The sequence below is a fragment of the Schistocerca cancellata genome, chromosome 12 (assembly GCF_023864275.1).
Source record: "Schistocerca cancellata isolate TAMUIC-IGC-003103 chromosome 12, iqSchCanc2.1, whole genome shotgun sequence".
NCBI classification, from domain to species: domain Eukaryota; kingdom Metazoa; phylum Arthropoda; class Insecta; order Orthoptera; family Acrididae; genus Schistocerca; species Schistocerca cancellata.
The window spans coordinates 31,910,200-32,054,378 of NC_064637.1; the positions used below are offsets into that span (position 1 = coordinate 31,910,200).

At 40.8% G+C, this 144,179-nt stretch overlaps 2 protein-coding genes across 5 annotated transcripts; one reads left to right on the top strand and one right to left on the bottom strand.

The window, feature by feature from the left end:
- Positions 1-20,052: 20,052 nt before the first annotated feature.
- On the bottom strand, positions 20,053-72,541 carry LOC126109896 (ras-related protein Rab-11A). 3 transcript variants are annotated; one of them, XM_049914985.1, is made up of 5 exons: positions 72,263-72,540; positions 71,540-71,661; positions 66,167-66,240; positions 49,240-49,514; positions 20,053-21,434 (listed from the first exon to the last, which is right to left on the bottom strand). In XM_049914985.1, exons 1-5 carry the CDS (start codon positions 72,300-72,302, stop codon positions 21,289-21,291), a joined length of 657 nt encoding a protein of 218 aa, XP_049770942.1. In that variant the 5' UTR covers positions 72,303-72,540; the 3' UTR covers positions 20,053-21,288. The 3 variants fall into 3 exon arrangements, with proteins under 3 accessions (XP_049770942.1, XP_049770944.1, XP_049770943.1); XM_049914986.1 differs by lacking the exon at positions 20,053-21,434 and adding an exon at positions 45,217-45,356 and having other exon boundaries at positions 72,263-72,536; XM_049914987.1 differs by lacking the exon at positions 71,540-71,661 and having other exon boundaries at positions 72,263-72,541.
- A 17,347-nt stretch (positions 72,542-89,888) lies between these two features.
- On the top strand, positions 89,889-139,838 carry LOC126109760 (haloacid dehalogenase-like hydrolase domain-containing protein 2). Of its 2 annotated transcripts, XM_049914812.1 has the most exons (5): positions 89,889-90,016; positions 104,568-104,672; positions 106,867-107,169; positions 123,006-123,216; positions 139,244-139,838. In XM_049914812.1, the coding sequence occupies exons 2-5, from the start codon at positions 104,662-104,664 to the stop codon at positions 139,415-139,417; spliced, it is 699 nt and encodes a 232-aa protein (XP_049770769.1). In that variant the 5' UTR covers positions 89,889-90,016; positions 104,568-104,661; the 3' UTR covers positions 139,418-139,838. The 2 variants fall into 2 exon arrangements, with proteins under 2 accessions (XP_049770769.1, XP_049770768.1); XM_049914811.1 differs by lacking the exon at positions 104,568-104,672 and having other exon boundaries at positions 89,892-90,016.
- Positions 139,839-144,179: the final 4,341 nt, after the last annotated feature.

A 144,179-nucleotide genomic window follows, 5' to 3' on the forward strand; every position in this document is an offset into this window, starting at 1 on the left:
TGGTAGAAGCCGACATCGGGGAAGATCAGTTTGGATGCAGGAGAAATGTAGGAGCATGTGAGGCAGTACTGACCCTACGGCGTCTCAGAAGATAGGTTAAGGGAAAGCAAATCTACATTTATAGCATTTGTAGACTTAGAGAAAGTTTTCGACAGTGTTGACTGGAATACTCTCTGTGAAATTCTAAAGGTGGCAAGGGTAAAAACAGGGAGAGAAAGGCTATTTGTAATTTGTACAGAAACCAATTGGCAGTTATAAGAGTCAAGGGGCATGAAGGGAAAGCAGTGATTGAGAAGGATGTGAGACTAGGTTGTAGATTATCTCCAATGTTACTCTGTAGATGGGCAGGGAAGGGGAAAGAAGATTGCGGCATCCGGCTTATTACGACAATGTGCAGGAGGTCGAGCAGAGCTGCTGTTAAATGACAGAACAGGAAATCAGGTAAAATAAGCAAATATATTTCAGTGTACAGCATACAAGGACTGCAACCTAGGCCACTCTATGAGGTCGAACAACTAATTGAAATGGGCAACGGAACGGGAGGCAGTTCATATTAATTAATGTTGGTGGCCAGCCAGAGGCTCTGCCTCCCAAAAAGATGTATGTTCTGCTCGAGACCTGGATCACAAGAGAGCAAGGCAACTGTGTTCTGTACTGCAGAACGCTTCAGCATCTACACACATGGCCTTTATCCCATGCATGCTATTGGCTAAAATCAATGGCGTGAATTCAATAGCAGTTTCAGCAGAGGGCTCAAGGCTTCTCTTGTCAGCAGCTTTAACTGGACAGAACTGCCTTGGTTCTGAAAGATAGGCAACTTGTGTGACGTAGGCATCATTGTCCAGATAATCAGATCTTAAAATAAAAGAAGTTAAAATCATACCAGAAAGCTTCACAAAAGAGGAATGTACTACACCATAATTACTCTACCACGCAAATGTTGGGGTTACACTCGTCCGAACTGCACAATAACCCTGCGGGAGTGGGGTGAGTGGACTGCTGTGGCCTTTTGTGGGATTGTGTACCACTGCAGGCTACAGCAGGGACAAAGCCTCTTTGTCGTTTCTAGGTCCCCAGTTCCATACAATACAATACATCCCAACATTTGTCCTGTAGACATTCTGCTTAGCTATTTTGCATTTCCTGTCAATCTCATTTTTTAGATGTTTGCATTCCCTTTCACCCTCTTCATTTACTGCATTTTTATATTTTCTCCTTTCATCAATTAAATTCAGTATCTCTTGTGTCACCCAAGGATTCCTACTAGCCTTTGTCCTCTCACCTACTTGATCCCCTGCTGCCTTCATTATTTCATCTCTCAAAGCTACTCCATTCATCTTTTACTGTATTCCTTTCCCCTGTTCTTGTCAGTTATTCCCTAATGCTACCTCTGAAACTCTCTACCCCTGGTTCTTTCAGTTTATTCAGGTCCTATCTCCTTAAATTCCAACCTTTTTGGAATTTCTTCAGTTTTAATGTACCATTCATAACCAATGAATTGTGGTCAGAGTCCACATCAGCCCGTGGAAATGTCTTACAATTTAAAATTTAATTCCTAAATCTCTAACCATTATATAATCAATCTCAAACCTTCCAGTTCCAGCGCACATCAGCATTGCTGGGAACGAAAGGGCAGATCTCGCAGCCAAGGAGGCGTGTGTCGATCCACAAGTATTTCAGTGTGCCATCCCCCTGCAGGCACTCACCTCGCAGTTGAGCTCACGAGTCATGCGTCGGTGGGAGGATGAGTTGCTGGAAATGACTGACAATAAGCTCCATTTAGTCAAGCCCACAACGTGTGTGTGGTGTACTTCCTTCCAGCCACATCAATGGGACGAGGTTCTCCTCATTTGTCTTCTTTGTCTTATGATGCATGGGTTCTTGCTCCGGCAAGAAGACCTTTCGTGTCATACTTGTGGCATCCAGATCACTGTGCAACACGTTTTATTGGATTGCATTTTATTTTCTGACCAGCAGGCCGCGACTGACTTGCCGTCTCTTTTAGGAAATACTCAAATGAATGTGGTTAAAGTTTTGTCCAAGGTTTTTACCAAGATTTCAGGGAGAAGGTCTTCATTTGTTCACAGGGTGACCGGCTCGCCCATATTTTACATAAGTGACCAGCCAGTGACAATTTCCTGTGGCGTCCCTGATGCTCCTTTCTCGTTTTCCGTACATTTTATTTTCTTATACAGCATTTTTCATCTTTTCCCACTTTCTTTGCATGTATGCTTCATTATACTAATTTTGTCCATATTCGTTTCTTTCAATGTGAGCCAGGGCGCTGATGACCTTGTCGTTGAGTGCCCGTAAGCCCCAACGTGCCCCGCGCACGCCCACACACACACACACACACACACACACACACACACACACACACACACGCAGGTTTCTCCAGGTCTTTTCCACATATACAACCTTTTTTATGATTCTTAAACGATGATTAAATTATGTGCTGTGCTAAATTCTGCCAAGTGGCTTCCCCTTTTATTCCTTTCCCCCAGTCCACATTCACCTATTTTTTTCTTCTCTTCCTTTTTCTATTATCAAATTCCAGTCCCCCATCACAATTAAATTTTCATCTCCTTTAACTATCTGAATAATTTCTTTTATCTCATCATACATTTCTTCAATCTTGTCGTCATCTGCAGAGGTAGTTGGCATATAAACTGTGGTTGGTGTGGGTTTGTGTCTTATCTTGGCTACAATAATGTGTTCACTATGCTGTTCCTATTAGTTTATCTGCGTTCTGATTTTTTCATTAATTATTAAACCTACACCTGCATTACCCCTATTTGATTTTGTATTATAACTCTGTATTTACCGAACCAGAAGTCCTGTTCCTCCTTCCAACAAACTTCACTGATTCCCACTATATCTAACTTTAACCTATCCACTTCCCTTTTTTAAATGTTCTAAACCACCTTCCCAATTAAGGGCTCTGAACGCCAGTTTTGTTTCTCCTGATAATGACGTCCTCCTGAGTAGTCCCTGCCCAGAGATCCAAGTGGGAGACTACTTTACCTTCAGAATATTTTACCCAAATAATGCCAACATCATTTAACCATACTGCATGCACTCGGGAAAAATTATGGCTGTAGTTTCCCCTTGCTTTCAGCCATTTGCAGTTCCAGCATAGCGAGGCAGTTTTGGTTGCTGTTACAAAGCTAGATCAGTCAATCGTCCAGACTGTTGCCCCTCCAACTACTGAAAAGTCTGCTGCCCTTCTTCAGGGACCACACATTTGTCTGGCGTCTCAACAGATACCCTTCCATTGTCATTGCACTTACAGTATGGCTATCTGTATTGCTGCAGCACACACGTCTACCCACAAATGGCAAGTTCCGTGGTTCATGGAGGGTAGACCAGCTGAAGATGCAGCTTTAAACTTTTTCTTCAGAGGAGAAGTGGTGTGGCTCCACAGATTGTCGTTTTGTTTCTGGTTCGAAGTGATGAACCCACTTTTCATCGCCTGTGACGATATTCGACAAAAAAAATTGTTACGATCTGCGTCCACACAGATGGCCCTTTGTTACTCCTCATGGTCTTCTGTTAGGCATTGAGGAACCCAACGGGTGCACACCTTTGAGTATCCGAACTGGTGAATGAGTGTCGCACTACCAACAGATGTCCAGTCAAACAGCAATATGTTTGATTATGATATGTCGATCACCTCAAGTGATTGTGTCCGCGCATTCCAATGTTGCAAGAATGACAGCTGTGTGTGGCTGGTTGCCACATGGAAGATGAGCCAGGCTCGCACGATCTTCTTCCGATGATGACACCTAATGACTCAACATTCTTTAGTTCACCCCTAATCTCTGGAGGCATTCTGTAAGTGCCTACAAATAACTGCAGTGCTTTGGTTTTCTGCTGAAAGAAACTTAATGGTAGTTCTCTGCTTGGAATGCACCGCCATTACAGACTCCATTTTAAGGGCTAAATATAGTGCTGTGACCTATCAGAACTTCATAAAACTATTGGGGGTGAAATGAGAATATCCCACTAAGTCCCACAACAATTCTGCATTTTTTCAACCAACACAGGCCTACAAAAACAATGTGTTGCATTACTTATTGAATGCTTGTTCTATCTTAAAACTTAAGAAGTTTCCTTGTATAGGTAGTCCAGTGATAAAGGTTGTGTGGAGATGGATTAGTATCAACATTCATAGAAGGCTGAAGTTCAAAATTGTTTGTAGTTTTTTTACCCTTCAGCTGAACATTTATGATTGTCAATCAAGTTTAGAACAAAGACATAGACAAATCCCAAATCCAATTAAACAGTTTTATTCAATGGAAAACAAAATGGTTTTGTTTCTGCTGTGCTTAGCTCTCTCTTTTCAGTTTTGAAAATACACTGTTTCCATATCAACTTCCAAAACAGGAACCAGTAAATCAACTAAATAAGTTGCCGTATACATAGCCATGTACAACTTCATTTGAGACTGCAGTAGCCATGGCTCGTCAATGTGCAGTCTAACCAGATAGTGTAAGGACTATTCCCTAAGAGAGAAACTAACAGTACATTGACAGACCTGATGAGCAAAGGAAGCACACTTTTCAACACTTTGAGATTATGTACAGTGAAGAGCCAAAGAAACTGGTACACCTGCCTAACATCATGTAGGGTCTTCCAAGCATGCAGAAGTGCTGCAACACAACACTGCATGCACACGTCTAATGTCTGAAGTAGTGCTGGAGGGAATTTACACAATGAATCCTGTAGGGCTGTCCATAAATTCGTAACAGTATGAGGGCATGGAGATCTCTTCTGAACAGCATGTTGCAAGGCATCCCAGATATGCTCAATAATGTTCATGTCTGGGAAGTCTGGTGGCCATCAGAAGTGTTTAAACTCAGAAGTGTGTTCCAGGAGCCACTATGGACATGTGAGGTGTTGCACTGTCTTGCTGGAATTGCCCAAGTTCATTGGAATGTGCCATGGACATGAATGGATGTAGGTGATCAGGCGGGATGCTTTTGTACATGTCACCTGTCAGAGTCATATCTAGACATACCAGGGGTCCAATATCACTCCAATTGCACATACCCCACACAATTACAGAGCCACCAGCAGCTTGAAAGTCCCCTTCTGACATGCAGGTCCATGGATTCACGAGGTTGTCTCCATACCCATACACACCCATCCGCTCGATACAATTTGAACCGAGATTTGTCCATCTGGGCAACATGTTTCCAGTCATCAACTGTCCAACATCAGTGTTGACAGGCGGAGGTGAAGCATAAAAGCTTTGTCATGCAGGCATCAAGGGTACACGAGTTAGCCATTGGCTCCAAAAGCCCATACTGATGTTTCGTTGAATGCTTCGCGTGCCGACACTTGTCAACGGCATAGTCTTAGACTCCGTTGAAGTGAGGAAGTCCTTCAATCCTGCTTTGAAGCTGCCTTCGATGAATTTACAGCCTTCTGATTTTTGTGACTTCTCGTGTAATCGAAATTTAGTGAATTTCTTTTACTACTCGTGTGAATAACTTCACACTTTTTGCACCATACAGGTACTTTATATAAATCATTTTGCAATTCTTTTTGGTCATCTGATGACTTTTATGAGATGGCAAACAATCTAAGATGGCTACTCACATTGTTTCCAGTGTTGTTAATATAGATCAGGAACAATAGAAGGCCTATAACACTTCCTTGGGGAATGCCAGGTATTACTTCTGTTTTACTCGGTGACTTTCCGTCCATTGCTACAAACTCTGACCTATAACACGAAATCATGAATCCCGTTGCACAACTGAGGCAACATTCCACAGGCACACAGTTAGGTTAGACGGTGAGGAACGGTGTCGAAAGCCTTCTGGAAATCTAAAAATACGAAATCAATTTGACATACCCTTTCGATAGCACTCATTACTTCACGAGTATAAAGAGCTAGTTGTGTTTCACAAGAACGATATTTTCTGAATCCGTGCTAACTGTGTGTCAATAAATCGTTTTCTTCATGGTAATTTATAATGTTCGAACACAGTAGATGTTACAAACACTACTGCATATCGACATTACTGATATGGGCCTGTAATTCAGTGGATTACTCCTATTTCCCTTTTTGGGTACTTGTGTGCCTTGAGCACTTTTCCAGCCTTTAGGTATAAATCTTTCTATGAGCAAGCGGTTGTATATAATTCCTAATCATGGAGCTATTTCAGCATACTCAAAGGAACCTGAATGGTATACAATCTTGACTGGAGGCCTTGCCTTTATTAAGGGGTTTAAGCTGCTTTGCTACACCGGCAGTTTTTCTTGATTGGAATTCAGGACTATTTACTTCATCTTCTTTGGTGAAGGAGTTTCAGAAAACTGTGTTTTGTAACTCTGCTTTAGTGGCACTGTCATCAGTGACTTCAGCATTGTTAATGAGCAGTGAAGGTACTGGTTGCGTCTTGCCACTGGTGTGCTTTATGTATGACCAGAATCTCTCCGAGTTTTCTGCCAGATTCAGAGACAAGATTTTCATTGTGGAAATTATTAAGAGCATCTTGCATTGAAGCACACACTATATTTCGAACTTCTGCAAAACTTTGCCAACCTTGGGGATTCTTTTAAATTTGGCATGCTTTTTTCATTGCTTCTGCAACATCGATCTGACCCGTTTTTTGTACCATGGGGGATCAGTACCATCACTTATTAATTTATGTGGTATATATATCTCTCAATTGCCATCGATACTATCTCTTTGAAATTGTTTCCACAGCTTTTTTATGCTTACATGATCGGATCAGAAGTGGAGACAGTCTCTTAAAAAGGCGTTAAGAGCACTTTTATCAGCTGTTTTAAACAGATGTACTTTGCGTTTGTTTTTGATGGTTGTGTGTGTTACAGTATTCAGCCTAGCAGCAACTGCCTTGTGTTGACTAATCGCTGTATCCATCATGATACTCCCTATTTGTCCAGAATTGTTTGTTGCTAAGAGATCAAGTATGCTTTTGCAACCATTTACGTTTCGAGTGGGCTCATGAACTAATTGTTCAAAATAATTTCCTGAGAAAGCATTCAGTACAATTTCAGATGATGTTTTATGCCTGCTGCCGGCTTTAAACGAATAATTTTTCCAGCATATCAAGGGTAGATTGAAATCACCACCGACTATAATTGTATGAGTGGCGTACCTATTTGAAATGAGACTCAAGATTTCTTTGATCTGTTCAGCAACTATATCTTCTGAGTCGCGGTGTCAGTAAAATGAGCCCATTAATAGTTTAGTCCGATTGTCAAACATAACCTCTACCCACACTATTTTACAGGAACTATCTATTTCAATTTCACTACATGGTAAACTACTTCTGACATTGTATCTCTGCATCAGATTCTTGAGAATTTTAATAAATTTCTCACAACTCTTAGACAAATTTCCATCCTGAAGTACTATACTTCCTGTCCCTACAAGAACGTTCCATCTTTGCAGCCAAGTGTTAGTTATTTTATTCTCAATTCACGTATTCACTGTGTTTAAATCGTAAGCTGTTAGTTACTCAGTTAGAACAACATAAACACTCTGAGCACAATGGGAAGCAATCAATACAAGTAAGGCAGGCAAGTGGAGCAGAAAATGGTAGGTGAACACAATGAAATGATCACATGCCATTATTGGCTGGTGAACACAGTGAGTCACGAAGTCATACATGCTACAAGACCATGCAGATTGTTGTTGCAGCATCTTAAATTTATTTTTAGTGCTTTTCATAACAATAACAACTTCAGTGTTTCAGGTTCCAGAGGCCCATTACTGGAAGCCAGTTGTTACAGGCTGAAAAATTTAATGAACCTTATATTTTGATCCTAATGCACCGCTAGGTGAACTCAATCAATTACACACAAAGTACTGCCTCCTTTCTTAAATTCTTTTCACAAAACATTATTACACTTACCTTACCTGTATGCTTTTTGAAGTTTTTTTCCTATGAAAATTCTTCCACAGAACAAATAACTTCATTGTACAAAGTCATACCTAGAGTGCAGAACTCTGATGTTGCAGCTGCTAACAGGCTCAACCCAGTTGGAGTCACAATGAAATTCAGTAAACTTCCAGGGACTGTGGTTTGTCATCACGTCAAGTTTCAAGGTGGATGAAACTGGTGAAGGGCCGGGAAAAATGAACAATGAATCCAGCTCTATCTGGCCCTTGACCAGTGAGAGTTATGAGAACGTGTCATATTCATGCTAACACTGTTCGACAAATGAGTGTGCTGACAACAGCAGAGACTCAATATTCCAAAAACCACTGTGCCAATCATTAGCAACAAATTGGGGACCAGCTCAGTTTATACCTTCTGCATAGTTAAACTGTTAACCACAACAGCAACACGGTAATCAACTGAATTTTTAAAATGTGTGCAAAATGAACCTAATTTTGAACAATGTTATTACTAATGACAAAATGTCAGTGTGAGTATATGATCCTCACACAATGTGACAGTTCTGAAAGGCACACTTCCGAGTACTCATGAAAGTGCAAATTAGCGAGTATACTGTGCCATGTTGGCAATGAAGCCGCCTATTTTATATCTTCCTCCTCCTGTAAGGATGAAGCTCGTGGTCAGCGCTGCCCGATGTCATGTGATACTGCGTGTGCTAGAGGGCGCAATGTGAGGTGGAGCGAGGTGTGGCAGCCGGAATGGAGATGGACAATAGCGAATTTGGCCAGACTGTGGCTTGTGCTCATACTGCTGGTCTCTGGATTCATGTGTCCAATCTGTCTATATATCCTGGTGGTTTGTCAAAACAGCTCCAACAACCGTGTGCAACAGATGTACTCTGAGGCATGCATTAGCCCTGGCTGAATATCGTTTATCTTGTGGAGCACTTCATTGCTCTTCAGATTTGAGTAGTGTATGCATGTCAAAGCAGGAAAGTAAGACATCTCTGAAGTTGTGTAACTTCCAATAGACACAACCGGTGCAGACATGTTGTGATTGTGAGAGGCACTTGGCCTCTCGCCACCATGCAAAGTGCAAGGGAAGATTTGTTTTGTCTTTTAAATCTTAGGGTGCTGTTTTAGTGTATGCCTTTTTCTGCATGGTCTAATTTATAAAGTATTCAAGGTGACAATGTATTTGACAGAATCATTTTGATGCACACGTCTTTCTAATGCACTGATGTTAATCATTAGTTTTCCACTTTGAGTAATTATTAGTTTTCCACTTCGAGAACTGTTACTTTTCTAAAGTTTCATTAAATCGATTTCTCATGCTTATGAAATTAATCCTGTTAGACGAGGGCGTAATTCTGGGGCCTGTTGGCTAGTTTCTTGTTAATGTCAGTTAATGAATAATTTTCTGCTGCAAGTGTGTCTTCTTCAATTATTTGTGCATTACTGAGAAAACTTATGATAGATACATTGACGAACTGTTTGGATCTGCTATATTATTGATTAGTTTATGTTTTATAACGGCTCAGGTATTCACTCTAATGTACACTATATGATCAGAAGTATCCGGACATGCCCAAAACATGTTTTTCATATTAGATGTATTGTGCTGCCACCTACTGCCAGGTACGCGATATCAGAAACCTCAGTAGTCACATTATACATTGTGAGAGAGCAGAATGGGGTGCTCCACGGAACTCACAGACTTTGAACGACATAAGGTGATTGGGTGTCACTCATGTCATACGTCTGTAAGCGAGATTTCCACACTCCTAAACACCCGTAGGTCCACCGTTTCTGATGTGATAGTGAATTGGAAATGAGAAGGGACACATACAGCACAAAAGCGTACAGACGACCTCATCTGTTGACTGACACAGACTGCCGACCGTTGAAGAGGGTCGTAATGTGTAATAGGCAGACATCTATCCAGACCATCACACAGGAATTCCAAACTGCGTAAGGATCCAGCAAGTACTATGACAGTTAGGCGGGAGGCAAGAAAACTTGGATTTCACGGTCGAGCTGCTGCTCATAATCCACACATCATGCCGATATATGCCAATCATCATCTCGCTTGGTGTAAGGAGCATAAACGTTGGACAATTTAACAGTGGGAAAACGTTGTGTGGACTGACAAATCACAATACACAATGTGGCGATCCGATGGCATAGTGTGGGTATGGCGAATGCGTGGTGAACGCCATCTGCCAGCATGGGTAGTGCCAACAGTAAAATTTGGAGGCGGCAGTGTTATGGTGTGGCCGTGTTTTTCATGGAGGGGGCTTGCACCCCTTGTTGTTTTGCGTGGCACTATCACAGCACTGGCCTTCATTGATGTTTTAATCACCTTCTTGCTTCCCACTGTTGAAGAGCAATTCGAGGATGGCTATTGAATCTTTCAACACAATCGAGCCCCTGTTCATAATGCCCTGTGGCAGAGTGGTTACATGACAATAACATCCCTGTAATGGACTGGCCTGCACAGAGTCCTGACCTGAATCCTATAGAACATCTTTCGGATGTTTTGGAATGCTGACTTCATGCCAGGCCTCACCAACCAACATCGATACCTCTCCTTAGTGCAGCACTCCGTGAAGAATGGGCTGCCATTCCCCAAGAAACCTTTTAGCACCTGACTGAACGTATGTCTGCGAAAGTGGAAGCTGTCATCAAGGCTAAGGGTAGGGCAACAGCATACTGAATTCCAGCATTATCGATGGAGGACACCACGAACTTTTAAGTCATTTTCAGCCACTTGTCCAGATACTTTCGATCACACAGTGTATCGGTCTGTTCAGAGTCTGATCTGTATTTAGAATGTGTGCTATTTTAATGTTGTTTTGTTAAGATTGTCTGAACTTTGTATATCTGAATAAATGTGTTTCAAAACTGTATCCCAACTCATGGTCAATCGGTCGCTCTGCACCTTTACATCCACCTTCCCATTACAATATAGAGAAACCCATGTTAATTGTCTGTTTCTACAGGATATGATTCACAAAAAGGTTGTATTCTGAGGGAAAATTCCTGACTAGTGCTCAAAGGGAAATCAACAAGTGTCAGCACTCAAACCATACAACAGAACATTATCGATATGGGCTTTTGTAGCCGAAGGCCCACTCGTGTTCCCTTGATGACTGCACGACACAAAGCTTTACACCTCACCTGGACCCATTGACACTGACATTGGACTGTTGATGACTGGAAACATGTTGCCTGGTCAGAAGAGTCTCGTTTCAAATTGTATTGGGCAGATGGACATGTACAGGTATGGAGACAACCTCATGAGTCCATGGACCCTGCATTTCAGCAGGGGACTGTTCAAGCTGGCGGAGGCTTGTAATGGTGTGAGGCGTGTGCAGTTGGAGTGATATGGGACCCCCGATACATCTAGATACGACTCTGACAGGTGACACGTAGGTAAGCATTGTAAGCATTATGTCTGATCACATGCATCCATTCAGTCCATTGCGTGTTCCGATGGACTTGGGCAATCCCAGCAGAAAACCCTACATGTCCAGAATTGCTACATTGTGGCTCCAGCATGCAGAAGTGCTGCAACAAAATGTGGTATACACTCGACTAGCGCCTGAAATAGCGCTGGAGGGAACTGATACCATGAATCCTGCACAGCTGTCCACAAATCCATAAGAGTACGAGGAGGTGTGGATCTCTTCTGAACAGCACATGGTAAGGCATCCCTGATATGCTCAATAATGTTCATTTCTGGGGAGTTTGGTGGCCAGCAGAAGTGTTTAAATTAGAAGAATGTTCCTGGAGCCACAATGTAGCAATTCTGGACATGTAGGGTTTTCTGCTGGGATTGCCCAAGTCCATCGGAACACGCAATGGACTGAATGGATGCATGTGATCAGACATAATGCTTACAATGCTTACCTACGTGTCACCTGTCAGAGTCGTATCTAGATGTATCGGGGGTCCCATATCACTCCAACTGCACACGCCTCACACCATTACAAGCCTCCGCCAGCTTGAACAGTCCCCTGCTGAAATGCAGGGTCCATGGACTCATGAGGTTGTCTCCATACCTGTACATGTCCATCTGCCCAATACAATTTGAAACGAGACTCTTCTGACCAGGCAACATGTTTCCAGTCATCAACAGTCCAATGTCAGTGTCAATGGGTCCAGGTGAGGTGTAAAGCTTTGTGTCGTGCAGTCATCAAGGGAACACGAGTGGGCCTTCGGCTACAAAAGCCCATATCGATAATGTTCTGTTGTATGGTTTGAGTGCTGACACTTGTTGATGGCCCAGCATTCAAATCTGCAGCAATTTGCGGAAGGGTTGCGCTTCTGTCACATTGAATGATTCTCTGCAGTTGTCGCCGGTCCGATTCTTGCAGGATCTTTTTTCTGGCTGCAGCGATCTCGGAGATTTGATGTTTTACCGGATTCCCGATATTCATGATACACTTGTGAAATGGTCATACAGGAAAATACCCACTTCATCACTACCTCAGAGACACTGTGTCCCATCGCTCATGCACAAACTATAACACCAGGTTCAAACTCACCTGATCTTGATAACCTGCCAGCAGTAACCGATCTAATAACTACGCCAGACAGTTGTTGTCTTATGTAGGCATTGCTGACTACAGCGCCGTATTTTGCCTGTTTACACATCTCTGTATTTAAATATGCATGTCTATATCTGTTTCTTTGTCACTTCAGTGTATAAGAATCGTGGCAAGTCTGGATCACAAACACAAAATAGTTTGTTTGTCACAATGAACACTGGGCTACTGCCAAAAATGCTGTGTCACTCATGTACAATTTGTTTACTACATGCTAAACTCCTGAAGCATACCTGACACTCAAGTGAAGACTACTTGAGCTTCCTAATAACAATAAGGATTCAACTCGTTCAGTTCACAAGAGAGTACAGCTTTACAGCTACTGGAAACTTGAGTTACATTAGGTTTGTATACACAAACCTCTGCACTGAGATGATGATACACATAACAGCATTGTATTTAAAAGGGCAACACTGTGAGCACAAAAGAAATACTGGTTGCCAGAGCTATTACTAACACGGAAATGACCCACTGTAGTGTAGTGCCCCCAGAATTTTACGAAAGTCTGGAGACACTTGTGTTCCAGCCATTTCGAATCAGCGTTATTTTAAAGCAGGGCGTAAGAATGAGCATGGGATACTGCACCCATTTATTGTTTGTGCAGGCGAAACTGGAAGGGAGGTAATTCGTCGGCGCTGGCAAGTGTTCAGCGCGACCTGCCAAGAATAAGGAAATACGGCCCAGAAGCTCCATGTAATGTAGCATTGTATAGTTAAAAAACAAATGAAGAAACTCGAATTAGTGACTGTATATTAGACGTTGAACTGCAGTTAAGACCACGTGGACTGGACGTGGATAGTCAGCCACGATAAAAGCTTATGTATTAATTGTGTTCAAAAATGTGTAATTAACTGATTCTGGGTCCTGGTAATGTGTGGGCTTATGTCATAAAGTTTAGTTTTTTTCTTTTTTTTGTACAAAGTGGAAATAAATATGTTCCGGTGCACTGAATGATATTCCAAGAGTACCGTATTTTTTAAATAAGAAGAGAGAGGGCGAGAGAGTGAAAATTTCCCCTTCTTAGCAGTGAAATTTTCGGAGAAGCGTCCGGTGCTAGCAGAAGACATTGGCGCTGCAAGAAAGCAGAACCCGCATTCTTCAACAACTAAGTCCACGAAAACGCTTAAGCTGTATAGAGAGAGCTTAACATTACACAATGCCACCGCACCACGTCGATTGTGAACGACAGGGAATCTTTAACAGAACAGGCAACAGGGAAGGAAACATACACTGGTGTGTAAGCCTTATGAATGAAATTAGCTTTGACATGATGTGTCACTGCCAAGTAACATAGTTTAGTGAAACATGGACCATACGTAGAAAGAACTGTTACAGTATAGGAAAGAAGGAACTGAAAGAAAAAGGCAATGAGACAAACAGAAATGACACTTTTATTCAAAGACAATAATTACATTGGAGTCTGTGACTCACGATAGTTTCCTGGAAATTAATAACGGCAGAATATGGTTCTTAATAGTGTGTGATCACTAATTATGGCAATGTAGGCTCTGCAATGTGCTCCCATGCTGGCCACATGGTTGGTAAGAAATTCCTGTGGAAGGGCATTCCATTTCTCCACCAGCAGGGTTGACAATTGCTGGGTGGTCATTGGTGTATGTGGACATGCTGGAATACAGCTAACACAACCCACATTTATTCAATGGGATTCAAGTCAGGAGAACAGGCAGGCCAGTCCATTCAACAAATATCCCTTCACTGTAATATGTCCCCCTAGTGCTTCTCACTCATACTTCATGGAACTTATGTGAGGAGAACAGGCAGGCCAGTCCAATAGCCAAATATCTTCCTGTTCCACGAGCTGCTGCACTTGCACTGTTTGACGTGGTTGTGCACTGTCATCCATAAAAATTAAGTTGGTGTCCAATTCATCCTTAACAAGATGCAAATGGGGAAGGAGTAATAACTCAATAAAATTGACTGGTGAGTGTACCATTTTCAAAGATTTACGATAGTGTTGAGCATAAGCAATGGACTGACAAGGAGTGGCACTGGACACACTTTTGGAGGACAGCAATTTCAGTCAACACAGGCATTCTGGACATACACTCATATGGTGAAAGGTAAGAACACCTAATGCACTGAGGAACATTGTCAAACATGACTGTTTTTGTTGTCCAGATTCTATGGCGTGGGGATGCATATTGTCACATGGGTGTACTGACTTCCAAATCTACAAACATTGCACACTCATCGGACAATACAGGCCAACAACCTTCGTTTGGACTCACACTTTTGGTCACTGGTCACCACAAGCACTGCATCCCAGTGGTCATCCACAGCCAGGAGAGTTGGAGATTCTGCACACTGCAGACTTGGGACAAGATGGTGGCCTGCCATCACAACATACTTCGCACACAGGGGAAATGTGCCCCCCCCCCCCCCCCCCCCCAAACACACACACACAGAGAACTTGTCTGCCCCTTCCCTCCAGGCATCCAGATGCTCCCTTCTCCACATCATCGGAGCCTCCTTCCTCGTTTTTACCACCACGTCTTACACCGAGCACTGTCTTGCCTACATCACTGGATGGTCAAGCAGTGGCTGTACCAACTGGCTCCCAAATCTCCTCCTCACCCCAATCCTCCGAACACCCCCATGTAACACATTCTGGTGTCAATGCCAGCTGAAGCTAGTGCCTCACCTGCAGGTGCCCCCTGCGACAGCTATCACCGCCAACGTCATTTCCAACCCTACCTTCCAGCACCAAACGACAGGGGACTTCTCTCTTCTCCAGGGGAGCCCACTGATGGTGCCCAGAAGAGGTGGTAATCATTTTTCTAGGTGTCATGCGCCGTCCCATGCAATGGGGGAAGTACACCAGAGGCACACGGTCTAAGAGTCGCCCCGCCAAGGGGTTTGTACTGGTAACTTTTTGTTACCATGTTTACCACAGACGCATCATGCTGGCCATGAGAACAAGACTTGTGGCGCCAACTCATTACAACTCGACACACTGACACCTGGTGGCATAGGTCCGGCCACTGTGCAGTGGCAGTATCGCAACGAAATTGGCGTGCGCAGACCACAGACAGCACCAACTCACGAGTCTGACTAGCAACTTACCTATTATAATCCCAGAGAGAGGGCTCTCTTCCTCATTCTGTTATGGTTCCATTTTATGCTCACTTTACTTCGCTCTCAGGAAGCTTGCTAGTTGTTTGTATGCCGCCTAGCTATGTACAGGGACTTTGAATGGTACTTAGATTGCTGTTCTCATTAAAATGGTTTGGTTACTCTACACATACTTATTTGTGTAAACTTCAGTTCCTCCAAAGAATGTAACAATCTCTTTAAAAATTTGAGATTGAACTATACACAGGAACTTAAACACCTAATGCCGTAAAAAATAAACAGAAAGCATATAATGAATACTTACAGAAGAAATATGAAGAAGCTGAAGAACAATACCATAGGAAAAGTAATGAAGCAAATGCAATAGTAAGATCAGTACATAGTACATCTTGAGAAGCATTTATAAGCAGAGTAGAATACTATATCCATGGCAGACAAGAAATACCATAAAAATTAATGAAACACTTTTACAAAGAAAGAGATACCATAAAGCTAAACATCTGACTAGATTACCCATCATAAATAATCAAGATACTACCCAGCAATTCAAAGAAGTAGATAATACAGAACAATTGCAAGGAACAGATTATATAGAACTGATGAAATTGATAAAAGATTTTAAAAAATGGAAAACCGAAAATCACCTGGACTAGACAGGATAAATACCCAATTAATTAAAAACACAGGAATTCTCATAGAATTAAGAATGCTACATTTCTTTAACACGGGCTGGGTAAAATATGAGACACCAGAGGAAAATAAGAAAGATGAAAGTAATAATACATCTAATTACGGAGATATAAGTATTCTGAATATTGCTTACAAAATCTACAGCAAAATATTACATGAAAGGCTATGAAATATCTTGAACTTAAAATAATGGTGGAACAAGTGGGTTTCTGAAAGGGAAGATCACACATAGATGATGTTTTCACACTAAAACAGGCAATCCACAAGCGACGAGAATTTACTGGTAACTCCTCTAGCATTTGTGGATGATAAAAAAGCATTTAAGGAAATAAGGTATGGGCTGTAGTGGGTAAAAGAGAAATCCCTAAACATCTGATCCAAGTCACAAAAAGACTATGTATAAACACTATAATTAGAATTGGCATGAGTACAGACGTACAAACAAATCAAAGCATTAAACAAGGGTGTAGCTTGTCACCTACATTATTCAATGTCCACATACATGAAATGAAGAGAAAATGACACGAGAATAACATCAGGCATAAATATTGGGAGAAATTAACATATTAACACAATGTTAACTGCAGATAATCAATTTATCATACAAGAAAGTGAAAATGGATAAAAAATCTACTCACCAAGCGGCGGCAGAAAATACACATAAAAGAAGGTTATAATAAGACATGCTTTTGGAGCCAGTGGCTGGTCCTTTACGCAAAAGGGTTGACAGAGAAGGAAAAGTTGTAATGGAGAAGGATTGGAGAGGTCTGGAAAAAGGGGTAGATTTCAGGAAAATCACCCAGAACCGCAGGGTCAGGTGCAGCTTACCAGAGGCGGTGAGAAGAAAAGAGTGAATGTTGGGGACTGCATCGGACAAGGTTTGAAAACCTGACAACTTAAAGGTGGAAGATAGGGTAATATGCAAGACAGAGATTACTGCTTAAACATTGTGAACTGGTTAATATGAGTGAAAAGCTATGTGCATTGTACATAACAGAGATGGGAGGGAGGGTGGCGAAAAATAAACAGGCAAGAAAATGAAAGATGTAGAAAACTGAGTGAAGAAAGGAGTAGTTATGTGAAGAAATGCTGGGATGGAAGAAATTAACGTAAAGAAAGGCCAGATGGGTGGTGAGAACCAAGGTCGCATTGTAATGAGAGTTCCCACTTGCGGAGTTCTGAGGAATTTGAGTGGGGGGAAGACTCCAGATGGTGCGTGTGGTGAAATAGGCACAGAGGTCATGACTGTCATCTTGTAGAGCATGCTCTGCAACAGGATACTGTGTGCTACCAGTATACACCCTCTGCCTTTGCCCATTCATCCTAACTGATAATGTGGTGGTAGCTATGCTGGTGTAAAAGGCCGAGCAGTGTTTACATAACAGCTGGTGTATGACATATTGTTTCACAGGTAAGTATATGTTTTGCCAGTTACAGGGCTGGTATATGTGGTGGTTGGAGGGTGCATAGGGCAAGTTTAGCAGCGTGGATTGTCATGTGGGTAGTAGTCATAGGGTAGGGAGATGGGTGCATTAGAACCATAGGGTCTGATAAGAATATTGCAGAGATTTCTTACCTGTCTATTTTTCACTGCCACCTCCCACCTCTGTTATGCACAAAGATTTTCACTTATATTAACTTGTGCACAACGTTTGAGCAGTAATCTCTGTTTTGCATATAACCCTGTCTTCCACATTTAAGCTCTCAGTTTTTCAAATCTCATCCGGTGCAGTTCCCAACAATCAGTCTTTCCTTCTCATCGCCTCTGGTAAGTCTCCCCTGACCTGCGATCTGGGTGACTTTTCCGAAATCTACCCCCTTTCCTAGACCTCTCCAGCCAGCCCTTTTCCTTCACCCCTCTCCCTTCCCCTTCAACCCTTCCATCTAAAGAAGGAGCCACTGGCTCCGAAAACTGCCTAATTAGAACCTCATTTTATGTGTGTTCTACCGCTACTTGGCATTACATAAAAGTGCACACTACAATCCGACTATATCTATAATTAAAACTCAAATCAAACCATTGCCTTTTTAAATATTACCCAGTATGAACAAAAATAGTCCTCAATAATAAAACAGACTGAAAATGTAGCCCAATGAAGTATTTAAGATGTAACACATCATATGATCATGATATGAATATACAGGAAAAACTAATACTTACAAGCATATACGTGGCACAATAAGGAAAACACTTAAGGGTAAAACCAGGAAGGAAAGACAGCTGAAATTTAATAAAGTCATCGCAGTAAACATTTCATAACATGGAGTGGAAAGTTGGGACACTGAGAAAGGATGATTTATGGCAAACAGAAATGGAATTTCTAATACCTGTGAAAGGCTGCACTAGTTAAGACAAAATAAGAAATGGAGTAGTAAGGGAAGAATTAGGGATACAACCAATAATGCAAAAGGCAATCATCTACAAAGAAAACTGAAGAGAACACGTAATTCATATGTTGTCACAAAGACTTCATAAATTAGCAATGGATTATAAACCGTGGGGCAAAAGAAGTGTGCGAATACTGAGGATGAGATAGTGAGACTGTAACAGGCCCTATGCCTAACCTCGGAGTGGCTGAATAAGAAGAAGAAACTCTTGTTGAATACTCTTTTTTAACGAAACTGGACTAGGATAAGGAACTGTATCAGTGAATCTCTGGAGTCTAGTGACCAGAAGCAGGAGACTGTTATGTGAAATGAAGTGAAGGGAAGTACAGTGTGTACTTCAAGGGCACCGAGGCCACTACAGTAACTGGAGGACCACACACAACTCTGCGCTTACTCAGTTCCTCATTCCCATTTTCAAAGTAATGAAGCAAACTGAAAATTAATAAGATCAGTAAATTTAAAATAATTATGTGAATTTTAATTTTATTTTGTATTTAATATTCCTTTTTTTTCAAATATTCAAAGTAAGAAATGAACTGTCAAGAGGACAAAGTTTATACGTTAGCTTAAATCACACCAAGCAAAATAAGACCGAAAATGCAGAATGGTGCAAGATGGAACATAACAAAGAACACAGGTGGTACAGAACAACCACCTAAAAGTCTAGAGAAAACTTCCTGAGCAGTAAAGATCTTTTAGATACCATATGCAGTGCATCTAGACTCTAGTTATTGTGAGCTAGACTTCACAACCTACGTCATGCTGTCTGCCCAAAACAAGCCCTAGCACCTGGCAACAATATGGAATAGAAAATTGGGAAATCCTTTACATTAAGGAGCATAGTGGGAAAAACAAAACCATTTGTGGCAAGATGGAATCAATGCCTACATTTTCAGGCATATTTGTTCCCTTATTTTTTCCCCATGTATTTCATCATGTACCAGCATACACAGTCAAGGCAGTAACAAATACTCTTACCTTCAAGAGTGGTCACATATTTGATATTTACTTTCAGTATGTAGTAACAAACTGACCCATGATCTTTGGCAAAAAATGCTTTCTAGTTTAAAAAGATTAGGCAAAGTTTAAAACATTTGTTTTTAACTTGAAGTACTTAATCTGTTCCACAATTATAGTTGGTATATGCAGTTCAAATTGTATCTTGTGCAATGTGATTTAAACATGCAGAAACTATTTGTCACTGCCTGCAATTGCTATTACAAAGTCAATCATGCAAAAATAAGAACAGCATTAGTTGCCATACCCAGCTGAAAACAGTAAGATATTTTTATGTTTCAGGTACATATTATCTGATGATTATCCCACCCACAATGAGGGTCTGTGTAAGGAAACATACTTGACAGAGAAATAATTACCATTCAAACCACCAGATATGAAACACTACTGAATAAGTAAATTTATTATGGCCATACTTTCAAATTTACAACGTAAGGACACCTTCATAATATATCAGCAGTAACACTTCAGGAAAAAGTATATATATATTTTTTCATATATAATGTATAGTAATAATAATAATTATAATAATAAAGAACGAGCACAGCACAGGTGTTTGAAAAAGCAGCTCACGTCGAGTAAAGCAACCAGTGCCACAGGGGTGATCGGTCACCCACGGGCGAGACAGACAAGTCAAGACAGCGGTGCAAGGTGCATTTGCAGCAGAAAGTACATGGCACCAGGCAAAACAAAATTCTCATCTAGGGGGAATGGCTCCTTCACTGGGTCACATCACGGTCTGGCACTTACAGGGTGCCACCCAAAGCTTAAAAAATAGCAAATTAATGTCTCTCTCTTTCCCCCTTCAAAATGTCATTTCTCAATATACAGTTCACCAATCCCCCCCAAGTCTATTAGCAACCACAATAACTTTTTAAAAAATGGAATTCACATCATCTCAATTTACAATCATCAAACAACTTACGTGCCTTAGTATTATTTAGACTATTACCTCTTACAACCATTTATTTAATGTTGAAAGCTCTCAACTTTTGAAGTCCGACCTGTTCTCAGTTTCCTTGACCCACGTTTAAAGTACAGTGTTCAGCAATTCATTCTGCCGAAGTATTTTTTGCGGCTCTACTATTATTTTAATATCACACGAGAACAGAGGAAAAAAAGAGTGAATGACATGTAAAACTAAAAATGTCAGTTTGTCTGTTACTCTTTCCAATCTAAACTATAACAAGTACGAGTAAATAATACAACTAACATAACTTTGTTCACATTACTCACATTTTTTAAAAGTAAAAGAAAGGGAAAATCAGTAGTTCCTGCAGAAATAGAAATTCAACAATACAGTAAATCTAAAATGAAAACCAGAAAGACCTCTAAATTACTCGGGTGCATCGATAAATAAGTTACGAGACCACCTAGCCGGACATCGGGCACACGAGCGGCTAAAGTGGGATTACGCTACGCAATTAGGAATGTCACCCTGACGAAGACTGGTGTTTTCTGCCCCAGCACTGTAGATCCCAAGCCCCCTCTTCCCCCCCAAAAGTCTTCCACGTCTTCCCGCTCTCGTGTTGCGACAGAGAGAGAGGCACACTCGAGGTGGGAACCTGACTCCGACTGCACCTCGGGAGCCGGGCGAGGCGGGAGATACACCTACGGAGTGCAACAGGCACGCTTCGCACCCGCCGCACTACTCTCGTCCGTAGGCTCCACGTGGATCGGCTTCATGTTGCCCGAGGGAGTGTTGTCCTCATCGGGGCTGTCTGGGATCTGTTTCTGGGAAACAATGCGGTAGATTTCTGCAACAAAGTAACACTAAGGTAAGTAGAAATTAACATTTATGTGCAATAACTTAAACACATCAAGTTGCTACCTCGTTTTCATTCACGTTTTTAAGCAAATTCTGGAGACATAGAATATTGCATGAAATATCCAATGCAAATGAGGATTTTCACTCGTATGCAAACTTATTTTTACACTTCTAATGAAGCACTGACATGCTGAGACCATACAAATAAAAATGTTACGTTATTTGGATTGAAGCTGATAGTATACTTTCTTGAAACAGTACTATGTATTTGTTCCAGATGCTAATTTTTATTAATTATCCGTTTCTAAAAGTCCATAGCAGACTGTCCAGAAGAGGTAATTTTTGTTATTGTTAGAACTTTCACTGTTACATTTGTGTCAATGTTAGCTCTCATACATTTGCAGGATTCTTTAAAATTGAATTAACTATGAATATATTCAACAAAATGACCACTATACATATCTCAGAACTCAACAGCAATGACTGTCAGTAGAGCACTACATGTCAATTTACTCGGACAGTTTCATTCATGTCAGTTTACGAAGAACCCTTATTTCATAACCTATTACCTTTTTTTCCAGATACGTTTCTCATTGTGACAGCCGATCAGCAAACAATTTCACTCCACTCACCCCCCCCCCCTCTCTCTCTCTCTCTCTCTCTCTCTCTCTCTCTCTCTCCCTCTCCCTCCCTCCCTCCCTCTCAAGTATAGTGTAAGAACTGGATACGAACAAAACAAAAAACTTTATAATAAATTCAATTATCTGAAAATCCAAAATTTATTGAACTACGTAAGTTAAAATTGCATACAATATTAATACTTTTTTTGGACACCTCTTCCTACCTTCCATAACACTGGTGAACTAACCAAAGGACATTTATGCTACTAGTCACGTCGATTGAAAGAAGTCTATCACAGCAACAAAAAATGTTAAAATAATTTGATATTGAAGATACATTAAAGATTGAGACAGCAAGGGGAATCACCAAGGAACAGTGGGAATTACAAGTCAAACCAGTAGTGATCACAGATACTAAAAAGAAGATATGGGTGTCAGAGTAATGTAAAGATTACTACACGTTTTGTAGCCAGGTTGATAAAGACAGGGGGTTGTCAGCTGGAATGCATAATGAAGGCATGGAAAAATAACGTTCATAACCATGCATTAGTGAAAGAATAACACAGTTTATATACGTATTAAAACGGGGGTGGGGGTGAGGGGTGTAGTAGGTGTTCACGCACTTCAACAAGGAAATGGCAGCAGTTTATGAAGAACTACAAACACAATACATAAAAACTAAATGATTATTGTTTTTGGAAAAAAACGGTAAACCCCAACTCTTGAAAGAATCAAACTTTTATATATAATACTGCTTCATATGTCTGATCACTTTACACGAGTTAATGTGGTGAACATTTGTCGCTAAGCATGTATGTAAGAAGAGGTATCGAAAGGTTGGAAATCGCGGGTGCCCTCAATATGAAACAATGGATGAATATCAACTGGATAATTTGCGACCCATTTTAGCGTAAGATGCATCTCAATGTTTATGACATAGTATTGTCTTGAGACACACGTCTTACAATGATACAAGTTTGCAGGTACATTCAGTGATGCAGCATGTGTTGTGAATAGAATCAGTAGTAGTGAGGAAGTAATAAATTAGACTCATGCCTGATGCTGAAGTTTTACTGCACAAACAACAAAATGTAGTAAGTGATAACTTTTTTTCCTTTGATCATTTGCGGGGCTATCAGTGAGAAAACGTTTCAGAAGGAATGGAATCTTTATTGGCAGTCCTTGAGTGCTCTCACTCTCAGATACTGGATGGATGAGGGCTATGCATTTGTACGCCATCAGTTATGCTGCCTAATGACAAACAAGCAGATTCTAACTGTAATACTTGTCTTATAGTATTAAACTTCTAACACAAAATTACATCTCTGAATGGGTAGATTTTGACAGCATTTTAAATTTCATAAATAATTACATTAAATATTGAAAAATTGATTTCTTTGTTGCCCCTGCTGCAACACGTACCAGGTTCCAGGACAGTGTTTTAGTAATATAGATGGTGAAGAAATATGTAACATCAACAGATACTATCACACAGACTGGCGCTTACAACTCACTTTAGAACTGCCAATAACTTCTCTGTATACACAAACACTAATTCAATTCACATGGGCAGAAAGAGAAACCAAATTCGTAACACAATATACTGTAGAAAATAAGTAAACTGCAGCATTAGTCAAAGACACCAGATGCAACTATCAGAGCAAATCATTTTCTTTCACAAAATCAAAATTAATATGCCAACAACAATGGGATCTTCTCTTTAAACCAAAACCTAATTCCACAAACAAAACCTTCAAAGTAAACCATGAAAGAGATAAAGCGTTAGATCTTGGTATAACAACTGCAATAGTTATCTGAGAAGTAGTAGGGAACAGCATGTATACAGCATCTCCTCCACATAAAGCATCTGGAAAGCAGATAAAATTATGTATAAAGAACAGGCTAGGAATACTGAATGATGATGCCAAAAACATCACAGATAAGAAAGAAGCTTATCTGAAATATTTAAAAAGTTGTAAGATTGAGGATAAACAGAATCTCAAAGTGCAACAGTATAGAATAATGAAAATAGCGAGCTGAGGAAACATATCAGATAAACTGTGAATGATCTCATGTACATCAAGATAAAGCTAATTAAATAACTGAATTTCACAATAGAAACAAGGAAGGCAAGGTATTCCTTTAATAGTGCAGTATCAATAAAAGCATGTGAAAAATACTATTAAGAAATTTGGAGAGCAACTACAGAAAGGGACATTATGACCACGGAGCATGCTCCTTGTGCGGATTTGAAAGCTAAATGCTAAGTCTTGTAAGTTTGGGAAGAGTTGTCAGTAGAGATTATTAATACAGAACAGAGTAATGATGCAACCTCTCCGTTAAGAAGACAGAAGGCAGGGCTCCATAACTGGAATGAAGACCTTGCTATGCAAACATTTAAAAAAGGAAACAAATGTGTGCGATGATTACTGACATACCAGCTTACTTAACTTGCGGGTACAAATCTACATCAAAATATCAGCAACAGATTAAATGTTGTCTCGGACGATATGTTATTAAATAACCAAGATACTACCCCGATTTTACATTTAGTACAATCTGAAAACCAAGAAATTCAACACACTTTAATCTCGATATGCTAAAGTTTTTGACAGGACATTTAATCACTGAGAAACAACGGAAAAGAAAGGAGTTCTAACTTAGCTACTAAATGCTGTTAAAACATTGAAGTGTCAGTAAATAACCAAAAAGCAACCTACTAAACATAGAACAACGTGGAAGACAATGACATCAATCACTTACATTATTTAACTTTTGTACAGACAATAACGTAACAACAAAAACTATTTGGTTTCAGAGCCTTCAATAGGTTATTGGCAGAGAGCTTTATCTTTGGTAGGTGTTTGTTATATTTCAAAATATAACAAACATCTACCAAAGATAATGCTCTCTGACAATAACCAATTGAAAGGGTGAGAATGATATAGTCCAAAGCCACATTTTTCTCAAAATAGGTTATTGTGTTAGTTCAACTTCTATTCAACAGAGGAAGCTACTCGAAAATATTTTAACTTTCACTCACTGGATGGCAGAGCAATTCACACTTGTTCTTATACAGTGAGGAAGTAGTCTTTTTCATGTGTGACAACTCACAGTAAAATGGCACTTGCAAAGAATAGGTTATTTCCAAGCATAACCAAAAAAGAAAATTCCGAAACAGATATGACCAGTTCTGAAGAAGATTATTCGTCCAGTGTAAGCAGTTATTGTGCCCCTGATGAATATTCATCCGAAAATGACATGGTAAGTACAAATGACTTACTTTTTTAAACATTTAAAACATTGAGGCTTAGGACTGTAGCAGTAAAATAATATTGCGTAATTATAACTATCATATATTCACTAATTAAAATTTGTATGTGTGAATCATGAGCACATTATACTTCTCTCAATTACTGCATTATCGGTAATTTTAATATTGTAAGGCTATTTGTATAATACATTCAGGCCCAAACTCTTTGCCTTTACAAATGTCTGCTTGTCTCTGTGTATATGAGGATGGATATGTGTGTGTGTGTGCGAGTGTATACCTGTCCTTTTTTCCCCCTAAGGTAAGTCTTTCCGCTCCCGGGATTGGAATGACTCCTTACCCTCTCCCTTAAAACCCAAATCCTTTTGTCTTTCCCTCTCCTTCCCTCTTTCCTGACGAGGCAACCATTGGTTGCGAAAGCTAGATTTTGTGTGTTTGTTTGTGTCTCTATCGACCTGCCAGCACTTTTGTTTGGTAAGTCTCATCATCTTTCTTTTTAAATATACATTCAGGTATGTTATACGTGTTAAAGTGGCTTTGGTCTCTCTCATTCTGAACACTTTGTTTGGCTTAGGATGCTGACGAATGTAAAAGGTCTCCCGAATTATCACCTACTAAAAGAACCTGAAGGCAGAAAAAAAGAAGAAATATGTGCAGTTGGAAAAGGGAAAAATGTAAATGACCTAGAAATTCTGGCAGAGTGCATATCTGATAAAACAGGACAAACTATTGGTGCTAAAATTTGAGGTTCTGGATGTACATGTAAAAACAAGTGTTGCAGCAAAATTCATGAATTTGTAGAGCAGATAATCCATTCTTTTTGGGATATGGGCAATTTCAATTGCCAAATTAATTACCTTCTGAGCTACATTAAGATGAAACCAGTGCAAAGTGGATCACTATGATTAACGAAAATCTGAAATAAATTTTTTATATCATGTACCTTTTAGAAATAAAATACTATTTTGATTAATATATACTAGTCCTTTAGGTACCCAGATAAAAGGAAAAGCACAGTTTCGCGGCGAATGGTAACTTTTTGTACCAGGATAAGGTTAATGGCCGTTATATTATGGTACACAGAGAAGCATTTTTAAGTGTGCATGGGCTTCAGAACAATGAAGGATGTCTTAAGAACTTACAAAAACACTTGTGTGATGGCCAATCCACTTCTCCAAAAGAGAGAAGAGATAGTTAAAGATTAATTTACTCTTGCTACCCAGAAAAACCATAATTGTTCTATTCTGCTTATTTATCCAGTGTTTTTCCTTTGAGTATCATATTCAAACATAAATTAACTAAATTTCTCTGTCCTGGGCATTTATCTTTAAAATTACTTTTATTCTTTTCCTTTGTTTCCAGGAAAAATGGGGAATAAATCAAGGAACATTTCACCAGAAGCAGTTCAGACAGTTCACAACTTCACAAATAATATACCTAAGTATGCCACTAATTACAGCTGCTCACAGACCTCTCTCTGCCATGACATGTCTATTTCTTCATTGTATCAGTAACATTATTGAAATATTGTGAAGAACAAATTCACCACAAGTAAAAGTTTCAAAATTGAGATTTTTTAACCTTAATTTTAATATTGGTTTTGAATTGCCTTGTTCAGACATGTCATGTAGGTGCTGAATTTCAAATTGAAATAAAAAATGCACTTGACCAATTTTGAAGATATGATTAGAAGATTAAAAATTGAAAGGGACCTATATCATGCCAAAGCATCTGCTGGGCAACTTAGCTAAGGAAAATCCTGAGGAATATCTTACAATAGCCTCTGATTTAAAACAAATGTTTCAACACCAAGGCTGACATGTGGGCCTGCATTCTATAAGAGGAAGTTGTAGACATAATTTTGGTATTCATTATTGTGGGTCTGAAGAGGAACATGTTTGTGTGAAGTAAAGATGAAGCAAAGCATGGATCTGATGAGACAGGAAGCTGTTCGATATAATTTCTAGAAATAGAAAAATCTCAAGCATACATTCTTCACATTATTAGTGATAACTGCTTTTGTTTCTACAAAAGAAAACAATTTTATTGTTATTGTGATTCTTCAGTTTCTCCAAGCATGTTTGTTGATTGAATAGTCCACAAGTATACTGCTGATTAATAGTGTCCAAAGGGCACAATATTTCAGCAATTAGACATGTTGCCATCATCAGATGTGCTGATAAACTGAGTTCCTGGAGGTATGCAGCTGACTTGCATCCATCCACTACCACCCCCCTCTCCCCCCCCCCCCCCCTCAAGCCATCACCTGCAAAGTCAGTGTCATGTGGATGGCAGCAAAATTCCATTTTTTATTTCTCACTGGCAAACTATCAATCACTGCAGGCCTCATGCAAGACTCATCAATCTGACTAACATGCAGCTGAAAGCCAATGTTATTTCAGTTCTGCAATGGAGACTTAAGTTTGCTCCCAACCCTAAGGTCACACTGGTCATGGATACCATCAGCACAGTTGTCATGCAACTACCAGCTGAAGCAGCTGATGAAGTATGTTGTGAAACCTGTGATTCTCTAACGAGAACCAAGCCCTATGAAAGTCAAACATTACCAGCAGAGAGAGGGCAGTCATCCGGGACCTGAGAGTCCCCTGTGTTAACGATCTTATCTTCTGATAAAGACAACACTACTCTTGTTCTCTCCCACAAAGAATACACAGAAGATGCAGAGCCTGCTAGATGACAACTACAGGAAAATTAACTACGAATCCACTAAGAAGCTGGGGATTAAGACCAGGGTACTCAAAGCACTGATTTACCATAGGGGGTCATCATCAAAATGTTACCACAAGCACCTGTACTGCCAAAATTTTATAGATGCCCTAAGATCCACAAAGACAGGTATGTTCCATCCCACTATGATCATTAGGGCTCCTACATATTTGCTGGCAAAATATCTGACAAATGCTAAGCCCTTATATTGTCAATATGTCCACATCACATCTGCAATTCTATGGATTTTGTGAAACACCTAAACAACCTCATGCTTAAAGGCTTAGATATCCTGGTGAGTTTTGATGTCTCTTCATTGTTCACCACCAGGGTGTCCATACAAGAGTCACAACAACTCAATGGTCAAAAATTTGACAGGAAGACCACTGACCTTACCAAGCATGTCCTGAGCTCCATGTATGTTCTGTTTAATACAGAAAACTGAACAGAGGGAGCCATAATGGGCATCCCACACTCACCTGTAGTTGCAAATTTGCATATGGGGCACTTCGAGGAAGAAGCCCTGATGTCATCCAAATGTAAACCTACCTACTTTTTCCATTACGTAGATGAAATGTTCATCACCTGACCCTATGGAAAGCTTCTTGACTTCCCTCCACATCTGAACTCCATTCATTCCAATATCAAATTCACTACAGAGACCAAAGCAGAAGGAAGACTGCCATCATGGTCAAGAAACGAAACGATTGCATCCTGGGCCCTGGTGAGTATCAGAAGAAAACACAAAAGGACCTGTAATCACGCGAAGTCAGCTGCCACAACCATATGCAGAGGAATGGAATATTCAAAACACTAGTGCACACAAAACACACCATCTCACATGCAATGTCTGCCCTGAAACTGGAACATCTTAGAACCGTGTTCTGAAAAAACAATTACACAGAATGGGAAATTAGGTGTGCACCTTCCCTCACCATTATGGTTCATCCTGTGGAGACAGAAGAAGTCAGGGAGGAAGAGGCAGCCACTGCATTTATACTGTATGGCTGTGCACTGTTGGGGGAAAAATGTGACATACTGGAAAGCACTAAGTAAAAGATGTCTTCTACCTGCCAAATAAAACATGGGCATCATTGGGGATTGTCAAACAATGTACTGATGTACATCAGATACCATGCCAGTGTGGCAAGACAAACAGCATGCACAATTTAAGATCTGTCCCAAGAACACCAGCACACACTATTGACATATGCCAAAAAGTTGTCGCAGAGCATTGTTTGTATGATAAGTGTGCAAAAGATACAAATGCAGTAGGATTATAGCACAGGCTCACAAATACTGGGACATTGTTGTAAGAGGGGTCAAAGAAATTCACATTAAGGACAATCTCAGTTGCTTAAAAAGACCTCTCCATCTTCTGTATAACCAAGGCATTTTGCTGAAGTGAGGAGTTTCCCAGAGCACTAGACTATCAGGGTGTCTTTAAAGAAATATTTTGAAATTATTGAGAATGTCAAATCCAATTGGACTGTGACAGGCGACATTAGGCAAATGAGAGAGAATACGTTTCACGCTGTGTTGATAAGATGTGCAGACTATTCGATTTCCGCTTTATAGTATCACTTCATAACCTGAATGATCGCTTTCACCTGCAAGAGTGCAGAATTGTAAATAACATCGTTGGCTTGTTAGTGTTCCGTGATTTTTAACACACTTGTATATTCCGTGACTTTACTAATGATTTTTTTCCTTCAGATAGTAGGCTTGACTACAGACGGATGTTTTTTCAAAGGTGGTGTACTATTGTTAAAAAAGAACAGCAGCCATTGCTGCTAGATATAAGAAAATATTAATTTTTTGTCAGTATACGGTCTTGTAAGAAGCTGAATGTATACTGCAAGTGTTGAGAACTAAGAAAAATGTTATGGAATAATTGTCATCTTAAAAGGTAAAATTTTTCCCGTATCTGAGGTGAATATTACGCTCATCTTTCCTCTCCTAGTAATTATGATACAAAGTGAAGCAAGCAGAAGACTTTGGATTTTGAGTGCTAGGTAGTAGTGCACGATCCCTGTTTAAAAACACTCTTCTGGAATGAACAGATTCTCTTTTGTGAAAAGCGAAAATTTGTGGCACTTGCCCTACCGGCACAGGCTATCATAGTTTTTCAGGATCTTTCATCCGACTTGCTCTTCAATAACAGCATCAAGACTTTTCCAAAGCTACATTACTACACAGGCTGTTTCTTATGCTGGCTTGCTGGCTGCTAAGAACCTTAATCTTTAGTGCACTCGACTGCACAACAGAGATGCCACGCATTACTGAAAAATCAATAAATTACTCTGTTACAGCCATCAAGACAGTAACTAATAAAATCCACAGCACTGAATATTTTTGATGGAAAGGTCAATTTCTTTATATTCAAAAGTAACACCAAAGGAAAGATTTATGTAAATCATTTAATACTAGGAAGGAAAGAGGACCTGGTAAGAATAGGGAACAGAAGTTACAATTTTGCAGCAAAAAGTTTCGAGGCTGTGTCTTAATTCTTTTTGCTCTTATCAGGAATACTTAAATTTTCTAGCAGCTAAGAGCTATCTGCAAAACCCTCAAAGCAGCTAAGAGCTATCTGCAAAACCCTCAAAGCAGCTAAGAGCTATCTGCAAAACCCTCAAAGCAGCTAAGAGCTATCTGCAAAACCCTCAAAGCAGAAGAAGATACTCAGGTGAACTCTTGTCCAAGAATATTTCACATTATAAAATTTGCACCATTAATGTCCTGTAATGAGGAGAGATCATTTTGCTCTTATAAAAACTATTTCTGATCGGCAGCATTTTACAAGTGCCGATAATTTGGAGAAGTACTTCATTGTTCTCTGCAATTCAGACTGGAGGGTAAGGTAGGGATAGATTAGGGTAGGTGCCTTAGTAATTTAAGTGAAGATGGACATTTCAGTAAACACACAACAGAAAATAATTCTTTTATTAGCACAGTTTAGACAAATATTTTTACAACATATCTTCTTTGTTAACGTGTTTCTAGTACATTTAAATGCATATTAAGATAAAGTAGGTTACGAAGTTGATTTCAGTAAAAATGGTTTTGTGTTATATATTAAGTAATATTTTTTGTGATATTACATGTTTGCTCATTTTCTTTACATAAATACAAACACATTCTGTGTGCTGATATTGTATGAAAACTTGTGCCCTAGGCATCAGTGAATGAAATGCAAAATATTTTAACTGCCTTCTATATTTCCAAAGTTGGCAATTATGGCATAAGCAGCCAACGCTAAACAGATCTACTATACGATTTTTCCATATCAAGTTTTCAACAATATTCATACTAGAAACTCAAAACTTTATGCTGCTAACAAAGCCACAGCCTATGACTTGTAATCTTCTGGGCATCTACCCAGAACAATTAATGAAAACTGTGGCTAAATCTGCCTGTCGTCCCCTTGTCCCAGCCGCCCCCCCCCCCCCCCCCCCCAAACTACCAAATTCTAACCAATGTGCCACCACACTTCTTGACCAGCAAAGTAATTGAGAAACCCCCTCACAATAATGCACAACTCTACATTAATTTATTAATTTCAATCAATTAGATTTCTCTAACATAATTAACAAGTGCCCCTGAAGTTCTCTACACACAAGGTAAGGGAAATGCCAAGGTGGATTCTGAAATTGTTTCTTGCACTAAACTAGCAGCAGTTATGGAAATGTGTGAAAATGAATGTTGCCGAGTGTTGTTCATTTTTTGATCAATACTTACCAACATAAAAGGCATTACTCTAAGTTGTGCACACTGAATCAATACTACCACTTCTTTTAAACAATTTTATGTCGTCAAATCACAAGCCTCTTAAGTGAGTATGTAACACTGTGGTTCTAGTAACAAACGCCAGTTTATTAAACACAATTCTTTGCTATCATTACAACAAAGGCTATAAATGGGGCTGATGGCTCATTTATGAACTACAATATACATACTTGTTGCATGAACTGTGTTCCCGAAGATATAATCCAGAACAAGGAATGAAATTATGCAAAGTAAAGGAGCTTTTGAGACTATTGGTGCTGTCTGGACAATACTTTATGGTAGAGATATCAATGTATAACTTCTCTGGTTAACATGTGCCTTCCCCTGGAATTTGTTAATTACTACAATAATCTGAAGTATTCTGCCACTAATAATCCTGATGTGTAAGAAAGTTTAATGTGGGCAAAAACAAAATTGAGCATATGAAAGTGGATTACTGACATTGTTTCTCTTTCTTTTTGCAATTAATCTTTCCACTACTACAGATGTGCTCTTTGCATTCCGGGCTGAGGCAGCTTTTGTTATGGCTGTATCACTTGTAAAACCCTAGTGCGTGTACTAAGAGATGGTATTCAGGCTCATATGAAATACTTATCTGATTTTTGCAAACTATAGTGGGAAAATATTTGATTTTTGCACATCTTATAGTCTGGTATCTTCACCTGAAACAACTGAGTTTCTTTTCATTATTCATCACACATACTGCGCAGCATCAAATAAAAACATTGTACGAAATTTTAATGAGTTTGCAAAGGTAAAAACACACTGTGTAGACTTTGCATACGGTTGATTTTAGTTCATACATTGCAGTAAATGAAATTTAGATAATGTATTGAAATTTTATTAAAATTGAGAGCAGGAGGATACCTCTGTTCTCACGTTACTGGGTTTTTATGTCCCAAGGATGGTAGCACATGATGCACCCATTCATTCATGTCTTTTGGCACTGTGAATCCTGTAGCCACAGCAATTGTCTACCTCGACTAATTCAAGGTATCAAAATGAGGTTTTTGCCAACTATAGCACGTAATGAGGCACATTAAGTTGTATCATGAATACTCTATAAACTTTTTTATTCACTGAAACATGGAAATAGCTCATCCGCAGAAGTGAGAGGTTGTCTGTTCACGATGCATTCAGATGACGTTAGCATAGTAGAAAAACCCAAGTGGGCCACATACACACGCACCCAGAACACCTGAGGGCCACTGTAACAGGAAAGGCACACATACCAGCAAATGGGTTAAGAAGCAAACTATTGTGAACCAAGGGTAACTTTTCTCCAGAACATGATTTAGTACGTAATTCTATTTGACCTAACAATAATGCTGGTACGTGTATTATTTGCAGTTAATTTCAGAAAATTTGGTCTCCAAATTTTGACAGTAAACACACTGCAATGTACAATGCCTCTCAATGGCTGCCACTAAAGTTGGATGAGCATCTCCATAACACACACAGACAACTAACATCCCCAGATAACACACAGACAACTAACTCTCCCAGATAAATTAGCAATATTCTAGAATCTGTTGACTGAAGCTTATGTATGCTTTTCCTTCAACTAGTTTTAGGTACCCCTGAACACATACTGCAAGAAATTTATAGTTACTTTTTCAAATTGTTATGAATTGTGTAACCTAACAGTAATGGATGCTTGTTTAAGTTCAGTATGTTAAATTTATTTACACTGAGGGCCAACTACCAGTGCCCTCACTGAAGGTCAATCCTCAATGTTACTGCACTTCCCAGAGTTTCTTTCACAATGGAACATTTCAGTATGTCAAGAATGTTGTGTAACTCTACAAGGAAGTCATTAACCATAACATAAGCCAAGCCATTAATATCTAAGTTCAAAATTTATTCATTTGGTTTGTTTTTGTTTTAGGGTGCAGAAACAACTAGGGTCACAAGCACTGATGTCTAAACTGTAGAACACGAAGATAAAGAGAGGAGTTAAAAACCACTACACACCAATCCCAGTCAACAGAAGGAAAGACAGCTAAAAACAGGGACGTGGAGAAATGTCTAAACAATATTCCATAAACAGAGGTCCTGAACTAAAAAGTGAATGGCTATTGTCATATTGCTACGATGAATAAAAAGTAAAATGTGGTCGACAGCCCACATGTCGTTCACTGAAACTGCCGAAATTCAGACAGCAAACAAATAGGAACATAAGTGGTTTAAAAAAAGGGTATTCCGTCAGGAAATGGTGGACAATTAAGAGTTGGACACAATGAGCACAGTCCAATTAGCATAAAGTGGTGGGGGACCACCACTTAAATAGCGATGGCTAAAAAGACAGTGCCCAATATGCAACCACCACTGAAGACACCACTCAAGGAGACAAGTCTGTGGAGAACTGCAATAAATAGCAAAATCGTCAATAAGAAGGAAGCCAGATATGCCTGCCAGGAGACAGGCCATTATAGGTTTAATGGCAATAGGAAAGAGGATGACGCTCAGGACAGAGCCCTGAGGCACACCGTTCTCCAAGATAATAGTGCCCAACAAGGCAGAACCCACACATACTTTGAAAACTGTCCTAAAAATTCCTGAAGAAAACCACACATGTAGTGAGTACGGAGGATACCAGTCCTCCAGCAAGTGTCTTGGGCTTTCTGCAAATCGAAAAACATGGCCAGTCAGGGATTTCTGCAGAAAACCATTCGTGACATGGGTGGACAAAGGGGGAAGACGGTCAACCGCAGAATGGCGCACTCAAAATCCACACTGTGCAGTCATCATTAAATTGTGAATTCGAGCCACCACACCAGCTGGGCAAGAATCACACATTCCATCACCTTGCAAACTCAGCTGGTGAGAGAAATGGGGCATTGGCTAAAAAGAAGGTGTTTATCCTTACTGGGCTTAGGTACAGGTATGACAGTGGCTACACACCAGCATTTGCAAAACATGCCCTCTGCATATATGTGGTTGTACGTATTAAGCAGAAAGTGGCTGCCCAGAAGAGATAGGTGTTGCAACATCTGAATTTAACAGTGTCTGGACCTGGGGCAGAGGATCGTGATGAACTGAGAGCATGATCTAACTCCCTCATAGCCACACTAACACTCAATTCTGAGAAGGAAAGGGTGTCGCTCGAGCTGCCTCCACCCATTTCCAATGGATGAAGGCAGGGTGATAATGGGAGGAGCTCGAAATTGCCGCAAAATGGGAGTCCAAGGTGCTGGAGACAGCAATGGGGTCCACAATGACATCATCTGCTACTATAATGCTGGAAATTGGGGAATAGATCTTGGTCCCAGAGAGCCGCCAGAGGTTGGCCCACACAATGGAAGAGGAAGTGGAACTGCTAAAAGAACTAGCAAATTAAATCCAGCTAGCTATTTTGCTTTCCCGAAGAACGCGACGACACCGTGCACCCATTTGTTTATAATGAATGCGGTTTGCCGTCATATGATGACAGTTAAAAACGAGGAGAGCACATCTCCATGTGTGTTGTGGTACACCTCAATCCACCAACCGATCAGGACATAGTGCGGTAAAGAGGAAGTGCAAGGAATGGAACATTCTGCTGGGGGTAAGGATAATGTTCAAGATATTCCACCTGGTCATCATAACTGGGGAAATATTGTTCATTGAAGTTTGCCAGGGAGTAGTAAAGCTTCCAATCGGCCTTAGCAAGCTGCCATCTGGGTGTGTACGGAGGTGGCGTAGGTGTCAGCAAGCAGAGAGCACACAGCAAATGACCACTAGAGTTGTGTCAGAACGGACCATTCGAGACTGATGGCTTGCACAGCTGAAGGAAACGGCAATGCAACCTTGACATTGGGCAATTTCACAACATCAGAGCTGAATTTGAGATCGCATGTCTGCATGGCCATTTTCTTCATAGAGTGAGACATAGCAAGAACACAGTACTGTAAGTGCCAGACAGTAGAACACAGGATTTGCGACTGGTTAATAACTTGCAAGTGAGCAGGTAAGATACTTTCCTTTAATCTCTTTGACAGCCCACCATTAACATATGTGGGCCAATCTCGAGATGAGGCAGCTCGGTCGCCATTGCTATTTATATAGTGGGGGAGGAGGAGGCAGAGCTTTGCCCTCATGTGCATCCCTACCACAGGTTACTCTCTTGTTTGCAAGACACGAACGAGGTTGAAAATGACACAGGTAGAAGGGCATCTGGTTCGGAATGTACTGTGACTGATAATTCATAGCCTGATTTGATCTTTGACTGAAGTACCACTACCAAACGTGATAAAAAGTGCTTGTGGGCACTCAGGAAGCATCCACCCTTTTCATCAGCCAATGGACAGCAATGACACCCTGATCAGAGAGGTACATTTGGATTTCGGCCTCAGTCAGACCATCAAGCAGCCTAGTGTAAATAACACCACAGGAAGAATTCTATGGGCATCGAGACGAACAGGACAGCCATGGAGAAGTGAATTGGCATGCAGTAGTTGCACTTGAGAATCAGAAGTAGTCTCCAAAAACGAAGTGCCATAGTGTAAACGAAAGCAGGATTTTAAAGGGGCGGCAACTGCATCAACACCATTCTGAATTAGGAACGGATTTACCATTGCAAAGGACCGACTGTCTCTAGTACGTGAAACCACATGGAACCGTGGTTCAGCTGTGAGGGTCTCTGGATCAGGAGCTTCATTCCATTTATATCTGGTTTGGTAGACATAGACTGCAATAATGATGATTGGTCATTGTGAGAAAACCCCCACGATTGCCAGCTTCTCCAATGCTACGCACCTTCCAACTGGAGGCCCCATTCACAAGGAGGTGCACCCACCTTACATGATTGTTCACACTTCAGATCACACCTCCTGAACACCTAACAGAGGGACCAAATTATCAATTTGGGAAGGTAGCAGCTCAGGCAATCAGTAGAAAGCTGTGCAGTCAGTAAGCACATGAACCCTCTGGCCAGAGAGACCCTCCCACTGTCAGCTCAAATGCACTAAAAAGCACAGCAACAGTGTTTCCGCAGCATTTTAGGTGTACCTCAAATGCCACAGCATTTGTCCCATGTCCCAAATTGCTGCTGAGTAACATACATCAGTTTCAGGCAGCAGCCAAATCATCCTGCATACAAACTATGAGCAGTCCTACCATGTGAAGTTCATAAATAATTTCAGAGTAAAGGTTGGTTTCGTTTTGCTTTAGGGTGCAAAAACACCTGGGGTCATACGTGCCCAAGTCAAAACTATAGAACACAAAGACCGAGACAGCAACACAGAGCTCATCGCAGGGAATATAGGTATTCGCAAGCTGAGGTACAAGAACTGCAGCTTTGTAGGCAGACCGACATGACCAGGAACCCACAGAAACATCACACTGGCACCACCAAGAGTGAAGTCTACAGTTTTCCTGGACCCGCTGCACTAATGTACGGGCAGTGTACAGCGCACACAGACTTTGAAGGGCACAGAGTGAGCAGAGAACAATTGAAAAGCCTGTGTCACTGGATGTACTCCATTGCTTGATAAGAGGCGAAAAGTTCGGCTGTAAATACTGAGGAGTGTGCCAGAAGCTAATATCTAAAGACACGGGTGCCAATTACTAAGGCACACCTGACCCCATGGGCAGTCCGAGAGTCATCAGTGTATACAAAGGTACTATCGCGAAGTTCCACGCGAAGGTCATGAAACTGAAGGGGATAGACCGTGGCCAGAGTAGTGTCCTTAGCAAGCGAATGAAGGCCAAGATTAACATGGGCCACTTCACAAAGCCAAGGAGGTGAAGGGTTCACACCCAGCGAGAAAGGTGCAGGTAGTAGTGTGAAAAGCCACCGTAGCAAGTGCTGGAAGCAGACTCCAGGAGGTAACAGAGAAGAAGGACGAGCCCCATAACGATGATCAAAGGAATCATCAAAGGAGGAGGCACAAGATGGGTGGCCACGCTACACAGATGAACAACATGCATACCTGCTGAGGAGAAAGTCACGGCAGTAAGAAAGTGGTAGTTCAGCAACTTCAGCATACAGACTCAACCGTGTAAAAGGCACCCATGGCCAAATGGATGCCACAATGGCGGACAGTGTTGAGATGGCTTAAGAGGGATGGGCTTGCAGACGCATAAACAAAGCACCCATAGTCTAGTTTCGAACAGACAAGGGACAGGTACAAATGGAGGAGGGAGGTTCGATCAGCACCCCAAGAAGTACCATTGAGGACACGTAGGACATCGAGGAACCGCGTACAGCAGGCTGCCAGGTAAGATACATGGGAGGACCAAGTGTGTTTCCTATCAAGCATGAGCCCCAGGAATTTCTTAATGTCAACGAATGAAAGGGCAACAGGCCCAAGATGTAGAGATGGTGGAAGAAACCATTTGTACCACCAAAAAATTCATACAGACAGTTTTGTCAGTGGAAAAGCGAAAGCCATTGACGCACCAGGAGTAAAGACAATCAAGACACCACTGAAGACACTGCTCAGTGAGACAGGTCTGTGGAGAACTGCAATAGATGACAAACTCATGGACAAAAAGTGAGCCAGAGACACTAATGCGGTAATGGCGATAGCAAAGAGGGTGACACTCAGGACGGAACCCTGAGGCACACAGTTTCCCAGGATAAAGGTGTCCGACAAGGCAGAACCCACATGCACCTTACAAACTTGATCTAAAAAAATGCCTGAAGGAAACAGGGCAGGCAGCCATCGAAGCCCCACGTGTAGAGTACGGCGGATACCAATTCTCCAACAGGTGTCTTAGGCCTTCTCCAAATCGAAAAACACTGCCACAGTCTGATTTCCACGGAAAACCATTCATAACACAGGTGGACAAAGTAACGAGATGATCAACTGCAGAATGCCGTGCTCAAAATCCACACTGTGCATTTGTCAGTAAATTGATGGACTCTAGCCACCATACCAGTCGGGCACGAATCATATGTTCCACCACATTGCAAACACAGCTGGTACAAGAGGTGGGGGCGGTAGCTAGAAGGAAGGTTTGTCCTTGCTGGACTTAGGTACGGGTACACCAGTGGCTTCACGCCAGCATCCAGGAAATAGGCCCAAATGCGGTTGTAAATGTTAAGCAGAAAGTTCTTGCCCGCAAGATAAAGGTGCTGCGACATCTGAATGTTGTTGGCGTCCAGCCCTGGGGCCGAGGATCAGGATGAACTGAGAGCACAATCAAGCTCCTCCGTAGTAAAAGTGGCATTGTAGAACTCACCAATCAGAGAAGAAAACATTATTGCCCGAGCCTCCTCCACTTGTTTCCCAAGGAGGGAGGCAGGGTGATAGTGCCAAGAGCTCGAAACTTCCGTAAAATGGTGGCCTAAGGTGTTGGAGACAGCAATAGGGTCCACAATAACATCGTCTGCTACTGTGAGGCCAGAAATGGGGGAATGGATCTCGGTCAGAGGGAGCCGTCTGAGTTTGGCTCACACGACAGAGGAAGGGGTGGAACTAGTAAAAGAACTAGTGAATGAAATCCAGATAGCTCGTTTGCTATCCCAAAGAACACGCATCTCTTTACAATGAATGCAGTTTGCCATTGTAGGACGATTGTTAAAAACACAAAGAGCACGTCTCCGTGTGCAAATTGCATCACAGCATGCCGCAATCCACCAAGGGACTGGGACACGATGCGGTAAAGAGGAAGTGTGAGGAATTGAACATTCTGCAGCAGTAAGGATAACACTGGTGAGATAGTCCACAGGGTCATCCTAGCTGGGGAAATCATGTTCTTCGAAGGTCGCCTGGGAGGAGTAAAGCAGCCAGTCAGCCTTAGTAAGCTGCCATTTGAGCGTGCACACGGATGGGGTAGGAGTCGGCAAACAGAGCACACGTAAAATGGTCACTCGAGTAGGTGTCAAAAGGAACAGACCACTCAAGATGATGGGCAAGGTGGGAAGTGCAGAAGAATAGGTCCAAATGGGAATAGGTGTGCGAGAAGTCAGAAAGGAAAGTGAGTGCGCCGTTGTTAAGGTAGAAGAGAGTCGGTAAGGAGGTCGGCCAAGAGGGCACCTCTGACAGGCCCTGGGAGAACCCCACAAGGGATTATGCGCGTTAGTCACCAAGTAGCAAAAATGGAGGAGGTAGATGCCTGATAAGTTGAAGGAAGACTGCCCCGGTGACATCGAATGACGGAGGTACATAAATGTTACTGAGGGAAAAGGCAAACTGCAACATCTTTAAGACGGATAGTCAGGGAGATGGGTTAGGTCGTTTGGGGAAGGAGACCAGACAGCGAGGTCATCGGTCTCATCGGATTAGGGAAGGATGGGGAAGGAAGTCGGCCGTGCCCTTTCAAAGGAATCATCCCAGAATTTGCCTGGAGCAATTTAGGGAAATCACAGAAAACCTAAATCAGGATGGCCGGACGCGGGAGTGAACCGTCGTCTTCCCGAATGCAAGTCCAGTGTCTAACCACCGTACCACTTCACTCGGAGATGGGTTGACTACGAATGTCATCCCATACAATCAGCACGAGACCCCCCATGAGGTGGAATGCTGACGTCAGGGGAGGCTCAAAATGAATCGGTAAGTAATGTGAAGGTTCAAGCCAGTTGTGAAGGTGCAATTTCATTTCCTGAAGGCAGAGTACAAGGGGATGCCACAATGCTAAAAGCAGCTGTTAATCCTCTTCGTGGGATCGAAGGCCGCAAACGTTCCACTGGAGGACAGTCACGAGCAGGAAGAGCTGCAGGTGTGTCAACTCAGCAGCTGCCGAGTGACAGCCACTAGAATCTCTACTACAGGGCACAGAAGCAGGACCACCCTGCTCCGTGGGGTCCACAGAAGCAATGGCTCGCTTGTGCAGTTGGTCTGTGGAGTCAAACACTGAAAAACGTTAGTAGTGCACACCGGTAAGACAGAGGCCGGCCGATCTAAGATACCACGTGGCGACACCGTCTAACAGGGTCTTCAAGTCGGCAAAGGAGAAGACCGTTTGCCTTCGGTGGACTTCTTCGAGCCTTTCCAGTTAGAGGAAGACTCGGGTGTGGGACGGAGGAAGTCTTCATGGGAGTACTACTCCTGTCCTTTCCTGCCTACTGTGTGTAGCTGGTGGTGCAGTGGGAAGGGTGTTCAAATCATTAGCCTCATCACATTTACATTTCGTAGATGTCTACTGGGAAGACGACTGACCCATAGCGCGAAAACCCCCACGATTGCCAGCGTCTCCGATGGCGCGCTCCTTCCAACTGGGGGCTCCCTTCATGAGCAGGTGCACCCGCCTGAGGTGATTGTTCACACCTCTCGTCACACCTCCCGGACATCTGACAAGAGGGACCGATTGGCAATTTGGGAAGGTTGCAGCTCAGGCAATCACCCCTCCCTGGGCCTCGCCTATACCAGGGGGTTCGTGCGAACCCTACCTGTCGACCCGGGGCTGGGAATTACGCGTTACCCGGTCACCTGTTAAGCATCAAACGTGTGGGCCCGCCTTCAGAAGTGTACAGGGAGGAAGAAGAAAAAGAGGAACCTCAAACGGCATAGCAGAGGAAGGAGAGGAGAAAGGAAACAAAGAAAGGAAAAGGGAGCAAAAATCAGTGGTGAGCCTGTTCTTACATCAGCGAGACAAGGTGGATATTCCCAGTAACACCCTAGACATGTTCCCAAGGGAGAGGAAAAAGAACAGCAAGAGGATAGACAGGCAGCAAGGAAGGGAAGAAACATTGCAAAGACTGGGGCCCTTGGTAGCCAAGCACGAACCTGCCAAAGAGTGACGAGCCCCCTGGGTGTCAGAGTAAAGGGGACGACTCACCAAATGACATAAGCATTGCGTTATCAACAGGCACACACAAAGAGAAAGCAACCTTGGGAGCTTTCATAAAACACACATACACACATACACACATACACACACACACACACACACACACACACACACACACACACACACACACACACACACCTGGAAAGTTCCAGTTGTGCTCCATTCCAGCTGTGCTGCATTCCAAGTCAAGAAAGGCTTTATTCCACAAGCTAGTTAAGTGTTGTGCGTGTGGAGACGGGCACATGCACACATGTGCCTGTCAATGACAACACTTCTATTCGGTGAATGGTGGTCTTTATTCCTTAGTTCTTTACATTCTACCAATTTTCACTATATTCCTGTTAAGTTCAGTTTTACAGTTAACATGAAAGAAGCAAACTTACTGAAAATGGGGAGACTGCCATAACATGAGATCACACTACATGTGGCAGATTGGTGACCTACTGATTTAACATGAAAATAAAAGTTAGTTTTGGCATATATATTCTTATAACTGAATCAGTTGTTCTGTATTGCTACAAATACTGAAATTACTGTTTTGTTGAACAGAACATCTTTGACTTATTCTCATTACTTAATGGAAATTAAAAAGTTCTCAAGAAAAGAGTTTGATAGCATTCAGGATTGCATTTTTCATGGTATTACAATTCTCTTATCTATAAACTCTCTCATAAAAAGGAGTAACACTGCCTCTTGATAAATGGACTAGTACATCTATTATAATCTCCCTCAGATCTACACGATGTAATGGTTTTCAGGTCTCTTTAAGCCAACTCACTACTGAAAGTTATTTTTAGGGTGGCTGAGTATCAGCAGCTTCCTACCATATCCCTAATTATACACTGCTCCAACATCTGACAGGACAAAATGAATTACCAATATTATGTAGAACTTCATTCATTACAAATAGGACAATAATGATCGAGTTCACTTGATAGCAGTTCTGTTCTGGGCTAGTGTGAGGTTGCATTCATTGTATCATTTCATTTCAGAATTAAATACATAAAGACAGATTGTACTATGACGATTTTTGAGGAAGTTTATTGGAAATACTGGAAACACAAGTATGACATTTCATGTATCAGTGCAAAGGAAACGATATTTCACACTGCAACAACAGTTCCAAAGCATAGGATGAAAATTTCTGTCAGGATGTCCAAATTTATTAGATTTCTGTCCTACTGAATAATCCACTGTTACACTATACAGCTAGAATGATACGCAGTATTCCTGGTATTGACTTCACACATATCTTGCCATTACAGTAATCAGATGTAAACCTCACCAAAAACTGTTTGTTGCCTCAGCTGTATTTGAATAAAAGTGTACTGATCATACTATACACAAAATATAAAGCATTTTTGCTTTATGTCATACTCCAAATGGAAATCATTTGTGGAAACACAATATTTAAAAAAATTTCAAGTGATACGACTTATGTGACCAAAATGAAACTCCTTTAATTGAAACCCACTAACACCTTCTCTATCTTGCTACTGAATAAGGTATTCAAAAATATGAAAATTTATCCTCAATTTCAATCATGTGAAAGTACACAATACAACTATAGTCTGATATCTCCAACCACTGTGGCCAGAATGGCTGCAGCAGCTGGAGGTAGCAGCCATGTGCATAAGGGGGGAGGTGGGTGGGTGTTACACATTAGGTATGCACATGCACACACTATTCTTTAGAAGGCTTTGGCCAAAAGTTTAATGTGTAACAGTTTCTTTGTTGTGTCCGTCTACAACTCAACATGTCTTTATAGTCATTAGCAACCTATCCTTTTCATGATGATGATATTCCAACCTCTCCTCTACATTGTTTAATGGCAATAAAATTATTATGCAAGGAGGAACTATTCAGATGCGAGAAGGACTGACTTGTTTATAAGAATTTAATTTATCTGCAATTGCATACATGAATTTACAGACACTGAATAATCACATTTGCTAGACCAAGATTTTAATAGCAAACAATTCATAGCTGACTTGTGAAGAGCAATATTACAATTCAGTCGAGCAAGGGAATTTGTAATGATTAGCTCAACTATTATGTTCTTTCAATCTGTTAATGTTTACAGGAAACTTCTTGTATCCCAGCACATCGTAATATACACAACACAATATTATAATATTGATCCTTAAACTAGAAACACATATGTGCTAATTTTTTAAAATAATCAAGTGACTAGCTTATATTCCCTCACATGAAAACAGGCTCCTGTCATCTTAAAACTAAAGTATGTGTAATATAAGAATAGTTACAAGAAGAAAGTATTTAAGGGAAGATTAGGAGAGTGGAAATGGCTTCACTGACAAAGGAAACTCAAGACTTGTCATCTGACTTCCATACAAAAGCTTGTGGGCAAGGGCAAAGGGGAGGAGGGAACGGGGGAGAGTGGGGGGGGGGGGGGGGAGGGGGAGAGAGAGAGAGAGAGAGAGAGAGAGAGAGAGAGAGAGAGAGAGAGAGAGAGATATGAACAAGGAGCTCAGGCAGTTTAAAAGTCCAGGTTTGAGTAACAACAATACAGACTAGAGATAGCTACTCACCACAAAGGAGGCACTGAGTTGAGACAGGCGCAATAAAGAAAAAAATTACGCTCTCTGATTAAGTTCTCCTCCGGAAGCAGAAAACATGCACATTCACACCAACAAAACTAACACATATATGGCCACTGTCCTTGGGTACTAGGTCCCAGTTCCACAGATGGTGGCCATGTATGTGCAAGCTGTGCTTATGTAAACTATACATGTTCCTTTCTCAGAAGGACTTTGTCCAAAATTTGCAATATTTTTCAGTCTTTTCATTGTGCCTACCTGCAACACAATGCCATCTGTGCAACGAGTTCAGAGGTTTTCAGATGACAGAGGATTAAGTGACAACAGGATGAAGTTAGGAAAGATGTGAAATTAATTGCAAAACAAAGGTAAAGACAATGTAAATAGGGTCAAACAAACGCCAACAGAATTCCTAAATATTGCTAATGAAAGACATGTGAATAATGTTCACAACCCAGTCTTCACACCAGGGCACGGCCTCCCAGAGTGACAAAACTGTTCACAGCAGTGCAATCAGCAAGCTCAAATGTAGGTGTCAATTATGAGACTTTTTCAATGAACAAGCATTAAATAGTTTCAAAATTTCATGGAACTTCCATCGAATGAGCAAGTGGCACTGAACTCCAACTCTCATGTACATCAGAAATACATTAAAAATATAAAGCCCTTCAAATTACTATGAACTAGTAACTTTCCATTTAATTTGAAACAAATGAATTCTTGTTTTCTTACAGACAAATTAATACACATGTTCATAACTGACCAGCTTAGTTAGTAAAGAAATTGGCAAATAAACATCTCAAACCATTAACACCAAACAGACCCCATCAGGAGAGCAAAACAATTATGTGCTTGGCTATGCAGATATTTCAATAGACAAAGAAATCACAAATTCAACATCTCATAGTAGTATATTTAATTTTTATAATACTGTATACTTTCACAACATGATGCCACAGTGCATAACATGATACAAAAACAATAGCTATAAACCACAAGTCAATGCAGGCACATGCACATAAATCATGCAAAATTAACTACAACTGACTGGCCAACACTTAACTAGCATTACAAAACCTGTCTACTGACTTTTCACTGGCAGCATTGCTTGCGCACACTGTCAGGGTTGACTGTCGGCTTCACATCAATCGGTTCCACATTTTGGGGCCGAATTGTGTCTCCTTCAGGAGGATCTCTGATTTGCTTCTGGGACACGATCCGATAGATCTCTGCCGGGAAAGAATGAATCCAAAAACAAAATAAAAATGAACTGGCACACAAAGAAGGGTCTAGGACTGATTATATTCGAACACAAGGATGGGCTTAAACTGAGACTTTTTTCATTTTAAATTAGGAATTTTAACACAAACATAAAAGTAGATTAAATTACTATCTTATAGAAAAAAATCTTTATTAACTGAATGAGAATATGTAAAGAATATTGTAAGAACACATACTAAACACTGTGCCCTCAAAGTAACTCAGTTCTCTACAACTGCTTCCACTAGTCCAAATGAAACAACAATGGTAGTACCAAAAGTAAAGTGTCGTGTGTTTTTATACGTGCCTATTGACAGAACCAATATTTCACCAAACATCTCAATTCACCAAGTTCTTTCCACCCCTCCCACTACATCTTTTCCAAATTGGCAACAAGTGTGAGGTCAACAACTGGCTGTGATAAGTCATGCATTTCTATCAAATCTAATGGCTACACATCACGTCAGGGTTCAATCACCTCTTACCATGACCTGAAATGGGGTCAGACACTCCAAATAATCTCCCAACTTTTCCAAAATGGTTTACTGCCTTACACTCAAACCAAGAAATATACTGGGCCAGTATTATGTCATTTCTACTTCAAACACTACCATAAAGGGCATACACGCATCAGAGAGCCATACACAAAACCTACTGCACCCATCCAGAACAGCCTGTTGCAGCACCATTTGAGTACATGTCAAACCGACAATCATCCCCACATCCACAACAACAACTGTGTCATACACCGACAACACTATCATCACAGTCTTTTATGTCGGCACGACCACTGACCGACTATTGCCCACCCCACAACCTGTGCCATCTGGATCGTTCCTCCAACTACAGCTTCCCTGGTCCAACAATGACCCCAGCCATTATCTTATTCAGTATGCTACCTTTTTACATCTTTATTTCCATCCCTTTGCTCCCCAACTCAACCACTTTCTTAATCTTCTAATAGTCTCCACCTCCTCATTTTAGTTCGAAACCGATTACAAATCTTTGTTCAAACTGTTCTGGTAATTTATTTTTACTCTGTCCTGATCTTCCAAAATCATTACACCCAACACACCACTACTGCCACCTGCAGTAAACCAGTTCCTCCAGGGCACCTTACTACTAATCCTTTGACCCCCTTTTTGCTCTCACCTCCCTCTCAGTCTCCTCCTCTCCACCACATTTTTCTTTTACCCCTTTGGTTAACCTCAGCTTCTCTACCCCTCCTTACCTTCTAGTTTCTGTCAATGCCACAGTGTAAGGAATGTCTCCAATGAAAACCTATTTATTAACCTTAGTTACTGAATTTCATGTTTTTATATGTCTATTAAGCCTAAGCAATATGCTATGTGGTCATCTTTAGTGATTTCACTGCTACAAAAACAGTGGCTAAAGATCAACCCACAAGAAATATTAGTGTTTATTATCTTGCCAATGATGAAATCTCTAGACTAAGTGAAATCTCACAATGGGAAAGCACGGGGAATGACTTCTGACAACTTTATGTTGGGTAATGAATTCAGACCAGTTTCTTTCAAAGGAACCATCCTGAGATATGGCTTCAGTGATTTTGGACAAGTGCAAACCCTAAATCTGTTTTGTGACCTGATGGAGATTTGGATCATCCATCATCTATAATCGAAGTCCGGTCTCTCACCACTGCACCACTTCACCCAGGATTTCATGAACATGATTATCTACCACTAGCCATATAGGGTCAAATGCACACACACTATTGACTGGAAATCAATTTTACACTTAGTTCAATAAGTTAACTGTTCAGAATCTACTCTGCAATATGTGGGAGTTGCCTGTTCATAGATTTACTTACAATTGTGTGTTAATGATGTATTATTTACTTCTTTTCAACTTTTATTTGCACAAACTTGTCTTATGATACCACTCTTCTGAACTGACAACTGTAGTGTTATACAATCGGCCCAAAGCCTTATCGAAGCAATTCCTCACTATGACAACAGGGATATGATCCTGAAGAGATACTTATCTGATCCTTCCACTCAGCAGGATACATGCCTACTATAGGGTAGAGGCAAGACAGAATGCAACCTCTCACTGACAAACTGATAGGGACGCTACAAGAGATCAATTGTGCCATTCTGAAGATCCCACCTCAACATTTACACTACACGATTTAGAGATATAGAAAAACTAAACCTTAGCAACCACAATGGGGCTTAAGGTCCCCTAAGCACCAACCTACTCTGTACTGTGTAAAAGGAAGCAGAACTTGTGCTCTTTAATAGTTGGCCAAAATATTATTGCACCTGGGAGTGACGATGCTTCAAATGGCTTATTGTAAGCCACCAAGTAATCAGTGTTGATACCATATGCACAACTGACCTGAAAGCAATGACAGTGCAATGTGTTTTCTTTATTCAGCACTGTCCTTTTAACTGCATTGTCACTATGTGTTTCCAATAATGCTCAAGTGCAATAATATTGTGGTTGAGTAATAACCTGCAGTCAGTAGTGTGTGTATTTATGAAAGCCACAGGCAGGGCTACATTTTGTCTGTGCACCTTTTTCCAGCAAACATTTTCATACAATAGGCATACAGGCATCAACATTCCTTTCATCATCTGTGCCACTAACAATTTAATGTACTGGTGTTCTGTGACAACACCTGCACAGATCAAAAGTGTAAAGAGTGAAAAGGATATGGACTATACTTTCCACAGTCTGTCAAATCACATTCACATCTCCAATATATGAAGCAGACAGCACCTATAAGCTAGCTCAGTGCAAATTTGGAACTTTTGTGTACAGAACTGCCAAACTGGTATGCTCCAAAGTGCTGTTTGACTACTATAATAATGTGCAAACACTTATGTAATGTGCAATAATTCTTGCGAAAGTCAAATGTCACCACACACACAATACAACCATCTTGAGGAGGATATGGCAACTGATATTTAACTTATTACTCTGCGGAACTTTCGAAGAATTTGCACGTTATATTCCACTTCTGCATTTCTCTAACCCAACGTCAGTTATACTAGCTAAATTATTTTCACAAGCAATAATAGAAACTAGTTTTACACAATGCAAAATTTTACACACACAACATCTATAAATGCAATTTACTTTCTGGACAAAGGTTATCTTTCAACTGCCCCACAATGTATGCTGATACAACACTACACTGACAATATTTTAACATACTTAAAATTCAAATATAAATACAGAACCCCCATGAATTTACCATTATTACAAAATGCATTGCTACATTCTGAGCACAAGTTTCAGTTAAAGACTTGCACCAGACTGCATACAGTGGCATGAAGAAAATTCCAGTTTCCACTAAATAACCCAAAACAACACTATTCTACTACCATTAACAAAGAATTTAACAAATATGCACCAACTCAACACAGCACTGCAACAACTTAAAGGCTACCATGCATGAATGTTTTTTCTTCACAAAACCTCTAAGATATTTTTTCAAAACATGCACAAAAGAAATATGCAAAACTATTTTCAACATGAAGGTAACATACTAGTTAAAAAGTCTTCACATATCTTTGATGCTAGAAAACTATGCAACAGGCAAACAGCTACTCATTACCCTCAGAAAATGGATAAGTATGGTGATCAGCAGATTTTTCAACCACATTTACATTTTACCAAACCCACAACCACTTACAGATCACAAAAGCCTGTAAACTATTTAGAAACATCTTATGGCTTAACGACACAGTTTACAAATAAAGAAGTCCTAAGTTGACAGCTTAATGCAAGTAAATTATCTAAAATTAAAAATTGAAAGGTAGAATTAAGAGTCTTGTATTGAAGCCCAATAACACAAATAATACTATATATTAAAAAACAAACCTGTCAGAATGTTCTGGAAGGCAGTTTCAACATTAGTCGAATCAAGTGCTGACGTTTCAATAAAGGAGAGGCCATTGCGTTCGGCGAACATCTTCGCCTCATCTGTCGGCACTGCCCGCAAATGCCTTAAATCCGACTTGTTGCCAACAAGCATAATAACTATATTCTGGTCAGCGTGGTCACGAAGTTCTCTCAGCCACCGCTCCACATTCTCGTATGTTAAGTGCTTTGCTATGTCGTACACCAATAGTGCTCCTACTGCACCACGGTAATATCTGCAAAAGAAAATCGAGGCAAAATTAGACACCACATCTAGGTAAGTTACAAAGGAAGGTAATATTTCTAATTTAATTTAAAATAATATATGTGAAAAAATATTTTAAATATTTGTGCCAAAGCTACAAACTGGCAGTAACATAACACTAGCCAATTTGGCATTCTGTAATACTGTGCATTTTAGGGATAAGGCAATTCCACATTCACCGGCCAAGTACGTTACCAATGAGTTCCATGCTGTTTTTCTTTTTTTTTCCTAGTTTAGCTACTGATTGTCTCATATCTTTGGCGGCAGCAAATACTGGAACTAACCAAGCTGCCAATGGCTGAGGAAATACGAAATCGAGAGCTCTTACATGCAACGAACAGTGTGTATAAAATATGGTATGCCACTTATATTCCTAACAAACTTTTTGTGCATAATGTAATGCTTACAACACTTTTGTTAAAAATGTAGTCTGTAGATACCTACAAACGAATTGTTGCAAGTAATAATATCTTCAAAGTTATATTCTATGGTCTTAAAATCTCATGATAGTTGTTTTGGGCATCAACTTTGATGTTTGTCAGATCCAGGTCTCCATTGCAGTCAGCTATACCTTTCAACTAGTTTTCAGCAGTTTATTTTTAGTTGTGTGTTGTCAACCAATCTCTTTCCAGTTCATTATTCTCTTTATAATGATTTTTCCCTCACCGACTTTCAAGACACCTTCACCCCTTATTCAATCGATCGCAATCACTCAAATTGATTAAATGCTTCCTGCACCATCACCTTTAAAGAGCTACAACTGTCACTTCTGTCTTTAGCACTGGCCACATTATCCACCATACAGACCTTAGCTTTTAAAAGCATTTCATGAATCTTCCGATCAAGATTTATACTTTTTGAGTGTGTATTGCTTCTTTTATAGAATATCATATAGCCTTGTACAAGCCACATTTTGTCTTAATCCAACTTTCTTCTTTAGTTATTCTACTTCTGAGATAGTATCTGAGATTCACCACTCAAGTCTCGTCCATCCATCTGTTCTGTACATAATTACCTTAATGTTCTCTCCATTTATATGCATATTATAGACATCAGCTACTACTACATTTGATTAAGCACCAGACTATTCTTAATTCACTTTTGACAGCCACTGCTATGACATCAGCTAATAGTACCACACCAACTTTCCTTTTGAGAGTTTTGCCACAATCAGTGTTTCTTACTTCCTTGCATTTCTCTTCACTATCTCCAAATATATAAATTATGTGCCATGCCACGGTTCTGCCTGTGTATTTGACCTAATCTCTGGAACTACTATAGGATGATATGGCTTTCAGTAATAAATATATTCACCGTCCCCTAGATCCAGAGGATGGTGAAGAGGTTAACAGAAGAAACAATTGGGATAAAACGAAATCAGGGGTTTGATATCATGAATGTAGACCAATAGAACACAAACGCAGCAAGACTGTGAGAGAGAGAGAGAGAGAGAGAGAGAGAGAGAGAGAGAGAGAGAGATATCTGAAGAAACATGGAGGTGTATAAGGAATTAAGGTCTAATGCTCATAAGATATTGAGAAAAAGAAATGGCTGAAAGCAAAATTTCAAGAGATGGGAGTGCTAAAGGAACAGAATAAAACAAAATTCTACTGTGCAATACAAAAGATGAGAAAAATGTTCTCCAAACACAAAATATATGTAGAAATAGACATGTTGAGAATCTGGGACAACCAGAATACAGAGGCAAGATGAAAGGGAAGAAGCAAAAGCAAAAAGACCAACAATGTAGGTGGTTGTGTCAGTGATATATAAATTGAAAAATAGCCGTGCACCTGATGAAATGATGCCAGTGTCAGAACTTACGTCCTACATATATAAGAAAGGCACAAACTTATCTTGTGAAAATTATAGAGGCATAACTTTACTGGATACAGTCTACAACAAATTTTCCTGGGTGCTGAATGAAAGGATAAAGAAGCATGCTAAAAATATCCTCTAAGAATGCCAATGTAGTTTCCAGCCAAACAGAGGCATTTTGATCAATTGAGAAATTTTATTAGCAAGACAGATCCAAACTTTCTGTTCATTGAACAAAATGATCCAGCACATTAACTTTACAGATGGAGTGAAACAAGAGTTCTGGTCTCTCTGGAGTTCTGTCTAACATACAACAGCACAGCATGACAAAAAATAGACAAGAGAAGAACTTTAATGATGAAATCTAGTCATGTGTACAAATGTGGATGATATTGCAAGTGTAGCAAGATATGTAAGCAATTTTAAATAAATGCATGAAATAATGCAAGGAGGAAGAGCAAAAATTGGACTTCTTGTAAAAAAACCCAAACACATAGTAATGTCAAATTCTAAGGATTGAAGAACACTATGACCTGAAGGTCTCTCAAATGTTTCAGCACTTAGTGTGCAGCTTGCATGAAATGGGAATGTGCTGTGTATGTAATATTACATCAAGCCAGTTACAATGATTTTCCCCAGTTTCTAACATATATTTATGGCTCCCAGTATCATCTGTGAGGTCTCAAAGCTTTGCAGACACAATACTAGTGTATGACTAACAAGTCAAAGTTTTTGAAACCTTTGTTACTCTCCCTCACTTTATAGGCATTAGGTGACCGACAAATTCTGTTTCACACATTTTGCATGCTTTTATGTTGATTTTTTGTTCAAAATATACAGTGAAGAGGAGAAATGTTTAGGGGGGGGGGGGGGGGCAGGAATTATCTACAGAGCCTCTGATGAGTGCGCAGATAATGAAAATTAGGTATTTGATGAGCGTTCTCATTACAAATAATTTGAACTGTAGTTGTTCCAAGACATTTTTGAAGATGAGTTGCAGCATATGTTTATTGTATTATTTTCACATAGTGTGATGTTATGAGGGACAGTACTTGAGGTACATCATCAGGAAATGAATGCGAGCATTAAGAGTACAGTGAATGTAACATTGGACTGTGTATCTCCCATGTTTAATTTTTACCACACTGCACTTCACTATGAATGCAAAATTTTCCTCTGATCTTGTGCTTTGTGTGTTTCTTAAGATGTGCATTGGCTGTAAAAGGAATATAAAGAGATCACGTTTTTGCTTACATATTTGAATACTAGCAATCTTTTTCATTTTTTCTGTGATAACTGTTAAATTGAAGTTTCATCTGCATCTACAAGATTTAATACCAGACATACTGGAACACACGTATTTAAAGTTGAAAGTATAATAAATCTAAAATGTTTCGAAATTCCAACTATGCATTTGTACATATGAATTATTAATTTAAAACAAAGAAGAAAATAAATTTTAGCCAGCCCACAGGTAATGGCAGCTATCTACAAGACCAGTAGCATAAGTGTTGAAGTTGTGAGCTGCTTCTATTACTTATATGTCCACTTAACCAGTGGTGATAATACAACACACTATTAGAGAAAGTACACAAAAAAGAGCCTATTTGTGAAAACTTACAGGTATTCAAGAATTCTCTAATTACAAAACAACTACATTAAGAATATGCTGTTCCTCGTGTGACCAGTGGTTACATATGGGTCAGAATGTGAACAATGACTCAAGCAGATTTGAACAATCTGAGGGCATTTCGAAGGGAAATCCTGCAAAAAAATTTATCGGTCTGTGAGACAGAGGGTTCTACAGTAAGGCACAATGAAATACAAGAGCTTATAAAAGGGAAAGAGAGTGAAATTTATTAAATCTGAGAACATGTAAGTTAGGACATATGGTGAGGATTACAGATGACAGGATGCCCAAGCAAATAATGAAAGATTGTATTCCACCAGAAGAACAGGCCAACCATACGCCAGATGGTTGGACAATATTTTGGCTGACTATCATGATGGTGAAAGATGGATAACCATGGGTTGAAGAGAAAAAGCAGAACAGAGATGTATGGAGGAAGATTGTTGAGGTGGTCAAGGCCCACCAAGAGGAATACTGATTCATGAGAAACATTTGTGTATATAAATTTATAAACACTTTGCACATATTGGCTGGACTATGATGGGTTAAAGCTCCTAACCAATGTGACAAAGCCATTATAGCCAAGGCCATCTGACTGCAGCAACAGCCAAATGGGAGCTACCACTGCTGGAAGGCCAGTGCAGGCTACAGCCAACTTCCTAAAACAATCTGTGATATTAAGGTGATAAGAAGAGATTTTTTGGCCTCGAGTTAATGTTTAAAGGTTGTGAAATTTAGGGAAATGTTACACAGAAAATGTGGCTCACACCAAACTGGCACCAGAGTTGGGCAGCTGTCAGCTCAGCTTGCAACTTCCATTATTGCCACGAGATATCACTCCAATTGCCAATTAAATATGCAACCAGTAACATTCATGCCTCCTGAGAACTAACATAGGGTTAAACTGTTTGAGTTACATGAAAGTGGCAATATTCAGTTACCCAATGTTTTCTAAATTTTTATCATAACTATGCAGTGACCCACAAGCAAAACTTCAGATAAGTCATCCACCCATAGATTCTCAGTGTTACCTGTGCGGAAACAGGACAGGCTACTAGTATGAATTACATTTCATTGTTACCAATCAGCGACCCAGTTATACCTTACCTGGTTTAGGTCTCATTCCATTAGTACTATCTACATTTCTTCATACAAAGAGAATGGGTTATCCTTCAATCCCTGTAGTTGGTACCACTGCCTAAAAATAACCAAAACTACTCTGTATTATAAAAATCCTTCTACAAATCCTATAATCAATGAACATTTCACTGTTTCCCCTATATCTGCCTTCTGTTACTAAACAACAGGGCTATAACTGCTTCTCTAGCACCTCACTCTTGCTTTCAAAATAAAGCAACTTCAATTTTCTCTTCAACCCTCTGTCTGAAGCAACATTACAAGTACTTTCTATACATTAGAGTGTGCAGTATGTTTTAAACAGAGCCACTCCTATTTTCCTCAAATGTAGTAATTACGAGTACTGATCAACAAAGACTAAGTGATTTTTTTTTACAAATCTTTATTATTCCGTTTCAATATTTACATGATCTTTTTCAAAGCACTTCCTCCCACTTCTATGAACTTTATAGCATCTCTGTCAAACGCATGGTACAGGGCTTTCTTCGTCACATCCTTGAGAATTTCCTTTCTTTTCTTGAGCATTGCTTCAGAGTTCTCAAACTGAAAGCCCCAAAGCTTTGCCTGTAGCAATGGGAATAAAAAAGAATGCAGGGTGCAAGATCAGGGCTATAAGGCAGTGTGGCACAAAGGCAAAATTGAATGGACCAGAAATAGCACGATCTGATTTGCAATGTGAAGCCGTGCACGGTCAAGAAGTCTCCACCTACTCTAAGAATGTTTTAGTTGTTTCCTTGCAATGTGCTTCCTCAGTCTAGCCAATATTGGTGTGTAGTGTGCTGCCTTAACAATAGTGCAAGGGAGACTGCATGCCGGTAAATCATTCCCCGACAGTCAAAAATGTGATCACTTCCTCTGCAGACGGAACAACTTCCACACTATGATGGCTCATTTTCCTTCAAGATTATAATGATGCAGCCACGACTCATCACTGTTGAGGGTCAATTATAGAAATGCAACCTCTCCATCAGCAAACAGACACAGCTTGACTATTCACACAGCCTTTAGTTCAGAGTCCACAGACATGGCATCCAATGGCCCCAAACATGGGTCATACAGAGATGACCCTACATAAACAAAGGCACTGCAATATGAAATTAAACATTTCAGTGAGTTCACATAATTTTATCTGCCAATCTTCATGCCTAATCACAACAGCTGTGTTAACACTGACTTCAGTCACTGAAGAAGTCTACTGAGGCCCACATTGCTTAACACAGACAAATCAGCCTTCTTTGAAGTCACAGAACCTCCTGAACACTGAAGCATGAAGTAGTGCATCTTCACTGTATGCTTATTGCAACGTTTAAGTTACAGTGGCTGTAAAGTTTAAACAACCTATTTTATTGTGCCGCCACCACCACCACGTATGCGAAATAACCACCACGTATGCGAAATACAAAGAGGCCTACAAAGTAGAGCATTACTACTAACCAACTGACACAAGAGTGCTGCAGGCTATGGACATACACAGAAACCAGCTATTTTCAAATATCCATACTACAAATATGAAACTATCACAAAAGTTACAGAGGGGAAAAAAAGTCAATCTCAGTCTTTGTTGATCAGCCCTCTAACACACCATTAAAATCTGATGGAACTTCAAGAGTCTTATGTATTTCATTCTCAACTATTATGTCTACTCTACATTAATGGCAACATGAGTTTGGCAGGTATTTCGCTAGTAGCTGGACATTTGTTCCTTCATAGTTCAATGCCTTTTGAAATTCCATGAATAGGATTATTCTTTGTTCTGCAGAGAAGAGAAAAGGCTTTTTACTCTTACAGAGACAAAAAACTGATGAGTTTGAAGTTTTGTGCACCGAACTTTCTGGAGTACTATGAAGTACGCACAAAAATTCTTAAATTTATCTGTACTATTCTAGATGAGATATCCTTTGCATTGATTAAATCCATGTGTTTTAGGTTTATACTGTGTAAAAATGCAAGCGCATGATATTTTCATGCAATGAACTGCATATCCGAACACAGAACCCTGTAAATAAAAACTGACCTCACAACATACATGGTCAAGTTAAAGCTTCATACACTACCCAAATCGTAAATAATTGCTGGCATCATCAGTGTGAGACTGGCAGCTATGGTGAATGAAATTACTAAGAGTTATTTTAATGAATGAATGGCTTGACTTGAAGTTCTCGGAATTTGTTTACCATATGAAGTGTCAATCTGACTACTACCAGTACGAAATGAGCAGTGCAAAATACATTCAGTGGTTTGTATCTTAATATGTGCATTGTTGTACTTTATAATGTTCCATCTACATAGTGGGCACTTCGCTTTCCTGAAAAAAGAAAAAAAAAAAAAAAAAAGTTTTGGGTAACAGTAATCTCTGCAATGAAGGCATGATCAGTCAAGAGCTGCAACAACATTTTAAGGCATATAAATGTAAGCCAGTGTACAAGTATTTTAAAATAATTATAAAGGAGGCTTGGGTTCCAATCTATAATTACCTTTCTGCCACTACAATACAGACTTGCCCAAAACAGATTTGTAATGTAATTAAAGAGAAAGTAAAAGCAAGGAAAAATTTAAGACACTCATGCAAAGCTGTACACAAGAAATAGTAGTGTAAGAGTGGGCAAAAGTATGTGTACAAGTTACAGATACTGATATTTCATTAATGGAGTATCATAACTGCTTTATTACAAGCTGTACTTATATAATAACTGAAAATGTTACCAGGACAAATCCATCAAAGTAAGTAAGTAGAAGCAGTTATACGGATACAACAACCAAGACTACTCACAACTAAAGAAACCATAATTTGAAGCTCAAGATTTACTACAGAAATTGCTTCTGCATTGAGTACTCAAAAGATTAATAGATAAACAATTTGTTTCTTCTAACAACTAATAAGCACACCTTCCAATCAATGGGGTCACAAGTTATGTTCTTTTGTGTCTTCTTTCGCCCTTAGACTAATCCTTAAGTCAGTTATACAGATATGCAATTCATGGAGAAATTTATTTTTTAATTATGCTTTTCACTTTATTAGGAACCCTTCAGACCAAATATTTCCTCTGCTTTTTTCCCTGATGGCAAGTGCAGTCAAATTGACTACACAGCATCACATGGACTCCACATGTTGGCTACACAAACTTTACAAGCATATTTGGGCTATGTAGAGAAGGGGTGATCTGTGCACACTTGTGCAAACTGACAGCAGCAATTATGTGTGACTACCTTTAGCCTTTTACAATGCTGCACACAAGTTTCAGCGCACCTTAAAATAACCAGACTGCTTTCAGAAGTGGGCCTGATTCTGGTCACAGTATATTGGTCACTTGCGCACAGAGGGTGGCACATGCACACACTTTTTTCTTAAATTTAAGGGCAGTAGTGATAAGCAATGATTTATTGGGATTTTTGAGAAGTTACTTCTTGCAGTAATGTACATGAAGATGACTTTTCCATCCAACCAGTTATCCAAAGTAAACACAGTTTTGTAGATTCCTCAATCAGGTCTGTAGCAGCCAGTTTCCCAAAACCCCCACAGTCCACACCAATCATAGAAATATCACTTAATTTATTGGTTATAATATCAAAATCTAATGGCCCTGTCTAAATCCTATGAAAATACTATATTTAAAAAAAATCGCTTAGTACAACATTGCTTATTGTGACTTTGCACATAAAATAACCTATCTTTATTATATTTTTGGAGAAATATATTGGTTATAGCATACAATGTTCATTTTTGTTTGTTACAAATCTGGGGACAACTAACAATAATTTAACACTTATCATCAAACTCTCGTTTTCTCTACAATGCTTGTTTCAAATCAGTGTGTAGGTTAAGCAGTCAATGCTGGCATCACTTAAAACATCTTTAAAAAAAGAGAGAAAAGCTTTTAATATTTAAGAAAAGTCACACACAAGACAGCGATTAGAAAATGGGGAGACTAACATCAGCATCGCAAAGGAATTTGGCATCTTGACACTCATTTTCCAGAATCTGAGGACAGTGAGAAAACAGTCTTTAAGAAAATTCTTTAAAAACCAAGCAGGCAATATCATCTGAGCACAAAGATATTGAAGTAGCTTTATTTACACAGCTCAAGCAGCAAAGATCAAACAATGTTTCTATCCGTGGATCTATTAAAGCGAAAACAAATGAATTTGCAAATCTGTTTGAAAATCCGAACTTCAGCTGTTATATTATCACTGGGAAAATTTCTAGCGCAACTGCCAGTGTATCTGACTGTGACAAGTCTAGTGGCCATCTAAGAAGTGGCCTGTTTTGTGTGTAGGCTACAAGCCAGATGATATATTCAATGCAGATGAAGCTGGCTTGTTTTACTACATGACCCCAGATAATAAGACACCGAAATTTGAAAGTTAACCGCGTTCAGGTGGGAAGTTTAAGACAAGGATCACAGCCGTAGTGCAGCAAATACAATGAGATCATGTACAGAAAAGCTTTTGCTGATTGGAAAATATAGATTACCTAGATGTTTTTAAAACTGTTACTCCCTACCCCTAGTTTATGAAAACAATGCAAGATCTTGGATGACTTTTGAAAGTGGTTGTGTAACTGACTCTCAGCAGAAATCCAAGACAAAATTATTCTCCTCATTGATAACTGCCCTACTCATTTAGTAATCAATCTACATTGAATAAAGTTAAGTGTTTTTACCTCCAAACGTCACATCAGTTCTACAACCTATGGATCAGCGAGTTATAGAATCTCTTAAAACTGAGTACAGAAACTTCAGGGGATGAACATGTTACAAAAACTCTTAAGAAGGTACAGAAACTTTTCTCAATATTCTTGATGCAATTTTAATGATATCTGAAGCACGGGAAACATTCACTCAAAAGACAGTTGCCAATTGTTTTTAAACATGCAGTATTCTGACAACTCTTGTAAACTTGAGAAATAGACGACTTCATCCAGGCAGACAATCTTACACTGTACCCGTCAGTGAGTAAGTGAGTGAAGAAATTTTAGCTGACACCCAAAGCCAGCACAATCATTATCCTACCCATTTTGCTGGCATATTACTGCTGTACATACTGCATAAACATAAGAGAACTTCCCTCAGTCCCTCTCCACAACCAATGTATAGTACATAATACACGTGAACTGTATTTGCCATTTTCTGTAGTTTTAGCTCTGTGGCAGCCAAAATTTTTAATCAAAAACACAAAAACCCAGTTTTTGCAACTATCGTCTCCAAAGACCATAAATCATTGGTCCCTTCGACATCATTGTAACCAGTCTGGGCTGTATGAAAGCTGAAGGATTCCAGCTTCCTTCTATTTTCAAGTAAAAACTATTTTAACACCCATGAAACTCAATAGTAGTAGTTTACTCGGCAGATCTTGCATCAGCTCCCTAGCACGCACTATTATGAGTCAGACAGCTAACCTGGAGGTGTTTCATATGTTGACAACTCCAGTGAAATTTCCTTTTAAGATACTTAGAACACTACCTGTGTTGGCCAATCAGGACTGCTGCAGCATCTGACATCACAACACACAACCCACTGCAAGCAAAGTCACACTAGAGATGCATTTGGCTGAAACTTTCATGAAATGTGTATCTTAATTGCTTTGCATGTGGAATAAAGAATTACTGCTTTAATTTCTGAATATAGGGAAAAGTCTTTCCCATAACCAGAGAAAACTGCCAATATTACAACAACTAGCTGCCCTTTAAACATATGATGTGCTACCAAATATAACCATATATTGTGTGATAACTATGGCAGACAAATTAGACACCGCTACTGCCTGCTAAACATCGGTTGAGCCAGCCATCAAATACACTTGTTGGGAAACTTCAATCTGCATGAAAGGCTTAAGGAAGGGACTTTATAATGGAACAGATGACAGCTATCAAAACATTAGCTAAAGTTGGCACTGATATTAGCAGATGATTTTATGGAGATCAGAGAGAGATAAATGTTCGGAAATTTAGTTTCTTCAAGGACACTGAACAAATGAATTAGGTCTGGGAAATAATGTTACAATTCTGGAGAAAGGGGATAAGAAAGGGGATAAGAAATTTAAGATTCAGGGAGAATAGGAAAGCTCTATCTAGCACAAATAGTTCAATATAGGGAGGTGTTTTGTATACCTGCATTAGTTCTCCAGAAATAATCTTTGAGAAGTAATTCAGAGGCAGAATGAGAATGGCTACTCAAAGGAAATTGTCAATCTGGTATCAGAAGGCTGAAAATTTTTGTGAGTACTTAGTTACAATATACTCCTGATATTGTCACTGAACATCAGCTAGACAATGTTATCTATCAAGAACAAAACCCTGTGCACTGCAATGCAACTGAGCTGGCCATTTTACAATTCTGTTGACTGTTACATGCCACACCGCATAGCCACATACTTCACGCACACCATCAAATACTTGTAAATTGGCTGACGTGGTATGCATCTTGTTTAATATTTCTTCGTCTTTAAGCTTTTCAGAAACAGGGAGATTACACTTTAGATTATTCTTTTTGAACTGCTGCTTTTTCTCAACAAAATTTTGCCTGCATGTCATTAAATACTCAACAGGAGAACCTGAAAACTTATGTCACAAAGTTTAAGTTTTCTTGTACTTAATGTCCATATATCCTGCAAGTTTTTTTAAAAGATATCATCTTGCTTTCAGCAGTTACAATTTTATTTTTACCAGAAATAACAATACATTTTAACTTTAACCTTCAGCTTGGTAATTTGATGCAAACTTAAGTCATATGCCAAATCTGACAATGAAAAGTATGGCCAGATAGGCATGTGTTGCACATTGATACCCACGATTACAAAACCCAGTTGATAACCAAGCAGTGCTACTGTTTTCATGAAATGCTGTACACCAACTCACAATTAAATTAATTCACGAACACAAATATCTTCAGTCAACACCAAGTAATTTCGTTATGTTGTTGTTAGGAAATACATATCCACAACTTTCTTAAATAAATGTGAATGGTGCATGAAACAAGAAACTACACAAATTTTGATGTTTCAAGCATATTAAGTGTCCAGAAAGAACACATTCACCATAAAATTCTCAACCACTGCACACAAATTTTGAAGAATGGAAATGTTAGCAACCTGAAGCCATACACACGGAACACTAAGGATCCCAGTATGCATTCCTCTATCTTTGTGTTAGAACTACTCTTTGAACACATAGAATGCACAAAGTATTTCAGATATGGAAAAAACATCACATGCAAATATAACAAAGGCAGTCTTCTAAAACTGTTACTGATCACAGTATATATATATAGAGGGAAACATTCCACGTGGGAAAAATATATCTAAAAAGAAAGATGATGAGACTTACCAAACAAAAGCGCTGGCAGGTCGATAGACACACAAACAAACACAAACATACACACAAAATTCTAGCTTTCGCAACCAACGGTTGCCTCGTCAGGAAAGAGGGAAGAAGAGGGAAGAAGAGGGAAGAAGAGGAAAGAAGAGGAAAGAAGAGGGAAGAAGAGGGAAGAAGAGGGAAGAAGAGGGAAGAAGAGGGAAGAAGAGGGAAGAAGAGGGAAGAAGAGGGAAGAAGAGGGAAGAAGAGGGAAGAAGAGGGAAGAAGAGGGAAGAAGAGGGAAGAAGAGGGAAGAAGAGGGAAGAAGAGGGAAGAAGAGGGAAGAAGAGGGAAGAAGAGGGAAGAAGAGGGAAGAAGAGGGAAGAAGAGGGAAGAAGAGGGAAGAAGAGGGAAGAAGAGGGAAGAAGAGGGAAGAAGAGGGAAGAAGAGGGAAGAAGAGGGAAGAAGAGGGAAGAAGAGGGAAGAAGAGGGAAGAAGAGGGAAGAAGAGGGAAGAAGAGGGAAGAAGAGGGAAGAAGAGGGAAGAAGAGGGAAGAAGAGGGAAGAAGAGGGAAGAAGAGGGAAGAAGAGGGAAGAAGAGGGAAGAAGAGGGAAGAAGAGGGAAGAAGAGGGAAGAAGAGGGAAGAAGAGGGAAGAAGAGGGAAGAAGAGGGAAGAAGAGGGAAGAAGAGGGAAGAAGAGGGAAGAAGAGGGAAGAAGAGGGAAGAAGAGGGAAGAAGAGGGAAGAAGAGGGAAGAAGAGGGAAGAAGAGGGAAGAAGAGGGAAGAAGAGGGAAGAAGAGGGAAGAAGAGGGAAGAAGAGGGAAGAAGAGGGAAGAAGAGGGAAGAAGAGGGAAGAAGAGGGAAGAAGAGGGAAGAAGAGGGAAGAAGAGGGAAGAAGAGGGAAGAAGAGGGAAGAAGAGGGAAGAAGAGGGAAGAAGAGGGAAGAAGAGGGAAGAAGAGGGAAGAAGAGGGAAGAAGAGGGAAGAAGAGGGAAGAAGAGGGAAGAAGAGGGAAGAAGAGGGAAGAAGAGGGAAGAAGAGGGAAGAAGAGGGAAGAAGAGGGAAGAAGAGGGAAGAAGAGGGAAGAAGAGGGAAGAAGAGGGAAGAAGAGGGAAGAAGAGGGAAGAAGAGGGAAGAAGAGGGAAGAAGAGGGAAGAAGAGGGAAGAAGAGGGAAGAAGAGGGAAGAAGAGGGAAGAAGAGGGAAGAAGAGGGAAGAAGAGGGAAGAAGAGGGAAGAAGAGGGAAGAAGAGGGAAGAAGAGGGAAGAAGAGGGAAGAAGAGGGAAGAAGAGGGAAGAAGAGGGAAGAAGAGGGAAGAAGAGGGAAGAAGAGGGAAGAAGAGGGAAGAAGAGGGAAGAAGAGGGAAGAAGAGGGAAGAAGAGGGAAGAAGAGGGAAGAAGAGGGAAGAAGAGGGAAGAAGAGGGAAGAAGAGGGAAGAAGAGGGAAGAAGAGGGAAGAAGAGGGAAGAAGAGGGAAGAAGAGGGAAGAAGAGGGAAGAAGAGGGAAGAAGAGGGAAGAAGAGGGAAGAAGAGGGAAGAAGAGGGAAGAAGAGGGAAGAAGAGGGAAGAAGAGGGAAGAAGAGGGAAGAAGAGGGAAGAAGAGGGAAGAAGAGGGAAGAAGAGGGAAGAAGAGGGAAGAAGAGGGAAGAAGAGGGAAGAAGAGGGAAGAAGAGGGAAGAAGAGGGAAGAAGAGGGAAGAAGAGGGAAGAAGAGGGAAGAAGAGGGAAGAAGAGGGAAGAAGAGGGAAGAAGAGGGAAGAAGAGGGAAGAAGAGGGAAGAAGAGGGAAGAAGAGGGAAGAAGAGGGAAGAAGAGGGAAGAAGAGGGAAGAAGAGGGAAGAAGAGGGAAGAAGAGGGAAGAAGAGGGAAGAAGAGGGAAGAAGAGGGAAGAAGAGGGAAGAAGAGGGAAGAAGAGGGAAGAAGAGGGAAGAAGAGGGAAAGACAAAAGGATATGGGTTTTCCCCCTAAGGTAAGTCTTTCCGCTCCCGGGATTGGAATGACTCCTTACCCTCTCCCTTAAAACCCATATCCTTTTGTCTTTCCTTCTCCTTCCCTCTTTCCTGACGAGGCAACCGTTGGTTGCGAAAGCTAGAATTTTGTGTGTATGTTTGTGTGTCTATCGACCTGCCAGCGCTTTTGTTTGGTAAGTCTCATCATCTTTCTTTTTAAATATATTTTTCCCACGTGGAAAATATATATATATATATATATATATATATAGAGAGAGAGAGAGAGAGAGAGAGAGAGAGAGAGAGAGAAGGAAACATTCCACGAAGGAAAAATATATCTGAAAACAAAGATGATGTGACTTACCAAATGAAAGTGCTGGCAGGTCGACACACAAACGAACACAAACACACACACAAAATTCAAGCTTTCGCAACAAACTGTTGCCTCATCAGGAAAGAGGGAAGGAGAGGGAAAGATTAAAGGATGTGGGTTTTAAGGGAGAGGGTAAGGAGTCATTCCAGTCCCGGGAGCGGAAAGACTTACGTAAGGGGGGAAAAAAAAGGACGGGTACACACTCGCGCACACACACACACACATATCCATCCACACATATACAGACACAAGCAGACATATTTAAAGACAAAGAGTTTGTCTTTGTCTTTAAATATGTCTGCTTGTGTCTGTATATGTGTGGATGGGTATGTGTGTGTGTGCGCGCGCGAGTGTATACCCGTCCTTTTTTCCCCATAAGGTAAGTCTTTCCGCTCCCGGGACTGGAATGACTCCTTACCCTCTCCCTTAAAACCCACATCCTTTCGTCTTTCCCTCTCCTTCCCTCTTTCCTGATGAGGCAACAGTTTGTTGCGAAAGCTTGAATTTTGTGTGTATGTTTGTGTTCGTTTGTGTGTCTGTCAACCTGCCAGCACTTTCATTTGGTAAGTCACATCATCTTTGCTTTCAGAGATATATATATATAGGTGATGAGACTTACCAAACAAAAGCGCTGGCAGGTCGATAGGCACACAAACAAACACAAACATACACACAAAATTCTAGCTTTCGCAACCAATGGTTGCCTCGTCAGGAAAGAGGGAAGGAGAGGGAAAGACAAAAGGATTTGGGTTTTAAGGGAGAGGGTAAGGAGTCATTCCAATCCCGGGAGCGGAAAGACTTACCTTAGGGGAAAAAAAGGACGGGTATACACTCGCACACACACACACACACACACACACACACACACACACACACACACACACACACACACACACACACATATATATATACAGACCAAGCAGACATATTAAAGACAAAGAGTTTGGGCAGAGATGTCAGTCGAGGCTGAAGTGCAGAGGCAAAGATGATGTTGAATGACAGGTGAGGTATGAGTGGCGGCAACTTGAAATTAGCGGAGATTGAAGCCTGGTGGATTACGGGAAGAGAGGATATATTGAAGAGCATGTTCCCATCTCCGGAGTTCGGATAGGTTGGTGTTAGTAGGAAGTATCCAGATAACCCGGACGGTGTAACACTGCGCCAAGATGTGCTGGTCGTGCACCAAGGCATGTTTAGCCACAGGGTGTTCCTCATTACCAACAAACACTGTCTGCCTGTGTCCATTCATGCGAATGGACAGTTTGTTGCTGGTCATTCCCACATAGAATGCATCACAGTGTAGGCAGGTCAGTTGGTAGATCACGTGGGTGCTTTCACACGTGGCTCTGCCTTTGATTGTGTACACCTTCCGGGTTACAGGACTGGAGTAGGTGGTGGTGGGAGGGTGCATGGGACAGGTTTTACACTGGGGGCGGTTACAAGGGTTTCCTTCTATTATAACCGGTGTATAATGCTGCTGCGAGTAACGAAGTTCCAATGTCAGAAAATTGGTATAAATGCAGGAAGAGCAACAAGGACTGACACCAAGTTCAGAATTGCTATTGAGCTCAACAAATATACTTTGTTGGATATAAATGGGAAGAGTGACTCAATGTTCAATTCCTTTATTGGCAGATAATCACTGGAAACACTTAGGAGCACCTGTTTGTAAAAAACTGAAATTGAAAGAAGTCTTATCAAACAGCCTTGTTTGACATATTCTTGATTATTGACAATTAGTCCAGAAACTTTACCAGGTAAGGGAATTAGAGAAGATATAATACAAAAAAATTATGTTTTATCACATATTTCTCTCTCTCAGTCAGTCGCAAAATTCCAGTAAGAGGTTTGCCATTAAAACTGCAAGAACAAACATTTCCAAAATATTTCGACAACATATCACTTCTTCCCACACACTTCTCATGAAAGTGTCCATAATGTAAAAATCAGAGACTCAAGCTCATTTTACAATTTACCAACAGTTTTTATTCCCAGTCACACGCCTTAGAACAGGAAATGGGAGAAATAATAGCAGTTCATGTAAAACACTCCACCACATATAAAACCAGCATGCAGACCATGAACATAGATGTAAAACAATTCTACAGTTCTCAGTGCAATAGTTTTCTCAAATTTACTCCAAGCCAACTTTCTGTCAACTTCTAATAAGTTTGTTCCACTTCATTTTCCTTACACACATTTGGCTACAGCAACAAACATATAAGAAATATTTTTTTTAACCTGAATAACTTAACAACTGCCATGAAGCCTGTTCTAAGACTGCCATTATTTGTTAAGTACCCGAACAGTACTTTGTATCTAGAAGTATTCCTAGAAGTTACTTGATATAAAAAGACCCAGAAGAACTAATCAATTTAATAACAGCAGCCTGTACAATGAAAACTAATGAATAGGTAGCAGCATACTTACGCCGAAGTGATAGCTCTGTATCTTTCTTGGCCAGCAGTGTCCCATATCTGTGCTTTGATTGTTTTTCCGTCAACCTACAAAGCAAGTACAATGTAAGAAAAATCTAAAAATAAAGTATTTACAAAATAAGGTATTTACAAAAATATTTTTAAGTGTTTATAATTCAAATGAGTAGCAGAATAAGCAAAAGAAATTTCACCTGGAATTTGTCAAACCATATAACTGTACATTTAATTCCCATGACTACGAATATTTAAGAAACATTTGACATTAAAATAATGTGGCGCATTAGCACTGTTTGCCAAAGTCTGAAATTTATCTCTGGGAGTATGTTTCAGATAAAAACTAGAAATTTTCAGAAGACAGTTCCTCATATGAGATGGGAGGTAGCTTAGCTCCAAATGAAAAAAGAATGAAATGATTATGAATAACCTAATGTACAATCTGAATTATCTATATTTGAGGAAATGAGCTGATGGTTTCAGATAATACAATATCAATATAATTACACACAGTTCTTTTACTACAGAATAATATGCATATAGCTAATGATATTCCTCCTGAATTCTATAGTCAGAAAAATCAAATGAAACTTTGACAGAAATGAATTGCAAGAAGTATAACCATTCTTATGTCAGTTTTAAAGAACTGTAAAGTGAAATTGAGTTTAAGGCTCACTGTTTAGTTTATAATTTGCTTCTTAGGTGATGCCAAGAGTGTCATATGCATGATGCTGCATACAATGACAAGGCTCTATATGAACCAAACTAACAATGAGATCAGACCATAGATGAAGCAGTTTGTCCTTTGAGGAGGAGCTACACTCCAGGTATGAGAACACAATAGCCCTAACAAGGGATACAACTATTTTAACTAAAGCTAGAAATTTGGTACAGATGATTCCACTACAGCTCCACATCTACTCGAACCTGGTTTGAAGCTACATGCGAAGAAAGTTAACTGGAGCAGCAATTTCATGGAATTCTAAACAGCAGCAAGCAGTAGCATTAACAACAGAAGCCGAAAAGTGGTGTAAGGAGCTCCATACCTTCAATGATTACATGGTGAAATGTGTTTTAAACACAGTGAAAAGCTAAAAAATGTTTTCTGTGATAATAGAGGTGACACTGCACTGTGCCTCAGTGGAGAGCATCACACTATTCCAGGATCAGACAAACAGTGACATCTAGCTGATTGCAGGGCCACTACCCCATCAATAGCCAATCAGAACGCGCTTTGTTGCACCTTCTGCACCACACCCCACAGTAAAATCTCTACTTTGGCAGGTAGCACTACTACAGTCACTTGCAGATGATACTTGCAGTTTGTAACCTGAACAATTGTGATCCATTTCATTGTATGTTTTGTTTCTCAGTGAGCAAGTTCATTTTTGCTACAAAATGTCTGAAGCTTCTAGTGGAAGCATACATAAACGTGTGGGTGCTAACCTGAAAGTTTCTGCTCATGTTTTGCGCAATACTGTGTGTGGGTGTATTTTGAAAAGGAGAAAGATAATGTTATGACTGGCCAAATGGAGAAAGTTTAAAGAACTGCAGAGGCTTTGAAGATACTTAAAAACATTGCCATCACTTAAAAACATTGCCATCAAAGTTTTCATGAAAAGGTATTGTGCAGAGCCTACAAACACCTAATGAGGACAGAACTGTAACAAACTTGGACACATTCATACAAGGTACTGTTTGTCACCACATATATGGATATTACAAGTGGAAATAACATCCAACCACAAAAACGTTACTCTTCATTAGCCAGAATTGTTTGTTGGCAGCATGACAAATTTGTTAACACTTGCCAGAACCCTCGTTTCCTGCATAAAAAATTAATGGACAAAAATCAGAATAGAGAGAGGTGATATAGTACAACAGTATTTTAAAAAAACACACAAACTCCAGTCATTCTGTCAGAAAAGGTTGTACAGCTTGTAGTATATGTGGAAATTTTGCTGTTCATGGGGGAAATGACAATTATCGTCTCACAAGATGGAACTTCATCTGGTTTCATACATAACTGTCTCCTCGTTGACAAATTGACGAGAAAAGCAAGAGACTAACAAGAGTGTTAACCACGATACTTTTATGAAGTGGTTCAGGGTAACAAACAAACAGCCGTCTGTCACTGCAATGGATAGTGCCCCACACCATTCAGTTATTAAAGATCTGAAAAAGGCAATGGAAAAAGCTGATGTCGTTGAATGGTTGAAACAAAGTTCAGAATGATTTATGTAAGGCAGAGCTCAGAAATAGTGAAAAATATAAGCCACAGGTTCAGCAGATATGTTGGAGGCTGAGATGGGTCAAGAACACAGCCTCAGGGTCACAAGCTTCCACCATACCATTGTTGCTTCAACACCATTGAAATGGTTTGGGCTCAGATCAAGCATTATGTGGCAACAAATGAGAAAAGCTTCACTGAAATAAATAGGAAAAGCTTCACTGCAGAAGAAATTAAAGAACTGTTTGAGGAACCAATGGCACAAATGATGCTGGATACATGGAGTAATGATGAACACCGTACAGAAATTGATCTTTAAGAAACATGAAAGAAAGGGAATGTAGAACATAATATTGAAAACAATTACATCCTTCGGAAATTCCAATGGCACCTCCACAGACCGGAGCACAGATAATGACACTGCCAAGGAAGAAAGCGACTTCATTTACGCTTTGTCATAAATCATCTTAATTTTTGTAAATCTCACCTCATTACTAAACACCAGTAGAAGTATGATGTACTACATGCACAGTGATTGGTAAGTAACTAAGCAGTTTATATTATTTTAATGTTTCGAGATACTTTATGTACAAGAACAATTTGGATCAATCTCAGTGTCCACTTCATTCGAAATATGGCAACTAATATGAATCATTTGTAAAAGACAATGCACTTCCTGCTGCTGTTATTGATATAGAAGAAACAGGAACAACACATGAGTATTGTGTTACGTGACAAGGATATTATGAGTCTAAACATAATCAATACATCACATTAAAAGGCAGAATGAGGAGATAATTCATACAGAGTCACAGCCATAATGCACATACATACACCAGTGAACTGACATTGCCCCTTCCATGCTTAACCGCACTTCACTGACAATCACTTTGCAATTTTGACTGTGCATAACATGCATCAATATGAGGTAGCACTATACTCATGAGCTAATTAATAGAATAGAAGGGAGAACTGATAGAGGTGCTCAAGGTACGCTCCGCCACACACCGTCAGGTGGCTTGCGGAGTATGGATGTAGATGTAGATGAATGCAGGGCAGTTAAGTGTCAAGTCTAACAATATTAATAAGCAGCAAGCTACCTTTTTCAATCAAGCCAAGCTGTGGGACTTAGTGTCTGCAAATACATATTCCACAAGCCACCGTAAGGTGCCGGGCAGAGGGCATATGCACGGGGATGTTGGGAACTGTTTCTGCACAGACAACTTTTAAACATTTGTTGTCTTCGTCTCTGATCCCTACTTTAATCATCACAGAATAAATAGTTTCATACTTGTGTTTCTGACAAAATGGCATATGAGAATTTAATTCTTTACCAAGTCTACTTTATAGTCTCCTAAAAGGACTTAATAGAGTTTGTCCAGTAAAACTATAGAGGCAAAATTAAAAGAATACTGAAGCTCCAATTACTCTTAATTGTCAATATACATCCACATATCAAGCAACTGCATTATGGAACCAAACCCTCACCAAACTCATTTCACGTGCATGTTTCTATTGTCAACATACCACAAGTTTGAACTTGACAACACTTGAGACAAAAACTGCGTGATTTGTGTGGGATACTGTCCCCTTTGAATAGATCTGTAATGAGCCCAGGACCTACATTAGGCAGGAGGTGACAACCTAGTCTTTTGCTGTTAAAACCCAAAAGTGTGACCACAAAACAATATTTTGATTAATAAAGGGATCTGTATCAGTCTGAGGTCTACATTTAATGTACTTTTCATTATAAGTAATAAAATTCATCACAAATAAAAAGGCAGTAGGAGGTACTAATCTGTTTTGTAAGCATGCATAAACAGCAAACCTAATACATAAGCAGCATTTATCATTTTACTAGATTATCTAAAGCATGCAATAATTGTGCCCCTACTAAAAGGAAACGCAGAAAATGCTGAACACTACACAGCAGTTGCCCCACACATTTGGTTACCTGAATACAATCTTCTCACCTCACTTGAGGCTCTCAGGAGGAATAATTGTGTTAAAGACATGTTTAGAACTGTCCCAGACTTTGACAACCATAAAATATTCCTAAACTAGAAATATAACTATGATAGATACTGGCTGGTTCTAATCATACCAGTAAAGTAGGGTGCAAATGAGAGCTCCACTTCAGGCCTTAATACTAACATCGGTGTTCCTCACGGGACTTTATTAGGACCAGCTCTGTTTGCCAATAAATTTCAATGACATGGCAGACACACAGAAAAAATTCTCTTTGCCGATACTGGCAACACTAAAGTCACCAATAAAACTCCACAGCTCCTTCCTGATAACACAAATGAACTAACTCATGATTTTCCTACAGTACTCACAAAAATTTCAGACTTTTTCGACACCACCATAGTCAAACAGCTGCCATCCCCATGAACATGCTCAGATTCCAATGCCTGTTTATGTGACATATGGCTTCCCTTGTATTAAGCTGACATACAGCACTGTAAAATTACCCTGGGACATAATTATGAAAAATTTGGTAGGGGGGTCAGACACAAAACTTAGGTTTAATCAGTAAGTTATTAGGGTGTAAGACAGTTTAATGTCAGCAAAGTATGCTCAGAACACTAAGCAATTATTGTAAGTCACAAACAGTAGCACCTTATAAACAAGCTAATACACATTTAACTAACTGCTGGGACTAGTATTCGTAAATGGAATGTTTAAAAGTATAATTTACTTCAGAACTTACCGACATGCCTTTGTAAATACTGTTTCTTCAAGTTAACACTTTTCTCTAGTTAAATTCTGATTAGAAATATAATAATGCTTGTCATTAGACATTACAGTAGCTGTCCAGTACAATTTACGTTTTTACTCTAATTGCATGAAAGTTCATTTTTGTGGATATTAAGAAACTCATGGGAGGCCATATACTAAGCCTATGGGCAGAAGTGCATTTCATAAGCCTATTGAGATGTGCAAGATTATGAACTAAAAAGGAGCTGAGAAGCTTTTGACTTTATACTGGCACACATGAACGTCAATTCAGGACTGAAGAATTGTTAGTAACTGGTTCGGGATTTATAACAAGGCAATTACTTCAATTAGCTCCTGATGAAAATTTCACTTGCATTTAAAATCTCTAATTTCAGTGCTATATAACGATCCTAGTCTTACCTGGATGCTTCTCGTTGCAAACTCTACTCCTATTGTGGACTTCGACTCGAGATTAAATTCATTTCTAGTAAATCTGGAGAGGAGATTACTCTTTCCAACTCCCGAATCTCCAATGAGGACAACTGTAAGAGAGAAGGGTTACTCGTGAAAAATACTATGTCTTGTCTTCGATTCGTTCACTGCCTGAACAGAAAACTGAGAACAATAATGAGCATATATTCGAAACTTCATTTTCTAATTGATGAATTCGGTATTGCGACAAATATGCAACTTTTAGTGCAGATTTATGGTTTTTAAACATTCATAATCATCTAATTGTAGGCTGATACAGTAAATAAATCGGTCGAATATAACCTTCGAAGACTCTTCTGATATTCACTATCCCTGAATCATGCCACGTTAACGCATAGACCCCAAGACAAAATTCACTGCCGCAGTGAGCACCATAGCACGAGCACTTTCAACGTACTTTCGTTAGTTGTTTAAAGCCAACGTCAGTACTTGTCCCACAAATAACACAAAGTGGCAACGTCAATCCATAAAACGATTGCCTACGACAATGACACTCCCGCACTGCACAAACGTCAAATCCTAGGTCAAAGGAGAAAAAAGTCTGCAGGAACGTAATTACAATGCGATATAATAGTTTCTAGACAGTATCAATTCAAGAACTTTCACGATTACTAACACACAAATTCTGAATCGTCTACCATTAATCTTTACCTTTGAACAAATAATCGTATTCATCGTCTCGGGTACCCATCTTACTGGAATTTGCACTCTATGTAGACTGGTAAAAATCAATAATATTCAAAGATAAGACACTAAGTATCACAGCAGTCTTGAACCCGTAGGCAAGAGGTGTCACGACACGGCGGCGCGGTATAGAATCTAATAAATTAACAGAAGAGTTGTGATTTGACGATGTAAAACGCCTGATTAGTCTGAACTAACAGGACAATATTGCAATATGGCTGCCACTCTTCTCCGCCCCTTCCATTGCGCATGTACATGACGTAATTCTGCGCCTTCTAAATATTTCGTGTGACGAAGACAATTTGACAACTAACCCAGAACATGACACTTGCATGTGAAAGAAAATTATTTTTATTGTTCAAAAGATATTTAAGGAAGAATAAAAAAGTCTCTATATACTGTTCAATTAAAACTGATATGATAGCCGTTTAAAGTGAATACTCGGCTGCATTACAGCTTTCCTAAACGCTAAAAACGGACGAGAACATTTTTGTGTTCTGTTCGGCTGCTAGTCTCATGACTCAAATGTTTCTACGTTTCGTATCAATGAATGTCAGAGGTTAACAATATTGGCTTTGGAATATACGTATACCATGGCGCTCCTCTCGTCTATGGCTTCCTCACGTGTGACGACCAGATCATCTCCATTTGCTACGCACTTTACAGTAGTTCGCAGAGTATAGCTGTAATATAGATGTTACTGGCACATTTATTAACATTCACAGGCACTTGACTGCAGAACAAAGGCATTGGCGCACTAACTCAATACAAGGTGACCAGAGTCCCTTACCCCATCATACTCAACCAGAAAACAATCACTCAGTCACCATTGGACACACTCATGTCTTCAGACTGATTGGAAGTGATCACCTCACCATCATTCTCATAATCACATACACCACACCCAATAGACACTCCCCCCCCCCCCCCCCGTCGCCCCAAATATTTCCCTGAAAATAAAAGAAGCCTACTCTCATACCAACTGGAACACCTACCAAGATTCCACACATACCCAAATTTAACCCCCCCCCCCCCCCATCTACCCTGCAAAGCAAAGGTTGACATTTTGCTCACCACATTCTTCCTTCAAGGTATCATGCCTTGTTTCAGGCTGCATCCACCATAATCTCTACTCACGTAATTTACCACCATGAGGCCACAGTTCTCCTAAGAGAATCTTGTCAACTACTCTGATCCTTCTTCTCCTAATCGCAGAACATTCCTGCATGTCACTGGCAACTACAGCAACATAACTGTAATCTCCTTCACACAAACAAACACTGAGACTGTCAACAGAAAAGTACCACATAACATACCAAATTAACCATAAACTCAACAAAGTATTGAAAAGCTATCCACCATATCACTAATACAAATCCTTCACCACATTATCCTCTCCTCCACAACAACCCACTATTACCAAGCAACCTCTAAAAAGCTAACCTCTTTGCTTCATACCTTAAATATATCTGACAGTTCCCACTGATCCACACTTAAAGTATTCCATGCCCCGTGTCCACATGTTTTCCGAAGTAATCATTCTGCCTCTTGGTCACAGCTTGCAATACTTTTGCGTAACATCACAACTCGAATTAAGCACACCAACTGCAGCACAAGACATTACATTAGAACATCAGTCTCCAGAAAACACAATACCATCCATAATCATGACTCCATTACATACCCCCAAGCATTACTGTAAGATCCTATCTGATATGCCGGTTTCTATCTGGAGCTAAGGAAGACATCCAAAATACTCCTGTTTCTTAAATCTATCAAACCTTCCAGTGAACTAGAATGAAATTTTCACTCTACAGTGGAGTGTGCGCTGATATGAAACTTCCTGGCAGATTAAAACTGTGTGCCAGACTGAGACTCGAACTCGGGACCTTTACCCTTCATGGGCAAGTGCTCTACCAACTGAGCTACCCAAGCACGACTCACGCCCCATCCTCACAGTTTTAATTCCGCCAGTACCTCGTCTCCTGTGAGGACGGGGCGTGAGTCTTGCTTGGGTAGCTCAGTTGGTAGAGCACTTGCCCGTGAAAGGCAAAGGTCCCGAGTTCGAGTTTCGGTCCAGCACACAGTTTTAATCTGCCAAGAAGTTTCATATCAGTGCACACTCCGCTGTAGAGTGAAAATTTCATTCTAGAAACAACTCCCAGGCTGTGGCTAAGCCATGTCTCTGCAATATCCTTTCTTCCAGGAGTGCTAGTTCTGCAAGGTTTGCAGGAGAGCTTCTGTGATGTTTGGAAGGTAAGAGATGAGGTACTGGTGGAATTAAAGCTGTGAGGATGGGGCATGAGTCGTGCTTGGGTATCTCAGTTGGTAGAGAACTTGCCCGCAAAAGGTAAATGTCCTGAGTTTGAATCTGGGTCTGGCACACAGTTTTAATCTGCCAGGAAGTTTCCTCCCAGTGAACTATCTTCCTATCAACCCATTAGGTTCTTACTTACATCTTTAGCAACATCCTTGAATCTGAAGTCACAAGACTTACTCTGAGGATGGTCGGATGATACGTGGCCAAAATATCAGTGGAAGAAATTTTATTTACACAGCTGCATGCATGAAATTTGATGGAGATTCAAGGATGTTGCTAAAGATGGGAGTAAGAACTTAATGGATTGATAGAAAGATAGTTCACTGGGAGGTTTGACATATTTAAGAAACAGGAGTATTTTGGATGTCTTCATTAGGCCGCGAAAAGTTGAAAATGCATCCTTGAAACTGTTTTAAACCAGCACTCCATATAATTAAGAAACACACCTACTCCCCAACGCACAATATGGCTTCAATCCAAAACATTCAACAGACGATGAGCTCCCCATCTTCTTTTTGTAACTGATCAAATACTGTTTTGACATCTTTGTTTTCCTTCACCTTAGAAATGTCCTTCAGTAGACATGTCATCTTGGTCCCCTCTTCAAACTGCAAACATATTCTCCTCCAATTAATTACACCCACTTTTTCACTTCCTTTCTGACATGCTGCTCCTGTTTTGTTACCATCAGCCACACATAATACTGTATCTTTTAACCATCTCTAGTAGTGTCCCAAAGATCAGTTCAATCTTCTCTCCTCTATCTACTCTACACAGTTAAGATGCCCCAGCCATCCATCTCCCTCCATTTGCTGCAGTATGCCGATGACAGCACCTTCCTTGTCAAGCGCCCAACCATACAAGCTTGTCAATGGTCCTTCCAGACCCATTTCAATTGCTTTATTTCCCGGTGTAATTCCTGGTATCTCAAAATTAATTCTAAGAAAATCAGGCAATAATTATAGGATGTCCTCCCCACCACTTCCTGTGTCCAACTTTCACTCATCATCCATAACCATGCCATATTTAGTAATAAAAAACTGCCTTATTGTCACTACTATTCTACTCAGCATACTTAGCAAAAGTTCAACATCACTAGGCCTGTGGTGGCACAATGACCAAAGGAACACATCACAGTTCTGTGTTCCCAGTAGTAATTAAGTTCACACAGTGAACAACTGACATGAAACAGAATCCAAAATACAGTAATATCATTGTAAGTGTACAAGATCAGCCCATAGCAAATAATAAAAGAACAGAACAAAAACATACAAGAAGAAGTAGTCAAACACTTCAATTAGTGTGGTCCAAAGGCTTCAAGAGATAACAGCAAGTAGCTGTATGTGGCTATAACATGTATTAAGCACAGAACTCAGCACAAAAATAGTATGCCTACAAAACCTGAGCCATCCTCACCTTTGTCAGTACAGCCGGAATCACTGAATCCCCAAAATCTTACCATTCCTTGCAAGTGCTAGAATACCATGAACTCAGTCTCATAGTCCACACCCATCTTCCCTGTCCTACACATATCCTACACCAGCTTATAAAATTCTCCCTCTCATATTCCTCGGACATCTTCGAATATCCTGTACAGTGAGAAAACTCAAAACAAACACTAATTGTCTCTTCAATACTCTCCAATTATGGGTGGCTGCTACATTCATACCAAACAGCCCACACTCCATCCATCTCCCCACTCTCTATATCCTTTCCCAAGGCAACTCTAAAGGCTACTTCTGCTTGATCCAGAAGTCTACTCTAACATACACCTATTCAACCCAGCTCGCACTATTCGTCCACAAGACTCAGAAGGCCATAGACACGGGTTCCCAGGTAGATGCCATGTTTCTTGACTTCCGCAAGGCGTTCGATACAGTTCCCCACAGTCGTTTAATGAACAAAGTAAGAGCATATGGACTATCAGACCAATTGTGTGATTGGATAGGAGAGTTCCTAGATAATATAATGCAGCATGTCATTTGCAATGGAAAGAAGTCTTTGGAAGTAAGAGTGATTTCAGGTGTGCCGCAGGGGAGAGTCGTAGGACTGTTGCTATTCACAATATACATAAATGACCTTGTGGATGACATCGGAAGTTCACTGAGGCTTCTTGCGGATGATGCTGTGGTATATTGAGAGGTTGTAACAATGGAAAATTGTACTGAAATGCAGGAGGATCTGCAGCGAATTGACGCATGGTGCAGGGAATGGCAATTTAATCTCAATGTAGACAAGTGTAATGCGCTGCGAATACATAGAAAGAAAGATCCCTTATCATTTAGCTACAATACAGCAGGTCAGCAACTGGAAGCAGTTGATTACATAAATTATATGGGAGTACGCATTAGGAGTGATTTAAAATGGAATGATCATACAAAGTTGATCGTCGGTAAAGCAGATGCCAGACTGAGATTCATTGGAAGAATCCTAAGGAAATGCAATCTGAAAACAAAGGAAGTAGGTTACAGTACGCTTGTTCGCCCACTGCTTGAATACTGCTCAGCAGTGTGGGATCCGTACCAGATAGGGTTGATAGAAGAGATAGAGAGGATCCAACGGAGAGCAGCGCACTTCGTTACAGGATCATTTAGTAATTGCGAAAGCGTTACGGAGATGATAGATAAACTCCAGTGGAAGGCTCTGCAGGAGAGATGCTCAGTAGCTCGGTACAGGCTTTTGGTGAAGTTTCGAAAACATACCTTCACCGAGGAGTCAAGGAGTATATTGCTCCCTCCTATGTATATCTCGCGAAGAGACCATGAGGATAAAATCAGAGAGATTAGAGCCCACACAGAGGCATACCGACAATCCTTCTTTCCACGAACAATACAAGACTGGAATAGAAGGGAGAACCGATAGAAATACTCAAGGTACCCTCCGCACACACCGTCAAGTGGCTTGCAGAGTATGGATGTAGATGTAGATGTAGATGTACATGCAAATTCTGCAACCACCATGATCTGCATGACAGAGGCTTAGCCCCATGGTACTATGTATTAGGGTTTCTTCCCATTCATGTAGTGCAGGAAAAAGGAGTACTTAAATGCTACTGTGCAGATAGCAATTTCTCTAATATTGTACTGACAGTCCCTGTGGAGAGCAATATGTAGGAGGTAATAGCACAATCCTAGATTTCTTACATACTGCTGATCCTTGAAACTTTGTAAGTAGGCTTTTGCAGGATAGCTAGATCTTTTTTTATTTTTTTTAGGATTGCCATGACATTCTCTCATCAGTCAAGCCAACCTGTCATCATCCACACTGCACTTCTTTGTATATTTTTAATGTCCTATGTTACACCTATTGGATATAGGTCCTAGACACCTGTGCAATTTTTTAGGCTGGGTCACATAAGTGTTTTGTAAGCAATCTCCTTTGTAGATTGACTGCATTTTCCCAATATCCTACATATGAATTCAAATGTACCACTCATTTCACATATGACTGAGCCTATGCGATCATTCCATTTCATATTGCCACAAATTGTTACAACCAACTATCTGTATGAGTCAACTAAGTTGATTTTTGAGGCACTGATATTATAGTCACAGGATACTGAGATTTGCATTTTGAAAAGTGCAAAACTTTTTATATTTCTGAATATTTAAAGCAAGCTGCCAGTCTCTGGACAATTTTGAATCCTTTTCAACATCTGAATGAATATTTGGGCAGTTTTTTTGGTTAGTAATTAATTATAGATAACTGCCTCATCATCAAAAAGTCTGAGGTTGCTATTGATATCGACAGCCAGTGCATTAACTCACAATATGAATAGCAAGTGTACCAACACATTTCTCTGAGGCACACTTGTGGTTACTTCTACATCCACCAATGAATCTCTATCCAGGATAACTTACCGCATCCTCTCAACGAAGAAATACTCAACTCAGGCACACATTTCATTTGATACACCATATGATCGATCTTTTGTCAGTAAGCTTTGGTACCACACTCAGTCAAATGCTTTTCAGTATCAAGAAACTCTGCATCAGCATGACTTATCTGACCTGTAACCTTCAGGATGTCATCTGAGAAAAGTCCAAGTTAAGTCTTGCATGACTGATGTTTTTAGAATCTGTGCTGACTGGCCTGGAGAAAGTTGTTCTGTTTGACGTAATCTATATTATCTCCTTAGATCAAAGCTCCAAAACTTCTTCAAGCCTCCTGACCCATCTCTGCCACTTCCTGTGCCAGCCATCAATGTACACTGCCTTCCCATCCTGATATCATCCTCCCACATCTCAATATAGCAGCCCATTTATCTGTATTCTTCTACTGCCCCTCAGCTCACCATCTTTCCATTTACTGGGAACTGACTGTGAGGAACTTGTTAAATGCATCATTGTCATTATCATCATCAGGATCATCATCAACCTAGAACCAGATACACCATTGCTGACTGTGTTTTATAGTAACTCATAAGGAGATATTGTTTTTAATGTTTTTAATCCCATCATTTCAATATTCTTAACTGCAAAAACCACATAAATGTGAAAATCTCTTGTTGTCGCAGTAATTTACAGAGATTTATCACATCATTTTCTCCTGCTGTGGACAGATCCTTTTTGCCATAGTAAAATTGCACAAATACCAACATATCCATAAGGAGACAGCACCTAATTTATTTATTTATTTATTTATTTGATTAGCCATCCGTAGACATTTTGCAATGTATGGATGTTGTCAGTTTGGATACAGTGATTTTTGCAGATACATTGACACTTTTATATGCATTTACAGAGTATACAAATACAATGGCATTTATCACTTAAATTACATTCAAACAATTAAATATTCACTTATTGTTTAGAAACAGTGTTCCTGAAAATATAGTTTAAGGGTTTTTCTGTAACAGTACATGTTGTTAATTTCTTTGATGTCCTGTGCAGCTTGTTATACATTTACAGAATATACAATACAATGTCATTATGTCACTTAAATTACATTCAAACATTTAAATATTCACTTACTGTGTAAAAACAGTGTTCCTGAAAATACAGTTTAAGAGTTTTTCTGAAACAGTACATGCTGTTAATTTCTTTGATTTCCTGTGGCAGCTTGTTATACAATTTTACACCCTGATACAAGAAACTTTTTTGGGTCTTATGCTTATTTCTCCTATCTAGATGAAGGCAGTGGCTTGTTCTTGTGCTATAGCTGTGTAAAATGCTGTTTGTACTATAATTCACTATATTTTTCTTTATATATACTATAGTGTGGAACATAAATAAACAGGGAACAGTTATAATACCAAGTATTTTGAATAGTTCTCTGCAGTGAGCCCACTTACTGCTTTTAGTTATAATTCTCACTGCTCTCTTCTGCACTTTAAAAACTGTTTGTAAGTTGAGTACATTATTTCCCCAGAAAATTATCCCATAGCTTATGACTGAATGTACATAGCTAAAATATACAGTTCTTAGACATTCATCGCTGCATACTGAGAAGAGAACTCTAAGTGCGTAACACGTTGTAGATATCTTCTTTGTGAGTTTTTTAACATGTTCACTCCACCTAAGCTGGCTGTCAATATGCAACCCTAGGAATTTTGTGGTGGGCACTTCGTCTACAGAGGTGTTATGTAGCTTTAACTTTAGGGGACTGTTTTTTCTGTTTATTCTAAAGCGTATGCTATTTGTTTTCTTAATATTTAAGGTCACTTTATTCTCTGTAGACCATTTGTAGACATCTTTCAGTGATTCATTACACTTTTCCAACATTTGTGCTGATGTCTCACTGGTGATTATAATATTGCTGTCATCGGCAAACAATATCTTCTCTCCATGTTGGATATATTGTGGAAAGTCATTTATATAAATCAAGAACAACACCGGACCCAGCACACTTCCCTGAGGGACCCCAATATTAATATGTTGTGGATCTGACAGGTGTTTTTCTATGAACTTTGATCTACTGGAGACATGCGAGATCTCTACCCACTGTACTCTATTTTTTAGGTATGAATGGAACCATTTGTTGATTACCCCTCTTACTCCTAGTGCTTCTAACTTAAGTAATAGATTCTGGTGGTCAACTGTATCAAAGGCCTTTGACAGGTCAAGGAATATGCCAGATACATAGTTGCCTTCATCCAGTGCTTCTAAAACCACTTTAGTGAAATGTGCTATTGCCATTTCTGTATCTCTGCCGGGTCTTAAATGACAAGGGCTACTGTCCACACATTACATGGTTAGGTGGACAACGCAGTGAACAATAACATGTCAGACATATGCATGACCACTCTGTATCTTCAGTGGACTATATACATCACTGACTAATAAAGCAGCAGTGCCATTGCTGCCATACTTTCTGATACGTTCCACACCCATGAGAATCATATTATTTTTTGGGTCTATGGAAAACTGAATCTAATCTAAACAACAACTGCAGCAGTAGGTTAAGTCATTGCCAATAATACCTACAGATTCACGACAATCAGTTGAAACTGCAGCATCTTCCACCACACCACCTATCGGTAAACCTTCTCTCATCACAGTCATCCAGCAGCTTCTTCTCCACACCCAACCTATAATAATTCCTCACAAAATAAGCAGCATCTCTAAGCAAGTAAGTGAATAAAAATATATCTAAAAAGAAAGATGATGAGACTTACCCAACAAAAGCGCTGGCAGGTCGATAGACACACAAATAAACACAAACATACACACAAAACTCTAGCTTTCGCAACCAACGGTTGCCTCGTCAGGAAAGAGGGAAGGAGAAGGAAAGACAAAAGGATTGTTTTTTAAGGGAGAGGGTAAGGAGTCATTCCAATCCCGGGAGCGGAAAGACTTACCTTAGGGGGAAAAAAGGACAGGTTTACACTCGCACACACACACATATCCATCCACACATACACAGACACAAGCAGACATTTGTAAAGGCAAAGAGTTTAATTTAGGAGCAAAGGTGACAACTCATTGAATAGTGGAGACATTGAGTCATTAACAGACACCTAAAAAAAGAATGAAAAATAAGAATGAAAGTTTTAGAGCATTTAAACTGTAACACTACTCAGCAGACCTCCACCAAACTAACCAGAACTCTTCTCCTCGTCCCCTCCCCCACTTTCTCTGCCCACTCACCATGCATTAGCCACTAATATAATTGATTTACATGATCCAAATGAAGAAATTAAAAGTTATTTGAAATAATAATGGATCTACCTACCTAAAAAGAATTTTCGGCATCACCTAACACCACTGAACAATTTAATGAATAGTGGACCATAATAAATTCACAGTTGGACCCTTATAGAGTCATTAAAGCAACCCCATAAGCATATTTATGTCAGTGATGTCCTTAATATAATTTCCATCTGACCGAAGAAGTAAACACCCATCCACTCTTGTCACAGAGAACATCCTCAACGCAAAAAAATTCCCAAACACAAATACTGGCCAACCTGCAACATCTGCAGGAAAGCAAAAGCTACCTAACATAAATGCAAATCAAAACTGCCTCCCCGAAAGTTGAAGTCATTGCCCCTACACATACAATCCATTCCATGGTAATGACTCAATGTGGCCTTCACCCACATCTCAAAGTATCATCAATTTCACCACCCTAATCCTCCAGAATACCTTCTCACATGAAAGACTCATGTCCTACAATAGACATCTACATATACATATATAGGGTACATCCCATTGTGCCAGTTATTAGGTTTTCTTCCTGTTCCATTCACATTTGGAGTGCGGGAAGAATGATTGTTTGAATGCCTATGTGCAAGCAGTAATTATTCTATTCTTGTCCTCATGATCCCTATGTAAGTAATACATATGGGGCTGTCATATATACCTAGAGTAATTATTTAAAGCTGCTTCTTGAAACTCTGTTAATAGATAGTAAAAGGATATCTTATTAGCTGCTGCTTCCATCTTGCAGTACGGTTTGATTTGGGGGTATTAATGCTAGTCAATATTCGTGTTCATATTAAACTATTATTTAAATTGAATAGTATGTATACAGCTGACAGTGTTCGGTGTAAAATTACATATTTGCTCAATACGAGGGAGTGCTGAAAAGTAATACCTCCAAACTGTTTTTGGATACCTTCTGTCAGGTAAATACTTCCAAAATAGCTGTAAACTTTCCCAGTATACATTTGCAAATTTACAATTATTTTGAAAGTACTACATTATTGAGTAATAGGCAGTTTGGCTTTCAATCTCAGCTATCAATAACAAAAGCAGTAGACTGTCTCCTCAGTAATATATGTGAAGGATTTGAGAACGAGAAACTCACTTCTGCAATGCTGTTAGACTTAAGTAAAGCCTCTGATTCTGTCAGACATTACATGATAAAAAAGCTAGAGCTTTATGGTATGATATTGCAGTGGCTGTGTTGTCCAGAGGTACGGTGCAGTGATGAACAGGCATTGTAGCAAGCATATCTGTTATGAAATACATGAAATGTATTGGCAGTTGCGAATATGGACAACAATCAGTTGTATAATGGAATGACGACAGTGAAAATTTGTGCTGGACCAGGACTCTAACCTGGATTTCCCATTTATTGCGAGCAGTCAGCTTGCCATTATGGTATCATATTTATCTGCCAATACCAGGCAAGAGACTTTCAATTAAAATGTCTCCCCTGTATGGGAATATACATAATGAACATACAAGTGCAAAAGGAAACTATAGTCCAACATTTATCTGAACAAGCTAAGGAAGTAGAACAGGAATTACAAGAATTCCTAATGAAATTCCAGGAATTCCTAATGGAGAAAGAATGTCAGATCTCAGAACAAATAGAGAATAAAGTAAAGACTGCTTTGCAGCAAGTAACTAATGGCGCAGCTGTTTGTAAACAGAGTGCAGTCAAAGCGTGTCAACTTGCAGGTGAAAAAACAGAAGCGAGCTACAAATCTCCAATGCCACTGTGGCGTGATCTCCAAGAGGTTCAAGATCCCTGGACAAGACCGGAGTAGCAAGAAGGACCTGGAAAAATGGGAAGTTTTCTTAGGAGCAAGAAAGGAAGTGGTCCAAACAATAAGATGGACCAGAAGACAGAAGATGAAGCAGGAACTGGACAAGATTGAGACCAACTTCAGGAAAATCAACAGCAGACACTTTTTTGGGAAATTCAAAAAGAGTCTGAGTGGATACAATGGTAGAGAACTGTTTATAAGAGATAAGAATGGGGAGCTGGCTGTTAGTGTGAAGGAGAACTGTTGGATTTTTGTGGAGTACTTCCACGACCTGCTGAACTGTGAACCACTTGAAGACGAGCTGGAATTGGGGATTGACACAGAAGAGACAGAGCCACGCTCTCCAACCTGGGATGAAGTCGCGCAATCCATAAGCGATCTAAAGAATAATAAGGCAACTGGAGAAGATGTTATAGCAGCCAAGATGATAAAGTGGGGAGGCAATAAAGCAACAGACAATATGACCAACATAATTCACCAGATCTGGAGAACAAAGAAGTTGCCAAAAGGATGGGAGAATGCAATTGTAGTACCAATACATAAGAAGGGAGACAAGAGAGATGCAAACAGTTACAGAGGAGTATCGCTACTAGAGGTCAGATACAAGGTGCTGTCAAAACTACTGCTCAAGAGAGTAGAAGAACAGGTAGAAAGTACAGTTGGTGACTACCAAGCGGGATTCAGAAAGGGAAGAGGTTGTATAGAACAGATATTTATCCTGAAGCAACTGACCGAACATAGGGCCTTAAAAAACAAAAAGACAGTACTATCCTTCTTGGAGTTCACAAAGACATATGACTCCATCGACAGACAGACTCTTGTTAGGATCCTGAAGAACAGAGGACTGGATGGAACTACACAAGAACTCATAAAATAAATTCTGACAGACACAAAAGCAAGGGTGAGATTCAGAGAAGCACTGTCAGAAGAATTTGAGATCAAGACTGGTGTTAAACAGGGAGATGGATTGTCACCGTTGTTGTTCAATATAGCACTGGCAAAGTGATCAGGCAGTGGAGAGCAATAAACAAGGAAATGGGAATACCAAAGACCCATGTGGGGGACAAAAAGGACAACAGTGATCAAGTGGACTGCCTAGCCTTTGCAGACAACATAGCAACAGTAAGTGAAACGGAAGAAGATGCAAAGACACAACTCGACAACTTAAGTAAGGTAGCCAGAAAGGTTGGACTGAGGATCGCCTATAACAAGACAAAGACATTAAATACCACTGCAGACTGAGAAACACCAGAAGGTACTGTGCAAATGGACAAATTTAAATACCTGGGAGGATTTATAACAGGAAGGAACAGGAGCAAGGAGGGAATAACAGAGAGGATAAAGAAGATGAGGTCAGCCTTCTGCATGACAAGAGAAATATATAATAAAAAGAACATATCCACAGAGGCAAAGATAAACCACTATAAGGAATGCAGTATTATATGCTGCTGAGACGATGACACTAGGAAGAAATGGGGCAGAACCACTAGAGAAAGAAGAGAGAAAAATACTAGAACCCAAAAGAGGTGGAGAGAGGTAGATGCGAAGACCTAGGGAAGAGTTGTACCGGAACATGAGAACAATATCTGGGGAAATCAGACTCAAAAGGGCAAGGTTTGCTGGACATGTAGTTAGGATGAGTATGGACAGAATGACGGAGAGAGTGTAGGAAACAACAGGGAGGACAAGCGGAAAGACAGGAACCAAGTGGGTTGTTGAACTTCAGAAGGACTGGTTGGAATTGGGGATCAAGGTCGAAGGAAAGAAAAATTGGAGGAACAAATATACACCGACCAATATGCCAGAGATCAATGACAAAGAAGAATACAGGAAAAAATTAGAGTGTTACCAGTGGAGCCGATAGGAGAAAAGGACACTGAAGATCTTGGAAGAAAAGTGGGAGAGAAGAAGAGAAAGAATGAAAAGGTTCTGGGGGAAGAAGAGGAAAATGCAGTCCACAAAGGGGCTACCCGTGGTCCTACAGAGGCCGCAATGCAAGAAGAAGAAGAAGAAGAAGAAGAAGAAGAAGTTCAAGTTGTAGACACATGGTTGATAGCATATGGAAGTTTGGGGCTGGCCATGAGTTGTGCTCAGATAGCCTAATGGGGGTAAGGGGCCGCTTGTAACAAGCAGGAAATTTGGGTTTGAGTTCTGGTCTGGCACAAATTTTCACTGTCATCCTTCCATTATACAGCTGGTAGTTGTCTACATTATCAGCTGTGAATATAGGTCATGTCGACCATTATCATGTCATAAATATGCCATTACAACTATCTAAGCCATACCAAATGTCAACACCCTTGAAAGTAAACAGAGGAATACCACAAGGTTCAGTGTTTAGGCCTTTCCTGTTCATTGTGTATATCAGTGACTTCCAAAATTACATGCTATGTGACAATGTACTGGATGCTGATGACATGACACTAATTCCAGATGGAGAAAATCTGCAAAACTGCTTACGCTACAACAAAGTAGTAACTGAAATTGGTAGTGACTGGTGCATGACCAAGCTTTTATCTGTAAAGAAAATAAAAACTGAAGAAATTCACTTCACCCTGAAGACATTCAAACAAAATACAAAAAATGTCATATAGTTGGGATTGCATTTACATAAAAATTTACAAAACCTATATGGGGTAAACATGATTATTATCTATATGGCAAAATTGCTTGTACTCTCTTCCTACCGTACAATATTAGACACATTATTATTAAAAATTTACTAATTTCTGCACACTTTACATTCTTTCAATCACAGCTACAGTATGGAGTACTACTTTGAGGTAATTAAGTTGGTTGCAGCACCATCTTCAAGAGGCAGGACAAATGTGCTAAGGATGAAGAGTTTTTAGCGAACAGAACACAGCATGTTGTTATCAATGGAGAGCCGTCTACAGACATTAAAGTAACCTCTGGCGTGCCACAGGGGAGTGTTATGGGACCACTGATTTTCACAATATATATAAATGACCTAGTAGATAGTGTCAGAAGTTCCATGCGGCTTTTCGCAGATGATGCTGTAGTATACAGAGAAGTTGCAGCATTAGAAAATTGTTGCAAAATGCAGGAAGATCTGCAGCGGATAGGCACTTGGTGCAGGGAGTGGCAACTGACCCTTAACATAAACAAATGTAAGGTATTACGAATACATAAAAAGAAGGATCCTTTATTGTATGAGGTGCTCTGCATCGCGGTGTAGCTTGCTCGCCAGGTTTCGAGAGGGTGCGTTTCTGGATGAGGTATCAAATATATTGCTTCCCCTACTTATACCTTCCAAGGAGATCACGAAAGTAAAATTAGAGAGATTCGAGCGCACACGGAAGCTTTCAGACAGTCGTTCTTCCTGCGAACCATATGCGACTGGAACAGAAAAGGGAGGTAATGACAGTGGCACGTAAAGTGCCCTCCGCCACACACTGTTGGGTGGCTTGCGGAGAATAAATTTAGATGTAGATGAAGATGAAGATGAGTTCAGGGGACAAGTACTAGATGGGATATGTGACTGGAGGTCTTTCTATGGTTGTAGCATCCCTGAACCACCTCTATAATCTCTGTAAGATGCTCTCATTCTAAAATGTAATTTATGGTACTCTTATTATGGGAGTCCAATTACCCAAACTGCATGTTCCTTACTGAAGTTCTTGCTCCCCAACAACACTGTCGTCCTACTCCTGCATAAGGATATCACTGATTGACAGATCCATCTTACTGCAAGTGAAACACAATTGTTCCCTATCCACCAAGTAAACATGACATGGTGTCTAGGGCTTGTTGTGCTGACATCTTCCAAATGCCACACCCCCAAAACTCCTTCCCAACATCCCACAAAACCTAGAAATAGTTGTTAATGTATCCTCTCAAAGCCTCAGTCTGACAGAAGTTTCCCACTTCAGCCCCAGCTATATTCAGTAATACTGAGCTGATCAAAAAGCTAATCTCCTTCACTACAGTGGAGATTCTTGTCACAAAATGCACTGACCAAAACAGTCAGAAAGGTAAAGCTGAGGACTGCAGCTCCTAGTTCATACCTCCATCCAATTGAGCCGCCCCCCCCCCCCCCCCTTTCATTCACACTTACCAAAACTGGTCACCTTCCAGGAGTTGCTTGCCTTCAACTTATGCTCACTTTCCTTTCCTATGCCCCTTCTAAAGAGTCAATACTCTTAGTAGAAGAAAATGGTAATGCCACCATCAGGTATACTTGACTTATTGTCCACTGCATTCCTTACTTTCAGACATTTCAGAAGAACAAATTCAAAGAGCCTCTATGCCACTCTACTTTACCTCAACAAATAAGATGTTACAAACACATCCTCACATGTAAACACTTCAAAGATATGGAGAAAAAGCAGGAAGAAAGATTGGGATTGAGCCTTCTATCAACAAATGCAAAGAAACTAAAATTCTGGTTCAGATTGCCAGCTTCTGGCTCATCGAGGAACCTATGAAAATCATGCTGCTCAAGAATGAATGGAAACAATAACTTCAAAATTTGAGAAGCTGAATAAACATTGTTGCAGATGCAGACACTGCCCATGTCCAAGAATATATCCACAGTGGTGTGATGAACACTAGATATGACACCTAATCTGCAAGGAACTGGGTAGTGGATATCCTATAAGTAAATGTCAGTATTTGAAAACATACTTCACCTCTCCACTCTATGTGTGGAAATATGAGTTATTTAATGGGTAGGCAACAAGGCAATTCCTCAAACTGGCCTTCCATAACAATCTACTTATATTGACTGACCTCACTAGGTGCAAAATCAAGTCTTTAGATTCGCTTTACATGTACTGAGAAATTTCATAATAGTGAAACTCCACCAAATAATCCATCTCTAGGAAAACTATTGAAGATTAGTATTGAAGATCAGTAGGAGACCTGAAAGTGTCAAAGAACTTGTGCATCCGCAACCTGGTAACCAGAGTGCAGTGCCAGTAAGTGGCCCTACCTACATCTGAGCTAAGTTTGTTCTTTCAGTGTGATAATTTCAGATTAATTACTGCATTTCAAATTGACTCTCCTGAAGACAGATGAGAGAAAGGCACCAAATTTTCATTGCCTGGGAATTCTTACGAAGAGATCAATAGGCTCAGGTTTAACTGAGGAATGAATGTCAAGAATTCCCAAGAGAGGTTCCAGGCAACACTTAGGAGCACATTCATCTGGTACCACACTTGTGTATCACTTCCACACTTCTGTGTAACAGCACACTCAAGAGTTCATTCTCATAGTAGACAATTGTTACCATTTACATACATGTAACATTAAGCAAGCAACAGTAAATTTGCACAAGCTGCATATTACACCTCAGAATATACCAATTTTGTCCTGTTCATTGTAAAGCTGCATGACAAGTCATAATATATGATACTGAAAATGTGCTTCTACTGATTTTTGTTGCTTCTACTACCAATGTTGTGTCATCAGCAGACAGAATTGTTCTATGCAAATCAATAAGCATACCCGCATCATTGATATAAATCAGAAAAAAGATAATGTTCCATTGCTGAACCTTGTGGAACACCATAGATGACTGAGCATTCATCTGACAACTACTCAGTGACATCTACAAATAATATTCCTACTTATCTTTTTGTTTGCGGTTTGTAATACATCCAGATAAAGTTTCTACAATAAGTTTTTTGTTTATTAAGATAGACCGTGACCCTTTGTAGATTGCTTGATGGGATGTATGGGGCATAATGAATTAATAAACGGCAGCAAAGCTCTGAGGAAAGAGGCATTACGTATTACCTAATAAGACATCTAGAAAGGTTTAGTTGTTCCATGATGAGTTTGAAATGTCGTTGGTTTTTCCATATAACTCCGAATCCCGCTTGCGGTGAAGGAAATTTGAAATTCTGACACAATCGTATGCATTTAGGGCTGCAAAATGAAATATTACAGCTATAGCTAATATTATAGCTAATATTGTAGCTAATATTGCTACATAACTTCCAGAAACGTACTTACGGCATAAAACTCGTTACTTTTTATGAAACATGCGTTCGGAATTTAGTCTATAATTCTATTTGATACTCTATTATTCGAATTCATATTTCCGCCAACATCGAATTTGGCGGTCTTCCTATGTTTGGTGCAGCCAATCATTGTAACCAACTTCCCATAGTCAATGTTACTGAACGAGGAATAAATGAACCGAATTGAAGCAGCAGCAGATCATCAGCTATGTGATACTATCTACGTTTTTCTGATTATTGCTGTATATAATTCTACTGAATATATTTTGTTAAATGATGACACAATTTTTGTCATGGATGAGTAGGTCAAGTTGGCAGAAATGCAGAACACATAGATCATAGATAAGTGGATTATGTATGGCGAAGACAATAATTAGCAAAATGGGGAAACGAGTGAGATTAGTATTAATCGATCTTAGTGGCACTTTACACATAGAAGATGAGCCTACTCCAGGAGCTGTGGACGCTCTGAAGAGGTGTGACGCTGAACAAAAACGATAAAAAGATTACGTCTTATATTATTTGTTGCAGGTCCCGAAGTGCACTGGCTGATGTCAGTGCGTTCAACCGCTTACCCACAGTTACACTTGCGACGCTAATGATTCATAATAAGAAGCATGAGATTCACTCTTTAATTTACATGTCGATAAACACGCCGTAAAAACTTGCCTTGACCCTGTGATGAAAACACACCGTATGCTATAGAAGCAAAGAAACGTAACATTTGCAACAGTGTGTTCCGTTTTAGGAAAGTCTCATCCGTTTATCGCATCAGAGGTTTCTAGTTGTATTTGATACACAACGAAAACGTTGTCTATGCACTTTTTCTCGGGAGGAGTGATGCTGTTGTTGGCCTCGTCGAAAACATTTCGGATTTACGCCGTTTTTAGTCAGGATGCACATATTACTTTGTACTTCAGTATTTTTTTCCAGTGTTCTAGGTGACTGATTACTGGCTGTTACTGTTAGAATTGCTTCTTAATTACCAATTTGGCCGTTGGATGAGTTACTGTTTCTCTACCACACTGACAACATTCTGCCAAAAGAGTAAACCAAGAACATGAAGTTACATTCTTGTTTTTTTTTTTCGTTGTATTTCGTACATTTAAGATTTCTGCTTCCATGCCTTTCAAGCCAGACATTATGACAGACATTTGTCGCGTTGTTGTAGTCACAATGGATACTGATATTGTTGTTTACAACCTATAAGAATAAGCATCATCTAGTAATTCACATAGTTTCAAACTGATTTAAACCAAAACGTGGTATTGGTACCCACTCCCCGACCAGAAATGTGTTTTGTGATGCCACACTAATTTGTAACAAACCCCGAGTTGTGTGTCTGATCAAAAAATGAGAATTTGCTTGTGAGTTGGCAAAGCCAGTAAGTGTGAATGGCAAATAATCGTGTGGGAACAGACTGACCTGTAGAGTGTAGCCTAATGTTTACATCCATGTCATACTGAAATACACTTTACCCACATTTAGTACTTTTAAACACAAAAACTAAGACTGTAAGGTAAATTCAGAAAATATGTGTTAGATAATGGACAAGTCTCCAAGGAGTACTTTGATGCATGTGTTGTATGTAAACTGTAAAAAATGCGGTGCGGAGACCACTATGTAACTTTTACCCTTATTTGTAGTATAATGTGTCCATATTTTGTATTTCTAGTACAGATTAAATTTTTGCTAGCATTTTTTATTGGCTCTACATTTACGAAGTATTAAGCTTTTTTCTTGTGCATAACTGTCACAGAAACGTTTTTGGTTTTAATAGACTTGTATTGCTTCTCAAAATTTAGGTGAATCTCATCTAAGACTTTGTAGTTTCAGCTTTTCATTTTGTAATGAATAGTCCAGATTGTCGAAGTGTTGCTGGTGCAGAAATTTGTGCATGAACTGACCTCTTGTTTATGTCCCATAAATGTTCGATGGTATTCGCGTCAGGCAATCTGGGTGGTCTTCAAACCGATTGAAAACAATTGTGGCTCAGTGACATTTCACATTGTCATCTATAAAAAATCCATTGTTGTTTGGGAACACAATATCCATAAATAGTTGTAAATGGTCTCCAAGTAGCCAAACATCCGAAGGAACCAGTCCATCCCGTGTAAACACAGCCCACACCATTGTGAAGCAAGCCCCAGCATGTACAGTGCCTCGATGATAACTTGGGTCCGTGACTTTGTGGGGTCTGATCCACTCTCTAACCCTACCATCAGCTCTTACAAACTGAAATCGAAACTCGTCTGACCAGGCCAGCGTTTTCCAGTCATCTAGGGTCAAACTGATGTGGTCGGTCACAAGCCCAGGAGAGGTGCTGCTGGTGATGTACTGTTAGCAAAGGCACTCTCATTGGTTGACTGCTGCCATAGCCCATTAACACCAAATTTCGTCGCACTGTATTAATAAATTCATTCATTGTACATTCCACATTGATTTCTGCTGTTATTTCATGCAGTGTTGCTTGTCTTTTAGCACTGACAACTCTACGCAAATGCCCTTGCTCTCGATCGGTAAGTGAAGGCGATTGGCCACTGCGTCATCTGTAGTGGGAGTTAATGCATGAAATTTGGTATTCTCAGCGCATTCTTGACACTGTGGACCTCAGAATATTGAATTCCATAATGAATTCCAAAATTGAATGCCCTAGTTCCAACTAAACTTCCTTGTTCAGAGTCTATTAATTCCTCTCAAGTGGCCACAATCATATTGGACAGCTTTTCACGTGAATCATCTGAATATAAGTGATAGATCTGCCAATTCACTGCCTTTTCTACCTTGTGTACATGATACTACTGCCATTTGTATATGTGCGTATCACTGTTCCATGATTTTTGTCACCTCAGTGTAAATTGGACAAAAGACAAAGTGCATTTTCTGGCCCAGATGGGGCAATTGGGACCGACCGCCTGCCGTATCATCCTCTGCTAATGGGGTCATTTGGATGTGGTGCAGAGTAGTGCGAGACTAGCATGCCACTCTCCCAGCCATTGTCAGCTTTATAGTCCATGGAGCTGCTATTTCTCACTGGAGTAGGTCCTAAGTTGGACCACAAGGCTGAGTGCTCCCCATTCCAATCCTTCCACCAAGAAAAAAATCTTTGACAGTCCCAGGAATGGCACCGGGGTCTTTTGCGTAGCAGCTACCCACACCGACCATTCAGCTGCAGAGGTGGACTGATCATAAATTAGGAAACAGATAATTCCTATGTACTGAAAACATAAGTGAATAACATGACATAATCTTTTATTTGAGTTGTCTTTTGTCATTTTGCAACATGGACTTGGTGTTTTGCCTGCTATATTGCATGCTACTATAATGAATTCTACTGTAATTGATGAAAGTATGTGAATGCAGCTTGCCGCTAACTTGGTGTAATGTTTTGTCTGTACAGAGGTGTATCTGTCGCCTTTATTACCCCTTCACTCTCACACACAAATCGGTACAATACAGTTAGGGCCTCCTGTTTTATCTTGAGGCTGATCCGTGATAAGACAGGCAAACAATTGTGCTAATGGAGGATTCTGAGTATTTTCTCGAATTTCATTCGCTCTCTCTCTCTCTCTCTCTCTCTCTATCTCTCTCTCTCTCTATCTCTCTCTCTCTCTCTGTCCTTTATCTGTGTACAGTTTTAAATATATTATTTCATTTACGTGGAATCAGCCCAATAGAATCTCTGGTGGAGCCCTTCGTCTTAATATTCAGCGGCTGGTTTGCTGGAAAAGATCTTTACATTTGTTATTATTGTTAAGCGCTGCATTCAGTTGGGAAAAATCGATCGTTTGAACCATTCGTTCATTTTTACGACAGATTTAGAATTTCAGATGTGGACGAAGCCTTTTTGGACGATTTTATCAAAACTCGGTGACTGCAGGCTCTCTTCGTCACAGCTGAAACTTCCCCACTAATTACAGGGCCAAGGCAATCATCAATGATTCAGACAGAGAACTCATTCGTCATTCACTCTAGAATAAAAGGGTCACAAACCTTATTTCTGAGGAAAATAGTATATTCAATCCATCTCCATTACATGTTCCGTTTTCTGTTGATTCCAAGTCTTACTTAATTTTCGTTTACCGTTTTTCTCTATCCACCAATAACCCGCTAGTGGCACAAACTTTAATAGCTCGCTTTAGCGAGAAGAAGAGCAAATATGTCTCTTTTAGCAACCCGACAATCTTCCAACAGATACTTCCGAAGCTATACTCGTTCTCCCTCTATAATAACCATGGAGAATACATCTATGTATCTCTGTTATTCCAAAGAATAATCTTACTAGAAAAATATACCTTGGCGTCGACGAGCTGTTGGCGCATATATTACTAGAAATCCGATCAGATACTTTCCAAAAGTGAATAAATGTGGATGATTTGGTTGACCATTATTAATTATTGTGTGGTAGAGGGTAAATTTCCGTGGGGAGATTACACTACCTTGTGAAGCCTAGAATGTGTAAATAAGTGTGTTGAATGATCAGATATTAGTAATAAGACTTTATATACGTAGGCAAAATGTCTAGCTGATGGTAAATAGTCAAGCTAAACTTCCTCATTCTCACAGCTCCCACCTCTCCTGCCCACATTCGAGACAGAGAGAGAAGTGGGGATGGGATTGAATGTGAAAGTTCTACACAAACATAATGAAATGTTCACAAGAAGAAAAACTGTAATTTTTCATTTTTGTATTTCACAATTCATTTTTTTATCTAAATAAAAACAGAAGATTAAGAAAGGGAAGCACTTGTCGTAAAGTATATTAACATTGAGCATAAACTACTTGTTTATCAGTGTAAAGTTAGCACAGTAAAATTGGCAGGAAAACGGATACTTTGAATGAAACTACTACTTCCTCAAAAAAAAATGGAAAGCTGAAACTACAAAGTCTTAGATGAGATGAGATTCACTTAAATTTTGAGAGGCAATACAAGTCTATTAAAACCAAAAACTTTTCTGCGACAGTTATGCACAAGAAAAAAGCTTAATATTTCGTAAATGTAGAGCCAATAAAAAATGCTAGCAAAACTTTAATCTGTACTAGAAATACACAATATGGACACATTAAATAGACTGCTTATTCTTGCTGCTAACTTAATATGTACACAATCAGTGTGATATTTATCAGAATTAGTGTGTTTACAGTCAACATTGCTATTATTCAAACAGTTAATAAATATCTTCAATCCTTAAATGTAGATAATCAGGTAATTGTTTTTTTCTCAGAAATTCCGAAGTCTGTGTAATAGGAACTTTTTAAAATTTGGAAGCCCATTGTGAAACTTAAATAGTGAGACAGTCTACATAGAAATTATTTTTGTATCTTGTACTGTGGTTGTGTCAATCACAATCACTGATTTGTTACTACAGGCAACAATGCAAATAAGGAGTAAATGTAAAGTGAGCATAAAAATTCAAATTTCTGTAGACATCATAGAATTCAGTCTTGGCCACATTTGGAGAGTGTACTAATTTCATCTGTACACTCACTATCGATTTATAATGAAAAAGAAAAGTAAAAAACCTCATAAGATATGGGCACAGAGGACATGTATTAACTGAACTGACTAACAGAGCAACTAGTGACTAACTTGTTTTCCTGTTTGCATGTATTAGGTTCTGAAATAGATGTATTTTTATCTTTTTTTTATAGATCTGATGACAGATGTAAAGCTGAAAACAGTTATATGTTCAGGTAAAATAAACTGTGACCAAGACTGGAATATCTAAGGTATCATCACCAGGATCCTCCAACTGTAAAAGTGAACTCATTTCATGTCAGAGTTCTTTATAGAGGCCTTACAATATGTGTAACTACTTACTACACCTTTCTTTTGCCTTATTTATGTCCTTTGGCATTGTTTAACATCTCACCTTCATCTACTTTTTCTTCCCTTTATATAATAATGTCTTCCAGTTTGTTTCCCTTGTATAGGACTTCCACATATTTCCTTCTACCTTCCAGCCTCCCCATCTTTGCTCAGCACTAGCTCACCATCTGAGCACAAAGTTCCTATATAGTCTCTTCTCATTTCTCCAAAAGTCTCTTTAATTTGGCAATACATGAAAGCTGCTTTTCCCATAATAATGAATGCTGCATCAGCTTATCATCTAGCCATTCTTGATAAGTCATTGTACAGTTTTTGTCAATCTCATGATTGTAGATAAGTATATTCCCTTCATTTGGTGTATTTTTTTTAGCTTAACAGATCCAGAAATGAGAACAGAATAAGCAAGTTATTTGTTTGCCATTCTGTAAGAGACAATTCAAACCGAAGGGTCATGGTGCAGACGTCTGTGCGGACATGGTGTTGTTTAAAGCCACCATCGTGTTAATAAACGAAGCAGTTCAGAGGTGGTACGGAGGAGTGTCACTTGTTGCCTTCACCGTGTCCATTTGTAACCACCAGAGGCACACCAATGTGATGTGAAGTGGACATGTTCAAGTGGTGCGCTATTGTTTTCTTTAATGTGAAATGTCAAACTGCTAGACTATTTAGAGCTACATTCGTCTCTGTAGTTAGTTCCCCAGTGAAGCTTTTACTTTTCACACAAAAAATGAAAACCACTATTTTGCGATTCACACATGGTCTACGCTATGCAATCTTTCTCATTCAGTTCTCAGGAAACTATTTAATTTTTTTTTATTCTTTCACATCTTATAGTTTATCATAGCTTGATAATGAACGGTTTCTCATTTTGAGGTCGCTTAGTTATTTTGATATTCCTGAGTTAAGTAAGTATCGCGCATATTTCAAAACATTTGCAGTGGAAAATGTAGTCACTGGCCAGTTTACATTTAGTGCATTTTAGAGCCATCATTACTGCTTGTAAAATGAAGTTAACATAGCAAGATTGTTTTAACACTGGAAGGAGAGACATATCTCTTTTTCAGTCCCAAGTAAATAAGTTTTGAGATTTGGCTGCGATGAGCTATGATGTGCCACACTCAACAGTGTGGCTGCACGTTATGTGGAGTTGTGGCTCATACTTCTCTCATTTATGAAGTCAGTTACAATAACATATTAAGGTATTATTGCATTAAGGGTTATTCTAATTTTAACTCTAGAGATAGACAATTACAGATCCAGTGGCAGAGATATACACCCTTTGTCAATTTTTCTTGACTACACTAATAGTTTCATTCACAAAACAGTCAGTAAATGTTTTTGTTGTCATGCTGTCAAAAATAAATAAATAAAAAATAAAAAAAATTGTGTGTTCCAGTGAGCAATGAATGTGAAATGGGATTTTGTAGCAGATTGATGCGTGGAGCACAGTAACACACAACAGAAAACAGCATTCACAGTAGCTTTGAAGCACTAGCTCTTTTTCCAGCAATACTATACACACGCATACGCAAAACCACAGTCACACCCACACACACACTGTTGCTGGGAAAATAGCTAGTGCTTGAAAGCTAGTGTGAATGCTTTTTTTTTCTATTATATGTTACTGTGCCCCACACATTGATCCACTATAGGTGAAAGTTGCCTTTACATTATTTTACATATTGCTCCATCCATAAATATCCAGCATTATTATATGAAATGGGATTTTGCTATTGATGTACCTAAAGTTCTGAATGTTTTATGTTCACCTATTTTACTCTTACCTTTTTGATATTTCTTGATGCAGGCATTGTATGTGAGCTAAAACACCATTTTCCATATTTTTGTGACAGTTATTACATATTTACTTATGTCATCTTTGAAAAAAATAGCACTCTTTTTTTTTTTCCTTCTATGGATGAAAAACAAATAAATCTGTGAAGTTACAATATTGTGCCACTGAAACAGTCTGGTTTTTATGTGTTACTCATTTCAGAAATAGAAAGCGTATTTTGAGACAGTGCAACAACACAAGTCAAAACGCATAATGCTTATTGAAGTTCAAATCTCTACTGGTGACAGCAGAAAATATGGAAAAAATTTAACACTCTTCCTGTTGCAGTTACAATCAGCATTACATCTTCTGCATTCAGGCAATGAGTTTTGTCAGTCAGACCTTAAAGTCCAATATTCATTTGGTACTTGCTCATAAAAATTCCATTTTTTAGCTGAAATATACTGTCACATGTCAAGTAACTCTTTCTTCTTGGTACTTTTTACTGGCAAAGTTTATCATACAAGATAGAAAAAACTGAGGTGTTGTCTAGCAGCAGATTTCTTCTCCCACTACCTCTTGTCTTCCTTGCAATGCTTTGGCAAATCCACAGTTGATGGATGGTATGATTGTTTTTCTTAGTGTAGAAGGGTTGTCAGATGAAATGTGTAGCCTGACATATTCTGTTAATTTGAATTAGCCTCCGTACAACCCTTGGCCTAGTGTGCTAACATTCCTGAAATCCTGCAGATGAGGAATCCATTGTCTTTGGCACTGGCAATTACTGGAATCCAGTAGTCTGAGTGTGTGGATCTTTTGTTCCTCTCTACAAGGACAAAATCTCTTATCACATAGTAGTAAACTATACCCTGTAATGAGGAATTTCTGATCTACTACAGTCAAATATTTACAGATAATCAGGTTTTGGAAAAGCACCCTAATACACTCCTGGAAACTGAAATAAGAACACCGTGAATTCATTGTCCCAGGAAGGGGAAACTTTATTGACACATTCCTGGGGTCAGATACATCACATGATCACACTGACAGAACCACAGGCACATAGACACAGGCAACAGAGCATGCACAATGTCGGCACTAGTACAGTGTATATCCACCTGGGGTCAGATACATCACATGATCACACTGACAGAACCACAGGCACATAGACACAGGCAACAGAGCATGCACAATGTCGGCACTAGTACAGTGTATATCCACCTTTCGCAGCAATACAGGCTGCTATTCTCCCATGGAGACGATCGTAGAGATGCTGGATGTAGTCCTGTGGAACGGCTTGCCATGCCATTTCCACCTGGCGCCTCAGTTGGACCAGCGTTCGTGCTGGACGTGCAGACCGCGTGAGACGACGCTTCATCCAGTCCCAAACATGCTCAATGGGGGACAGTTCCGGAGATCTTGCTGGCCAGGGTAGTTGACTTACACCTTCTAGAGCACGTTGGGTGGCACGGGATACATGCGGACGTGCATTGTCCTGTTGGAGCAGCAAGTTCCCTTGCTGGTCTAGGAATGGTAGAACGATGGGTTCGATGACGGTTTGGATGTACCGTGCACTATTCAGTGTCCCCTCGACGATCACCAGTGTGTACGGCCAGTGTAGGAGATCGCTCCCCACACAATGATGCCGGGTGTTGGCCCTGTGTGCCTCGGTCGTATGCAGTCCTGATTGTGGCGCTCACCTGCACGGCGCCAAACACGCATATGACCATCATTGGCACCAAGGCAGAAGCGACTCTCATCGCTGAAGACGACACGTCTCCATTCGTCCCTCCATTCACGCCTGTCGCGACACCACTGGAGGCGGGCTGCACGATGTTGGGGCGTGAGCGGAAGACGGCCTAACGGTGTGCGGGACCGTAGCCCAGCTTCATGGAGACGGTTGCAAATGGTCCTCGCCGATACCCCAGGAGCAACAGTGTCCCTAATTTGCTGGGAAGTGGCGGTGCGGTCCCCTACGGCACTGCGTAGGATCCTACGGTCTTGGCGTGCATCCGTGCATCGCTGCGGTCCGGTCCCAGGTCGACGGGCACGTGCACCTTCCGCCGACCACTGGCGACAACATCGATGTACTGTGGAGACCTCACGCCCCACGTGTTGAGCAATTCGGCGGTACGTCCACCCGGCCTCCCGCATGCCCACTATACGCCCTCGCTCAAAGTCCGTCAACTGCACATACGGTTCACGTCCACACTGTCGCGGCATGCTACCAGTGTTAAAGACTGCGATGGAGCTCCGTATGCCACGGCAAACTGGCTGACACTGACGGCGGCGGTGCACAAATGCTGCGCAGCTAGCGCCATTCGACGGCCAACACCGCGGTTCCTGGTGTGTCCGCTGTGCCGTGCGTGTGATTATTGCTTGTACAGCCCTCTCGCAGTGTCCGGAGCAAGTATGGTGGGTCTGACACACCGGTGTCAATGTGTTCTTTTTTCCATTTCCAGGAGTGTAATTTGAGCATCCCTCATCTAATCTGCAGTATTTTCGCTTACATTTAAATCAACAACAGGAATTTTGATCAAAAAATTCCAGTTCCTTGGCTTATCTATGAATGCTGCCATTCACTTTGTCTAGCACAGTTTAGAAACAGTCTTGAGACATACTGTAAAAATTCTGGAAATGATCGGGATACATGTTCAGTTCTTTCATTAATTTGAATATAAGTAGAGATCAGGAGGCATGCATTGGATGAGGCTCTATGAGTGAAGTTGCTGGGAATCCAGGTGAATTACAAACTGATATGGCATCGCTGTTTGCATGAATTAATCAAAACTCTTAGTTCTGCCTGCTTTGGTCTTAGTAATCTCTTTGATTGTGTTGCCCTGCAGACACTATTGATAGTGTACCACGCATACTTTGACTTGATTATGTACTATGGAGTAATCTTTTGGGGCTTCGCAGATAAGCTGAAAAAAGTGTTTATTCTAAAGAAGCATGCTATAATAATATTTTGTAAAATGTCTAACCAAACATCTTGCAGAGCTAGGGATTCTTACACACATATACCTATATGTATACTCCCTAATGGTGTTTGTGATTGATAACGAGTGAATTTAGGATGAACTCAGCAATTCACAATTGCAATACTATGAGGGCAGTCTGAAAAGTAATACCTCCAAATTTTTTATTTTGTTATCTACACTCCTGGAAATGGAAAAAAGAACACATTGACACCGGTGTGTCAGACCCACCATACTTGCTCCGGACACTGCGAGAGGGCTGTACAAGCAATGATCACACGCACGGCACAGCGGACACACCAGGAACCGCGGTGTTGGCCGTCGAATGGCGCTAGCTGCGCAGCATTTGTGCACCGCCGCCGTCAGTGTCAGCCAGTTTGCCGTGGCATACGGAGCTCCATCGCAGTCTTTAACACTGGTAGCATGCCGCGACAGCGTGTATGTGAACCGTATGTGCAGTTGACGGACTTTGAGCGAGGGCGTATAGTGGGCATGCGGGAGGCCGGGTGGACGTACTGCCGAATTGCTCAACACGTGGGGCGTGAGGTCTCCACAGTACATCGATGTTGTCGCCAGTGGTCGGCGGAAGGTGCACGTGCCCGTCGACCTGGGACCGGACCGCAGCGACGCACGGATGCACGCCAAGACCGTAGGATCCTACGCAGTGCCGTAGGGGACCGCACCGCCACTTCCCAGCAAATTAGGGACACTGTTGCTCCTGGGGTATCGGCGAGGACCATTTGCAACCGTCTCCATGAAGCTGGGCTACGGTCCCGCACACCGTTAGGCCGTCTTCCGCTCACGCCCCAACATCGTGCAGCCCGCCTCCAGTGGTGTCGCGACAGGCGTCAATGGAGGGACGAATGGAGACGTGTCGTCTTCAGCGATGAGAGTCGCTTCTGCCTTGGTGCCAATGATGGTCGTATGCGTGTTTGGCGCCGTGCAGGTGAGCGCCACAATCAGGCATGCATACGACCGAGGCACACAGGGCCAACACCCGGCATCATGGTGTGGGGAGCGATCTCCTACACTGGCCGTACACCACTGGTGATCGTCGAGGGGACACTGAATAGTGCACGGTACATCCAAACCGTCATCGAACCCATCGTTCTACCATTCCTAGACCGGCAAGGGAACTTGCTGTTCCAACAGGACAATGCACGTCCGCATGTATCCCGTGCCACCCAACGTGCTCTAGAAGGTGTAAGTCAACTACCCTGGCCAGCAAGATCTCCGGATCTGTCCCCCATTGAGCATGTTTGGGACTGGATGAAGCGTCGTCTCACGCGGTCTGCACGTCCAGCACGAACGCTGGTCCAACTGAGGCGCCAGGTGGAAATGGCTTGGCAAGCCGTTCCACAGGACTACATCCAGCATCTCTACGATCGTCTCCATGGGAGAATAGCAGCCTGCATTGCTGCGAAAGGTGGATATACACTGTACTAGTGCCGACATTGTGCATGCTCTGTTGCCTGTGTCTATGTGCCTGTGGTTCTGTCAGTGTGATCATGTGATGTATCTGACCCCAGGAATGTGTCAATAAAGTTTCCCCTTCCTGGGACAATGAATTCACGGTGTTCTTATTTCAATTTCCAGGAGTGTATATTGTTTGAGATAAAATGTTCCAGAGGTAAAATAGTCCCCCATTCGGATCTTCGAGCGGTGACTACTCAAGAGGACGTTGTTATCAGGAGTAAGAACGTAGCCATGTATGGAAGTGAAACATGGACGATAAATAGTTTGGACAACAAGAGAATAGAAGCTTTCGAAATGTGGTGCTACAGAAGAATGCTGAAGATTAGATGGGTAGATCACATAACTAATGAGGAGGTATTGAATAGGATTGGGGAGAAGAGGAGTTTGTGGCACAACGTGACTAGAAGAAGGGATCGGTTGGTAGGACACATTCTGAGGCATCAAGGGATCACCAATTTAGTATTGGAGGGCAGCGTGGAGGGTAAAAATCGTAGAGAGAGACCAAGAGATGACTACACTAAACAGATTCAGAAGAATGTAGGTTGCAGTAGGTACTGGGAGATGAAGAATATTGCACAGGATAGAGTACCATGGAGAGCTGCATCAAACCAGTCTCAGGACTGAAGACCACAACAACAACATATTGTTTGAGGTATTATGCGTCATACATATTTCAGGGTCAACTCTCTCACTTTGTTGATGCAACCTGCAAGCCTGTGGCACTAAAGGGATCTGAATTGTAGTGAGTAACAGGGCAGTGTGACATAACTGTCTGTGGATGAGAAACAGCATGCTGTAAATGGGCTTCTGACCCAAGAAAACATGCCTCGAATTAAAATCCATACAAGAGTGAGAGCTGTTTATAGTGTTGATTGCAGTGAAATTAGTAATTTGCAATGTTGAGTTGTTTGTGTTTGTAAGGAAACGCTGGTGCAAACCTCAACGTTTGTGACAGAGCTCAGGGTGACGACTGTGTACGAGAACCGATGATACTCGTTGGAATCAAGTTCATGAACTCGTTAGATAAAACACACACACAGCTCTCAGGTAAGTGTGGCATGTCACAAGAGTGTGTACAGGCCATCATTGCAGAAATGTGTGCACACTGCCTGCTTCGAATGCTAACTTGCAGCATGAAACAGAGGAGACTGGACATCTGTCAGCTATTTCTTTGAGCATGAGGGTGGCGAGTTCTTTAACTACATTGTGACGTGTCACCATTTTGACTCCAAAAACAAGAGAGCATCAATGGAGCTCCACCAGAAAGGATCACCAGTGCCAAAAATGTTTAAGAATGTGCTATCAGCAGGTAAAGGCATGCTCACCATGCTCTGATACGCTCAGGGTGTGGTGTATTTGGAGTTCATGCCCAAAGGCATCACCATGAACTCTGCAAGGAACTGTGAAACCCTCAGAAAACTGAAAGCACAAATTCAGAGAGTTCGTCCACAGGAGCAGCACTCTCTCCTTCAGCATAACACTGCCAGACTATACATGATTGCTGTGACGTGTGCAACAATCCGATGCTTCGGGTTCACTGTCATTGATCGTCCTCCATACTGCTCGGACTTGACTCCGTCTGATTTTTATCTGTTTCCAAAACCTAAAGAACATTTTTGAGGACTTCAGTTTGATAGTGATGCACCGGTGCAAGCAGAGGTGAGGTTGTGGCTCCATCTACAAAGCGAAACATTCTGAAGTGATTGTATCAACAAACTGATCTTTTGTTGGTAGAAATGTCTTTGTCGCCATGGTGAATATGTTGATAAATAAATATGTAGACACAAAGAATAAAGATCTAGAATGTTAATAAGTTTTGTTCTTTATCGAAAGCCTTAAGAGTTTTCACATAAAAAATTTGGAGGCATTATTTTTTTAGCTTATCTCTCTCTCTCTCTCTCTCTCTCTCTCTCTCTCTCTCTCTCTCTCTCTCTCTCTCTCTCTCTCCCCCTCCCTCCCTCCCTCCCCCCCCCCTCTCTCTTCTCTCATTCACAGTGGAGTTGCTGTTGTTTTATCAAAAAAGTTGGACTTGAGAATTTAAATTTCACGTAACTCTAATATCTCAATTATATCCTGATTTTGCCAGTATATAGACAGTTTAGATGGACTGAGAGTAAGATGAAAGTTATGAGAAATAGCAGAAACGAGATTAGTAAGAATCATCATCAAAATTGGGGACTGCAAAGTAGACTATGTTAATGAATTCTGATACCTTGAAAGCAAAACAACACAGGTCAGTAAGCAAAAACACATAAACAGCTTATTACCACAGGTAAAGAGGGCATTCTGGGCAAAGTCAATCCTGCTAGTAACAAATATTCAGCTTAATCTGAAGAAATTATTTAACTGAGAAGGGAGCATAGCACAGGGATTAACTTCTATGGTACTGGAGAAAGCTGTAGAGGATAAAAACTATAGGGCAAGAAGAGATTGGAACGCACCCAAGAAATAAATGATTATGTGGGGGCAAATGCTACTCTGAGATGATGAGGTTGGCACAAGAGAGGCATTTGTGGCAGGTGACAACATACAAGTCAGAAAAAAACTGATGATGTTAGTCTTTTTGAAGCATTACATAAAAACAGCAGCAGAGTTGTATAGGAGGTGAAGCACTGGCATTTTTCAGAGTAGTTGTATGATGTAATCTAGCAGTAGTTACAAGAAGACAGAATGAGCAGCAGTAACTGAACTTCTGTCTGAGTTAGGCAACCAAGTTAGTACCTCTTATAGTAATTAGAACACAATACTACATTATTTGTATCTCTTGGTAGTGCAATACCCATGTTAAATAGCATGAAATAATAGTAAACATGTTCTAGATGATACATGTATGGTAGGGGGATTGTCAGACACCTCACAGAGAAATGTATTTAACAGTGAATAAACTTGTGTAAACGTAATTAAGAGTTCACCATCTTGCTACTGTGACAGATTACCATCCCTGTCAGACACCGTTTTCGTTTCCACAGAATCAGTCTCAACCTTCCTCACAACAGAACAGTATTTTCATCAACATCCATGCCACACCATCTCTATACTGGCGGATAGGAGCTGTACTGGGGCATGGCAATAAGGTAAATTGCTCAGGTTTTCAGTTAAGAAGTATTAGTAATGCGAAATTTGTAAACACTCTTAATTCTGAAAAGTTTCATAACAATCTGTTGACACTGCGTTTATCCCAGAACTTGTCCAGTGTCAATAAGTAGAATATTTGTGTAACTATGTGATGTTTGTGATGACATCATTCAAGAAAGAACTTTCTACTGTCATTGGTAAGTTATTCAGATGCTGTATTTATAGAGAGGATATCTTTGACCAAAGCGCCGGTGAGTTTTTACATCGATTGTCCCTAGTTCCAATACCAATTCTGTCCATTCGTTCACCCATCACAAATGAGAGACTTCGGGGATGTCTGTCAATTTATACATTAACAGTCAGAAACTGCCACTGTTGGTTACATTGGTTAAGTAAACTAACAACATATTACAACTAGCACCAATCTGCTCAAACTGATAATTGAGGTAACTGATGGACTCGCTGGCTTAATTCACAGGAAACAAATGCTATGCAGCTACTTGTTCCTACTAACAAATAACTACTGAGTACTAGTTACTTGAGACAAAGACCAAGTGTTCTTCTGCAACGTCAACTATGAAAATTTATCAAGTACTTGTAATGTACTTTCTACCTGTCTGTCAGCAGTGTCTCCTTCACGGAACTGATACTGTCTTGTCGTAGAGGAATTTCTACCACTCAGTCAGCTGTTACTGTAGTTACAACTGTAGCTACTGACCTCCAATGCCACTGGTCACTGCTCAGTAATTACTGACTGTTCCAGTTACTGCCATACTTTTATGTGCCTTTTGAAGATCTTACTCTTTCGTGTATGGTGCCTTCCATCTACTTTCACTACATTACCAACTTATTTTTCAGGGCTTTGGAATAGTCTTATCTTTTCATGTCTGTGTTAACTTCTTTCTAGAAGTCAGAGTTCCTGGTCAAAATTTCCCTACGATAAGCAAGCGATGACCCAGATCTCTCCTTCCAATATCTCCTGATGTTTACCCTCAGTGCAGCTGTTATTCACAGACATCCCACTTTCCCTACATGTTCCGGCTGTCTGCGTGTCATCATATAGAACATGTGGATGTGCCTGCCTAGAGGTTTTGGCTGGATAATCTCCCCCCCCCCCCTTCTCCCCACCCCAGATTGAAACTGTGTGGCAGACTGAGATGTGTGGCAGACTGAGACTCGGACTTGGGACCTTTTTCCGATTGTAAGCAAGTGCTATACTGACTGAAGTACTCAAAAGTGACTCGCTGCGCTTCTGCCGGTACCTCATCTCCTAACTTCCAGACTTAACAGAGGTTTTCCTGTGTCACAGACTTGCAAGTTTCACAGGAAAACGTTTGTGAAGTATGGAAGCGATAAGATGAGGTACTGGCAAAAGTGAAGCTGTGAGACACGTTTGGGTATCTCAAATCAGTATAGCACTTGCCCACGAAAAACAAAGTTCTCACCTCCAAGTCTCAATCCGGCGCACAGTTTTAACCTGCCAGGAAGTTTCATATAAATACACACAATGCTGCAAATTGAAAATTTCATTCTAAAATATTCTATGGCCAAGCCAACATATTTAACAGTTTATGTATTTTCAGTAATTTGTATTGCAAGTGAAGTAAATTGCTGTTGTTAGGTTAGGTTAGGTTAGTATTGCGTGCCCATTGGCACACTTCACAACAAACTGCCAGTAATTAGGTTTATGAAGCTGTAATTTGAGGAAATGTGTTAGCCGTAAGATGCGGTGCCCAGAAAATGTTTAATACGGCCCAGTTTTAAAAAGAAGGTGTTCCTGCATTTATTTTTCAGGGCTTTGGAATAGTCTATCTTTTCATGTCTGTGTTAACTTCTTTCTAGAAGTCAGAGTTCCTGGTCAAAATTTCCCTACGATAAGCAAGCGATGACTCGGATCTCTTCTTTCAGTATCTCTTGATGTTTACTCTCAGTGCAATTGTTATTCACTGATGTCGCACTTTCCCTACATGTTCCGGCTGTCTACATCAAAGAGTGTATTAGCAAAATTAATTTTTGTATATGTTCTCAATAATATCACATAAAGTAGTTTGTATATAATAATAGCCCTCTGAACTTTCCAGGTACAGTAAAAATATCAATTTAAGTAATGAATGGAAAGTGCTCTCTTTTGACAGAGAGTAACTAGACTGTGTAGTCTTTGTACTTCAGCAAATCCCTCACTGTTCAAAACAGGTTGCAACAGAGCAGTTTATCATTGCGCTTCGTCACAAACACTACCAAGGAGTCGAGGGCACGTCTCCACGGCCGGCTCACGAAGATCGGGTTCACTGTCCAGCCCGAGGATATCCTGTCCAGTCTGTGGGCGGCCAGAGAACTGGTGGAGCGGCGGGGACTGCGGCCACTGCTGCTGCTGGACGCACAGGCCGAGGAGGACTTCACGGGGCTCGGTGCATCTGGGGAGGACGAAGCGGATTCCGTTCTTGTCGGCCTGGCGCCAGACAAGTTCAATTACAAGGAGCTCAACACAGCATTCAGGTGAAAACTGCACCAAAGCTTTAAGGCAGGTTGCCTCTTTTAAATTTAGTTAGCCAGTAAAAGCTCTGAACTAGGTATTGATGTAAAATTTGGTCATCTCTGTCTGTAACTATGTTTACAAATGTTTAAATTGATTGAAATTTTCAATGAAGTACAGTGAAGCCAAAGTCTGCGTAGATCAAGAATACTGTTACATACACTGAAGTGTATTGGGGGGAAGAAATGAAAGAGGAAGCCGCCTGGTAGAATTTTGCACAGAGCATAACTTAATCATAGCTAACACTTGGTTCAAGAATCATAAAAGAAGGTTGTATACATGGAAGAAGCCTGGAGATACTGACAGGTTTAAGATAGATTATATAATGGTAAGACAGAGATTTAGCAACTAGGTTTTAAATTGCAAGACATTTCCAGGGGCGGATGTGGACTCTGACCACAATCTGAAGCAACTGCAAAAAGGTGGCAATTTAAGGAGATGGGACCTGGATAATCTGACTAAACCAGAGGTTGTACAGTGTTTCAGGGAGAGCATAAGGGAACAATTGACAAGAATGCGGGAAAGAAATACGGTAGAAGAAGAATGGGTAGCTTTGAGGTATGAAGTAGAGAAGGCAGCAGAGGATCAAGTAGGTAAAAATATGAGGGCTAGCAGAAATCCTTGGATAACAGAAGAAATATTGAATTTAATTGATGAAAGGAGAAAAACTAAAAATGCAGTAAATGAAGCAGACAAAAAGGAATACAAACGTCTCAAAAATGAGATCGACAGTAAGTGCAAAACTGCTAAGCAGGGATCGCTAGAGCACAAATGTAAGGATGTAGAGGCTTATCTCACTGAGGGTAAGATAGATACTGCCTACAGGAAAATTAAAGAGACATTTGGAGAAAAGAAAACCACTTGCATGAATATCAAGAGCTCAGATGGAAACCCAGTTCTAAGCAAATAAGGGAAAACAGAAAGGTGGAAGGAGTATATAGAGGGACTATACAAGGGCGATGTACTTGAGGGCAATATTATGGAAATGGAAGAGGATGTAGATGAAGATGAAATGGGAGATATGATACTGCATGAAGAGTTTGACAAAGCACTGAAAGACCTGAGTCGAAACAAGGCCACGAGAGTAGACAACATTCAATTAGAACTGCTGACACCCTTGGGAGAACCAGTCCTGACAAAACTCTACCATCTGGTGAGCAAATTGTATGAGACAGGCGAAATACCCTCAGACTTCAAGGAGAATACAATAATTCCAATCCCAAAGAAAGCAGGTGTTGACAGGTGTGAAAATTACCAAATTATCAGTTTAATAAGTCACAGCTGCAAAATACTAATGCGAATTCTTTACAGATGAATGGAAAAACTGGTAGAAGCCGACGTCGGGGAAGATCAGTTTGGATTCCATAGAAATGTTGGAATACGTGAGGCAATACTGACCCTACGGCTTATCTTAGAAGCTAGATTAAGAAAAGGCAAACCTACATTTCTATCTTTTGTAGACTTAGAGAAGGCTTTTGACAATGTTGACTAGAATACTCTCTTTCAAATTCTGAAGGTGGCAGGGGTAAAATACAGGGAGTGAAAGGCTATTTACAATTTGTACAGAAACCAGATGGCAGTTATAAGAGTCGAGGGACATGAAAGGGAAGCAGTGATTGGGAAGGGAGTGATACAGGGTTGTAGCCTCTCCCTGATGTTATTCGATCTGTATATTGAGCAAGCAGTAAAGGAAACAAAAGAAAAATTCGGAATGGGTATTAAAATCCATGGAGAAGAAATAAAAACTTTGAGGTTTACCGATGACATTGTAATTCTGTCAGAGACGGAAAAGGACTTGGAAGAGCAGTTGAACGGAATGGACAATGTCTTGAAAGGAGGATAGAAGATGAACATCAACAAAAGCAAAACGAGGATAATGGAATGTAGTCAAATTAGGTCGGGTGATGCTGAGGGAATTAGATTAGGAAATGAGACACTTAAAGTAGTGAATGAGTTTTGCTATTTGGGGAGCAAAATAACTGATGATGGTCGAAGTAGAGAGGATATAAAATGTAGACTGGCAATGGCAAGGAAATTGTTTCTGAAGAAGAGAAATTTGTCAACATCGAGTATAGATTTAAGTGTCAGGAAGTCGTTTCTGAAAGTATTTGTATGGAGTGTAGCCATGTATGGAAGTGAAACATGGACGATAAATAGTTTGGACAACAAGAGAATAGAAGCTTTCGAAATGTGGTGCTACAGAAGAATGCTGAAGATGTGATGGGTAGATCACATAACTAATAAGGAGGTACTGAATAGAATTGAGGAGAAGAGGAATTTGTTGCACAACTTGACTAGAAGAAGGTATCGGTTGGTAGGACATGTTCTGAGGCATCAAGGGATCACCAATTTAGTACTGGAGGGCAGCGTGGAGGGTAAAAATCGTAGAGGGAGACCAAGAGATGAATACCCTAAGCAGATTCAGAAGGATGTAGGTTGCAGTAAGTACTGGGAGATGAAGAAGCTTGCACAGGATAGAGTAGCATGGAGAGCTGCATCAAATGAGTCTCAGGACTGAAGACCACAACAACACGGAAGTTAATTTATGAGGGCATGCTGTAAAGTAATGCGTTCGAATCTTTTTTATGTGAAAAGTCTTAAAGCTTTTTAAATAGAACAAATGTTTTAACATCCTACATTTTTGTTTTTCATGTCTGCGTATTTACAGCCCTCAGCTGCTAGAGGACTCTGGATTGTAGGATGTAACATGGCGATGTATAGTGCAACTGTATCGGTGTGTGAGAAACAGTGTGTTGTGATTGGGTTTTGAATTTGAAGAGTTCAGCCTCACATGGAGGACCCTCTCCAGGAAACTGTACTGGACCACATGTGGGTGCTGTGACATCTGTAACAATCTGATGGCTCGGGTTCACAAGCATAGATCATCCTCCGTACTGTACCGACTTGGCCTCAACTGATTTTCATCTGTTTGCAGAACTTAAAGAACACCTTCGAGGACTTCACTCTGATATTGATGAAGCAGTGTCAGCAGAGATGACGTTACGGCAATGTCAACAAATTCAAACATTCTACAGTGACGGTATCAACGAACTGGTCACTCGTTTGAAGAGTTGTGTCCATTTCCAGGGTGACTTTGCTGAGAAATAAATATGAAGATGTAAAGAACAATGATGTAGAATTTTATCAACATTTCTTATATTTCAAAAGCGTTAAGAGTTTTCACATAAAAAATTCAGAAACATTACTTTTCAGCATGCCCTCATATTGTATGGTGGCTATAAAATATATGAGAATGTAGATTAGAATCTGTTCAACAGTGAGACCATTAGAGACAGAGCACTTTCTCGGATGATGAAAGGATGGGAAGGAAATCAGCCATCTCCTTTTCAAAGGAACCATCGTGGCATTTGCCTGGAGAAATTTAGGAAAATCACAGTGAACCTAAATCTCAATTGGTTGTAACACTTGTTTGTTAACTTTTTTTATTTTGGTCTACAGTAATATATAGTAATAAAAAATCAGCTGACAATGTTCTAACTCATGAAGAATGGTAAAGAGCAATAGAAGCCATCTAGAAATACTAGTTTGGAGCTAAGAACTGCATAGTTTCATTGTAAAAACAGAATTTTATCGTGTTTCTCAGTGGTTAAAAGATTATGATAACACGCTGTTTAATATTTTATGAACCCAAAGGCAGTATTTGTAAAAGTAAAATTAAATTATCAATATCCTGTTGGTTAGAAGGTTATGATAACACACTGTTCGCCATTTTATGAGCCCATAGTCACTATTTGTCAAAGAAAAATCAATATCCTTAGCATGTCAAAAAATATCTTAAGTGAATATAATAGACGGAAACATTCTGTTGTGTCTATACAAGACAGTCTAGACACAGGGTGAGGTTACCGATAGGCACGCGTACACACACGCCGGCTGGCGTGAGTTCTGGAACAGGATACTTGATGAATGCTATAGAGAAAAGAACGGAGCATCTCATATACTTAACTTTATTCTCTTGTGTGGTACATCTCTATGGTGAATACAAGTAAGACTCTCTCCAGATATGGTTAACTGCGCCTTGCTAGGTCGTAGCTATGGACTTAGCTGAAGGCTATTCTAACTGTCTCTCGGCAAATGAGAGGAAGGCTTCATACGTCTAGTCGCTAGCAATGTCGTCCGTACAACTGGGGCGAGTGCTAGTCCGTCTTTCTAGACCTGCCATGTGGTGGCGCTAGGTCTGCAAGTACTGATGGCGGCGACACGCGGGTCCGACATGTACTAATGGACCGCGGCCGATTTAAGCTACCACCTAGCAAGTGTGGTGTCTGGCGGTGACACCACATTCCTCCCCCGCAAATCGGCGAACGGTCGTGTTATAAGGCTTCCGCCCGCCGTGGGGAGGGCCCCATGTTGACGTATGCGATGAGGTGGGGAGCCTAACAACAGGCGAGGCTGTGCCACCCGCACCCGGCCATTCGGTCCGAGGGGAGCTAGGAAACGCCTGGAAACCTACTCCAGGGTGCACGTCAACATGCGGCGTATGCGCCCGTAATGAGACAGGGTCGACCTCCATTGCGTCGGGGTATCCGACGCGCGATGACGCCATGTGGTCCGGAGCAGGCAGGAGTTCCATGGCGGAGGACAGCTGGTCACGGGAAGCGATCGGCGGCGCGTGACCCAGGGAGGCGGATGGCGGCTGCAGCGAAGCGTCCTCTGCGGGCTGCGCCGTCGGCGGCTGCTGCGGCGGCTGCGGCGGCGCGACGCCATGGGGCAGAATGGAAGGCATCGTCGGTAACACCTGGGGATGAGGCGAGCCAGTAGATGGGTCCCCAGGGCGCTGACCGGACGGCTCCGTCGCTGAAAGCAGACGGGGAGCGGCAGAACCCAGGCGACGACAGAGGCGCAGCTGATTGAGATGCCGACGCACCTCACCAGAGGCCCCCAAAACCAAATACATCGCGCGGCCGAGGCAGCGAAGAATGCGCCCTGCGAGCCAACGCCGTGAACCGCGATAGTTACGATAGAATACGACGTCGCCAGGAGCAAAAGCAGGAGTCTGCCGCTGCACAGGAACCTGATGCGGCGGACGCAGCAAAGACGTCAAGGTTCGATGAGGACGACCGTGAAGCAACTCAGCCGGCGAGCGACCATCGCGGGGCTGAGAGCGATACGAAGACAAAAAGAGCAACAACGCGTCCTCCCGAGAATGCGACTCTTTCAACTTCAACATCTGTGACTTGAAAGTCCGGACCAAACGTTCAGCGGCACCGTTTGACTGAGGCGAAAACGGCGCGGATGTCAGATGTTGAATACCATTGGCCTTGCAGAATGACTGAAATTCTGCGGACATGAATTGTGGACCATTGTCAGAAACAATAGTCTGCGGGAGACCTTCAATGCAAAAGATAGCGGACAACGCTTGGATGGTGGCAGATGACGTCGTGGAAGACATCCTGACAACAAAAGGAAAATTACTGAAGGAATCGACAACAACCAACCATCGAGCATTCCAGAATGGACCAGCAAAATCTATGTGTAAGCGTTGCCAAGGGGAAGTGGCTTTCGGCCATGCAAAGAATTTCCGCGGCGGTGCGGATTGTTGTTCGGCACACGCCATGCAAGAAGAGCACATATTCGTAATCGCAGCATCGATTCCGAACCAAGTACAGTGCTGACGAGCAAGTTGTTTCGTACGCACTATACCCCAATGTCCTTGGTGGAGAAGCTTTAAGACAGATGACTGTAACGAACGTGGGACCACGACCCTAGACTGATCATTATCAGAACGCAACAACAAAACACCACGTCGTACAAAAAGTCTCTCCTTGTGAGCAAAAAATCGGCGAACCATCGGATCCTCGATCCGTGACTTCGACAAGGGCCATTGCGTAGTAACAAAACGCAAAACGGTAGCAAGGACAGGGTCTGCAGCTGTGGCTGTAGCTACACGACGAAAATCAATCGGAAACGATTCGACCACGTCATCAGTGTCCGCATCAATGAACATGCAAGCAAGTTCGGAAGAATCGAATGCTTTATCCTCGGCAACAGGCAAACGGGACAACGCATCTGCGTTTCCGTGCTTAGCAGTGGACCGGTACAAGATATCGTAGCGGTACTGCGAGAGGAAAAGAGACCAGCGAATGAATTTCTGCGCTGTACGTGGAGGTACAGGCTTGTTCGGATGAAAAAGCGATGTCAAAGGTTTGTGGTCTGTAATGATGGTAAAGTGACGACCATACAAGAAATCGTGAAACTTCGTAACACCAAACACGAGAGCCAAAGCTTCTTTCTCTATCTGGGAATAATTTCTTTGCGCTGACGAGAGCAATTTGGACGCAAAGGCAATAGGGCGATCATGCGAACCATCTTTGTGCGCAAGCACAGCACCGATCCCGAAATCCGAGGCATCTACCATCAACAAAAGGGGTTTCTGGGGATCGAATGGCGTAAGGCAAGTATTTGAAAGCAACGCCGATTTCAACTGGCGAAAGGCGCGTTCGCATTCCGTCGACCAGACGAACGGAACACCCTTACGGCGTAAGCGATGAAGCGGAGCTGAAATGGAAGAGGCATGCGGAATAAAGTTATGGTAGTAATTTACTTTTCCCAACACACTCTGTAGCTGCTTCAAATTCTGCGGCGAAGGCAAGTCCTGTATGGCACGGAGGTGCTCTGGACTCGGATGGATGCCTTGGGCATTTATGACATGTCCCAGATACGGCAAGTCACGAGCAAAAAACACACATTTGTCCTTCCGCAAGCGAAGACCATTCTGTCGCAAGACCTGAAATAGTGTTCTGAGATTTTGTAAATGTTCTGCTTCTGTCTTTCCTGAGATCACTATATCGTCCAGATAGTTAGCTGCAGTAGGGACCGACGCACAAATAGTTTGTAAATATTGCTGAAACAATGCAGGGGCGGATGCACACCCGAATGGCAGTCTTTTGAATCTGTACAATCCAAGATGCGTGTTAACCACCAATACGCGCTGGGATTCTTCGTCCACCGGTATTTGCAAGTACGCATCTGCTAGGTCCAACTTTGAAAAATAGTTTCCCGGGCACAGTTTGTCAAAAAGATCTTCCGGGCGGGGCAAAGGAAAAATAGCAGTCACTAGTTGTGGATTCACTGTTGCTTTGAAGTCCACGCAAAGTCTCAATTTTCCGGAAGGTTTTTGCAAAATTACTAAGGGTGAGGCCCAGAGAGAAGCCTGCACACGTTCAATGACACCTTGGGATTCTAAATCGTTTAATGTTCTTGCGACCTCATCACGCAATGCGTGGGGGACATTGCGCGCTCTGAAAAACTTCGGTTGCGCGTTGACTTTGAGTTCCAAATGTGCTTCATAGTTCTTAGCGCAACCAAGGCCCGGTGCAAAAATGTCTGCAAATTCCTCACATAGACTAGAAACACTGGCTGAAGGCACAGTCTGGTTCACTGATAGGACCTGATTCACTATTGACATGTTAAACAATTGAAATAAATCTAAACCAAACAAGTTCACTGCAGCAGAAGAACAAAGAACGTAAAAAGACACAAGTTTTGTTTGTCCCTTGTATGTTGCAAGAAGGCTGCACTGTCCTAACACAGGGATTTGCCGTCCTGAATAACTAGTGAGCTGAACTTTTGCGGCACGCAACGGCGGGGCGCCCAGTTGTTTGTACGTGGCGTGATTGAGCAATGAGACTGCAGCGCCGGTATCGAGCTGGAACGGTATCACTTGTCCGGCAAAGTCCAAATCTACAAAAAGTTTGTCCTGCTGACGACAAGAGCGACTGTTTTGTGCAACTTGAACAGACACAGGTACAGAATCACTTGCGACGTGACGGGATAGCCGTCGACGACGGCGCACACGTTTTGTGGGACGAACACAGTCACTGTTAGAGAGAGGAACACTGGACGGAGTGGCATTAACTACATGAATGTCCATGGGCGAAGGTTCCCGAGCCTGAGTGTCCTTGGTTTGATGCTGGCGCGAAGCAAAGGGCCTGGAACGGTTGTGATTGTCTGATCTGAGCTTTTTCTGGCAAACACTTTGAACATGTCCTTTCCTATTGCAGAAAAAGCAAATAGCTTGGCGTGACGGGCAATGTTCACGCGAATGTCTAGTAGCACACCGCGGGCATGATTTCACTGCATTTGTGTGCTGGCGCGGCACACCTGGTTTAGAGCGCGGCGGCAGCTGCGTCGAAGTGCGCGAGGGCAGGTTACCGGGCCGCGCAGCGCGTCCAGCGGGCCGGTTAATGTGACACACAGCTGGCGAAGTTTCAAATGATTCCTGAGCACAGACAAGCGTGTCTTGCCTATCCAATATGTCTATCACTTGTTGAAGGGAGGGATTAACTAGTTTCAAAATCTGTTCCCTTATGCGAACATCAGAAACGTTCTGTGCTATTGCATCACGCACCATTGTATCTGAATAAGGAAGGCCACAGTCACATTCAAATGCGCAGTCCCTAGTAAGGCCTTGCAAAGTTGCAACCCACTCCCTATTAGTTTGACCGGCCGTACGTTTCGTACGAAAGAACGTATACCGTTTTGCAACCACATTAACTGTTTCTTTGAAATAGGCATCTAAAGCCGACACAATTTCTTCGTAGGACAGATTAGCTACGTCGCGTCGGGGAAACAATTTCACTATCACACGATACGTTTGCACGCCGACACAAGACAATAAGTGAGGCTGCCGCTCGTTACCTTGAATTCTGTAGGCGGCGAGATGGAATCCAAACTGTCGGGACCACTCCGGCCATGTTTCCTGCGCCGCGTCAAAGTTGCGAAACGGCGGTGCAACTGCATGTTGTGGCTGCGGGAGCGGCGAAGCGGCGGCTGCCGCATCGGTTTGAATGGCACGTTGACCCTGGACGAGCTGTCCAAGGGCATCCAATAACGCCTGCGTCTGCTGATTCTGCAAGCGATAAAATTCGGACAGTACATCTGGAGATTGTGGCGAAGCCATGACACAAGTAAATGTAAGCAATTAGAAAGAACAAAACCCTTTGTTAACTCGTCGCCATGTTTTGTTGTGTCTATACAAGACAGTCTAGACACAGGGTAAGGTTACCGATAGGCACGCGTACACACACGCCGGCTGGCGTGAGTTCTGGAACAGGATACTTGATGAATGCTATAGAGAAAAGAACGGAGCATCTCATATACTTAACTTTATTCTCTTGTGTGGTACATCTCTATGGTGAATACAAGTAAGACTCTCTCCAGATATGGTTAACTGCGCCTTGCTAGGTCGTAGCTATGGACTTAGCTGAAGGCTATTCTAACTGTCTCTCGGCAAATGAGAGGAAGGCTTCGTACGTCTAGTCGCTAGCAATGTCGTCCGTACAACTGGGGCGAGTGCTAGTCCGTCTTTCTAGACCTGCCATGTGGTGGCGCTAGGTCTGCAAGTACTGATGGCGGCGACACGCGGGTCCGACATGTACTAATGGACCGCGGCCGATTTAAGCTACCACCTAGCAAGTGTGGTGTCTGGCGGTGACACCACACATTCCACGTGGGAAAAATATATCTAAAAACAAAGATGCTGTAACTTACCAAACGAAAGCGTTGGTATGTTGATAGAGACAATAAAAAACACACAAACACACACACAAATTTTGAGCTTTCGCAACCCGAGGTTGCTTCATCGGGAAAGAGGGAAGGAGAGGGAAAGACGAAAGGATGAGGGTTTTAAGGGAGAGGGTAAGGAGTCATTTCAATCCCAGAACCAGAAAGACTTACCTTAGGGGGAAAAAAGTACAGGTATACACTCGCGCACACACACACATATCCTTCCACACATAGACATATACATATGGTGTGGGGGACATTCAAATTGGCTTCTGTCGGACAAATGTTAGTAATGTAAGGCACCACAATATTTTGGACCACCTGCTTGCCTCGGTTCTCAGTGTTTCTCTAGCAGCATTCACATCTTCCAGCAGGATAACTGTTTGTGTTACAAGACCTTAATGACTCTGCAGTGGTTTGAGCTAAACCTGTGTCGATGTATTGGCCACCAGATTTGTACGATTTGAACCCCATTTAACACATTTGAGGTGCTATACTAAGTTCTTCATGAAATCTTTTCTGTTAACCAACTTCGTGTAATTCTTAGACTGATAAATGGTACTGAAGCCTCCCTCATGGCTAGATTTATGTGGTCGTCTCCCCCGGACAGAAATACCGGGATGCTAAAAGGTGGTGACTGATTCCAGTGATCAGTTGCGGACCTTTTTGCCCTTTCAGTGCATTATGTAACGTTTATGTATTTATGTGCATCAGGCATAGGATGTCTGCAAGTGTCTACATTTTGTAACAAGTTTCTAAAGCTGTCCGTAGTTGTGTCACCTGTCAGTAATCTCATAGAGCTACAGATTTTATCCTGTGTGTCATCTGTATGTATCGTGAACAATAGCAGCCGCCCTTTGAGGTATACCTCTACTTCTGATGATGACTCTCCATAAACAGTGGAAACCTGAGCTCTGTTTTCTAGGAAGTTTTCAATACATTTGTGCACCTGGTTGGATTTTCTGTACCCTCCTATTTTGTTTACTCATTGACAATATAGAACTGTACCGAAGGCTTTCAGGGGGTCAAGAAATGTAAGACTGACCTCAGCTCTGCCATCTACTGCTGCACAGATCTCAGAAACGAGAAGACTAAACCAGGTTTCACACAACGTGTGAAAGCAAATACTGTGTTAAAACCTTCAGGGGACTCATCCATTCTCCACAAATGTTATCATCCGTGAGCACAGTAGATGTTCCATAATTGTATAAGAAATTCGTGGCAGTGAGATTGACAAATGCTTTAATAACGGTTTGTCATTCTTTACATATAATCGAGCTCCTCATCCTGACAAAACATACTCATCGTGCCACAGATTTCTTCCGTGTGATGTACAAAGAACATGGGGAAAGATTGCAATGATGAGAAATTTGATGTGTAAGAAAGTGCAGGAGCACTTCCATCACAGAAACCTCAACTTACAAGTTTGAGTGTTTTCACCTGTTTCATATATTGTCCACACAAGGTCTAATACTTTTGTCATATCTGCCTCTCCCAAGTATCTTTGAAATTCTTCTCTTTCAATATCGGTTAAGATATGCATATTACTCAGAAAAATTTCCCACTTTTCTGATGGAAATTGCATACCTCTGCCACTAGAATGCTCTGAATTTTAATGCGTAAAATAACTGTGTGTAGCATAACTATGTCAGTGAGAAACAAAGCACGGTAATTGAGTTTCCGACCACAGAAAATGTTCCTATAATTGAAATCCATAAAAGAATGAAAGTTGTGTACAGTGAAGATTGTATCAAAATCATTAATGTGCACTACTGGATTATTCGTGCTTGTAGTAAATAGTGGTGCTAACCCCAGTCTGTGTGACAGAACTCGGAGTTGATGACAGCTTACGGCAACTGGTGAGACTCGTCAGAATCAGGTTCGTGAACACATCAGAGAAAGTCTTCAGGTAATGCACACACAGTGTGGCATATCACGGTGGTGTTTACAGGCCATTATTGCAGAACTACAGGTCAGAATACTGTGTGCACAATGGGTACCTCGAATGCTCACTCTTGACGTGAAACAAAGAAGATTGACGTCTGTCAATAATTTCTTTTGAATTTTGAGGATGAGGATGATAGGTTCCTTAACAAAATTGTGACAGGTGATGAAATCTAGGTTCACAATTTTGACCCCAAAAACAAGAGAGCATCAATGGATGTCCACTACAAAGGATCACAGTTTGTGGCACGTTCGATAACGTGCCGTCAGTAGGGCAAGTTATCTCACAGTGTTCTGGAATGTTTGCGGTGTGGTGCAACTGGAATTCATGCCTAAAGGCACCACCAGAAAGTCTGCAAAGTACTGTGAGATCTGTAGGAAACTGAAAGGATGAATTTGAAGGGTTCATCCACATATGGAGTACCTACTCCACCATGACAATGCCAGACCACACACGAGTGCTGCAACATCCCGACACCTCAGGTTCACTGTCATCGCTCATCCTCCGTACGGTCCTGCCTTGACCTCAGCTGATTTTCATCTGTTTCTAAAACTTAAAGAACACTTTTGGGGACTTCACTCTGATAGTGATGAAGTGGTGTAAGCAGAGTTGAAATTGAGGTTCTGTCCACAAAGTCAAACACTTTACAGTGACAGTATCACCACTGGTCTCTAATCGGGAGAAATGTGTTTGTCGCCACGGTGACTATGTTGAGAAATAAATATGTAGGCATGAAGGATAAAGAAGTAGAATGCTGATAAAGTTTGTTTTATTTTAAAAGCTTTAAGAGTTTTCACATAAAAAATTTGGAGACATATGTTTTCAGTATGCCCTTGTAGATTTTGAATTGTAACATGCCACATTGTTCCATTGATGACTGGAGACCTGGTACACTCTATTGAACTTCACCAAGGATACAGTTAGTTGCACGTTGCAATTTCCTGCGATAAAAGTGGTGAGCGTGGTGAGAAAAGGGTATCAGGTCAGAACCACATGAACTAAGCTAGTCATGATGGTAATACAAAACCTTTTTTTTAGCTGTGTATATTAAAAGGGGAAAAATTGAGAAAACTCTGATAACGTTAAATAGAAACATTTTCCTGGTGTTCTGTAAAACTGTATTTATTTGACATGATCCGGCTTTCTACTTGTTAGGCTATCATTAGGTGTCACCTGATGAGCTGAGAACCTGAAAGCCAGCAGGCGACAAAAGAAATAATGTTGTTGTGGTCTTCAGTCCAGAGACTGGTTTGATGCAGCTCTCCATGTTACTCTATACTGTGCAAGCTTCTTCATCTCCCAGTACCTACTGCAACCTACATCCTTCTGAATCTGTTTAGTGTATTCATCTCTTGGTCTCCCACTATGATTTTTACCCTCCACACTTCCCTCCAATACTAAATTGGTGATCCCTTGATGTCTCAGAATGTGCCCTACCAATCAATCCCTTCTTCTAGTCAAATTGTGCCACAAACTCCTCTTCTCTCCAATTCTATTCAATACCTCCTCATTAGTTATGTGATATACCCATCTAATCTTCAGCATTCTTCTGTAACACTACATGTCGAAAGCTTCTATTCTCTTCTTGTCTAAATTGTTTATCATCCAGGTTTCACTTCCATACAAGGCTACACTCCATACAAATACTTTCAGAAACGACTTCCTGACACTTAAATCTATACTCGATGTTAACAAATTTCCCTTCTTCAGAAACACTTTTCTTGCCATTGCCAGTCTACATTTTATATCCTCTCTACTTCGACCATCATCAGTTATTTTGCTCCCCAAATAGCAAAACTCATTTACTACTTTAAGTGTCTCATTTCCCAATCTAATTTCCACAGCATCCCCCAATTTAATTTGACTACATTCCACTATCCTCCTTTTGATTTTGTTGATGTTCATCTTATATCCTCCTTTCAAGACACTGTCCATTCTGTTCAGCTGCTCTTCCAGGTCCTTTGCTGTCTCTGACAGAATTACAGTGTCATCGGCAAATCTCAAAGTTTTTATTTCTTCTCCATAGATTTTAATTCCTACTCCAATTTTTTTTTTTCCTTCACTGCTTGCTCAATATACAGATTGAATAACATCTGGGATAGGCTACAACCCTGTCTCACTCCCTTCCCAACCACTGCTTCCCTTTCACATTCCTCAACTCTTATAACTGCCATCTGGTTTCTGTACAAATTGTAAATAGCCTTTCGTTCCCTGTATTTTACCCCTGCCGCCTTCAGAATTTGAAAGAGAGTATTCCAGTCAACGTTGTCAAAAGCTTTCTCTAAGTCTACAAATGCTAGAAATGTGGTTTGCCTTTTCTTAATCTATTTTCTAAGATAAGTTGTAGGGTCAGTATTGCCTCACGTGTTCCAGTATTTCCACAGAATCCAAACTGATTTTCCCTGAGGTCAGCTTTTGCCAGTTTTTCCATTTGTCTGTAAAGAATTCGTGTTAGTATTTTGTAGCCATGGCTTATTAAACTGATAGTTCGGAAATTTTCACATCTGTCAACACCTGCTTTATTTGGGATTGGAATTATTATATTCTTTTTGAAGTCTGAGGGTATTTCACCTGCCTCATACATCTAGCTCACTAGATGGTAGAGTTTTGTGAGGCCTGGCTCTCCCAAGGCTGTCAGTATTTCTAATGGAATGTTGTCTATTCCCAGGGCCTTGTTTCAACTTAGGTCTTTCAGCGTTGTGTCAAACTCTTCACGCAGTATCATATCTCCTATTTCATCTTCATCTATGTTCTACAGTATTGTCCTCAAGAACATCGCCCTTGTATAGACCCTGTTTATACTCCTTCCACCTTTCTGCTTTCCCTTCTTTGCTTAGAACTGGGTTTCCTTCTGAGCTCTTGATATTCATGCAAGTGGTTCTCTTTTCTCCAAAGGTCTCTTTAATTTTCCTGTAGGCAGTATCTATCTTACCCCTAGTGAGATAAGCCTCTACATCCTTTCATTTGTCCTCTAGCCATCCCTGCTTAGCCATTTGGCACTTCCTGTCAATCTTATTTTTGAGACGTTTGTATTCCTTTTTGCCTGCTTCATTTACTGCATTTTTTTTTATTTTATCCTTTCATTAATTAAATTCAATATCTCTTCTGTTACCCAAGGATTTCTAATAGCCCTCGTCTTTTTACCTACTTGATCCTCTGCTACCTTCACTCTTTCATCTCTCAAAGTTACCCATTCTTCTTCTACTGAAAGAAATAATAATTTGCAGAAATCAGCAAAGTGTTTCCTGTGTGATGTTGTAGACATGTTCTGTGTTGCATGGTTGGAAAATTCAGTTAAAACGGTAATATTACCTGGAGACAGACTGGCTGGCCATTACCTACCCTCAAGGGACAAAGTAAAAAAAAAAAAAAAAAAAAAAAAAACTGTCAATCGATTCATCTCAAAGAAGAAAAATAAATTCTAATTTAAATGTCTGTTGGTAATACGAGGGCCATTCAGAAACTTAGGAACAATTGGTCGCAAATGGAAACCACAGTGCAAATCTGAGGAAGCTTTTCACAGATGTACTTGGCAGTGTCTCTAGTATGACCGGAGGTAGCGTCATGTTGCTCGTCTCGGTTCTGAGCGCACAGTGAACACAGAAAGATGCCTAGAAAATAGTGGCTGTCACCAAGTATGGGTGTCCGCCATGAGTTTTCACCTGATTTCACTCAACTCCGCATGACATAAATGTCATGCAGCTCCTTCGTGACAGTTCTCAGCCACACACTTTACGGGCATTGAGGACGCTTATATAGTATTTTCAATGGGACATGTTTGATCACCCATCACACAGCGTAAACTTGGCTCTCTCTCATTTTCATCTCTGCTCATATGAACTGTTTGCTATGAAGACAACATTTTTGCATAGAAAATGAGCTGCAGTTCGGCATAGGAAATTGACAGTTAGCACAGGAGGCTGCTTTCTATGATGATGAGAGTATTGGAGAATTGATACAACACTGCATCAGATGTCTAAGTCAGAATGGTGACTATGTAGAGAAGTAGCTGGAAGATGTAGCTAACTGTTGCAAATAAAATATTTTTTATTTACACTTTGGTTTCCATTTTGTGACCAATTATTCCTTACTTTCTGAATACCCCTTGTATTACTAATTTCGCCTCCTGAAGGTCGGAGGTAGCCAAGACATACTGTCTCCTTGATTTATTATTATTATCATTATTACCACTACCACTACTACTACAATATGTATATATTAGTACACATATTGTGCAAACTTGTTTTCTTTTTTGCTAAGATTGATTTAATTGTTTTAAAATTTTCACTTAATTGTCAGTGTATTTACTTTATTTGCACCATACAGAGTGTTAAACAAAGGAGGGCCTCTGATTGCTATCCACCAGGGACGGTACTACAAACGCAGTGATGGCTTAGCCCTGGGCCCTGGGCCTTTCGTGAAGGGCTTGGAGTACGCGACGAACGTCAAACCTGAAGTAGTCGGAAAGCCGTCCGAGCTGTTCTTCCGAACGGCACTGGGAGGTGTTCCTGCTGATGAAGCAGTCATGATCGGTGACGTGAGTAATGCTTTGTCTAAGTGCTTAGTGGACATGAGCAATGGCAGAGGATGTGAATTTGCCCAGAAAATCCGTGAAAATTGTGAATGGCCTCTGTCAACTAACTCACATTAAGTTGCTCCTAGCATTTCCAGATACTTCCTTCACTTTGTGTCTTGTGCTTCACTGTACAGTCAAGTCTCATCACATTTGATGCACTACCTTTTTTTTTTTTCGCTGGGTAACGAATCTCTGTCCAGTTATGTAGAAGAAAGATTAGGTTTTAACATCCCATTAACAGTGATACAGATCTCAGTTTTACGTGTTTTCTTTGAAATTAATTTAACATAAATGATTGGATGATTCCTTGGAAAAGGAGACAGTTGATTTCTTTTTGCATTTTTTGTCGAAAATTACAACTTTTAAAAATGTTAATGGGACAGGCCTCAATTCTGTGTCTGAATATTTGGTCCTTGTCATTAAACAAATCAAAAATACTCTCCTAGCTTTCCCATGTGGGCTATAATTCATTACACCAATTTAAAATAGCATAATGTACTCTCGGATGCCATTGGCACAGTGATATTTCATGAATCGTTTCATTATGTCCTATACATCTAATCAAGAAGGAGAAATTTTTAAGCATGTCAAACAAGCCGAGATATACTTCAGCAAAAACTGTGTATTGTATAACTGTAATCTGTGTGCTATATTAACAATAAAATACCTCTTTTACCGCTTAATACGTACTGGAGAATTGTAAGGCAACTGTCATTGGGTTTGGCATGTGCTGCATGCAAGCAGTGGTTACTTAAGTAACAGAGGTCAGGTTGCAACCCCTCCTCAGGGTCAGTGTTGAATTATCTGCCATAATCAGAGAGGGATCAGCCATCTTGGAAAGAAAATGTAATTCCATCTTGGATTCAGGAGCGTGGAACAGCGGCTGGTCTATGAAATGTAATAATACTGTACAAACAGCCATTACTTTGATACGTTTTATTAGGCAACCGGTTTCGATGTTCCAATTGCGTTATCTACAGGACTTTTGCATGAATAACACCAAGTACCGTTCATATGTACAGGATTATTACAAATGATGGAAGCGATTTCACAGCTCTACATTAACTTTATTATTTGAGATATTTTCACAATGCTTTGCACATACATACATACATACATACATACATACATACATACAAAAACTCAAAAAGTTTTTTTAGGCATTCACAAATGTTCGATATGTGCCCCTTTAGTGATTCGGCAGACATCAAGCCGATAATCAAGTTCCTCCCACACTCGGCGCAGCATGACCCCATCAATGAGTTCGAAAGTATCGTTGATGCGAGCTCGCAGTTCTGGCATGTTTCTTGGTAGAGGAGGTTTAAACACTGAACCTTTCACATAACCCCACAGAAAGAAATCGCATGGGGTTAAGTCGGGAGAGCGTGGAGGCCATGACATGAATTGCTGATCATGATCTCCACTACGACCGATCCATCGGTTTTCCAATCTCTTGTTTAAGAAATGCCGAACATCATGATGGAAGTGCGGTGGAGCAGCATCCTGTTGAAAGATGAAGTCGGCGCTGTCGGTCTCCAGTTGTGGCATGAGCCAATTTTCCAGCATGTCCAGATACACGTGTCCTGTAACGTTTTTTTTGCAGAAGAAAAAGGGGCCGTAAACTTTAAACCGTGAGATTGCACTAAACACGTTAACTTTTGGTGAATTGCGAATTTGCTGCATGAATGCGTGAGGATTCTCTACCGCCCAGATTCGCACATTGTGTCTGTTCACTTCACCATTAAGAAAAAATGTTGCTTCATCACTGAAAACAAGTTTCGCACTGAACGCATCCTCTTCCATGAGCTGTTGCAACCGCGCCGAAAATTCAAAGCGTTTGACTTTGTCATCGGGTGTCAGGGCTTGTAGCAATTGTAAACAGTAAGGCTTCTGCTTTAGCCTTATCCGCAAGATTTTCCAAACCGTCTGCTGTGGTACGTTTAGCTCCCTGCTTGCTTTATTCGTCGACTTCCGCGGGCTACGCGTAAAACTTGCCCGCACGCGTTCAACCGTTTCTTCGCTCACTGCAGGCCAACCCGTTCGTTGATTTCCCCTTACAGAGGCATCCAGAAGCTTTAAACTGCGCATACCATCGCCGAATGGAGTTAGCAGTTGGTGGATCTTTGTTGAACTTCATCCTGAAGTGTCGTTGCACTGTTATGACTGACTGATGTGAGTGCATTTCACGCACGACATACGCTTTCTCGGCTCCTGTCGCCATTTCGTCTCACCGCGCTCTCGAGCGCATTGGCGGCAGAAACCTGAAGTGCGGCTTCAGCCGAACAAAACTTTATGAGTTTTTCTATGTATCTGTAGTGTGTCGTGACCATATGTCAATGAATGGAGCTACAGTGAATTTATGAAATCGCTTCCATCATTTGTAATAGCCCTGTATATAAGACGAGGCACCAGTGATCACCTCTGGTTCTTTAGACATCTGAACTTTAAGAGCATGTGTGATCTTCACACGTGTGATATATCAATTGCTGTCACATGCGTGAAGAACACACGTGCTCTTGAAGTTTGGATAAGTACTGAACCAGATACGAATATAGGTACCTTGTCTTGTATGTGGATGGGTGGTACTTGCTGTCATTTTAACCTTCGGATGTCTACACATGAACACAATACAACTACTGTATAATCAGTTGATATACACTACAGTAGGCTAGCTAAGGTTCACAAATATCTAGGCCCCAGACTTTCAACAGACTCCCAAAAGCTTCCCATTCTGTTCTCTATAGTACATTTCACGCTGTTCTAGCAGAGTTATTTAGGAAGGAAGCATACTACTCCATTAAAGAGTGTGAGGAATCAACTTTAAGTGACACAAAGTTCTGACTACTGTCATACTAATTTGTAATAAATCACTGGTTGAAAGTTTCCTATGTATGTAATTTTCACATTATACAGGGCTATTACAAATGATTGAAGCGATTTCATAAATTCACCGTAGCTCCATTCATTGACATATGATCACGGCACACTACAGATACGTAGAAAAACTCATAAAGTTTTGTTCGGCTGAAGCCGCACGTCAGGTTTCTGCCGTCAGAGCGCTCGAGAGCGCAGTGAGACGAAATGGCGTTAGGAGCCGAGAAAGCGTATGTCGTGCTTGAAATGCACTCACATCAGTCAGTCACAACAGTGCAACGACATTTCAGGACGAAGTTCAACAAAGATCCACCAACTGCTAACTCCATTCGGCGATGGTATGCACAGTTTAAAGCTTCTGGATGCCTCTGTAAGGGGAAATCAACGGGTCGGCCTGCAGTGAGCGAAGAAACGGTTGAACGCATGCGGGCAAGTTTCACACATAGCCCGCGGAAAATTGGCTCATGCCAGAACTGGAGACCGACAGCGCCGACTTCATCTTTCAACAGGATGCTGCTCCACCGCACTTCCATCATGATGTTCGGCATTTCTTAAACAGGAGATTGGAAAACCGATGGATCGGTCGTGGTGGAGATCATGATCAGCAATTCATGTCATGGCCTCCACGCTCTCCCGACTTAACCCCATGCGATTTCTTTCTGTGGGGTTATGTGAAAGATTCAGTGTTTAAACCTCCTCTACCAAGAAAAGTGCCAGAACTGCGAGCTCGCATAAGCGATGCTTTCGAACTCATTGATGGGGACATGCTGCGCCGGGTGTGGGAGGAACTTGACTATCGGCTTGATGCCTGCCGGATCACTAAAGGGGCACATATCGAACATTTGTGAATGCCTAAAAAAACTTTTTGAGTTTTTGTATGTGTGTGCAAAGCATTGTGAAAATATATCAAATAATAAAAGTTGTTGTAGAGCTGTGAAATCGCTTCAATCATTTGTAATAACCCTGTATGTAACGGTGCATCACTGATGTAAATGTCATGAAATTTTTATGTTCTTTGTGTCTCTTAGCTTTATATGTAAATAATTACACCAATGACATGTAAAATGTTCAAAGGTGAATAAAATCTAAATTCATGCAATGAGCCCGAATGTGACATGACTGAATGTTGTAACTGGTTGCATAATAAAACAATATCAGAATATCAGCTGTTGGTCAAGGATTATACATTTCATCTTGGAAAGAGGTTCCAAGACAAACGTGAACAAAAACGTAAAGCGAGAGCAACGGAGTGTAGTCAAATTAAGGACGCGATGCTGAGGGAATTAGATTAGTAAATGACACACTAAAAACAGTACATGATTTTTGCTGTTAAGACAGTGAAATAACCAACAGCAGAAGTAAACAGTATACAAAGCAGACTGTGAACAGAAAAAAAGTGTTCCTGAGGAAAGAAATGTTTCAACATACTATATAAATTTAAGTATTTTATGAGGGTATTTATCTGGGACATAGCCTTGTACAAATGTGAAACATACATGATGAAGAGTTCAGGCAAGAAGAAAATAGCTTTTGAAATTTAATGTTACAGAAGATTTGACTAGGTAGTTTGGTTAATTAAGGAAGAGGTACTGATCAAATTAGTGAGAAAAGAAATTTAATTAGAACTTGACTGAAAAAAAAGGATCAGTTGATATTACACATCCTGAGACATGAAGGAATTGTCAGTTGGATAATAGAGAGAAGTGGATCAGGAGAGTAAAATTGTAGAGGGAAGCCAACAAGCGATGATTACTGCAAGCAAGTTGAAATGGATGGAGGATGCAAAGTTTGTGCAGGACAGACTAGGGTGGAGAGCCGAGCAAAGTAATCTTCAAACTGAAGAACACAATGACAACCACCATCAATTAATGCCTTAAATACACAGTAAGATCTGCTTTACACCATCCATTTAAAAGGGATTGGCCTTAATGCTTATAGTTTAAGTTAAACATTGACTGGATGAGTGCAGTCTTCCTAAAAAATTACTGCATGTAAGATACAGTTAAACCCTAATAAGGAAGCTGACTAATTTCCGTGTAACAGGTTGGTCAACAGCTTTCAGTTCATCCCGTCCTGTTGCTTTTGTCTTTTTTTTTCCTCTATTTTCTTTTTTTTTTCCAAAGTTAGTAAAGGATTTTTTCCCCTTAAACATTGCTAAAATAGTCAAAACTTCAATTCAAGAACAACAATTTTACAGCAGTAAAGAATACAATTGTATGACACTGGCTCATCAAGTTCCTGTGATTTCATCTTGACACACACTCCTTTACATTATAATTTTCATTAACAGTTGGCTGGTTTGCATTTGCTGTGTGGCAGCTGCTGCTGCCCTTCTGAACATACTTAGGTGACAACGTGTGCCTGTTGCATTGCAAAACTTGGGATGTTACACACCATACTTGGCAGACCCAAGTCACATGTTGCTTTTCGTCACAGTCCAGCATTCCGTGCAAAAGAATAAATACAGTTCGCACAAGTATCTTCCCACTTACATGTAACTTAATATGAGAAGCATACTCCATAATTATTTCTTTATGACTGTTGAGTAGTAAGCCTTAATCAGTTATACTTAACTGTGGGACTGTTACCACTTGCGTATAGCTAATTTTTATGACATTACACAGTGTTTTTGTATTTGATTACTTGTTTGAACTGTAAACATAATGAAAATGTGTGTGTGTGTGTGTGTGTGTGTGTGTGTGTGTGTGTGTGTGTGTGTTTGTTTGTTTTACATGTAATTCCCTGTTGTTGAATGAATTGTTGTCATATTAACTGAGATAAGGTAGGGAAATGCATTCTGTTCACAAGAGATCAAGCAGTGATGTTACCTCGCTACCACTCAAATTCTGTTAGTAAAATGGTGCACAAATCTTAACACAAAAAAGGCTTTTGTACTCAAACAAATGTCACATATAATTACAAACTATTTAGGAAAGTTAATCCAACAGCAATAGAGAGTTTTTTGAATCCCATTAGTGAACAAGAGTGGCAGGATATTTATAGTGTTGATAACATAGATGACAAATATAATGCTTTCCTTAACACATTTCTAATGCTCTTTGAGAGTTGCTTACCATTACAGGGTGTATACGACCCGGGACAAGCGGGAAATCCGGGAAAAACCCGGGAATTTTTTCATCCGGGAGATAACCGGGAAAAACCCAGAAATTTTTCGGGATTCCTGGAATTTTTCATTGTTTTAGCTTTCAGTTAAATTTTTGTAATTTTGACTGATAAGAATTGACTCTCTAGCAAAGTATGTTACTATATCCTGCTACTGGAAAATGATACTGCAGCAATAAAATATAAACAAGAGAAGAAAAATAAAACTTTAGTGGCAAAGGAAATGCGCAATTTACTACAAAACACCGTGCACGCACAAGCGTCTGCAAGTAGCAAAACTATGTCAAAGGCCGTAGGGCGAAGACTATGTAATTCTTCGTAACAATAAACTGCTTGCTATGAGCGTGACATCACAACTGTTCACATTAGGTTCGCTTGACCAGTCGCCAGCGGGCTGATGCCCATGCGCAGTTGACCCGCGTATGAGCAGTACCTTCTCCACCTCCCACTACTTGAAGTGTGGCTGTTAGCTGTATAGGCATTAGCAGCAAGCAGCCAGATGCGAACGAAAAAAATTTTTCTTGCATGCCCTAGCTGCCAGATTCGCTCATGCTCAGAGTTGTCTGAGTTGTAGGGTGGAGGCGATTAGTCTCCACGTGACCCGTGTTTACGTTAAGTGACTTCGCTGCTTCTCTTCGTTTACAGCTCCCACATCAAATGAAAACAAAACAGATTTCTATCAAGTTACATTCACATAATTACGGAGGGCAAAAATATATGTTTAGTTTCAGTTTTCTGATTTTATTTTATTTCCAAGTTACTAGCAGTCAAGCATTAATCGCCTTGCAGAACAATGAAGTTATTTTTGCAAGTTTGCTAAAGAAATTTGGCTTTATTAATCATTTTATTTGAAACGAAGTGCTTCATTCCACAGTATTGGTTAGTTCCAACTATTCACTGAATTTCAGGTGCACGTTATCATCTTCTGCCATGTGTGGCATTATGCCGTAATAAAGAAACAAAAATGAGATCGTAAAGTACTGGTACGCCAAGAAAATTTACACCCCAAAAACCACACTGAAAAACTTAATATCAGATGAGACCTACTTCATTGTGAATCTGGAAAAAACCAATGTGCACTTCAAGCAGAATTATGCATTTTAGCATGGTTTACGAAATTCTGATGCTTTTGGGAGTATCCTCTGATGCCCTGTTTCTTTTATATCGTAATGTAAGCTCTCTTAGTGCTTTATACATATTTACATGTGGGCTTCCTACACCGCAGCAAATGCTCGAGCGCAATAATGCCTGTTTTCTGGCACTCTCTGGCAACTGGTAAGTTGAACCTATTTCTAACAGTCTCCAGATAGTATTGCGAAAGGTGGTTCAAAAAGCGTTACTTTCAAAGTAAATTTCTTTTGATGCAAGATGAATTATATTACGTGTGAGAAAGTGGGATGGATTTCTAAATCACAGAGCGTTTAAAATCAAGCAGTTTGAGGACCAGCCACTTACAAGAATTTCGAGCTCAGACCTTTGTCATAATTTTAAATTTATGGCACATTTGTGTGATTAATCTTAAAGTATAACACACGCAAAAAAGATCAATATTACATGTGAAAGCTTAGCTTTTCTTGTAGCTATCCTATGTACATTAATATAAATCGTTAACTTTTTCTCTTTGTGTGTTCGCGCTACGTAACCAGTGATCTTGCTATTGGCTGACTATAACACGTGTCTTATGCTGTGAATATCTGCTGTCATCGGTTGATGAGATCATGTGGCATGAGATACTGTATGATTGGCTTACGAAAGGACATCACAACCTCGGTTTCAACGCTCGGGAAACTAACGCGCTGTGTTTGGTGCAATTCAAATTTATACTTTCGTAATACAAAAATATGCAGCGTATGTTGCTGCAAATCGAAGGTCTTTCCAAAACTTCTCCCTTTTTTCATTAAGTCTTTCCAAAATTTCTCTCCCCCATCTTTTTTTTCCCCGAGAAGTTCTACGCGAATGTATAAAACGTTAACCATTCAAAGAATTGATAAGTTTTACAAGTCCGAGGAAAAATTTACAAAAATCCTACTGTCACTTAGCACGGAAAAAGTGTATTTTCGCCCGGGAAAAAGCATATTTTTTCAACGGGATATCCGGGAATTTTTTTCCCTTGTCCCCGTATACACCCTGCATTAGAAAGTTCTAAACGGGGTATTAGCAGTAAAAGGCAGCCCGAGGGGCTGACTTATGGGATAAGGATATCAGGTAGAACAAAGTGGGAATTATATCAAAATGTTAGAAGTAGTTGCAATCAAGCTACAGTAGCCCATTACAAACATTACTATAAGGTGCTTAAAAATATTACTAAGAAGGCATGTGGTATGCAAATAGAATAGCTAATTCACAGGATAAAATTAAAACCATATGGTTAGTTGTGAAGGAAGTGTCTGGTCAGCAGCCGAAGGTCGACGATATAAAGTCAGTTCATAGTAAAAATATTTCTGTTACTGCTAAATCAGATATATGTACAGTATTTAACAATCATTTTCTGAGCATTTCTGATGAATTAAATAAAAATTTAGTTTCTATAGGGAATCTTGGCAAATAACTTTCCGAGATTGATGTCTGAAATACACCTCTGTGATACAGACAAGAGGGAGATAGAGTCAATAACTAAATCACTGAAGACTAAAGACTCTCATGGATATGATGGAGTGCCTAGCAGAATATTAAAGTACTGCACTGCATATGTTAGCCCTGTATTTAGCCATATTTGTAATTTTTCCCGTAGGAATGGTCAGTTTCCTGAACGATTAAAGTACTCAGTAGTAAATCTGCTTTATAAAAAGGGAGAAAGGGATAATGTAGACAATTTTAGAGCTATTTCTATGCCAACATGTTTGCTAAAGTTATTGAAAAGACTATGTGTGTAAGGATAATTGATCATTCTATATCACATAATTTTCTATCAAACACACAGATTGGCATTAAAAGTCGTTTAACAGCTGAAAATGCTGTATTCTCTATTCTCTTTGAGGTATTGGATGGGCTAAACAAAAGGCTGCGAATGCTAGGCATATTTTTTGATTTAACTAAAGTGTTTGATTATGTTGATCACAAAACATTACACCAGAAGTTGGACTATTATGGAATACGGGGAGTAGCTCACAATTGGTCCAACTCTTACTTTAGCAACAGGCAGCAAAAGGTCATTATTCACAGTGTTGAGAAGGGCTGTGATGTGGGGTCTGAGTGGGGTAAGGTCCAATGGGCGTGCCCCAGGGATCAGTGTTGGGGCCACTCCTGTTCCTTATTTGTATAAATGATATGTCCTCTAGTATTATGGGTAACTCTAAAATAATTCTGTTTGCTGAAGACACTAGCTTCATAGTAAAGGATGTTGTGTGCAACATTGGCTCAGTTTCAAATAGTGCAGTTCATGACATAAGTTCATGGCTTGCAGAAAATAAACTAACACTAAATCACAGTAAGACTCAGTTTTTACAGTTTCTGACACACAATTCAACAAAACTTGACATTTTTATTTCATAGAATGGGAATATGATTAGTGAAACTGAACAGTTCAAATTTCTAGGTGTTCAGATAGATGGTAAACTGTCGTGGAAAGCCCACATTCAGGATCTTGTTCAAAGATTTAATGCTACCATTTCCACTATTTGAAGTGAGTGATCTTTGCTTATTTTCATTTTCTGGGTATTTTGACATTGGCATATTGTCATTTTGTATTAACAATATTAGCTTATTCTCAAGAATAAGCAACTTTCACTCAGTAGTTAATACTTGGCAGAAATCAAACCTACATTTGGATCGAACTTCCTTAACTCTTGTGCAGGAAGGTGTGTAGTATACTGCTGCATCCATTTTCAATAAGCTACCACCAGAATTTAAAAATCTTAGCAGTAATCAACATGCTTTCACATTGAAACTGAAGGGTTTCCTCACGGGTCACTCCTGTTCTGTCGAGGAGTTCTTTGAAAAATTAAGCTGATTCTTATTGTATTGCTGATTGTGTTTACTTGAACTTATGGCTTGACTTTTTTCTGGGTTCATAAACATTTTATTTTTATCTGTTATTACTTTTATGTTGTAATTTCATGTATTGACACGTTCCATGACTTTGGAGATTTGCTCCTCAGTTTAGTCCTACGGAACTTGATGTGTAAATTAAATAAAATAAATCTTTAGGGTCTTGCACCTCAGTTGGTAAAAAAAGAACCTTTATGAAGTCACTCCTTTTCATGTGTCTGTTGTGACCACTTTTGGGGAAGTGGTAGAGGTATCGAATTGCAATTTATGTTAAATACTGAGCTCTGCAGGCCCTTAGCCAATACAGTGAAAAGATATGGCCATTTATGTCACACATTTTGATACTCACATACTTAATCATCATAACCTATAGATGATTTACCCATAAACATAAGTGTGCAGGAACTCTTAGAGCACAATTCCTACTTGCACGTGTCCAGTTTTTTCTTACACTGTGCCTTAGTGTATATTTGTGTCAGCACAAGCAGTGGACTAGTCTGTTTTAAGGTTTGTGATTTTCTGCTTCAAGTGACAAACTTTTCTCTTTAGGAATGTGCACAGTCATTCACTATTAACACTTACACTGTGGTGGATAATTACAATAGTTCAGTTGTGACATGTGTGCTATGCAATCAATTCCTGTACAACTTTTGAGATGTATCCTGGTTTATCATTTACCAGTTTTTGAATGCACATATGATTGCACTGCCCCTAGTGGGCACACACCATCGCCTTACTATTTGGTCCAAACCCAACATACGGTATTTCAAAGTACACTTCAGGACTTCCGTGTCAACACCCTCGGGTCGATGTGCACACTTTGTAGTTTGCGGCAAACGTAACAGATTATACTCCACAGTAAAGCCCAGATCTGCTATTTGGTGCACCACATTGAAGCTTCGAATCTGCATATTCTCTTCTTCATATCTTTGCAATACCACAATGCCACGGTGCTCGTACCCCTCGGAGAATTCAGTCATTCCCTCATTTCGTTCCATAAATCCCATCGTACAGAAGCCCCTTCAGAGATGTGAGACAGTTCAAATTAAAGATTGTCAAGCAGAAGCATTCGCTATAGCCAACTTCATTAAACTTTGCTGATGACAAATCGTTATTACTGCCTAATCTGCTTACAGAGATATTTATAAGTATTACTTTTGATTTCTTTATCTATACTAATCAGCCACAACATTATTACCACCTGCTTAATAACATATCGGTCCACCTTTGGAATGCAATACAACAGCATTTCTCTGTGGTTTAGTTTCAGAAACTCCTCGGTAGGTTTACAGAGGTATTTGGCACCAGATGCCTATGTGTGTCACCAATTCCTGTAAACTATGGGCTGGTTGGTGGTTCGTGTTGACAGAGCTGGTGCCCGATAGCATCACAGATGTGATCCATTGGTTCCAGATCGAGCAAATCTAGTAGCCAAGACTTCAGTGTGAGATCCCTATGAGTCACCTCAAGTCAGTGTAGAATGATTCTGTCTTTGTGACACGGACAGATATGCCAAGACTGTTGGGTAAACATCAAGCACGAAGGGATGCAGGTGGTCCACAATAATGTTCACATAGTCTGCAGTTGTCATGGTGCCTTCAATTACTACCCCAAGTCCCGTGGAAGCAGAGGGGACCCCATAACATAGTACTGCTTCCACCGGCACGCATCCACTGCGCAGTACATGTTTCAAGTGGCCATTCGCCTGGATGGTGACGTACCTGGACACGACAGTCGATCCAGTGTAATGAGAAACATGGTTTTTCTGATGAGGGAATACATTTCCATCGATCTAGTGTCCGATCACAGTGATCCTGTGGCCACTGAAATCATGACTGGCAATGTTGTCAGATCAGTGTGGGAACACGTAGCGATCATCTGTTGCAGAACTCCCGTTCAACAGTGTGCAGTGAATGACACGCTCTGGAATACTTATCCCTGCTCAACCATTGTACTCTACTGTCAGATTACCACAGATCACTGCGTAGCCTGCTTTACAGAGTTAGCAAACCTCCAACCTCCACATTCTGTGATGAAACTTGCCATCCGACGCGTTGTTGCCTTTTTCGGAGTTTCGCCCTCTTTCAATCACTTTCTGTAGTAGCGTGCAAACAGCTGGCCAGTTGTTCCACTTTTTGGATGCTCCTCCCCAGGTTTCTGGCCTTTTTGATCTGCACTTTGTGAAAGTGGGTTATGTCAGTGGCTTTCCCCATTTGCGGCCTGTATCAGTGCTAGAATTATACTCCATTCATCACTGCTCCACTTGTATCCTTTCCTTACCGTGTCACATTCCCGCAACGCCACCAGGCACTGTTCGGCCTCGTGATAGTGTTCATAATATTAGATTGGTCCATAAGTTCATAGCGTTTTTGTTTTACATGTTGGTATTCCTGTTCCTGTGGATTTATTTATTGATTGTAATTTTTTTATTTGTAGTTCACCGTTGCTATTTGAGTTCACATATTGTCATTTCATCATTTGGAGATAATGGATGGAACTGTGGATGCTAGAAAATGGAGTGCCAAGTGGAGAAATCGGAACATTTCCAGCATATTCTTCTGTTTGAGTTCAGTAGAGGGGTGACAGCAGTGGAAGCAGCCAGAAACACTTGCATCATGCATGGGGATAATGCCATTGTGTAGAGCATGGCAAGAAAATGTTTTAAGGAGGATTGTTTTTACGTTAGTGAGTATCCACTTTCAGGAAGGACATTGGGGTTCACTGAAGATCGACTAAACGCATTAATCCACAGTGATCCACATCAGAACTGTGACCATTCCGTCATCGTGTGACATTTGCACACAGTGGGGAAGGCTCAAAACTTGGGTGCACGGGTAGCGCATGCTCTAAACCAAAATCACAGAAATCAATGGGTGGCCATATGTGCATCTCTGCTTTGTCATTATCAATTGGCTCGTGAACAAAACCAGACCATTCTTATCCTGTATCCGTATCAAGAAAGGAATAGTAGAGCCCAAGTGCAACAGCAACTCCCTATACAAAGAGCTGCCACAAAAGATAGTGTTATGCACTGGTGAAACAGCGGCGGTGTGGTGTACTACAAATTGCGTCCCCGAGGTGTAACCATCACTGCTCACATTTATTGTCAACAACGGAGATGTCTTGGACACGCAACCCAAGAACGACGACCAGGGAGACTACGTGAAGTGATGTTACTCCATGATAACACCCATCCACATTCTGCTAGTCTAACAAAAAGTATTGTATGGGAGTTGGGGTGGGAAGTCATTCCACACCCACCTTATTCAGCTGATCTTGTGCCCTTAGATTTTTATCTTTTTTGCTCTCAGTCGAAGAACCTTCAAGGAACATCCTTTCCAGATGCAAATGTGCTCCGAACAGAATTCTTTGCCTCAAAAGTATCTGATTTCTATAGATGTGGAATTGAAAACTTACCCTACTGTTGGCAGAGTGTTGTAAATAGTGAAGGAGAATATATTGTTGATGACTATAGTCTCTGTTATGTTTATTAAATGTATGGAAAAATGGTATGGACATGTGTACGACCTAATATTTTGTCTGAGTGTATGTATATTGGGAGGAAAACAGCTAGTTTGAAAAAAGCAATTTCTCCTGCTCTTATGAACTCAGTCATTGTCTGTGTCTAAGCATTTCCATACCTCTATACAGAACACTGTCAGCTATGGGCCGAACCTGAACTCCCCTAACTAAATTTTGGAGGTTACTCATGGATATTTTCTGATGTTTTGGCATGAGCTACTGGCACTTTTTACAGAATAATGGCATTTTGTTTGATTTCTTGTTGCAATTAGTCTTTGTAGATATATTTCATTGAAAGTATCTGCACAGCAGTACAAATGTCAGTTGTATGCTGTACAGTTTTGTTTGGAATCATATGTGTTTCATTTACTAACAGTATTTGTCATTGACAAGAATAGTGTCCTCTTAATGTTTTGCCATCGAGCTTATTTTTGGTACTATATTGTTCTGCCTCAGATTTGTTCTTCCAGCAGTGTTAGTTGTATATTTACAGTGATACACGTTTGTACAAATAGATTTACTGATGAAGAGGTGATCAAAAAGTTTCCATTTGAGAGCATTTGTGTAGTGTATATGCAACGTAGCACGACTCTGATACGGTTATATAACTACTGACATGTAGGCAAGGGATTAGTGTAGTATTCATGTTTTTCTGACTGCATGCAGTAAATGCAGAAGTGTGAACTGTGGTGGAATTATTACCAAATGGGACCAGCGTGGTGTTATTCTTTTCTCTGCTGCTGAACAACAAACACACAGACATTCATTGGAGAATGAAGAATATGTATGAGGCAACATGTCTGTACTGTTGTGGACAAGGGTACTGCTGCTTCACGATAACACGTCTTCATATTGCAAATGTCATAACACAGAAGTGACGGCAATTCAAGTGGGAAACACTCTAGCACACACCCTATAATCCTGACCACTCTCCATGTGACTATCACACCTCTGATCTCTTAGAAAAGGCCTCGATGGGTCAATGATTCCTCTCAGACGAGGTTAAGCAGTGGGCAGTTATGGACTTCTTCACATAACAGAACATGGTGTTTTACCAAATGGGTATCTTCATTGGGGTGCTTTGGTGAGATGATTGACTCAGTGCTCATGGCAATCTTGTCTGATAGGCATACTGATTCTGGACTGTATGGCCTCAGGACAGAAACTTTTTGCTTGCCCCTTATAGCCTGTGCACAGATTCATCAGATGCAATGGTAGGGTGGCACAGTAAATAAGCCAAATAATTTATCAATACATTACTATCTGCAGAATATAATAGAGGGAAACATACTATCTGCAGAAGTTGACATGTCCCTTATATCAAAATACTCAGTAAATATCTCTGAAAAATATCTGAAATTTCATCGGTGAAATTCTGGTGCACCCTTTATCCTGTCAAATTCGAGATCTGTTTAATGCAAACATTATAGTTGTGGGGATGTTGCATCCCTGAGTCCAAATGTTCAGATAAATTGTAGAAGTAGTGGCCCTGAGGTATTGTTTTACTTTGTTTGTCAATATCTGTCACCTGTAATATGTTGTACATCTGTGTACCAGTATATAAAATCCCTGTCTGAACCTTAGAAAGGAACACACCGTCTGTACGGAAATTATATATACCTCTAGTTGTGAATTGCACAACTCATCGTAAATTCACTCTTGGTATTAAACGCAAATACCATTCTGCAAGATGTTTTGTTATCAGTTTTACACAATATCCTCACTACCAGGCTTCTGTGGAAAAAATATTTTTTCGTGTTAATCAAACAATGGGAAATCCAGGATGAAATGTAGGAAAATTATGAAAAGGAAAGTTGCTACTCACCATATAGTGGAGATGCTGAGTTGCAGATAAGCACAACAAAAAGACTGTCACAAATAAAGCTTTTGGTCAGTAAGGCCTTTATCAAAAATAGACACCCCCCCCCCCCCCCCCCCCCCCCACACACACACACTTAAACAAACACAATTCTAACAACTCTAAGACGCATGGCTGCAGTCTCAGGCAACTGAAGCCACACTCATGTTAGCTGCATTGTACCACTTGACAGGAGTGAATGGATATGCAAAGAATGCTCACTGTTCTGTCTGCAGTTCAGTACATTGAGATAACTTTGTAAGTGTAAAGTAAGCGGAACTTAGCTGTTTTTGGGTTAACTTATCCATGCACTGGTAATATCTCAATGTATTATGCCCCTGGATTCCCAGGAACTTCACACGTTGAGATTCATCCAGTGCATGTATCTACTGATCTTTCCCTCTGTAAACCATGGATGTAACAGAGGATGACTTAATATCAGCCTCACGGATTTTACTGAAACACTGAAACACCTTTGACTGCAGCTGTGTGACCTAGGGATAAATAGACTAGATCTGTTATGAATTACAGAGGTATCTAGTTAAAATAGTTTTAACTTGTTACAGTCCTTCACTGCAGCATATACTTTACTAATAAGAAAAATATGTTGCTCTGTCTCCACAGGATGTCCGGGACGATATTGATGGTGCCCAGCAAGTTGGTATTCGTGGCTACCTCGTGCAGACAGGAAAATACCGCCCTGGAGACGAGACAACTATAAACCCAACACCACATTCTGTAGTGCCCAGTTTTGCAGAAGCTGTTGAAAAGATTCTGGCTGAAGCTGCTGCTTCTTAGCCACCTGAGAAACTGAAGACACGTCTCAAATGCGTAACCTATAATTGCGTCTCAGGTGCATCACTATTGAAGCAGTTCAGTGGATATGATGATACCATAAGTCGTGGAAGATTGGTGTTAAGTGTGATATACCAGTGATTTCGCTACAAGAAATAAATGCAAATGAATGGAAGCACATGTGCTCTATTTTACCTGACACTCAGTACTGAATGTCTGGATAATGTTGTATATTCATCCTGTAGCTGAACTGTTATGTTGCTAATGAAAACATACTATTTTTTAAAAGCAATGTGTTAGTAAGAAATATGCACATTATATTCTCTAAATAGGTTATAGCCTGTTGCTGATAAGAAAACTTGGAACCTAACTTCCTTGTAAATTACCCCTAACTAATAAGAAATATAAATCTATGATGAAAGAACTCCTGCTCACGAAGTCCGTACGCCATTTTAAGCAACTGGCATGAAAAATTGTAGAATATACTACTATTGAAAACTTGTAGCAATGTGCAAGTTGGTATGGACAGTACATGGTGCTCCAGTTTCAGGTAAGCCTGCTCTCTGTTGTTCTCTGCTTTAAATATTTCAGCTTTCATTCATCATTTGAGGGGCAGTCATTTACTATAGGAGTATGTACAATTCTGGAATTGATTCCTCTTCAGCCTAATGAGCTGTGTTTCTGAAGATGCCTTCTCTCCCCACTGAGACAGCAGTGGTTTTAACATGTGGCCTTACAAATCCTTGATTCATTCTGCAGAATTGGCAAGAAAAGTAATACATGAAAAACAGTGACTGTTAAAAGGGAGAGGCTGGTAGGATATATATAAAGACATAAGGAAATAACTAGAGAGTCGCGTAGAAGGTAAAAGCTGTAGGTGGGGAGAGAGAGAGAGAGAGAGAGAGACAGAGAGATTGTCATGTATTTAACAAATAATTGAGGATATGGGGTGTAAATACTGCTCTGAGATGGAGGAGTTAGCAATACACAAAGGAATAAAGCCATTAGCTGCCTGTGAGCATTGCTTAAAGCAATGGGGAAAGTTGCAAATTTGTGCCGTATGGGATTTTGAACCCGGGTTTCCTGCTTCCTAGGCAGATGCACTGATTGCTGTACTACCCAGATGCAGTGATCATCACAACGGTGTGGACTACCCGAGCACACCTCCCACGACTCTCAAATTCACACGCTACTGATGTTGTACGGGAATCGCCAGATGCTGTAAGTAATGAGGGTAATGTACGATGGGCACTACATCTGCAGTGTGTGGTGCACTAGGATAGTCCATGCAGTTGCTATTACCACTGTGTCCATATGGTGTAGCGCTGCATAGTAAACTGAGACCCAGGTTCAAATACCGATTCCCGGTCTGGCAAAAAATTTCAACTTCCCATGTTGATGCAATGCCCACTGGCAGCAAATGTCTTTAATTCCTGTGTGTTGATTCATAGTGGCTGCAGGATCAAAAATTGTGTCTGTTCTTTTAGAGTGCCCAAAAGAACAGATACCACATATAGAAGAGGTTGACATTGGGAGAGGAAGTTGTTGTGGTCCACAACAAAGAACATCTGAGACATCTAATTTGATCTCTACAGCACCAGAACACCCTACTATTCGTTTGGACATTAAGCTACATGGGAATGCTGGGAATTAAAATTACTGATATTTTGGCTGCAGAAACAACTACAGGATAAAAACCCTGAAGTACCTGATTCAGACTTACAGTTACAATTGAGGCACCAAATTTTGTAAACCGGGAATACACAATGGCAGTTGCGACTACCCTCAACAAAGTAAAGGCAATCGAGGTGACCACTACTGCATTGTATCCTTTTCTCCAGGCCTCTCAGTAAGAAGCAATCGTATTTTGTGTACTGTGTATCAGCTACTGATCCACAAACTCCTTATACAGTGGGAGGACTGACCCCAGTGGAACTGTGGTAACCTTTTGCCAATAGTTTGTATTGTTATTGGGTGTTGCTCTTTGGCTATCTTGAGATGAGCCATAAACTTAAATACATCCCCACCCCTGATACATGCAAACGATGGTATAGTCACTGAGTGAGTCTTACATTTTATGAGGCAAAGCAGTCATTATCACCCTTTGCCACTTGTGTCACTCCCAGAGGTGGCCTTAAGGGATTGCCTGTAACGTATGCACCAGCGAGTCTCCATCTGTTTTTTGCTCTGCCGCCGTACACTATGAACATTTTTTAGTTTTATAAAGAAAACTGTTAAAACTAATAAATGCTCTAGTTTTTAAAAGACTTCAGTTTCTCATCCCATTTTAAGCAAAATGAATTTGGTACAGAGATATTTTTCCCCATGGCCTCCAGCTGGGACTGTTTCCACAGCAGCACGTGTCATCTTTTTTCCCCCTTTTTATCTTTCTCAAACTGCTGCCACTTCTACTTTCTTTAAAGCACTGTCCCACAAGTTTTAGTAACGACAAAGAGGTCAGCGAACCTGTAGCAGACCATTTTATTTTTCTAATTTCACATCAAAATTTTACCTGGAATTCCTGAGGAATGATGGATTGATAAACAGGCTATTTAGTCACAGTAAACTGATAAGATAATAATAATCATCATCATCATCTGTCTGAACTATCATCTCGTATGTTTCCAAGTCTGTTCCAGAAGTACAGCACTTGAGCTATCTGGTGCAGTACTTATTGAGGTCTGTGGCTTTAGCTTAATTACACTTCTGTTTGTGTAACCACTTCACCCTCTCTTCTTGAATTATGCTTACAGTCATGTGGTACTAACATGTCCACCTAGGTGTGAGTATTCAATTTCTGTGACTTCCAAACCATGTTCTTTTTGAGAAAACCATACTTCGCTCATACTGGAGAAGTCAGTGATTTTGAAATGCTTTTTAAAAATTATTTATTTTTGCGCACAATCGCTTATAAGTTCTGGCTGTTTCCAGATCATATGAAAGAAATATTAGTTCACTCCCAAACACTACTATTTCCTTCTTTTGGCTTGAAACCAGTAATTTCTTGTTGAAATTGTGTGTCCATTTGCCAGAAAATAAATAATTAGTATGTAGTAACACAGTTCACGTTACGTCGCACTTCACTTAGTGTAGACCGGGACTGTGTCCTAGGCATGCCCGATGTTGACTGACTGCGCTCAGCCTGTCCTGCCGGAGTTGTTGTTGTTGTTCTTGTTGTTACGCCGGCAGAGGGCGCGTCCGAATTCTCACGTGCCCTCTGGTGGACGGGACTCTACTTGCGGCAACTACCGTCCATGACGCGCCGTGCCAATGTGCGCCTCCCGCGATCTTTCTGGTGGCTACTACACTCCTCCTCCTTCGGGGGGTGAAGCCACTGTGATCCACTGCGTCGGAAGGTGGAGCGTCGGGCAGGAGCGATGACCTCCACATCCATGGGATGGCCGGAGTCGAGGGAATCTGCCAACCCTCGAGCCGGAACCTTCGAATACGGCTGGAAGTGACCCACACGAAGAGGCCCCCGTCATCCCACAACCGGAGCCCGGGACAGAACGGGCGACAAGCTGTCGAACTCTGGATCCTGTTCCACCTCAGGAGGGGCAAGACCCAGTGGCGGGGACGAAGGGGAAGGGACGACCACAGGGGAACTAGCCCCCTGCGACACCGGGCCGGCTAGGGGGGCCGGCTCTCGCTGGGGCAGCTCGAATGATGGCGATGCCGGTGCTGGAGCCACTGGAGGCTGCCAAGGCTGAGAACCATCACAGTGCGGCAGAGTCATAGCGGGGAGAGGAGGTAACGTCCCCTGTGAAACCAATACAGGGGCCGGCAATGGGGAAGCCGGTGTCCGAGAGGTCGGAGGGTGGGTGCCCGAACGTGGACGTAGCTGATTTTGGTGACGACATACCACCCGGTCCCCCACCTGCAAGGTATAGAGCCGGCGGCCATGTCGGTGCAGGACCACCGCCGGTATCCAACATGGATTGCGACCAAACCCACGGGCCCAGACTGACATACCCAGTGGAAAGCCAGGGAAGACTGGCGAGGACCAGGCTGGAGGAGGTGCAGCAGAGTCCTAGGTTGACGCCCATGGAGGAGCTCTGCGGGGCTGCGGTCTGCCATTGGTGTGGTCCGGAATGCCGTCAAGAAAAACGTCAATGCTTCCTCTGCAGGAAATTCGTGCACATACTTTTTCATCTGCGTCTTAAAGGTGTGCACCATGCGCTCAGCTTCCCCATTCGATTGTGGATGGAAGGGGGGGAGAGCAAACGTGCCGAATACCGAAGCGCCTACAAAAATCCTGGAAGGTCTGCGAAAGAAACTGCGGTCCATTGTCTGAGACCAGGGTGATTGGCAGACCTTCCACAGAAAAGATTTTTGCTAGTGCCTGGATTGCAACTTCTGAAGTGGTTGAGGAGCAGCGAACCACATATGGGAATCGGGAATAAGCATCAATGACAATGAGCCAAAAGCCATTGAGAAACGGCCCCGCAAAATCGATGTGAACACGTTCCCACGCCTGGGTTGCCGGCGGCCATGAAGAGAACGCTGCCCTGGGAGATGCTTGTTGGCTCGCACACTGGGAACAGGCGGCCACCAAGTGCTCAATTTCTCTGTCAATACCGGGCCAGTACACATGTCTTCGAGCCAAGGTTTTAGTACGGGAAACACCCCAGTGCCCCGCATGTAATAACTTGAGGACCTCCCGTCGTAAACTTGCAGGAACAACCACGCGAGGAGCTGTATCATCGGTAGCCAGAAGGAGAACTCCTTCCAAGACCGAGAGACGGTCTCGTAGAAGAAAATAATT

Excerpts from the sequence above, each read along its gene's own strand:
- LOC126109896 (XM_049914985.1), bottom strand. The coding sequence starts at position 72,302 with ATGGGTACCCGAGACGATGAATACGATTATTTGTTCAAAG. Across the intron at positions 71,662-72,262 it reads ATACGATTATTTGTTCAAAG|TTGTCCTCATTGGAGATTCG; the intron begins GTAAAGATTAAT and ends TCTCTCTTACAG. Across the intron at positions 66,241-71,539 it reads TTGCAACGAGAAGCATCCAG|GTTGACGGAAAAACAATCAA; the intron begins GTAAGACTAGGA and ends CTTGCTTTGTAG.
- LOC126109760 (XM_049914811.1), top strand. The coding sequence starts at position 89,898 with ATGGCGAAGACAATAATTAGCAAAATGGGGAAACGAGTGAGATTAGTA. Across the intron at positions 90,017-106,866 it reads GCTGTGGACGCTCTGAAGAG|GTTGCAACAGAGCAGTTTAT; the intron begins GTGTGACGCTGA and ends TGTTCAAAACAG. Across the intron at positions 123,217-139,243 it reads AAGCAGTCATGATCGGTGAC|GATGTCCGGGACGATATTGA; the intron begins GTGAGTAATGCT and ends CTGTCTCCACAG.